The sequence below is a fragment of the Lepisosteus platostomus genome, chromosome 5 (assembly GCF_059453375.1).
Source record: "Lepisosteus platostomus isolate fLepPlt1 chromosome 5, fLepPlt1.hap1, whole genome shotgun sequence".
Lineage (NCBI taxonomy): Eukaryota > Metazoa > Chordata > Actinopteri > Semionotiformes > Lepisosteidae > Lepisosteus > Lepisosteus platostomus.
In genome coordinates, this window is record NC_142615.1 from 63,008,734 (window position 1) to 63,152,912 (window position 144,179).

The window sequence follows — 144,179 nt, forward strand, 5'->3', positions numbered from 1 at the left end:
CATTCGGACCAGGGATTGGCACCATCTGGCTGGACGAGGTGAACTGCACAGGCAGTGAGCTTCACCTGTGGGACTGCTGTCACTCTGGACTGAATCAGAGCGACTGTCGACACAAGGAGGATGCAGGGGTTACCTGTACAGGTGAGGAGAGTCTTAGAACTGTAGATGAACAAGGTAGCAGATCAATGGAGAAGTTAGACTGATGTTACCCATACTCTATCACTGCTTAATAGCTAACTGAACCAACTAAGATCATCAGTCACAAGATTGGGATGTTTTGTAGCCCTGTGTATGTGAACAACACTAGGCTTTAATTCCGAACAAGACACCATTCATCCAGCAATCCTAGATTTGACCTCAAGGACCAAATGTAACGATTTTCTTTTTAAGACCACTGTGGATTCAACCTGCTGTAAAACCAAAGGCAAAATAATGACAGTTCTCCTATCTCTTTTACAGGTTTGTCAGAGACAACAGCCAGTCCAGCAACAGCTACAGGTGAACAGAAATCTTCCTTGTCATTGATAACTCCTGTCTTTCTGTCTCTTCAGATTCCCAGTGTAGCTGTAGTGTCTCCTCTCCTCCTTGAGTGTGAAGATCAGTGTCTCTTCAGATTCCCAGTGTTGTTGTAGTGTCTCCTCTCCTCTCTCAGAGTGAAGATCAGTGTTTTCAGATTTCCAGTGTAGATCTTGTGCTAGTGTCCTCTCTTTCCTCACTGATTTAGTGACAGTCCTGATGGGTTAGATTGGGAATCCTTAACTATTCTTCATTGATGTTGGGTTCACCCTGAAGCCATGATAGCCACATATCGGAACAGGAGGAGAACAGGACATGTGTCGAAGTGTATATGAGCCCAAGAGCACCTCTCCTGATCCCTGTTCATCCATTGTCTCCCCCTCTCTCAGGCAGAACCAGGACAACAACCCAGACACAGCCACTGGGAGGCCTGTTTGCCTCGCCCCTGGTCCTCCTGCTGCTGGGGGCTCTGCTCTTCGTGGTGCTGGCCCTGTTAGTGGGGCAGCTGATCCAGAACAGGAATCTGAGGAAAGGTAGGGAGGGAACTCTCCATCCACATAGTGACCTCTAGTGGTCATTTCTGTCACTCACATGGAGTTGATATTTATATAATTACCTTTTCCTCACACAGCCCTATCTAAAGGAGCACTTGCCCCCTATCATGATGCCGTTTACGAGGAAATAGAGTACAAACTGGCCAGAGAGGGAACCTACAGCGCCCCCAGGAGAGGTGAGTGGAGAGAGTCTTCAGGAGTGATTAGTCTCCATCTTCTGAGGAAGATCTGAGGACTTAACACTTGTAGAAAATCTCACCATACTGGTTTTAAAATCTGTAGAGTTTTATTTCTCAACTGCTGTCAAAGTAAGTGAAGAAAAGCATCATAAACTCTGTGTTTCTGTTGACAACCTGGCTTCTCTCCCAGTAAGAGACAGTGCTGACTGACTGTAGGATTTTTTTTTCTCAACTGGTGTCAAAGTAACTGACACCACAGTTCACAGTTCCTGATCTGCCTTAAACACACAAACTCTGAGATACTGTTCACACCCTGGCTTCTTCCACAGCCAGTGGAAGACAATGAGTCTGCTGTCTGACTGCAGGTATTAGTGATCTGTCCTCCTGTTCACAGGGAGATTCCTCTCTGACGAGCTGCCCTCTGGATACGATGATGTGGAGGACAGTGAGGGAGACCCAGTACCAGGTGAGGGGAGGTGGAGTCAGGGGGCTCAGTGTGGGAGTGAGGAGGTCTTCAGTCCAGAACTCACTCTCACCTCAAACCAGGCTGACATTTAGAGAACTTATGTAGAAAATCCTGAATTATATAAATATAACCACACGTGTTTGATACTTTATAAAGTCTGTTTTTCAGTGGTGCTTCACACTAGCCTTATCTCAGCAAATCATAGATGCTGATCAAAACTATAGCTGGTCAATACTGGGGTGGTAAACAGGGTGCTGCTCTAATTGGTTTTGATAGAAAAGGAGACTGCGGAACAGCATGCTGTAAAAACGGCTTTTCAGATCAGATTAATCAGCGACCCTAGAGTTTTGGCTTAACTATAAACCACAAAACATTTAAAATCACACTTTCCAATTACTTTGCAGCTCTATGGTCAAAGTAAGTCTGAGTCCTGAAGTGTAAATTCTCTGTCTCTCTGTGTGGTTCAGGAGACTCGATAACCCCTCTGAAAGAAGAGATCCCAGAGTACTATGATGATGCAGTAACTGTAACTCAGAGTCCAGATGCCTTGTCAGGTGGGTTATTTCAGTCCAATCACATGGGGAAACTCTGCACCAATCCCACAGAGTCTGAATCTCTCTACTCTTTCTTGGATCTCAGCCTCTGAATACGGAGTCTGTACTACTCTGCACCAGTTACATGAATCTGACTCTCTCTCTGTGATCTCAGCCCTGCAGACTCAGTCTGTGTCACTGCTGCCAGTGTCCGGCTCCTCTTCAGTATCTCATAGGGTTCACATCATCACATCATCACCCAGTCTGTCCAAATACAGCCAAACTTTCTCTGCCCTGTTTTCCTTCAACATCTTATTTGAAAATCTAGGAATTGTTTTACATTTATTACAGTTGTGAATAGGACTGGAAATCAGGTTCCCCCTGATCTCCTGTACTTAGAGCCTGGAGTTTTAGATCCTGTGTGATGTTCAGTTAATCAGTGTGTTCTGATGAGCTCCAGTAGTCCTGTGCTCTAGATCAGTGGTTCTCAAACTTTTTGGACCAAGTACCACCCCTAATCCAACCAAAGCATCCAAGTACCACCTACAAGTCACCATCTCATAGGAACCCCAGAAATTATCAATGACCAACATGAGCGCATGTGCACACACACTCACACATACATATAATAAATATTATAATAATAAACTTTGATATATTAAAATGTGGCTTCTCAAAGTGTTTTACAGAAAAAAAAACAACACATAAAAATAAAAAAGCACCATTTCAGTGAGAGGGGTGAGCCTGTTTAGTCGAGCAAAGCAGATGTGAATTAATTTTTCGAGCCTTGATACAATTCACAACAGTCTAACAGATTTTAAATCGTCAGGCATTTTCTTGACAGCAAAGGTCTCGTGGTGGATGTTGCAATGAAACCATTAATTTCTGGAGCAACCTCTCTAATTCGTGCAACTACACCCCTGTGTCGGCTTGTCATTGCTCTACTACCGTCTGTACAAACTCCGACACATTTTATCCAGTAGATGCCATTCTCTCCGATAAATTCATTCAGAAGCTGAAATATGTGCTCTCGTGTAGTTCCTGTTGGTAGCGGCTTACAGAACAGAAAGTCCTCATGGGACGTACCCTCAAACTCGTATCTAACGTAAACGAGCAAATTGAACAAATCGACTACAGACTCATCTAATTGCAGTGAAAAACATCTGCTCATCTTAAAGCGCGCTGTCAGCGTACTTTTGATATAATCCTTCATTTCAATAATTCTATGAATGACTGTGTCTTTCGGGAGGGGCAGCAGGTCGAGCTATTCAGCAGCTTTTTCTCCACACATAATAGTGTGGGGCTTACCTGCTTTAGCAATCCGCAAGCTTGCATTTTTCCATGTTTCCGTTTTTATTTCAGTGTTTATTTTAAGTATTTATTTCATGCGCATAGGAGAGAAACACAGAGACGCTCGGTTTATTTTTCTCAAATTAACTTAGAACAGTTCTTAAATATTTTTGTTATTTTTCACGCTTTCCTGTGCTCACAAGATTACCAGTGTTCGTAGCACGCATTTCTATGCATTCCTGTGTTTACAACATTGGCATTGTTCCAAAATCACGCACATTCTCCTTTCTCCCTATTTGCTGGAGATACAGTAGCTTTTTTTAAATACAATTGGTCACTTGCATCAGTAGCACGCATTCATATAGAGTGGTATAGAATTACAGAGTATCTCTTGTGTCCACTGAAGTATTAGCGCGCACTGTACCGTAGTACGTAGGCTGCGTATTCGACACGTATACAAATACAAAATATGAAAACCCGTCACAATTTTTTCAGCGCACACAACACAGTTCCAGGGTCATTTGGCGTACCACCTGGCGGCACGCCACGTACCACTGCCGGTACGCGTACCACAGTTTGACAACCACTGCTCTAGATAACTCAGTGTGCTGATGTGTGACAGTGAAGCTGTGCTCTGTGTGCTTTAGGAAAGCTGATGTTCTCTGTGAAAGAAGAGGCCCCTGAGTATTATGATGATGCCATCACTGTGCCCCAGAGTCCAGACACTGTGTCAGGTGAGTTATTATAAATAAGACTAAGGAGTACCCCCTGTTCCAGCCCACAGTAGCCTTTGTCATTAGAAATTAGTCTCAACCTAATTTCATATCTGCAAATAAACACTACCTGGAAGAGAAGAGGTCTCTTACAGGCCAGTCTGTGTCAGAATGACAGAGCCATTACTGACCTGCTCTTCTGTTCACAGGGAGACTCCTCTCTGATGAGACACCCTCTGGGTACAGTGATGTGGGGGACAGTGAGGGAGACCCCACTTCAGGTAAAGGGGGCTACAGCCAGGGGGCTCAGTGTGGGTTAGGTAGTTCAGGGATGGGAAAGATAACCTCCAGTAATCCATCTCTGTTGCACTGTCATCCAAGACAGGGGGGAATCAGTCATTTTGCAGTAGCGGTAGCTTCACTCTATCATGTCCTCCAAGGATCAATAACAGCCAATTAAGGCTGAGAGACCTGAATTGTACAAAGTTAGATCACAAAGATCACAGTGTCACTGAAACCCACCTACTGACACACCTAGCCAATCAGATTTAAATTGATTTAAATTGATCAGCAGCTGATTAATGATGAGGGAATGAGGTCTGGGCAGAACAAAGCTTTAGATTCCCCAAGACCAGGAATTCTGTTCTCTGACTGCAGAGAGAATTACTAGGCTCAGAAATTACTAGGTCTTCCTCACTGTGGTTTTAGAGCATTGATACTTCATAAGTATAAGTGAATTCTGCACTGAATTATCAATTCTTCCAAAAAGATACAATTTAATTTTAAAACAATCCTATTAAACGCTTTTGAATACAATATTGTAACATCTATTCTGTATACTATAACTGTTAGTCCACTAATAGCCATTGATATCAAAGCAGATTACTTCTCAGATATGTTCTATTATGCTTGTTTTTGTTATGCAAATTATGATTATATCAATAAATTGTATATTGTTTGGTTAGAATACGTGTGAGACTATAGATTATTATGTTTGATTAGTTCCTAAAAGTCTACAAGTACTCTCAAAATATACTGCTATAATTTCTGATTGTTACAGAAAATTAAAATCCCCATTAACTACACTATTGTGACTACGTAAGTGTTTTAAAAAATCTAGGTACATGTGGCTAATGTCAAATCAATTCCAATTCCAATTCCATTTACAGTACACGGTTAGGGGCTGCAAAGCAAGGAGATGTTTGCTGAGATGTTGAGGTGTGAGATTCAGTGATCAAAGCAACCATAAAGTTTAGTTAAGTTCTGGATAAATGATTGTCAATCAACTGTCCAGGAATGATAGAAGGCGAGAGCTACTTCTTGCTTCTACTACTTGTCCAGATCAACTGGAAAGACCAGACTGGAGTTTAGTCTTTGACCCTCATAAAGAGAGCTTGCCTTTCTGTTGTTTTTAGAAACTTTTATTTCTTCTTTAGAGAATCCCTTAGTTAAAGAGTGCCTCTCCTGGCTAGTGGGAGCATCTTTAGAACAGGGAGATAGGCTCCCATTCATTTTGTAACAATTGGGTTCACAAAGAGAGATTTAACTGTAGGTTGTAATATCTTAGGTTTAGAAGGTTTGGTTTCTCTTTCTTTCACATAATTGTTCTGTAAAAGCTGAATACTTGGTAGCAGTTTGAGGATTTTCTGGGTGGTTAGGATGTAGGTGTCTAAAACACCTTGTTAGCAAATTTGTAATTGCGTACTGTATATTTATGTTGTGTGTAATTTCGTGTGTGTAGTGTTGTTAATAACAAATATTTAATTAATTGTACTTTTTTCAATAAAGCTGTTCCAAAGAACAAATCTCTTATGTGCCTTTAACTATACCAAATGCTTGGGTATATTCTTGGCAAAATCTTTAAAAGTAGGGGGTTATGATTAATTTATTTTTTAATTTATCTACTCAGTCATTTTTGATATTCACAATTTTCATAATCCTAATATGTAACAATATTATTTCAATAACTGGCTCATTTGACAAATCATGAGTCTGTCTCTCTGTCAGGTGTCCTCCAGCCTGGCCCTGGAGTGGACAGGGTCCTGCCCACACTGCCCTCTGAAGAAGGAGCCCCTGCCCCTGATAGGACTGACTACGATGATGTTGGGGATGACTCTCAGGGAGAGGATGGGTGCTGTGAGACTGACAGAGCTGTCTGGGAGAACCTCCTCCAGCAGGTCTAGACACAGAAGAGCTTCACCAACAGAGTCACACAGTCTTACAACAGTTCTGAGCACTGAGACTGTCTGTGACCTGAGTCCACTTCACTCCACTGCTTCCACACTGACACTGTCTGTCACCTGAGAGCTCTGACCAGTAAGTCACTGTCCTCATTGACTTTGTCTACAGGACCTGCAGTTTGTGTTTTAAAACATGGAGACCTTAAAGTTCCCTATTCCACTCAGTCTTTTTTCTTGTACAATATGTTTCTGAAATAAAACTATTAATTGATATAGAATTCTGAATGTAACATTTCTGATGTGCAGAAGTGTATAGACATTTTCTTAACGTTTCCTTTTTAAAAATAAACTTTTTAAAACAATTTTGTCATTCATTTGTAATTTCTTAATTTTGTACAATTAAAGACTTTTAATTAAATATATAAGGAATCTTTGGCCACTCACAATGATAAAATCAACCCAAGAAGGAGAGAATGCCTAAATGTTTGTGATCAATTCATAAGTATGATTTTATCCACACAAGGAGCAAAAGGCACTGTTGACAGAGCCAGATACAACACTACCAAAGAGACAACCTGGCTGTTATTTACATTCCCTTCAAATCAAAAGGTTAAGATAGATACTTTACTGATCCCATGAAAAGAAATTGCATCTATCTATCTAAGACTCCTTATCCTGCCATCAGGAGCTGCTCAATTTAAAACGCAGCATCCCACAGCACTAGAGACACCCCAACACTCTATACTGCACCTCAAACCATAGGTATTTTATAGCACCCAGATTGACCAGTACAGAGCACTAGATACAGTAAAACATCTTCATATTTGAAAGAAATGTGAGTGTTTTGCACATTTCAAGCTACAACAAGTAAACATTTGAGGACCTAAGTCAATATCACCTGGAATGATCAATAATGACCAACATTGGCAACTTCCAAGAAAATCATTTTCACTCATTGAATTTGATCTTCATACTCACCTTGCATTCTCAGCTATAATAATTCAAAATTACAGTGCAGATTTGGTGGAAAACTTCATAAATCTGTACAATTGTATTTTAATATCTTGGTATGTACTTTCATTTTAACCATAAATGCTGTTCAGTATATTGTACTTTTGTTGTACTTTTTAAAACATTTTACCTGAGGACGCAAGGGGACTGTTATATCTTGTGATACATGCAAGACATCAGTAAAAGAAGGTGAAATTTTAATAAAATTGGTGAGTAAAAGAAAACCACAATTTGTATGATATTATCCCTCGATATCGAAGATCAATTGAAGGATTTGAAGAAACTATCAAAGAAACAACAGCAATAGCAGATGATTTGGGTTTTGAACCAATGATTACACCTCAATAATCAATTCGTCCTCAAAAAATGAAGAGACAGGCATGTTTTGAGCCTCATAATGATCCTCTTCTGGATCCACAAGAAACGTGTTTTGGATGTACTTATAACTTCCATCGAAGAGAGATCTCATCAGTTGCATACAATTGAAACTTGAATTTTTGGATGGTATTGAAAATAATTTTAAAAAATAAAATAAACAATTTTCCAATGAAGATCTTGTATTGCCAGGATCTATTCTTAGCGTTTGGTAGTGATAACACTCCTGCTTTTGATGGAGTAGAAACGTACGATGCGTTGACAGGATTTCTGAAGCGAGAAGTCCTAGAAAGCCGCCTATAAATGAGCTAGGATTCATACCAAGAAATACTTTTTGTTTTCCACCCAGAAGGCTGCTATTGCATTACCAGTTTTGGTAGCTTCTGGGCGCGATTTTCCAAAACCGAAACTAATAACAAAGTTAAGTTAAGATGCATCATGTCCAAAAATTGGAAATCGAGACTAGTATTACTACAGAAGAAAATATTTAACTGAAATATTAATAAGACTATGTAAGTATAAAAAGTAGAACAATTCAATTTATATAACTCATATTTTATTCTTATTAGAAATGGGCTCACACACCGGAAGACACTAACATTTATCTTCGTTAGAGTGTGTGAATAACAGTTTAACCCAAAATGTTTGTAATTGTGATTTTGTTAAAATGCAATAAATCGTCTATCAGCAGTAAGAAATTATTAAGAAAGTAAGAAATTGGTTTATTTCACAAACTGTAAGAGAGTTTACAGTTCGTATCCTTCGCTTTGTCTTAACTTAAGCGTTCAGGATCCAAGCCCGTGTGCAGATGGTTGTGTTTCTTGAATCTCTTGTAATCATCAAAAGTCGTTGTTTAGTCCTTCAGTACTTTCTCGAGTTGTACCATGGATATTTTATACGATTAATACTATTCATGCTCTTTTGCCTTTTCCTTCACATACGGAAAAAGTTCAAAGTGTCCTTATGGCTATGCTCCACATCTACACGAGAGCACCTGTAACAGTACAGGACACCCAGTGAGGAATTCGCGCAGCTTTCAGTTTAGTGCGGAGCCCAGAGGGAGGACTCGCTCGCTGAATGATTTCTCAAGAAATCCCGGGTGAGATTTAACAGGTGATTTCTTCAACAGCCACGACAAGTGTGGAGACGTTTTCTGGATTTCCTGAATATGACGTTAAATTAGTTCAAATCATTTGTTGTAGTTAACAGAACTAAATGCTTTGGAGGTATATCTAAAACAGCAGAGCAACACTGTAGCACTTCGCGTGTGACTGAACTTAATTGTGTAAACCTGGCTCTCTATGAACACCAACAAAGAGTTCTCACTCAACAGAAGATTGCGATGTGAGCACAATAATAAAAAGCACGTAGAGATGCCAGGGATTGAACCCGGGACCTCATACACGCGAAGCATGCGCTCTACCACCGAGCTACATCCCCAGTGGTGCATGCGCATGGAGAATGCCTGCAATTTCCCACTTTCGTGTTTCCTCTACTACAGAGTAAATTCATGGGAATGAAGAAATAAGGAAGGAAAAATAATCGCATTGAAGCTTCCAGAGACTGGGCAAAAACAAATCAGTTATTTTTATATCCAGTCACACGGGCGACGGTGGTTAATTCCTCGACGGGGGAGACAAAAACGACACCTAATCACAGCTAACATTAATTAAAATGACATCACAACAAAAGAGTGAATCAAATTCGTTTTCATTGAATGTCTGTGTCTTCATCACTTTGACCGGGGTAAAGATAGCTTGAAGTTCGAAAACGATTTTGGCATGGCTGTTTTTATGAAACAATTGCTTTGTGTATACAATTGCTCTGTGTATAAAGTACATTGTGAATGTTCTCACAGCCTTCAGTTTGTCTTTTTATTCCATGCACGAATATTCTTGTGTCCATATCACATATCATATAACACAGAAGGCCTTCAAACCAAATGTATTTTAAAGACCACGAGTTTGAAAATTTTCACAACCCCTCCATAAACATATCAGTGAGCTAATTATCCTTTTCTGACAGTCGGGGTTTTGATTGATGCACAATTACGCACCATCTGGAACACTGGGTGACCGCTGTATACATACATACGTTCACTACGCAGAAATACTGCTCAATAGAGTTTCATGCGAAAAACCAGCAGAACAGCAGTTTCCAATTACCCAGACTGTCAGCATGGGAATAAAGCTTTGTTTTATTTCTGAAACCCTTTCTTTATTTCCTGTTTTCATTCTGCAGGAAAATTCCTATTCTTTACTCAACAGCTTTTTAAAAACAGCACCCATGATGTTCAAATCATGATGTCCATGATTGTTTAAACAGAAGACTGGCAGAGCTTTGGGTTGTGAATCTCTTTTTCTCATGGTTTTATTGAATGTGGCACTGTGCACTAGGATAGGGGGATGCTGTTCACAAGCCAATAGCATTAAAACCACAGCACCCACAATGCTGCAAGTAAGTGTTTTACACACTAAGCAGGTCCTCTGACCTTTCCCAGCCTTGCTTTGGGTTGTGAAACCTCAGTTTCAGTCTTTTTTTATGATTTTTTGAAGTAGTTTAGAGAAGGTGACTCTGTGATATCCTTGGGGAGAGAGTTCCAGGGCTTGGGGGCATAACAGGAGAAGGCCCTGTCACCCACAGAATGTAGATGGGCTTGGGGAACAGTTAGGAGAGCAGAATTAGAAGAGAGAAGGTTGCGAGGTGGGGAGTAGGGCGATAATAGTTCAGACAGGTACTGAGGTGCCAAGCCATGCAGAGCCTTATACTGTAGGTGAGCATGAGAAATTTCATGTGCATTTTTTCCCCTCTGTAACAAGAAACATGTGCAGTCTGAATTGAGTAGGTGTCAAATTTGTAAACCTGAAATTATTTTTTGGTCATATAGTCATTAAGATCCAAAAGACTTGGACAGAGATTCAACGAGCCCAGGCATAGAGACTGAGTGTCGAGCGAGCAGGAACGGTGAGGAAGGAGACTGCGAGAACATAGATATAGATACTTTACACAAAGTACAGACAGTGCATCAAGACAATATACTGTACAAACAGTAGACAACGTACAAGTAAACAATGCAGACATGTAAACAGTGATTGCAGATGTGCGGAATAAATAAGAAATTAAGGTAGATGTTTCTATGAAATTAACGGTATTCGAAATGTTGCAAAAAGAAAAGCGATTTGTTTTGTAAAAAAGATGATTTTTACTTTATACAGGAAAGGCATGTGCGTGTCAAGTTGATCTTTTTGGATTGCACCATTTGAAAATATAAATTGGAAGTTAGTTTGGACAACTCCTGTTGGATATTGTATTACAAATAAAGTTAAAAAGATATCATTTAAAATTGTTCATAGGTTTTATCCAGTTAAATAAGTACTTATTTAAGCATGAGCAGGATGATTTGTGCATTTTTTGTCGGGCTGAAAGGGAACCTTTGGTACATTTATATAACACTCCCCTTTTTAGTACTTTTCAGAAGGAGTTGAAATATTATTTAAATTCTATAAAAATGAAAAAAAAATGCTAAAGCAAGGAAAACATTTGATATATGTAAAAAATATAATTTACATCGTTACCTCTGGCAGTTAATTTTTTTTTTCTGTCCGTGTTTTTTTTCTTGTATCCATTTCTGCTCCTGTAGTTGTATTTGTAAATTATTTCACATTTAATAAAAATTAAAAAAAATGTCGGCCGTATACATTACACTATAATATATCGCAAATATCTATTCTGGACTATTTTTTTCAGATTATTTTTATTCGACTAATATTTTTGTGGTTCATAGCAACGGTCACTAAGGAAAATTCATCTGATAACCCGGAAGTCCTCTGTTTGACCACGTTTCGCTTTCTGTGTTCAAACCCACGTGTTTATAGCGACTGCAGCTGCAGGAATTGTTTGTGTTTTTCAGATCGACTCTGAAAAAAATGGAGAATCTGTTGCTTAATCTGGAAACTGAGGTGCACTCTTTCATGGAGACTGTGCTTAGATCGATCGTGCACGAAGTTTCGGAAGTTTTCCGAAACCGGACAGATGATTCCGAGAAGTCGATTGAAGAAAAACTCCGCCGGATCTCCCAGGTTCTGGCGAGACGGGTCTTGATTAAAATCATGTCTGTCGACAATGTTTTCGGGGCCGAAATCGCGCAAATGAAGCAGGAAAACGAGCTTCACTGTTTCATGGGGGTTTTGCTCAAATCGTTTGTGGATGAAGTTTCAGAAGTTTTCCGAAACACGATGTCTGACTCCCAGGTCTCGTTTCAAGACAAACTCCACAGCGTCTCCCAGATCCTGGTGAGTCGGGCCGTGATTAATATCACACAGTGTGTCAAGGACAGTTTCGGGACAGAAATAACGCGAATGAAGGAAAACGAGACCTTTAAAGTGCGATTGCAGTTGTGGGAGAAGGAGTCGGGAGCAGGAGATCAGGGACAGACGGATCATGTTGGACTCATGCCTCCCTGTGAAATCACTGCAGAAACAAATGAAGAAACGGAGCCGTCGGGTAAGTGCAGTGACTTTCAATTAGTAACGTTTGTGTTTAAAAACGGTGTTTTTAACTTCCTCACTGTTGAAACTGTAGTGGAGAGATGCAGAGCGAAGTAGGAGAGGTTTGTGATGTTGCCGAGGGATTCTTTTCTGCGAACTAAACTAGTTGTGGTCTGGTTATATTCTCATTAATGTTATTGCTGTTCTTTAAATTTGGACAGAAATATGTCGTCAATTGATACACTTTCTCCACGTGAAAGCCAATTTAGGAGACTTTGGAGTCTTGGAAATATGTTTGTGGGCAGATTATTTATTGACGTGGCGGTAACTATCTCTCTCAGTGCAGTGTTCATGTACTGGAGTGTCCAGTCAGTGTGTCTGTATGAACCCCCCTCTCTCTCTCAGTGCAGTGTTCATGTACTGGAGTGTCCAGTCAGTGTGTCTGTATGAACCCCTCTCTCTCAGTGCAGTGTTAATATGCTGTAATTTCCAGTTTGTCCTTGTCAGTATAAATCCCTCACTCTCAGTGTAGTGTAAATGTACTGTAGTGTGCAGTCAGTGTGTCTGCATGAACCCCTCTCTTTCTCAGTGCAGTGTTAATGTAAATGTAATGTATTATTATTATTTCTGTAGTCTTACTTTTTACACGGTAATTAGGTTTCTGACAAAGCTTATATATCTAAAATCACATATTATCAGAAACCCACTTAAACTCTATTATTCCTCTATGCTTAAACAACCCAAATTGATTGCGAGAATACTAGACGTGTGTTTGTGTAGCTTAAAGCTTACAGCTTTAGCTTGAAGCTTTTAAGATCACATGGCCTCAGCAATCATTACTATGCTAATGTTACTCATATATACATCCATACCAAACCTTATGCTGATGTGGTTGTCTCTATTCTAATTGCATCTCTGACTCAAAATGTCCTTCATGTTAACTGTGACAAGACTGAAACCATGCTTATTGGCACCACCCATCAACTTTGTAAAATCAGTGTGAAACCCTATCTGTAGATGGTCTTGTACTTGAGCTTCAGTCTAAATTGAAAAACGTGGGGATGATATTTGACGTTCAACCCACATGCGTAGAATGTTGTCAAAACATCTTTCATGCTCTACTCTCTGGGGTTTCTAAATCCCCATTGAACAAACTCCAGTATGTCCACAATTCGGCAGCCAGAATCCTGACCAGGTCTAGTGCAAGTGTTCACATTACTCCTGTCCTGGAGTCCTTGCACTGGCTTCCTGTCAAGTTTCCTGTCGACTTAAAAATCCTCCTGCTCACCTATAAGACTCTCCATGGCTCAGTACCTGTCTGAGTTATCACCCTACTCCCCACCTCACAACCGTCGCTCTTCTAATTCTGCTCTCCTTACTGTCCCCCAAGCCCGTCTACATTGTATAGGTGACATGGCCTTCATCTGTTATTCCCCCAAGCTCTGGAACTCTCTCCCTAAGGATATCGGAGAGTCACCTTCTCTAAACTCCTTCAAATCCAGACTCAAAACCTTCTTCTTCAGAAGAGTCTTTATTTAACTGTTCTTTACCCCTCTGTTCCTACTGTACTTAGTACCACCATCTACTGTCTCCTCTAACTGTGAATTCTCATCGTGCTTATATTGTGTATTTTTTGTTGTTGTCATTCTATAAAACGCTTTGAGAAGCCACCTTTAAAGGTGCTATATAAAATAGTTTTTTTTATTATTATTATAGAGGTCTTGTTTTCTTGTCCTGTGTTTACAGGCTCAGAGGCCAGTGCTCTCTCCGACGCTGGGCTCTTCTTGAACAGCAGCACAGTGAGGAGGAGTGGGGCTCCAGTCTGATGCAGGAGACAGAGCTCACTGCCACAGAAGTGAAAGAGGCACTTAGTGAGCAGCACACAGAGAGCAGACAGAGTGTGGAGAATCTGAACCCTGTGCCCATGATAAAGAAAGAACCTGAGAGTGTGACAACTGGGCTCTTAGTATGTGATGATTTTATAGAGAAGATTAATAATCTGGACACAAACAATATTACACAGGGTTTTAATGAACTGGGCTGTGTCTCTGTACAAGAACACAGTGAAGAACTGGATATTTTAAATCTTACAGAGCAGGACATGGAGCCCAAGTTGATTGACCTGCAGAACAGCAGGCTGATGTACTTGGTGAAGAGAACAGTATTGAGTCACAGCACACAGAGAAGAGTCAGGACAGGGAGGAGCAACAGCAGCTCCTACAGGGCTTGATAATAATTAGGCCTTGTTCTGTTCAAGTGGAGAGACTGTCACGGCAGAGTCTAAAACAATCATATGATCCCTTAGTATCTGATGACTTTACACACAGGTTTAATAATCTGGTTACTGAGAAAATCGTTGAAAGTTTTAATGAACTGGAGACTATGTCTGTTCTTGGGCAAAGAGAGGAACAACTGAATGAACTGGACGGTTTCAGTTTCAGAGAGCTCGATAAGGAGCCCCAGATGATTCACACTGCTGAGCAGCACACTGAAGGTCACGGTGGAGAAAACAAATCTCAGTTTCAGCACACAGAGCAAGACCATTCCATGGAGCATTTGCAGAATAAGAGACCCCAGCACGATCAGAGGATGAGGAAGAATCACTCAAGGCCTTGCTCAGATGGAGTGGACAAACTGCCATTATGGCACAGGGAGGAGCAGCGTTTCTGTCAGTCTAGCATTTCAAAACCCTACCAGCACCTTCACACAGGAGAGAGACCGTTCAGCTGCAGTCAGTGTGGGAAGAGTTTTAGTCAGTCAAGTAACTTAATAACCCACCAGCACATTCACACAGGAGAGAGACTGTTCAGCTGCAGTCAGTGTGGGAGGAGTTATATTCGGAAAAGCCACTTGCATTCACACCAGCGCATTCACACAGGAGAGAGACCGTTCAGCTGCAGTCAGTGTGGGAAGAGTTATAGTCAATCACGTGACTTAATAACCCACCAGCGCATTCACACAGGAGAGAGACCATTCAGCTGCAGTCAGTGTGGGAAGAGTTTTAGTCGGAAAAGCCACTTACAATCACACCAGCGCATTCACACAGGAGAGAGACCTTTCAGCTGCAGTCAGTGTGGGAAGTGTTTTAGTCGATCTAGTACCTTAATAACTCACCAGCGCACTCACACAGGAGAGAGACCATTCAGCTGCAGTCAGTATGAGAAGAGTTTTATCCAGTCAGGTGACTTAAAAACACCAATTTATTCACCAGTTTTTTTATTTAATCATAGTCTTAGTCAAGTCAACTAAAATGCCCAAGTTCAAGTAGGTAGACATGTGACATCCGAAGTAGGCTCCACAGCCGAAACGTTTATTTTCTTCTCTTTTCAGCATGGAACAAACCTTTACTTGTTCCCAAAATGTCTATTAGTCATGGTCACTTTGTAGTTAAAACAAGATGGCGCTGTGTTAGTGGCAGCCTGCTACAACAGCTCTGTGTCTTTTTGTTGTCTTTTTGTTTCTTTCAGTTAGTTAATGCTAGTGTGTTAGTGTTTTTTTCTTCATACCTTTGCCGGCAACTAGATTTGCGATCACAACATGATGGATACTAGGAAGCTGAAATACTTTTTCTTGTTTTTTCTGATACTTGGACCTCTGTTTCTATCGGGTTGCAATGCCGATAGCCACAGAGGCATTGTCTACACGCGGGACCAGCTGATCGCGCTAGTGCGTCCGGCTCTACTCACCGGAGGAGCTGAGGAGGAGAAGCCGAGGCTGTAGGGCTGGTGCGACGTGAAAGGCGAAGAGAAGGAGATTTAAACCCTACCTTCCTTCGATCATCATGGGAAATGTGAGGTCCTTAGCGAACAAGATGTACGAACTGGGAGCATTGGTGAGGAGCCAGAGGGAGTATCGTGAATGCAGTATCATGTGTTTCACCGAGATGTGGCTGCAGGAACTTATTCTGGACTCAGACATTACCATTGGCGGCTTTCAGACGGTGCGGGCGGACAGAAACGCCGGGAGCGGTAAGAGGAAAGGAGGGGAGCTTGCGGTGCTTGTCAACAACAGATGGTGTAATCCTGGACATACTCATGTTAAGGAGCACGTCTGTAACCCGGACATCGAACTGGTAGCCATAGGACTGCGTCCGTACTATCTGCCACGGGAGTTTACATGCGCCATCTTTGTTGTTGTTTACATTCCACCTACGGCAAATGCAGAGGTAGGGTGTGACGTCATAAACACAGTCACAGCCAGGCTACAAACAAAGCACCCTAGCGCTTTTATAGCTATTTCAGGGAACTTTAACCACATATCTATTTCCACCACTCTGCCTTCTTTCCACCAGTTTGTTAAGTGCCCGACCAGAGAAAACAAAACACTGGACTTATTATATGCCAATGCTAAGGATGCATATAGTTCCACAGCCCTTCCCCCCCTTGGCAGATCAGATCACAACCTTGTCTTGCTTACACCACTATACACGCCTATTGTCCAGCGCCAACCTGTGACCATGAGGACTGTGAGGAGATGGTCTCAGGAGGCTATGGAGGATCTACGTGGTGCTTTGGAGGCCACCGACTGGGATGTGCTGTGCGAACCACATGGGGACGACATAGACAGCATGGTGGACTGTGTCACTGACTACATTAACTTCTGCGTAGACAACACCATCCCCACCAAAGACGTACACTGCTTTTCCAATAACAAACCCTGGATCACCAGCGACCTGAAGGCTCTTCTGAATGACAAGAAGAGAGCCTTTAGGAGGGGGGATAAGGAAGAGGTCAACCGTGTACAGAGGGAGCTAAAGCAGAAGTTAAGAGAGAGCAAGGACGCCTACAGGAGGAAGGTAGAGGACAAGCTGCAAAGGAATAGGGTAAGGGATGTATGGATCAGCTTGAGAGAGATCACTGGCTTCAAACAGGCTGGGGGTGCAACAGAGGGGAACCTGGAGATGGCCAACGAGTTGAACCAGTTCTTTAACAGGTTTGATTCTGGGTGCTCTGTGGCTCATCCCCATCCCCCCACAGCCACACACAGCCACACGCTCCCTAACCCTTTACAGCTGCGACTGCCTAACACCTCCTCCATCCCCTCACAATCATGGCCGCCTACAGCTACAACCCCCGACAGCTACTCACCCACCCATCCCCCACAGCTGCCACTCCAACACCTCTGCCATTAACACCTGCAGCACTGAAAGCCCTATGAGCACCATCCCCCAGGCCAGGCTGACCATCACAGCTGACCAGGTGAAGAAGGAGCTGAAGAGGCTGCACCAGGGTAAGGCCACAGGGCCAGATAACATCTGTCCCAGAGTTCTGAGGGCCTATGTTGATCAGCTGAGCGGAGTGCTCCAGCGACTATTCAACCTGAGCCTGCGCTTGGAGAGAGTCCCGGTGCTCTGGAAGACATGCCTGGTCCCGGTACCAAAGAAAGGGCGCCCCTCTGTCCTCAACGACTACAGACCAGTTGAACTGACTTCTCACGTCATGAAGACACTGGAGAGGTTGGTCTTATCCCACCTGAGACCCCTTGGTCAGCTCATCACTGGACACCCTACAGTTCGCCTACCAGCCTAGTGTTGGTGTGGAGGATGTGATCATCTACATGCTGCAAAGGGCCTACTCACACCTGGACAGGGCTGGCAACACTGTAAGGATAATGTTTTTAGACTTCTCCAGTGCCTTCAATACCATCCAGCCCTTACTTCTAAGGAGGAAGCTGGAGGATATGCAAGTCGATGCCTCCATGACCTCGTGGATCACTGACTACCTGACAGGCAGACCACAGTCTGTGAGACTTCAGAACTGTGTGTCTGAACTGGTAGTGAGTAACACAGGGGCACCTCAAGGGACAGTTCTTTCTCCATTCCTCTTCACCCTCTATACTTCGGACTTTAAGTACAACTCAAAGTCATGCCACCTGCAAAAGTTCTCAGATGACTCTGCAATTGTGGGATGTATCAAGGGTGAGCAGGAGGAGGAGTACAGAGGACTGGTCAGCAGCTTTGTGGAGTGGTGTGGGGTGAACCACTTGGAACTGAATGTTACAAAGACAAAGGAACTGGTGGTAGATTTCAGGAGGAAAAAGGTCAAACCTACTCCTGTCTACATCCATGGGAGTGGCGTGGAGATGGTGGACTCGTACAAGTACCTGGGAGTGCACATCGACGATAGACTGGAATGGTCTAAGAACATCGAGGCCATCTATAAGAACGGACAGAGCCGACTTTACTTCTTGAGGAGGCTCAGGTCCTTCAATGTGTGTAGTAAGATGCTACACATGTTTTATCAGTCGGTGGTAGCGAGTGCCATTTTCTACGCAGTGGTGTGCTGGGGCTCTGGGATTAGAGCAGTAGATTCCAAAAGGCTGAACAAGCTCATCAGGAGAGCGAGCTCTGTCATTGGGTCTGACCTGGACCCCTTGGAGGTAGTGGCTGAGAGGAGAATGATGTCCAAACTGGAGGCCATCATGGACAACTTCTCCCATCCCCTCTATGACAGGCTTGCAGGAATGAAGAGCACGTTCAGCAATAGACTGATTCATCCACGGTGCGACAGGGAGCGCTACAGGAGGTCATTCTTGCCTTCTGCCATAAGACTGTACAACGCATCCACCTTGCGTCTTGGCAGAGGCAACAGCGACAGTGACCTGTTTCTGGACTAAACGCATATACACATCTACTGCTACATCTGTTCTCTTTCTTTTTCTTTTTCTTTTTCCCGTTTACAACCACTTTTGTGCAATATATGCCAGGGACCTGTGCAATACATTTATATTTATATTTATATCTATGGTTACATCTATATTTATATTCATACGTGTGATACGATTTTCTGTGTACTGTTCTGTTCTAGTTTCCTCTTGTGTGTCCGGACTGTGAGTAACTCTTGTATTGTATTGTATGTATTGTACTATTAGTATATAATTCGTTACACTGTGGCTGTGTTGTGTGTGTTAAGCTGCTGTTGCACTGCAATTTCCTTCACGGGATCAATAAAGTATCTATCTATCTATCTTATCTCTCACATTTGCGACTTCGAAATAGCCCATATTTCATTGTCTGTCCTTTTGTTATTGTAACGGATTCGGGTTCTAGGGCTTGTGCCTTCGCCGCTCCCACCCTAGTTCGTGCCTAGAACCCGAATCCGTTACAATAACAAAAGGACAGACAATGAGATATGAGCTATTTCGAAGTTGCAAATGTGAGATATAAAGTCGGAGTTGCGAGTTACTAAGCCGCAATTCTGAGTTACTTAGTCGGAATTCTGCGATACATTACTATGTAGGACAAGTTAATGTAGAATCGTTACTATGTCTGTCTCTTGTTTGTATATAAATGAATGTGTTTGACAACTTAATGTTAGTTTTTAATTTAGTTTTACAATGTAAGTCATGCGTTAACATATGCACGACCATACGAAATGTCTCATTCCTGATTCAGCTCCATAGGAGTGAAGCGATTCCTCCTGCTTCTCGTACAACCATATCAGAACAGAAGCCCGTGTCACCCAGCTCTGATTCAAGAGCGACTCGCATCTTCAGCCCTTTTTTTATTCGTGATCCTAATTTTCTTTAGTTATGATCAATATTGAACTTTTTCTAAATAAAACGACAATAATCAAACATGCAGGCAGACTTTTAAAAAGTATTAGGAGGTGACAGGGTGCCCCTTTGGAATAGTTGTCAGAAAATGTGAGAAAAGGAAAGGTACGTAAGCTCTCACACACAGCATTAGAGATTGGCATCTGATTGAAAAAACAACTACCTGTCTCCCCAGCATTTAACGGTGCTGTTGTTTTGATTTTACATATTGTTAGCATTTTAATGAATTGTTATAAGATTGATACACAAATCGCTAAATAAGAAAACGTAAAAACCCTAGCTGTAAGCAATTGGCCATTTATATTCCTGAATTTTAAATCCCTGTGTTTTTCTGTATCCGAATGCCTGGTGCAGCTAATTTGAAAGCAGAGTCTACCATTTACTGTATTGCAGAAGCGTATCGTTGCCACCAAGGAAAAAAATCCTGAGTTTACAGGAGTAAAAGAGGAATCAAATGCAAACACCGTTTAGAAAAAAACATACACTTCTCAGGCCTTAACCATGACAAGGATGGGATCTGAACCTAGACGAGCAGAGCACAATGGATTAGCAATCCAAAAAGTGACTCCTGTTTAATTTTCTTTTCGCTTGCTCGATTTGTAATACGCTCCTCAATCCTTACAACCGATAAACAAAACGGCTTCATGTGCCACAGCATTCTGCTGCAGGTACGGTTTGCACCGTGTATTAGGCGAACCCGAATTAAATATTTCAAATATGTGAAGAATTTCATGAAACCTGAAAAAAGATCACAGCCAATGTCAGCCATTCAGAGCCTGTAGGCAGCTTCAACAGAACAAAACGATCTGAAGCCGCAATTCTTTCATAGAGTGTATTGTGACACTCTAACCACGTTGTTGCTATTACTGCTACTTCTGCTGCCGTTGGTTAAAACTCTACTCAGCGGGCAAGTAAAGTTGTACAAGGAATAGACTACTTTGAGCCGTCCAAATTCCATTACGTGAATTTAAGCTTTTTTTATTAATAACAGCATTAGTAATACAATGCGTGCTCAGAAACGTTACTTATTAGCTTATGAAGCAATATTGTTTCGACAATTTGCGGTCTTCAAAACGTAAACGCTGAAGTTTTTATACTTCCTTGTGAGCAGATCACCTTTGATTTAGAAAAGGAAAACTTACTCCCCTGTTGCTTTCATTGCAATAATTGAATCGAGACCCAAGCGCTAAGAAAGCTGAATAACGCAAAAGTCATAAACCCGATTTTAATTTAGATACACATTTTCTAATGCAGCCTTCATTACAAGACAGTCTATTTCTCGAAAGCGTGTAATGTGAAAAAGAGAAAAACGAAAATATATGGATGAAAATATTTAAAAGATGAAGATTTTACTTTTGAGAAAACCGCTGGTTTTAGAACTTTGCTGTGCTTCCTGCATCATTGTCAGTGTTATAAACTGGGTGTGGAGGTAGCGATCACTTTGTAGAGCAGTTCATAGACCGGAGCTGTTCAGACTACTCTTCTTATTTCTCAAATGCTTCCATCATTTTTTTCACGCTAGGACGCGAGTGTGTACATGTGCTTGGTTTTCGTTTCACTGATTCTCATTGAAGATTTGGGAATTAACAACGAAGGAATCAGTTGCCTCGGAAAGCAGAAGGTTAGGTTCACAACGATCTTGAAGACACGCCCATGTAGAGCACAGTGTGTTATTTGTACTATAAAAGACCAAGTGCTCAAAGTGACGTCTGCGTTTACCATTGAAACTTGCTTCAAAGTAAATCAAGACGTATGTCTCTCTCGCTGTGTGTTCTCTTATCTGTCCATCTCTCTCTCCTCTTCTCTCTGGCAGTCTGTGCAGAGTATCTGAAGGGGATGTAACACCACTTGGCAAAGAAGAAAAATTCTCAGAGGCAGAATAAAAAAACATTATTCTCTTCTCAGTCAGATTCACAGCTCAGACTCACACTCAGACAGAAGCTCAATGCTGTACTGCTCTCTATCCTCACAATTCAGAACCAGAAGATATTCAGACAATCAGTACTGCTACATGAACAATATCAGACAGAACAGCCAGGACTCAAGTCACATTTCCCCCTTTTCTCCTTTCTCCCAGTCTTAGAGACATAAAAGAGCTCCTGGTTCTCCTCTCTGTGAACTGGGCTCAGGGGTCACTGATCTGGCAGCTGTGGGCTCTGTTCCAGGGCAGAAGCAAGAAACTTCAATAAACCCTTTCCAGGACTTCCAGCCCTTCAGTATTACTTTCTTTTATGTATATCAGCATCCAAACATGTTTTTTAAGTGTTTTATAACACAGAAGAAGATCTGTCTGTGTGTGATTCCACACCAGCCCTGGGATTCAGCTGCTCTCACAAGTGTCTCACAGACAGTCTTATAAATGTACAATTAGATGAAGTCTTGTTACAGTTATAAAGTTAAGTGAAATCATCAGACTACCTATAGAAGTGAGAGCTTGGTGGAAATAAAACCAGTATACACCTCCAGGATCAGGAGTCTGATCCTGCTGGCTCTTTTACTCTGAAGATTCGTGTAAAACCCTTAAAAGTGCTTATTTCAGGGACTCATGCTCGTTCTCTACTGCTCCACACGGGTACGCTTTGTAACGCATTAATCTGTGAAGTAAACTATTTTTTTTCTGTTTAATGATTTTCATTCCTCGGTTTGTCGTTCTCCTTCTCCAACTGTTATAAATCGCCTCTCTTCACAGTCTGGTTTAGTTTTTTGGAGATGTTATATTTGTATGAAAACCAGGAGTCTCCTCCAGCAGAGATGCGTTATTTTTTAAAACTTTTTTTATTAAACGTATAGAATTTACAAATTTAACTACAACCAGAAGATTAAGAAACATGTACAAGAGAAAAAAACACAACAGAAAAAAACATATAACCACCAGAGGTAATGAAGTAAATTATGTGATCAAATTGTATTTTTACATATATCATGTTTTCCTTGCTTTATTATTTCTCAGTTATTTATAGAATTTAAATAGTGTTTCAACATGCATGCGTTTCCTGTATAAAATAAAAATCAGCACTCACTTTTTTACAAAACAAAAAAAAACGCTTTTCTTTTTGCAACATTTCGAGTACCTCTGGCATTCATGAAAAAGACACAAAAGCAGCAGAGACGCGCTCTGCTCTGTCAGAATAAGCGCTGTGACGTCACAGACACCAGCCAGAGCACCGGGATCAGAGAGAGAAAGAGCGCGTGAGGCGCACGGAGCGCACGGAGAAGAGTTATTGATCACTTATCTATCGACAACCAATTATTTCAACTGAAGAACCGTAGAAAGATCGATTAACTGCACCGATTGGTGAGTACTGATTCTTTTCTTGACCCTGTTTAAGTATCTAGAAAACAGTTAATAAAGACTGTATCGACCAATTACCATAGTGCGTTTAGGGTTAATAATATTCAATCCGAAATTACACAATGATTATTCATATTATTATTTAGGTAACTGTATCCTAGAGCTAGAAAATGATATTTCAAGTTCATAAATGTATGTAAGTAACAGTTTAAATGCATTTTTCCAGTGTTTATAAATCATAAGAATGGTAACCACGGTGACAGGCGCCTCGTCACTGCACGCGTCTAAGTGTCTCGCATTTGTCACAGAGAGCGGTGTGACGTCACGAGCAGCAACTAATACTAATATCAGTGTCTTCATGTTAATATTAGTGAGATTACAACTGGAAGTTTTAATGCTAGTGTTCATGTGAGTATTAATGACAGTGGCACTACTGATTGTTTTAGTTTTAATGTTCATATTCATGTTAATATTAATTATAATTATAGTGTTACTGTTGTAGTATTAGTAGTATTTATATTTGTGTTATAGTGTATCTGTAGGTAAGTGAGTTTGTGGTATCTGTGCATGTGTGGGTGCGTTTCTGGAAGTGTGTGGTGTCTGTGTGTGTGGGCTGTGTGTCTGTGAGTGTGTAGGTATGTGTCTGTGAGCTTGTTGTGTCTGTTAGTGTGTGAGTGTGTGGGGTCTCTGAGTGTTTGGTGTCTATAAGTGTGTGTCTATGAGTATGCATAGTGTCTATTTGTTTCTGTGAATGCATGCCTGAGAATGTGTGTGTATGGTTTGTGTCCGTGAGTGTGTGGTGTCTGTCAGTGTGTAGTTTTATATTTGTAAGTTTATGTGTGGGCATGTCTGTCAGTGTGTGTAGTGTCTATGTGAGTATTAAAGCTGATAGCATTACTGATAGTTTTAGTTTTAATGCTAGTATTTATGTAATATTAGTGATACTTATAGTGTTAGTGTCAGAGTATTAACACTCATCATCATCATGTTAGTTTTCATGAGAATATTACTGTTATTATAAGTATTATTAGTCTAGTAGTAGTTTTTGTCAGTGTTAGTAACAATGATAGTGTAAGAAGTTTTGGTGATTGTGTTACTGTTGTAATATTAGCAGTATCTGCATTAGTGTTAGTTATAGTGTGTCTGTACCTAAGAGTGTATGTAGGTGTCTATGTGCGTATATAGTGTCTATTTGTGTATCTGTGAGTCTGTGAGTGTATATATGTGAGTGTGTGAGTGTCTGATTGTGTGTATAAATGTGTGATGTGTCTGTGAGTGTAAATGTGTGTGAGAGTTGTACCGGCGAGGCTTATTAATGAGGCAGAATTAAGTGTTTCTGAGCTTCCTAAATGAGGCCCCATTTCTCTGTTCATCTCTGTGTTGCAGCCACAGAGAAACTATTCATGCAGGCTGATTTAAGGTTTCTTAGGACAGCTCACAAAGGGGGATGCACTTAGCTAAGCCTGGCTATCATGATCAATGGTCATCCATTGGTGCCTATCTGTCTAGGGAGTGCCAGTTGGACATCTGGACTGCATTCCTAAGTGTCAGGAGTAAGTGACTCATATCTCACCTTGATCAACCAATCAGGGACTGGTAGGGCCGAGTAACCCATGTGGGACTCTGATGCCCATGGAACTTTCAGCCAATCAATGAGCTGAAGTTCCTCCAGGTAAAAACAGGCAACACAGAAAGCCTGTGAGATTCAGATTCAGTAAGATTCAGTAAGATTCTGGAGAGGATTCTGTGGACTGTTCTAAAGGGAATTCAAAAGAGAATTCCAGGGCAGGACGGCCCAGGAGCAGAAGGCTCCCAAGGGCAGGACATTCTCGCAGCGCACCTCCTGACCATCCTGAGACTCAGCCCGGACAACCACGGAACGGCCGGTGTGTCCGAGTGCCAGAACTTTTCTTTGTTCTAAGAGTCTAGAGTGGAGGTTGCCAGAGAGTAACCAGCAGCAGGCCTCGTGAACAGGTCGGAACTGTGGACAGCTGAATCACTATTCAGAACTAGCTCTTCATCAGGAACAAACCGGTCCTCTTCCTGACTTGCTGGGACCCACAGTCATCTTTTCTCCTGTGCACAAACTTTGCTAGTTAAAGCCAACAGTGAGCATCAGCAGCGCACCATCGCAAGCCGCACAGCACAGCCTGGCACGCAGCCAGAGAGCGCGGATTGGACAGCAACAGCCTGCAACTATTTCTTTGTGCCCGCAGGAGATCTGAATCCCCAAAGATTGGATGAGTATTCAACTTCACTGCATTACAGCTCGAGAATTCAATTGTTATCCCAACCAGTTGATATCAATTTAATTCCTAAGAGTTATGTACTTGTTTTGAGTATCTAATGTAGAAGTTATAACCAAGTTCATTTATGAAACGATCTTAATGAATGATATACTGAACGTATGTCCTCTTGATATGTGTAACTCTTTGTAACTGATTGAATATATACCTTTTGTATTCTGATAACCCTCTCGATAAGATCTGTTAGGTTTACATGCATATTCTATGTATTAATAAATGTATCCTCGTGTATTAGTACCTGTGTGTGTGCGTTGTTTGAGTTATGTCGCATGGTTGGATTCTAAAGCCATCAAAAGAATCAACTTTGTGATTTACTGCTACAATTAATAATTGTCTCAGTAAATGCCCAAACCCTACAGAACTGGTGCCTTCAGAGAGCCACTATGATTACATATTTGGCGTCCCTGAGCCGGTTTTCCTACAGAGTGTAGGTGTACCGTATATCTGTCAGTGTGTGTGAATGTGTGTGTAGGTGGGCTTGGGTTCCACTGATGTGTCTGACAGAAGTGACCAATCAACAGGTGTTGAGTTCCAGAGCCGCTTGCACATAAAAACACTTTCTAGAGTCCAGGCCAACTTCCAGAGAGCTGTGAGTTCTCTGTTTTTATCAGTATTAGTAATAATGACAGAAGTCATTCCCACGCAAATGATTATTAACCAAGACAGACATCAGAAAATATCGCCTTTGCAATGATGTCACTCCTCTTCTTCATGAATTTTCTTTAATGACAGGACATTTCTCTATCTGAGTGCCTGCTGCAAATAGTGTGACTAGCCATTTCTCTCCAATATTTTCTAGTTCAGTTATTTATCGCATATGAAATATTATTCTCATTAAGAATATTTTACCTGCAAAGTCACAGTGAAACTACTACGGCGAATGAACGTTTTATGGGTGGAAAACGTTCAAAAGACTTAATGTTCCAGGGAAGGTTTGAACACACAACCTCATAATAACTCCACTGTGCACAGCTATATGCATACCACACACTGACCAACTGTGCCACTGGACCTCTGTAAGGCAGGCTCCTACACCGATTGTAAAACTGGCACAAACGTAGGGCAAAACACTGGGTTTTGGCTGTGGATACATCTCCACATGGGTGAAAGGGACAGTAAAATAGTAAGGTAAATAAAAGATACTGAAATATACAGTATGTGCTCACTGTAATGTAGGAAGAGGTGGTCAACAAGCAAAACAGCTTTGTGGATAATGTGAAGTGACATTGTTTTGTGTCAATTAGCCCACAAATTGTGCTTCATGTGCCTTAAGCTGTGCAATTTGTATGGATGTTGAATGAGATTGGTTTCTTCACAAGCCCAGTCAATTGCCAGAGGAGAGCTTGCCGACACACACCTTCATGAAGACTCTCTTTAAGATGATTACACCTTTCATTGTCAAGTCGCCTCCTTTGCATACAATAGTAGCACCAACACTAAGAGAAAGGATGAGAAATGGCATTTATCAAATGATTGCAGTGTTTGTTTGACTGAGGATCCTTGTGTGCTGAACTGGCCTCTGGAGAAGTGTAGTGCAGTAAAGGAGAAGATTTGTGTCACTCAAGGCTGTAACGGAACAGAACAATACAATTACAATACTTTTATGAGAGTAAATAATACTGGTGCATCACAGTTCTTATAATGGTGAAAACAGGAGCAACTTCTCTACAGTTTTGACTGAAGTATTTAAACGGCAAGAAATAATATCACTATGCAATTAATTAATGCAATTGAGCTCCTCTAAATGTTCTAGTCTGATGAAACAATGTATAGAATTAGGTGACAATATCAGAATTCATTCAAATACACAAGATTAATTTTCAGCAGCAAAAATACGCTCGAAAATATTTTACAAGAAAGAAACCTTACATTCACCTAAATCAACATTCACCCTCTACATTAGTAGAGAACAGTAGGACAGTTAGTTAGTGTCACTGGACACTCTGTCACAGAGGCTGATCTCTTCAGACTTCAATGAGTCTTCCAACTTGTCATAGCTGTTGAAGAAGCACCTGTTGAATCTCAACCGAGATTTCCTGAGAAATCATTCAGCGACCGATTCCTCCCTCTGGACTCTGCACTGAGCTGAAAGCTGCGCGAATTCCTCGCTGTATGTCCTGTACTGTTACATGCGCTCTTGTGTAGATTATCTACTTGGAGAAATGTGACAAGAACACATCGAACTTTTTCCATATGTGAAGGAAAATGCTAAAGAGCCTGAAAACTTTGAACATTTAAGTTTGCGTGCTTTATATACTGTATATTCTTTACTATACTTTACTTTACATACTTGGGGTGGAGCAGTGGCTCTGTGGCTAAGGATCTGCACCTGTGGTTGGAAGGTTGCTCGTTCAAATCCCTTTGCCAGCAGAGGAATCCTACTCCACTGGGCTCCTGAGCAAGGCCCTTAACCCCAACTGCTCCAGGGCACCATACAATGGCAGATCCTGTACTCTGACCCCAGGCTCTCTCCTTATCTGTGTGTCTCATGGAGAGCAAGCTGGGGTATGCAAAAAGATCATTCCTAATGCAATAAATTGTAAAGGGTTAATAAAGTGATGTTATTATTATTATTCCTTACAGCAGAGCAAACAAATTGTTACAAAAAACACCAGCTAATGTCCACCAGCGGAATTAACATTAATATACTGTAAAGTGCTGTTACTTGGGAGTGTTAATCTACAGATAAATTAAACAAATGGCATTTATAGCTCTAAAGAGGTTGACATAGACGTCTGTAACAGATCTTTTCAGTTCATTGCTGTTCCTCTGACTTGGTGAGCCTTTGGAATTTTAAAAGTGTTTTGCTTGCCTCTCATGTGGTCTGTGTACCAGTCCATTAAGAGCCGCACTATCACTGTGTCATGTGTGGTCCTACAGAACTACACAGCTATCTACTGGAGTCGTCTTCTGTCCATTGCAGTTGAGAACAGATTTAATACGGAGCTGCGCAGAAATTTCTGCGGCAAATATCGCTGCAGAACTAGCCCTTTCACAACAATGAAGAGAAAAAGAAATACCACAGGGTCGCCCATAAAAGGGAAAAATAGAAATCAATTGTTCAAACAATTACAAAACTTGTCCTCTTACAGTGGTCTCATGTTATTTTTCTTGCCATAAGAACAGTGGGATTGTTCAACTGTATTGTTCCCCAAATGGTTGAATAATAATAATAATAATAATGATAATAATAGTGGTGGTAGCTGATCGTTCTTGTCCGTGGCCGAGTGACCTGTGTGAATACAGTATGTTGATTTATTCTCCTCAAGGCATCGCTTTAGCAATTCAAAGAGCATGGGTTTTAACCCATTCAGTGCTTATTTCAACTAATACCATGTTCCTTTTTCTAGGTCTTCAAATAGTTTACAATGTAGAGGTATCTTTAGTAATAAGAAAAAAGCTGCACCTCGGAGATCCATCTCACAAAAGCAGATTTCTTAAAGTGCACTTATGAGCTGTAGAACCTGAAGGAGTTCTCTCTCCTGGATATTAAACATGCAGATAATGAAATCAGTGATTTATGATTTCTGCAACCTTCCAATAAATACATCTAAGACATGTAACAAACCCATTGTGCAGCTCCAGTGGCACAGTTGGTCAGTGCATTGTACTTATATCGCAGTACATGGTCAAGTCAGGCTGAGGTTGTGAGTTCAAGCCTGCAGTGGTTTTGCCTGTGATTTCAGCTGCAGAAACTTTCTGTTGGATTTAGGTTGGTTCTTCTGTTACTTTTTCCGCTCGATGGAGCTTTATTAATGCAGGCACACCTGCTTCCTCGGCATTTTATTTTATCGCTGCTCACAAACCAACATACTGCAGACACCTCTGATACTGTCACTGCTTGTGGGCCACGTGTTCCTGCTGTCAGCCTGCTATACCATGCTCATGCACGTCTATAAACATTACTGCTCTAGTACAAGAGCGAAAGACTAAACGAAATCGCACCCACTTTGAAAAAATCACGTTTGACAAACCATAGGATGACAAGAATGGGATTCTTTGGTTGTTTGAGTACATAAATCAAAGACACTGCGTTCAGCATATTCACATCAGGCACTCGGACAGAGATAAACCCAGAGAAATTCTTCTCACATTTTAATCTGTAACTGCAGGATTCAACAAATTGTTAATTATCTCAAATTCACTTACAATTTTTAAACAATTTACAAAGCCCACAGTGGATGACATTTGGTTCCGGCACACATCAGTTGCTTGGAATATCATTGTAATATTTAATTTGCTTTCCGGCACACCACTTTTATTAATAATGAAGTTTATCAATACACGTTTGTTTAAAACATATCATTTATTATTGATACAGTTTCATTCTGTCTTTATTAGGAGCTGTATCACAGCTAATGCATGTAAAGCTTTAAGTACGTGATAGTGTGAGTTCAGTTATCCCAGGGTGTGAGGAGAACTGAAATTTAGTAAATACATATTTTAATAGAGTGTAAATCTTCAAAGTGTTCTGTCACTTCAAAAGCAAATTACAGGAGCAGGGATTGAACCCACATAGACATTTGCTTATTGAGCTTAAGTCCAACACCTTAACCACTCAGCCATCCCTAAAAACAATTCCAGCGTTCTGTTACACAGTTCATTGAATATATTTATTCATTGAATATATTAATTTAATATATTTGTTATATTTTTGAATGGAATGGGACTGTACACTGGTGGTTCCCAGGGGAAAACAGGGTTATTGAGCCATTGGGTATTCTGAGAATAAATTGGGTGGGTGAATGTAACCGTGTGGTAAAGTAAAACAGTCTCCTTAGATGAAGCCCTACAGATGCAGCCCCTGAAAGTGTATAAGACTTAAAATTTATAGTACTGCTGACACACATGGAGCCTCTACATCAGACCGAAATAGCGATGTGTTCGCTTAATTGTGCTGAGGATCTCCTCATGAATCTGTCTCATTCATCAATGGAAATAGAAGCTGTCACTGTAAACTTGGACGTGATGTTCCACAGTGTGCCTTTCCCCTTGTTGTATTCAAGAGTACTCACTGTGTGAGCTCCTCACTGCGTTTCCTTTTCTTTTCCTGTGATTATCTACATGGAGTGTTGTGACAAAATAGTCTTGAACATTTTCAGTTTGTGAAAGGAAACACTAAAGAAAATACAAGTGATTAACTTTTAAAATATCGACAGTACAGCTAGAAGAGTGGAAGATAAAATACGATTTATAATTAAATTCACAATACACTTAAGGAAAACACAAACGCCCGAACAGGGACTTGAACCCTGGACCCTCAGATTAAAAGTCTGATGTTCTACAGGCTGAGCTACCCGGGCTCTGGATAGTGAATGACACTGTTGTGATCCTCGCAAGTCACATGTCTCTTTTTGTGCCGAAGCGCAGTCATACAGTACCTGACCCGTCTGGAAGGTCAACTGACAGACTTTATCCAGAAGCGACGGCACCACTCCCAGTAGAATGAGTGAGAAATACAGCATGACATGGGGAGGTAAGGGGCTCCCACAATTCATCTTTCCTCACATTACTGATTTTTTCAATAACATTTTCAATGTCAGATTTTTTCGCATTTAATAAGATCTTAAAATCAACAACATTAAGAACGAAAACAAAAGGAACAATTTTTGGAACAACAATTAAAAAAAACGTTTCAATGCCTTGGTTCTATAAGTGTGCACACCCTTTATAAAGGGAGTTGTAACTATGCTGAAATTTAAAGAGCATTTCTGTAGAGAAAAAAACATTTTTTCTGCTTTGATGTTAAGCTCAGGGAGCCTGCCTTTTAGAAATTATATCTCTAAACACCTTGCGCAGCCTCCCGAGAGACTAACAAATATTGTTTTGAGAAATTGGCTAACACACCGGAAGGCACTAACGTTTCTCTTCGTTAAAGTATGTCAGTAACTGTTTAACCCAAAATGTTTGTACTTGTGAATTTGTTAAAATTCAATAAATAGTCTATCAGCAGCAAGAAATTATTATGAAAGTAAGGTTTTTTTTATATCATAAACTGTAAGACATGAAGAGAGTTTACAGGTCGTATCCTTCGCTTTGTCTTTTAAATTAAGCGTTCGGGATTCAAACCTGTGTTCGGACTGTTGTGTTTCTTGAATTTCTTGCAATCATCAGATGTCGTTGTTTGGTCCATCAGTTTTTTTCTCGGTTGTACAATGGAATTCGCGCAGTTTTCAGCTCAGTGTGGAGTCCAGAGGGAGGACTCGCTCGCTGAATGATCTCTCAAGAAATCCCGGGTGAGATTCAAAAGGTGTCTTCTTCAACAGCCACGACACGTCTGAAGACCTCTGGATTTCCTGAATATGACATAAAATTAGTTCAAATCATTTGGTAGTTAACAGAACTAAATGCTTTAGAGGTACATTTAAAACAGCAGAGCAACACCGTAGCACTTCGAGTGTGCCCGAGTTTAATTGTGTGAACTTGGCTCTCTATGAACATGAGCAAAGAGTTCACATTCAACAGAAGATTGCAATGTGAGCACAGAAATATAAAGCACCTGGAGATGCCGGGACCTCATACATGCGAAGCATGCGCTCTACCACTGGGGTATATCCCCAACAGACTTATTAACAGAACTGAGATGTGCTGATGCTCTCTGAACACAATCCACCACTAACGAAGGATGCCTGCAGTTTCCCACTTTTGTGTTTCCTCTACTACAGAGTAAATTCATAGGAATGAAGAAATAAGGAAGGAAAAATAACTGCATCGAAGCTTCCAGAGATTGGTTAAAATGAATCCGTTATTTTTATATCCAGTCACACGGGCGACGATGATTGATTTATCAACGGGGAGTGCTTTTTTACCTCCTCACTCGACTACCTTGATTAAACTACGCATAGAACAACAGCAGTACAGATGATTTTCATGGACCGACTTGTTTTGTACAACTCGAGTGATAAAGTCCTGTCTACAAATATTGTAGAAGAAAGAAAAAGGGCGAAACAACGCTCCAACCACAGGAATGGTAACAGGAAGGATCATGTTATTTAATATGTCCTTTGGAGATACCTTGTCAACGCACACAGGCGTTAGAGCTGGACAAATAATTGATAGTGGTGTTTGTAAACAATCATTAAACATGTTATTTCTAAACCAGGAAGAAAGGAGCAGACTTAAACTTTAAGAGACAGAAACAACACCTTATCACAGCTAACATTAATTAAAATGACATCACAACAAAAGAGCGGAGCCTTGAGTGAATCAAATTAGTTTTCATTGGACGTCTGTCTCTTCATAACTTTGTAGGTGAGAGGGAGGATTGCGGAAATGTGCCGGTGTTTCTCAGAAGTGCGTTGGTGGTATAGATGCCTTCTAAATAATTGAGCCGGGTTTGAATCCTGGTAGGTGCATCCCCAAATCTTTTCAAGAAAATCTGTGATCCGGTAACATATCTTTTGAAACTAGCATTCAAGGTAGGATAGGTGTTCTTATATACCAAAAAACTCTATAAGGAAAAGGCAGATCTCTGTACACAAGACGGCAGTGCGATCTTAGAATTCCTGTGTTGTTGACGGATTCAGACTCCTTCTCAGAGGTCTTTGCTCACCAAATAACTTTGCAGCTGAGGAAGAGCACCCCAGAAAATACCAAACACAACAAGCGAGCGTGTTGGTTGCTCTTGCTCTTAATGCAAGGAGCTGTTTTTTTTAATCATTATTAACCAAAAACATTAGCACAGGTAGGTCGCATTTGTGATTATGTCACTTCTCTGCTTCAGCAAGGTCAATAAAATACTCTGAAAGTAGTAAAGCAAAACTGAACTCAAAATCATATTAGGAATTCTGAGCGATATATCCATACAGGTAATCCAATAAGAATGTTGAAATATTTGAATATCATCTCTCTATATATTTCGCTGCTTTTTACTAGGAGTAAAACTATTGGATTGCAGGAATGCTAACCGCTGGGTTAAAATGTATAGTTGTTATTTGGAGAAATCTGTAAACTCGTGATCTTATATGTTTTAAAAGACAGCACAGGAAAAAACGACAGTGCTGATTATTTTCCGGAGACAGAGCACTGATGACCTTTCCGAGCTGATTGATAAAGCCCACCCAGTGGATACTCTAGCAGAACTTCAAAGAACATTCACCTCTGTATCCAAAGAAACCACAGGAACAACATCAGGAAGCACAATTAATTCCCCTTTTTTTCCCTGTAAGGTATGCTATGTGAATTCATTAAGTTAATCCTCTGATCTCTTTTGAGCATGAACAAAGTATTTCTGATGGAGCGCTCTGTTCAAAGATAAGCTATTACCCCTGCCAACGATTCGGCGTGAAGAATTAAAAGTTTCACAGACAAAAGCAGCTCACCACCACAGCCAATATTAAATTTACTTGCCGGTACACTATCATGTGCACTGCCTCAAAAGTGATCTCGGCAGATGTTGTTCCCTACATAAAGCTGAACGTGCCAAAGAGAATTTCTGTTGAGGAAACAAAATATTTTTTCTGCCTTGATGTTAAGCCTGTCTTTTAGAAAGTCTATCTCTAAACACCTCCCGCAGCCTAACAAAAAGCGCTTTTACTGATCGTATTGCAGGTCTTAAAACACTAACATTTGGCAGCAGTGGGATTTGAACCCACACCCCCAGAGAGACTGGAGCCTAAAATCCAGCGCCTTAGACCGCTCGGCCACGCTACCGTCCTCCATGTCCATCTTCCTCACATTCCTGGCTTGGAAAATGCCGGGGGCTTCAGCTCTTGTCGTCGGATCTAATGATATCATGTGGAAGTGACTGCACCTTCATCTTCCGAGATGCTTTCAATAGCACAAATGCTACTTTCACCGGCACAAACATAGCAATAACGAAAGAGGTGGGTTTCATCCTTTGTGCTGTTTGTAGGGGCGCAACTCTATGTCGCAACTCTATGTCGATCTACTGACTTGAAGAGCAAAAATCAAAATCCTCTGCTATTACTGTTGCTTTTTTCATAGTTTCTTTAAATCCTTCATTTGAACATAGATTTTGACGACTGTTCCAAAGGGGCACCCTGTCAATTCCGAATACTTTTCAAAAATCTGCCTGCATGTTTGATTATTGTCATTTCATTTAAAAAAAGTTCAATATTGATCATAACTAAAGAAAATAATGATCACGAACAAAAAAGGGATAAAGATGCGAGTCGATCTTGAATCACAGCTGGGTGACACGGTCTTCTGTTCTGATATGGTTGTACGAGAAACAGGAGGAATCGCCAATCTCCTATAGAACATGAGTTGAATCAGGAGTGAGACATTTCGTATACTCGTGCATATGTCAACGCCTGACCTACATCGTAAAACTAACATTAAGTTGTCAGAGACATTCATTTATATACAAACAAGAGACAGACCAAGTAATAATTCTACATTAGTTCAGGTGGGTAAACCTGAACTAACTAACTAATAAACCTATTAATAATTCTACATTAACGTGCCTACACTGATCAGACTAATTGACATGGTCTGATTCAGAGCCTGTGCAGTTCGTGCTAATTACAACAAGGACAGTTCTGAACCCTCATCACCGAACTGAGCACAAGTTCAGCTGTTCTCCAGTTTTGTTACGCATGGTTTTTCATTGCAATTGAGTTCAGAGCTGGAGCTGTGTTTTGGGTAAGTTGTCGAAATTCGCATGAGGCTGCAGACAACTTACCCAAAGTGTTTTCTATAGCTTTCAGGTGCAGTTCATTTATATAAAAGAATGTAAGTGGTATAAACTCAACAAGCCAGACGGCAGTCGAACCTATAATTTTCTGACACGAGGCCTGACGCGTTATTCATTACGTCACTGACCCTGCTATTGCAGGGCTAAAAAAACACGTTTTCTACATTTTTGTCTGTTTAAAAATCACTCTCTAAAAAAGACAAAGGGTTTGTGTGTCGCGCAAAAAGTCCGCTTCATTTTGAACGCAAATAAAAACCATTTTGTTCCAAGAAATCATACATTTGTCACATCCTTCATACTATACTTCCCTCTTGTATTAGTAAAGCATTTTGATTTAAACTGAACAATATATGAAAGGTTTCATCTATACACTTACACATAATAAGTATACGAATAAATACTCGGAAGAAGCTGCAGCTCAGGTATTAGAGAGATTTAAAATCAGATCGGAGGATTTAGAGTCCAGAGTGAAAACCAACAGCTGACACAGGTCTTTTATAGAACCGTTTTGATTTCCTCTACTTTGTCCCCGTGACGTCATTGTCCTGCTCGCAGCCGAGCCCGACACACATCTGGTTTTTGTCGCTGGGCGCACACCCTGCGGTCCATGCGGGTCCTAATACCCCAGTACAATGACGGGGACACTAAACTGTAAACAGGTGCCGTCCTTCGGCTGAGACGTAAAACCGAGGTCCTGACTCTCTGTGATCATTCAGGAGAATGGTGGTGGTGGAGGGGAGTCCCCATTACCTGTAAAGGGCATTGAGTGGAGTATCCAGAACAGCGCTATATAAGTGTAAGCAATAATGATTATTATAATTATAATGTAAAATGCAATAAAAAAAATCAAACTTTGATTCAAAATAGATTAATGTAAAAACTGATAAAGCTAATGCTTTTTTCAGTGCTATATCTACTTTTTTTTAAAAAGCGAAGTCTGTCGCGATTGTGAGAGTTAAAGAATGTGTTCCAGCGGGTGCCTTCATATCATGAGCGTCAGTCTTGCCCGTAGCTGCGAGAAGGTTAAAAGCGCACAAGTGATCTGTAGACGATGTTCGGGGAAGAAATAATTCTGTTTTCAGCACAGGGAGTGAGAATGAGCTCAGCCCGGCTCCCAGCAGAATCCATTCTGGTTTGGTTACTGTTAGACTGTGCGTCTGAGGCTCTTTGGATCGCAACGTAAAAAAAACAATTGCTCACATCGTGTGACTTCCACAACAGGAAGGAAAGATATCACTTTAAAAAATCAGAACTGAAGATTTGGATCCTGGGCCTCAACTTAAAAATAAACAGAGTTTAACGACAGGAAATTGATTCCAGTTGTCAGATCACGTATACGCATACCTTAGCTTTGTGCAACAACCTGAAACTTTCAGGTACCATAAATAATATTATTGCTAAACATATGCCATTCTAATCTGCAAGCGACCAGAATATAGAATATAAATTTTTGTATAAAAATGCATTAAGTCCTGTTCTACACCTGCATGCTTTGGAAGCACTGGCCTACCTGTATCAAAATATCAGATTGTGTTTCTGCAACATTTTGTGCATAGTACGCCATTTTATCTAAAACAGTCACAACGAGGGCTTTACATGCAGTCTGGGGTATTTTCCCCTTTTATATTTTTGCCACTTTATATCGAACCTGTTATACTCCCAGAAGTGCACAGTAGCTTGTACTTAATAAAAATGTACAATTCACCGCTGGTATAAACAGATGTGTGCCGTGTTTGCCTTTGTAAGCATTTGTTTAAAAAATAAGTTCACAATACGATAAAAACACAGAAAGCACAAACTTTATAATACAACGATACGAAATCAATACCAAATCATTATGCCAATTAAGTAACTATCCTTTGAAAACAGAGAACACCTTTATATCTACAAAAAACTTGACATTTGTATGTATTTTTGAATTACAAAGCAGACAGTGTAGTCCCTTAATTCAAAGATCAGATCTTGGCCAAAACAAGACAATCAGACGTGGGCTGAATTCGGAACAGGAGCATTTGCTTCGTCGATTATTGAGCTTTTGATCAATGTCTGAATAAAACAGATTTGCTTTTTTAACTCTTTGATTAAAGTACACGAAAAGCACCTTTCTTCGAGCTGGAATCAAACCAGTGACCTAAGGATTCCCTGCTGACTCCACTACTCCGCTCTACCAACTGAGCTATCAAAGGGATGCTGTGGCATTGCTCTCTGGCACATACTGCCCAATGAAGTAAAATGTGAAATGGGTGATTTAAATCCCATTTCGAAATCAAGTTTCCAACTCGTTTCCTTAGTCTCATTTACCTTGAATTTAAGCCACAAACCAGGATTCTACTGTATAAACTTCCAGGGATATTACAAAATGTTTGATGGGGCATCAATCATTCCAGGCGGAAATTGATTCCTTTTTTTTCTCGAGGGATCATATTAAACATTTCATTAGTATCGAGAGGAGGATCACCGTGAGACACAAAACAAACAGTTTCTTTCTGTCTTTATTAGAAAGTAGTGTTTGTGCTACATTAATAATATTTTTGTGGAAATAAAGAAGTTGTAAATTTTAAAAATTTATATTTGAATCGAAATGTGGTTTTGAGTTAAATATTAGCTTGTTCATGTAATTAGTTTGTGTTTGTCATTACTATATATATTGCCATGCTACTAGAATTTGTAACTGAAGTTTACTAGTTGTGTTTTTATGATGATTAGCCATTTGTTGATTACAATATTGTATATAATGTATAATTTGAACTACATATTGTTCAGGTGTGAATAATTGTATATTTTAAGAATACATTTCTAAAACAAATCATTGGCTTTATTTACTAGTTTCTACACCTATAAAAATCTTTCTTTGATGTACAATAGACATCAAAGAAAGATGTCTATTATACATCAAAGATGAGCAGTGTGTGTCGTGTTCACAGCTGATAACTAGAAGATGTCTGGAAGAGGCAAAGGCGGAAAGGAAAAGAAGGCGCTAAGCGTCACCGTAAGGTTCTCTGCGACAACATCCAGGGAACCAGGGTTGAACTACGAGGAGACCTGCGGGGTGCTGAAGGTGTTCCTGGAGAACGTCACCTGCACCGAGCATGCCAAGCACGCCAAGAGGAAGACCGTCACTGCCATGGACGTGGTGTACGCGCTGAAGCGCCAGGGCCGCACCCTGTACGGCTTCGGAGGCTAAACAGGAGCGGAGCTTCACTACCGGACCCCGACGTATAAACCCAAGTGACCCAGTGACATTTGTCACTGCTGAGGTTGCTTTATGGGTCTATTTTCTATACTGTGCTGATCAATTTGAAATCAAATGGCAAAAAAGACCCGTTCCCACACCTAAGGTCAAATATTAAGAATCAAAACTGCTCGAGTTTATGGAAGCACGCAGCTTTATCAAGATTTCCAAGTGCAAGATCTTTTTATTCATAAAAGACCCTATTTATGTTGTATGAGAAATATTAATATTAATACAGAATCTTTTTTCACCAAATAAATGGGCTTCCTGACTTCAGAAAGCCTTCTAGACAAATAAGAGCAAAAATTCAATTTGGTAAATGAAATGAAAACACATACCCTACCAAACCTTGAGTACAGGCCATTCAGGATGATAATACAAAACCATTTATAATTCAACAAATAAAACCTGTCAACTGGTAATCACCACTTATCATAAAAAAATAAGTAGCAATACACAGTAGGGGACTCTTGGGTGCAAGTTAAATCCATGCAAGAAGGGGTTTAGTGTTATATTTCCAAATCAGATATGCAAATGAGAGATCTGGCCCAGCCAATCTCAAAGCTCCCTTGGTCTGGAATGGAGCTGCTCCCCTCTTCTAGTTATTCACACTGGAGTTAGGTTACATATTAGCACATTTCATCTAACAGTTGCTCCAGAAACAAAAACGTAAACAAATGATCTGGAATGTGACCACACCTATGAGAATGTAGTTCAACAGATAACTTGTAAACCTTGTCATAAGATTTTTTTTGTTCTACAAAATATACTTTATTCTGCAAAAAAAACATCTCACACATATTAACACTCCATGTATTAAAAAACAACGGCGGAACGGAGATTGATTGTCCGTTATCAATCTTTGCGAGTGGGGGCGGATTTGCGCAATTAAGAGAGTCCTTTCAAACCTATCACTTGCTATTGTCCTTTAATCCCTGTATAGGGCCCAAAGTCCTTTCCAGCACTCCCTCGCCATGGGGAAACCCCATTTGGTGACGTCGCGCTTCATCCTCCTCCTGAAGTCCGCCAGGATCCTCTCCTCCAGCTCCCTTGCCCCCCACTTTATGTTGTGCCAGATGAGAGTGTTCCTTGCCTTCCACAGTCCTTGTTTTGTGAGGGACAGCAGCAGCCCCCGCAGGCCCTGTGTCCCCTTGTCCAGTCCGGTAGGTGCCAGCCCCCAGCAGAATGTACTGGTAACTGAGCACCGCATCCGTTCCCAGGAGTTGCATAATGTTGTCCATTCTGCCCCACACCGCCGTGGTGAAGAGGCAGCTCCAGAACACGTGCTCCTGAGTCTCCTCGACGAAATACGTGTCCCGGGGGCAATGCGGATTCCTGGAGATCGAGTGTCTGTAGAGGACATTTCTGGTGCAGAGCTCTGGCTGTCTCGTGGCCTCGTACCTCCTGCTCTACTTGACAGCACGGATGTAGAACTCCGGTCGCCTCTCTGTCTTGAGCCCAGTGTTTGACCACTGGACCAAGTGCATCATCGGGACGGAGAGCCACAGCCTGACAAAGTTTCGACCCGGAGGCTCTGGAGTATTGCTCCATGAACTGCAGGGCCCTCCTCAACCCCCTGTCCGACCTCAGGAACAGCGTCGTGTCGTCGGCGTACTGGGAGATCTTCAGGGTTTCCCCCGCGCCTCCCGGTATCTCCAGGCCGTCGATGACAGGGTCCCGTCTCACCGTCTCTGCTAAGGGCTCTTGAAGAGCAGGGAGATGATGCCCTCCCTCATGGTGTCTCCGAGTTTCCCCCGGCGGAAGATCTCCTGCGCCACTTCCACCAGATCTGCCGCCAGGGTGTCCCAGAAGCAGGTGTAGAATTCCTTGGGGAGTCAGTCCGGCCCTGGCACCTTGCCAATCTCTATGGACAAGAGCGCCGCCTTCAGCTCCTCTGGAGTTGTCTCTGGAGTCGTGCAGCTTCCTTCCTCTCCCTGGCCGCCTTCCGTCTGCAGTACGTCTGCGCCAGCGTTCGGGTCCTGTCTTTCACCGACTCCCACCATTCCACCACGGAGCTGTAGCCGTCTCTCAGATCGACCCAGCTCGCGTAGTCTTTACGGAACAGTGCCTTGAAGTCGTCTTCCTCCAATATCTCCCGGTTCAGCTTCCAGTACCCACGACCGAATGCCGGCAGGTTGGTGTTAGCCACCACCGTCAAGCGCTCGTGGTTGGAATACCACTCCGGGGACACCGTCGCCGACTCCAGGGAGCAGGTCGTGTGCAGAAAGATGTAGTCCAGGCGGCTACACACTCCCCGGGAGTTTTTCCATGTCGTTCCGGCGTCGTTAGGTCGGCACCGTCTGAAACCATCTACCTTGGAGAACTGCTTGAGTAGCGACTCCAGCTCTGCCGAGTTAGTGTCGCTCCCCTTCTCCCGGTCGACGTTGAAGTCCCCGCCAAGCACCACCTGTCTGTTGGTGGTGCAGCAGCTGGCCAGGTCAGCAAACACTTCCTTCCGGATAGAGGGTTCCGTCGGAGCATAGACGTTAATCGCTCTCAACTTCTGCCCCCTCCAGTCGATGTCTGCGACCAGGATCCGGCCCTGCACCACCGAGAAGGAGGAAACCAGCGCCATCTCTGGGTTTCCGAGGAGGACTCCCACTCTGGAAGAGTGGACCCCTCCTACGCTCCAGCATGATTCTCCCTTCGTCCATTCCCTGGTGAATGTCAGCTTGTCGCTTTCATCCTTCAGGTGGACCTCCTGTAAGAAACAAACTGAGAAAGACTTTGAGGCCAGATCATGAAAGACTCCCCGTCTTTTCACCGGGTCTCTCAGCCCTCTCACGTTAGTTGTTAGAAAGGTAAGTTTCACAGTCATGGTTAAACAAGTGAAAGTTGAACCTCCTCTCTTTGTGCTTACAGTGGAAAACTTGGGAGTCTACATCTGGGCACTGTTTAGCCTAGATGTAACTCCTCTCATTCGGGTCCTGGGGGGAATATGCTGGGCTCCCTCCAGGTCTCGCTGGGGACTGAAAGGTAAACATGCTGGACAGGTCCAGCCCTACCATCAGTCCCGGCTCCAGAGCGGCTTCAAAGTAATCCTCATCTTCCTCGAGGATACTCTCCGCCACCGCTTCGGGAAGGCTTATTTCTTCCCTTTCTCCAGGAGTTTCGGGGACCTCCAGTTGCTCCTGGGCCTTGGGGGAGGGGGGCTCCACTTCCTGGGCTGCCTCTTCCTGTTGTTCCTGCGCCTCGGGGGAGGGGGTTCCTACTTTCTGGGCTGCCTCTTCCTGTTGTCCCTGGGCCTCGGGGGAGGGGGTTACCTCTTCCTGGGCTGCCTCCTCCTGTTGTCCGTGGGACTCGGGGGAGGGGGGTTCTGTTTCCTGGGCTGTCACTTCCTGTCGTCTTTGGGCCTCGGGGGGGAGGGTTTCCATTTCCTGGGCTGCCTCGTCCGGTCGTTCCTCGGCCTCCCTTACCACTCTTTTCTTTTGTCCTTCCGAAGGTGGATCCGCCCTGCATCTCTTCTCCCACTTTCTCTTTCCCTTCTTGCTGGGAGATATTAGGGCCCTTCTTCCGGTCAGCCATTTTTTCCGTCGTCCTGGTGGCCATCTTGTGGCACTGGTGCGGTTGGGGGTGTGGCCTCGGCAGTTTCGGTTCTCTGCGGGGGAGGTGCGGGTTCTTTGTTCTCACCTCTCTCCCTTTGTCTTGAGACCGGTTTCTGCCAGCCGGCTTCCACAACCTGCGCAAACGAAGGTTTGCTTACCTTGCATTGGTGAAGGAGGTGTCCCTCGGCGCCGCATCCGTCGCACTTTTTGGCTGCCCGGCAGGTTTTTGCCAGGTGCCCCTCTTTGTTACAGTTGTGACATCTGATGATGTCACACATGTTCTCCTTGTGGCCGGACTGTCTGCACTTCCCTAGGTACGCTGTTACCAGTTCCATTGGTACGTAGGGGTTGTATGTGAGGACTGTGATGGTCCTCTGGTTTGTCTTCCTCATAGGCTCCGGCCTGAAATCAGAGAAACCGGGGTGCTTACCTTTTTCTCTGATCATTTTCATTGCCTTTTCATATCAGGCGTCCGTGGCCATGTAGGCCTCCATGTATCTCTCTGCCTTGTTGTCTTGCAGGCAGTAGAGATCTCCGGCCACCAACTGCAGGATCCCTCTCAGGAAGGTAATGAAAAAGGATATCGCAGTTGGCATCGTCTCTGTTTTCTTGGTCCAGTGGAACCGGATCAGTGTCTTCTTGTCTGCCATCTGGAAAGGAGAAAAAAGAGAAAAGGAGAGAAAGAGAGAGAGCAAGGTCCTGTGGAGAGGAGGGTTTAGCTGCTAAAGGAGCAGCGAGGGAGCCCTGGCCTTTGTCCTTGTGGGCAAAGCCCAGCTAGGTGCAGGCGCAGGAGGAGAGAGAGAGAGGGAGTGGATAGCGCTTCCGAGTCTCGAGGAAGAAAGCAAGCACCGCGGGCAGGCCACGAGAACCTACTCCCAGCCAAGAGGGCAAGGAGGAGGAGCAAGAGAAAGGGGGAGGGGAGAGGAGAGAGCAGAGAGAGAGAACGTTGCTGCCTGATCCCATCCAGCTCAGTTGCTGCTTGGCCTTAACCCCCTAGGCTCAACCTAGGGCGATACCAGCTCAAGCACTCTTCGATCGCCTTCTAGAACTTTGGAAAGACAGGAACTGCGGGCATGCCACTTGAACTTGATCTTAGCCAAAAGGTTGATAAAATTGGATTCCAGCTCACTGGCCCTGCAAAACTTAGTTCAAGACTTTAAACTCTCAGACACATATAGATGTATATATCCCACAACAGCAGGATATACATGGTCAGGGAGGAATAGCAGCTCCAGAATTGACTATTACTTTGTCTCAGAGAGAGTGAAAGTTGTTGGGGTCACTCTTCAGCCTGTCTTCTTCTCAGATCATCAGGCTTTAGGGTGTACAGTGGAACTCCAGGGCGGAACTGTCTTTGGCCCAGGCCTCTGGAAACTCAACACAAAGCTGCTAGAGAACGAGGGGGTAGTATGCCGCTACAAGGAGAAACTATCACAGTGGCTGTCCTTGCAGTGTCTGTACGGCTCAGTAGGAGAGTGGTGGGAGAAGGTGAAGGTGAGGACAAAGGCCTTTTTCATGGCTGAAGGAAGGAAGGCTGCTGCCAGACGGAGAGGAGTGCTAGCTAGGAAACAGAGGCAGCTGCAGCGTCTCTACACGATGCTGCACAGTGCAGCTCGAGTGTGCTCGAGGATATCACCCTTTTAAAAAAGGACATCCGGAGCATAGCCGAAGAAAGTAGTCGAGGAGTGCTGTTAAGAAGCAGAGTGCATGTCTTGGAAGATAATGAGAAGTGTACTCGCTTCTTTTTAGGAAAGTGGTAGGCTCCAAGTCTGTCATGGAAAGTGTAATTGATGAGGAGGGACGAGAGAGAACAGAGCCGAGTGCTATCCTCTCCTGCACCGAGGCCTTCTACTCAAGACTGTACAGCTCTACAGAGGTAAAGGATGAAGAAATTCTTTTTTTACCTCAAAGCTAGAAAACGTTTTGAGTGAAGAAGATAGGGAAGTACTTGAGAGGGATTTGACAGTAGAAGAGCTGAGACAGGCTATGGAGAGCTTACAGAAGGGGAAAACTCCGGGTGCTGACGGGCTCCCTAAAGAATTTTACTGCACCTTTTGGGATCTGCTTCAGGATCCGCTACTGCTCCTATTCGAGGAAAGCTATAAGACAGAATTGCTGCCTGACTCCTTAAGAGAAGGCACTATCTCTCTCTTGTTTAAGAAAAGAACAAAGAATGACATAAAGAACTGGAGACCCCTCAGCCTGTTAGGCGTGGACACTAAGATCCTGTCCAAAGCCCTTTTCCTGTGCCTACAAAATGTAGTGGCCTCACTGGTAAGGAAAGAACAGACTTGTGGGATAGCAGGACGCCTGATGAGCGATAACCTGGCCTTGTTGAGGGATGTCTGTCTGTACTCAGAGGATCGCTCCCTCCCTCTGTGCATTTTAGGTGTAGTCCTAGAAAAGGCCTTTGACCGCCTAAACCGGCAGTACTTAACATCGGTTCTTGAGCACATGAAGTTTGGCCCCATCATGAGAAAGTGGATTAACCTGCTGTACCAGTGCCTGGAAGTGGGGGAGGAGAGGTAAAGTCATCTCTATGCATGGATGACGTCACCCTGCTCCTCTCTGACAATGCCTCAATTAGCAGAGCTCTGCAGTGCTGTGATCGTTTCTCTTTGGCATCCTCTGCAAACATTAACAAATCTAAGAGTGAGATTTTTTATCAGAACTGGAGGGAGCCAAAAGAAGGACATGACCTCAGGCTGCAAGAGAAGAGAATTAAGGTCCTGGGGGTGTATTTTGGAGAAGAGATGGGAACAGTAAATTGGCAGAACAAATTGCCAATCTTAAACAAAAAACTGATGCAATGGAAGGACCAAGATAAAGGCTAAACTCGATAATCAGCCTAAATAATGCAGACTACAGCAAAACGACTGACTTTGAAAAGGGAATGAATGTCCGGAAGGAGTAGTGTAACCAGCTTGAAATGCTTCTCCGGATCTCTAACTAAAAGAAACGGGGAACCAGCAGTGGCATCGACTCCTTTCGAACTGGGATCCTATCGCAGCTCGTGGTGTCGTGGTGTTGGTGGCAACTCTTCCGTATCTGATATTGGACCAAGCACATCAGGGGAGAGCGCGAACGCAGTCCCCCACTACTAGAAATTATGCAGTCGAGATTCCCACATTTGGGGAATTCGCAGGGTTCAGCACAGCCGGAGTGCAATGGCCGAGCCTCGCCCTGGGTGAATCGATTCGATTTTGAAGAACTTTATTTTCTTTTCACAAAAAAATACAGGACATCACAAATCAGAAAGCTTTACATTAATATACATACTTAAAACAGTATATATGATCACATCTCATTACATTTTGACACGGTACCAGTTACATAGCAACAATTTATTTTTTTCTGGTGCAAATCACATTCTTTACTTAAACATGATAATGTTTTTCACAGTTTCTTGAGATATTGACCTATGCTCTCTATTTCCCACAGATTTTGTGCTTCCTCCCTCCCTTCTCTCCACAGATCTCTGAGGTAATATTTCTCTCGGGTGATGAACAGGGCCAGGCTACCTGCTGCCTTGACTGGGACCTCGATGCCTTTGAACAGCCCCATGTTCCTCACTCTCCACAGGGCATCTTTCCCACTGTTCACCATGGCCCAGATCCTGTCAAAAACGTCAGGAGGAAGTTTGACAGGAGAGATGCCGTATATGACGAAAGCAGCGGTCAGGGTAAATTGGGGCGAGAGAGCTTGCAACCAATCTTCAAACTGTGCCCAGAAGGCCTTAGCAAAAAAGCAGGACCACAGAAGATGGGTCACAGTCTCCTCCTCGCCGCAGCCCACCCTAACGCAGCGAGGGCTGGGGGTGAGGCCCCTACGGTACAAGAAAGTTCGTACCGGTAAGCACTGGTGGATGACACTCCAGGCTAAATCTCTGTGAATGTTGCACAGAAACTTTCCACACCTTCCTTGTTTGGGCTGATGTTAAAATGCCCACAGGGGTCTGCCTATTGTTCTGGGGTGCAACGAAATCTTCCAGTTTTTGGACGCTGACATCTCGGAGGGGAACATGGTCAATTGGGTGAGATGTTAGAAAACTTTTAACTGTCCCATAAATTGCAGGGCATGTGTCAGAGAGTGGGACGTCCAGCTTGGGTCTGACACCCCACACTCTGAACATCTCCCTACCTACCCAGAGCCTGGAAAAATAAGTCCACGTACGCGCTGCAGGTGCTGTTGCAAAGCCTCTCAGCACAGAGGCCAGGAAAATGCACAGCAGCTTCGTAGCAATATCTGGGACAGACGTCCCCCCTGAGGGTAGCGGCCTGTACATTATTTCCCTTCTGAGTCTTTCCTGCTTCCCACCCCATAGAAATTGAAACATCAATCTCCTCAGCACCGCTGCAACACAGTGTGGGATTGGGAAGGTAGAAGCCAGAAAATTCAAGACAGGCAAGAGCTCAGCTTTGATAACCAGCACCTTCCCTGTCATGGTGAGGTCTCGGTCCTTCCATTGCATCAGTTTTTTGTTTAAGATTGGCAATTTGTTCTGCCAATTTACTGTTCCCATCTCTTCTCCAAAATACACCCCCAGGACCTTAATTCTCTTCTCTTGCAGCCTGAGGTCATTTCCTTCTTTTGGCTCCCTCCAGTTCTGATAAAAAATCTCACTCTTAGATTTGTTAATGTTTGCAGAGGATGCCAAAGAGAAACGATCACAGCACTGCAGAGCTCTGCTAATTGAGGCATTGTCAGAGAGGAGCAGGGTGACGTCATCCATGCATAGAGATGACTTTACCTCTCCTCCCCCACTTCCAGGCACTGGTACAGCAGGTTAATCCACTTTCTCATGATGGGGCCAAACTTCATGTGCTCAAGTACCGATGTTAAGTACTGCCGGTTTAGGCGGTCAAAGGCCTTTTCTAGGTCTACACCTAAAATGCACAGAGGGAGGGAGCGGTCCTCTGAGTACAGACAGACATCCCTCAACAAGGCCAGGTTGTCGCTCATCAGGCATCCTGCTATCCCACAAGTCTGTTCTTTCCCTAACAGTGAGGTCACTACATTTTGTAGGCACAGGAAAAGGGCTTTGGACAGGATCTTAGTGTCCACGCCTAACAGGCTGAGGGGTCTCCAGTTCTTTATGTCATTCTTTGCTCCTTTCTTAAACAAGAGAGAGATAGTGCCTTTTCTTAAGGAGTCAGGCAGCAATTCTGTCTTATAGCTTTCCTCGAAAAGGAGCAGTAGCGGATCCTGAAGCAGATCCCAAAAGGTGCAGTAAAATTATTTAGGGAGCCCGTCAGCACCCGGAGTTTTCCCCTTCTGTTAGCTCTCCATAGCCTGTCTCAGCTCTTCTACTGTCAAATCCCTCTCAAGTACTTCCCTATCTTCTTCACTCAAAACGTTTTCTAGCTTTGAGGTAAAAAAATGAATTTCTTTATCCTTTACCTCTGTACAGTCTTGAGTAGAAGGCCTCGGTGCAGGAGAGGATAGCACTCGGCTCTGTTCTCTCTCGTCCCTCCTCATCAACTACACTTTCCAGGACAGACTTGGAGCCTACCACTTTCCTGAAAAAGAAGCGAGTACACTTCTCATTTTCTTCCAAGAACTGCACTCAGCTTCTTAACAGCACTCCTCGACTACTTTCTTCCGCTATGCTCCAGATGTCCGTTTTTAAAAGGGTGATATCCTCGAGCACATTGAAGCCACTGTGCAGCATCGTGTAGAGACGCTGCAGCTGCCTCTGTTTCCCGGCTAACACTCCTCTCCGTCTGGAAGCCTTCCTTCCCTCAGCCATGAAAAAGGCCCTTGTCCTCACCTTCACCTCCTCCCACCACTCTCCTACTGACCCATACAGACACTGCAAGGACAGCCACTGTGATAGTTTCTCCTTGTAGCGGGATACTACCCCCTCGTTCTCTAGCAGCTTTGTGTTGAGTTTCCAGAGGCCTGGGCCAAAGACAGTCCCGCCCTGGAGTTCCACTCTACACCCTAAAGCTTGGTGATCTGAGAAGAAGACAGGCTGAAGAGTGACCCCAACAACTTTCACGCTCTCTGAGACAAAGCAATAGTCAATTCTGGAGCTACTATTCCTCCCTGACCATGTATATCCTGCTGTTGTGGGACATATACATCTATATGTGTCTGAGAGTTTAAAGTCTTGAACTAAGTTTTGCAGGGCCAGTGAGCTGGAATCCAATTTTATCGGCCTTTTGGCTAAGATCAAGTTCAAGTGGCATGCCCGCAGTTCTTGTCTTTCCAAAGTTCTAGAAGGCGATCGAAGAGTGCTTGAGCTGGTATCGCCCTAGGTTGAGCCTAGGGGGTTAAGGCCAAGCAGCAGCTGAGCTGGGTGGGATCCGGCAGCAACGTTCTCTCTGTCTGCTCTCTCCTCTCCCCTCCCCCTTTCTCTTGTTCCGCCTCCTTGGCCTCTTGGCTGGGAGTAGGTACTCGTGGCCTGCCCGCAGTGCTTACTTTCTTCCTCGAGACTCGGAAGCACTATCCGCTCCCTCTCTCTCTCTCCTCCTGTGCCTCCTCTCCACAGGACAGACGGCAGACAAGAAGACACTGATCCGGTTCCACTGGACCAAGAAAACAGAGACGATGCCAACTGCGAAATCCTTTTTCATGACCTTCCTGAGAGGGATCCTGCAGTTGGTGGCCGGAGATCTCTACTGCCTGCAAGACAACAAGGCAGAGAGATACATGGAGGCCTACATGGCCACAGACGCCTCATATGAAAAGGCAACGAAAATGATCAGAGAAAATGGTAAGCACCCCGGTTTCTCTGATTTCAGGCCGGAGCCTATGAGGAAGACAAACCAGAGGACCATCATAGTCCTCACATACAACCCCTACGAACCAATGGAACTGGTAACAGCGTACCTAGGGAGGTATGTAACTGTGGTGGGCAAACCGACGGAGATCAGGGACAGTTGCGGCGTCTGCTACGGCAAACGCCAGTACCGAGTCCTCCTGAAAGAGGACCCAGAGGGCGTCGACAGTTTCCAGCACCCCTCGGCCCGCTTCAACATCGGAGCCGACAGGGGGTACCTTTACTACCCCAGGATGCCACAAGAAGAACACGTGTGACATCGTCAGATGTCACAACTGTAACAAAGAGGGGCACCTGGCAAAAACCTGCCGGGCAGCCAAAAAGTGCGACGGATGCGGCGCCGAGGGACACCCCCTTCACCAATGCAAGGTAAACAAACCTTCGTTTGCGCAGGTGGTGGAAGCCGGCCGGCTTGTCTCAAGACAAAGGGAGAGAGGTGAGAACAAAGAACCCCCACCGCCCCCGCAGAGAACCGAAACTGCAGAGGCCACAACCCCAGCCGCACCACTGCCACAAGATGGCTGCCAGGACGATGGACAAAATGGCTGACCGGAGAAAGGGCCCTAATAACTCCCAGCAAGAAGGGAAAGAGAAAGCGGGAGAAGAGATGCAGGGCGGATCCACCTTCGGAAGGACAAAAGAAAAGAGTGGTAAGGGAGAACCGTTTCCTAGTCCTAGAGGAAACTGAACTTTCTTCCCCCGAGGCCCAGGAACAACCGGAGGAGGCAGCCCAGGAAATGGAAACCCTCCCCACCGAGGCCCAAAGACGACAGGAGGAAGCAGCCCAGGAAGTGGAGCCCCCCTCCCCCAAGGCCCAGGAGCAACTGGAGGTCCCCGAAACTCCTGGAGAAAGGGAAGAAAAAAGCCTTCCCGAAGCGGTGGTGGAGAGTATCCTCAAGGAAGACGAGGATTATTTTGAAGCCGCCCTGGAGCCGGGACTGATGGTAGGGCTGGACCTGTCCAGCATGTTTACCTTTCAGTCCCCAGCGAGACCTGGAGGGAGCCCAGCATATTCCCCCCAGGACCCGAATGAGAGGAGTTACATCTAGGCTAAACAGTGCCCAGATGTAGACTCCCAAGTTTTCCACTGTAAGCACAAAGAGAGGAGGTTCAACTTTCACTTGTTTAATCATGACTGTGAAACTAACCTTCCTAACAACTAACGTGAGAGAGCTGAGAGACCCGGTGAAAAGACGGGGAGTCTTTCATGATCTGGCCTCAAAGCCTTTCTCAGTTTGTTTCTTACAGGAGGTCCACCTGAAGGATGAAAGCGACAAGCTGACATTCACCAGGGAATGGACGAAGGGAGAATCATGCTGGAGCGTAGGAGGGGTCCACTCTTCCAGAGTGGGAGTCCTCCTCGGAAACCCAGAGATGGCGCTGGTTTCCTCCTTCTCGGTGGTGCAGGGCCGGATCCTGGTCGCAGACATCGACTGGAGGGGGCAGAAGTTGAGAGCGATTAACGTCTATGCTCCGACGGAACCCTCTATCCGGAAGGAAGTGTTTGCTGACCTGGCCAGCTGCTGCACCACTAACAGACAGGTGGTGCTCGGCGGGGACTTCAACGTCGACCGGGAGAAGGGGAGCGATGCTAGCTCGGCAGAGCTGGAGTCGCTACTCAAACAGTTCTCCCTGGTAGACGGTTTCAGACGGTGCCGCCCTAACGACGCCGGAACGACATGGAAAAACTCCCGGGGAGTGTGCAGCCGCCTGGACTACATCTTTCTGCACACAACCTGCTCCCTGGAGTCGGCGACGGTGTCCCCGGAGTGGTATTCCAACCACGAGCGCTTGATGGTGGTGGCTAACACCAACCTGCCGCCATTCGGTCGTGGATACTGAAAGCTGAACCGGGAGATACTGGAGGAAGACGACTTCAAGGCACTGTTCCGTAAAGACTACGCGAGCTGGGTCGATCTCAGAGATGGCTACAGCTCCATGGTGGAATGGTGGGAGTCGGTGAAAGACAGGACCCGAACCCTGGCGCAGACGTACTGCAGACGGAAGGCGGCCAGGGAGAGGAAGGAAGCTGCACGACTCCAGAGACAACTAGAGGAGGAGTACAGCTCGGCTAACGGGGGAGGAGCCTTCAATTCAGCCCGGGCACGGGACCTGAAGGAGAGGCTCCGCAAACTCAATCAGGTCCTAGGAGCCCAGAAAAAGAGGGTGATCCACGGCCTGAGACGGGGAGATGGAGAGGAAGTGCTGGACGAGAGCGACAAGGTAGAAGCGGCCACCGCTTTCTACACGGAGCTCTTTTCAGAAAAGCAGACGGAGGTGGAGGCAGGCGATGCTTTTCTGGAGGGGCTGACGGCACGAGTACCGGAGGAGGTGAGGGAGGACTTGGAGGGTCCGATCACGGCCGAGGAGCTGAAGGCGGCGCTCTTGTCCATGGAGAATGGCAAGGTGCCAGGGCCGGACGGACTCCCCAAGGAATTCTACACCTGCTTCTGGGACACCCTGGCGGCAGATCAGGTGGAAGTGGCGCAGGAGATCTTCCGCCGGGGGAAACTCGGAGACACCATGAGGGAGGGTATCATCTCCCTGCTCTTCAAGAACCCTTAGCAGAGATGGTGAGACGGGACCCTGGAGATACCGGGAGGCGCGGGGGGAAGCCTGAAGATCTCCCAGTACGCCGACGACACGACGCTTTTTTGTTCGTGATCATTATTTTCTTTAGTTATGATCAATATTGAACTTTTTCTAAATGAAATGACAATAATCAAACATGCAGGCAGATTTTTGAAAAGTATTCGGAATTGACAGGGTGCCCCTTTGGAACAGTCGTCAGAAAATGTGAGAAAATGAAAGTTATGTAAGCTCTCACACAAAGCATTAAAGATTGGAATCTGAGTGTAAAAAAGCTACCCGTCTCCCAATGATAGGCAGGGATACACACCATGACTCGAATAGACTCAGCGAACTTTAACACCTATGATATTACGAGTGCTTTGCACGTGTCGAATTTCAAGAAGGAACTACTACAACAGTTGTGGACATAATTCATTACCACCGGCAAAGTCCAATGCCGGCAACTTCTGAGAAAATAATGTTCACTCATGGAATTTGGTCTTTGAACGGCTGGTGGGAAAATTCATTTATACTCTTGTTGCACCCTCAGCTGAAACATGTTAAAATAACAACGCAGATTTGTTGGAGAACCTGACAAGAATTATTGGGTTAGCACTGTATGTATTCTGGTATATTTACTTTAATTTTAATATAAATGTCAACATGCATGCTGTATAATCTATTGTAATTTTAAAATATGTTAGCTGGGGATGCGAGGGGGGCTATTATACCTTGTGAAACACGCAAGGAACTGTAAAAAAGGCTGGTATTTGAAAAAAAAATTGGCGATCACAAGAAAACCACAATTTATGTGGTATTATCATCAATATCCTTCAAAATCTATGTTCAAATGAAGGATTTAAAGAAACTATGAAAAAAGCAACAGTAATAGCAGAGGATTTTGATTTTTGCTCTTCAAGTCAGTAGATCGACATAGAGTTGCGCCCCTACAAACAGCACAAAGGATGAAACCCACCTCTTTCGTTATTGCTGTTTGTGCCAGTGAAAGTAGCATTTGTGCTATTAAAAGCATCTCGGAAGATGAAGGTGCAGTCACTTCCACATGTCATGATATCATTAGATCCAACGACAAGAGCTGAAGCCCCCGGCATTTTCCAAGCTAGCAATGTGAGGAAGATAGATATGGAGGAAGGTAGCGTGGCCGAGCGGTCTAAGGCGCTGGATTTAGGCTCCAGTCTCTCTGGGGGCGTGGGTTTGAATCCCACCGCTGCCAAATGTTAGTGTTTTAAGACCTGCAATACGATCAGTAAAAGCGCTTTTTGTTAGGCTGCAGGAGGTGTTTAGAGATAGACTTTCTAAAAGAGAGGCTTAACATCAAGGCAGAAAAAATATTTTGTTTTCTCAACAGAAATTCTCTTTGCCACGTTCAGCTTTATGTAGGGAACAACGTCTGCCGAGATCACTTTTGAGGCAGTACACATGATAGTGTACCGGCAAGTATATTTAATATTGGCTGTGGTGGTGAGCTGCTTTTGTCTGTGAAACTCTTAATTCTTCACACCGAATCGTTGGCAGGGGTAATAGCTTATCTTTGAACATAGCGCTCCATCAGAAATACTTTGTTCGTGCTCAAAAGAGATCAGAGGATTAACTTCATGAATTCACATAGCATACCTTACAGGAAAAAATTAAAAGGGGAATTGATTGTGCTTCCTGATGTTGTTCCTGTGGTTTCTTTGGATACAGGGGTGAATGTTCTTTGACGTTCTGCTAGAGTATCCACTGGGTGGGCTTTATCAATCAGCTCGGATAGGTCATCAGTGCTCCGTCTCTGGAAAATAATCAGCACTGTCGTTTTTTCCTGTGCTGTCTTTTAAAACATATAAGATCACGAGTTTACAGATTTCTCCAAATAACAACTATACATTTTAACCCAGCGGTTAGCATTCCTTCAATCCAATAGTTTTACTCCTGGTAAAAAGCAGCGAAATATATAGAGAGATGATATTCAAATATTTCAACATTCTTATTGGATTACCTGTATGGATATATCGCTCAGAATTTCTAATATGATTTTGAGTTCAGTTTTGCTTTACTACTTTCAGAGTCTTTTATTGACCTTGCTGAAGCAGAGAAGTGACATAATCACAAATGCGACCTACCTGTGCTGCTGTTTTTGGTTAATAATTATTAAAAAAACAGCTCTTGCATTAAGAGCAAGAGCAACCAACACGCTCGCTGGTTGTGTTTAGTATTTTTCAGGGTGCTCTTCCTCAGCTGCAAAGTTATTTGGCGAGCAAAAACCTCTGAGAAGGAGTCTGAATCCGTCAACAACACAGGAATTCTAAGATCGCACTGCCGTCTTGTGTACAGAGATCTGCTTTTTCCTTATAGAGTTTTTTGGCATTTAAGAACACGTATCCTACCTTGAATGCTAGTTTCAAAAGATATGTTACCGGATCACAGATTTTCTTGAAAAGATTTGGGGATGCACTTACCGGGATTCAAACCCGACTCGATTATTTAGAAGGCACCTATACCACCAACGCACTTCTGAGAAACACCGGCACATTTCCGCAATCCTCCCTCTCACCTACAAAGTTATGAAGAGACAGACGTCCAATGAAAACTAATTTGATTCACTCAAGGCTCCGCTCTTTTATTGTGATGTCATTGTAATTAATGTTAGCTGTGATAAGGTGTTGTTTCTGTCTCTTAAAGTTTTAGTCTGCTCCTTTCTTCCTGGTTTAGAAATAACATGTTTCATGATTGTTTACGAACACCACTATCAATTATTTGTCCAGCTCAATGCCTGTGTGCGTTGACAAGGCATCTCCAAAGGACATATTAAATAACATGATCCTTCCTGTTACCATTCCTGTGGTTGGAGCGTTGTTTCGCCCTTTTTCGTTCTTCTACAATATTTGCAGACAGGACTTTATCACTCGAGTTGTACAAAACAAGTCGGTCCATGAAAATCATCACTACTGCTGTTGTTCTATGCGTAGTTTAATCAAGGTAGTCGAGTGAGGAGGTAAAAAAGCACTCCCCGTCGATAAATCAATCATCGTCGCCCGTGTGACTGGATATAAAAATAACGGATTCATTTTAACCAATCTCTGGAAGCTTCGATGTGGTTATTTTTCCTTCCTTATTTCTTCATTCTTATGAATTTACTCTGTAGTAGAGGAAACACAAAAGTGGGAAACTGCAGGCATCCTTCGTTAGTGGTGGATTGTGTTCAGAGAGCATCAGCACATCTCAGTTCCGTTAATAAGTCTGTTGGGGATATATCTCAGTGGCAGAGCACATGCTTCGCATGTATGAGGTCCCGGCATCTCCAGGTGCTTTATATTTCTTTGCTCATGTTCATAGAGAGCCAAGTTCACACAATTAAACTCAGGCACACTCGAAGTGCTATGGTGTTGCTCTGCTGTTTTAAATGTACCTCTAAAGCATTTAGTTCTGTTAACTACCAAATGATTTGAACTAATTTTATTAGTCTTCAGACGTGTCGTGGCTGTTGAAGAAGACACCTTTTGAATCTCACCCGGGATTTCTTGAGAGATCATTCAGTGAGCGAGTCCTCCCTCTGGACTCCACACTGAGCTGAAAACTGCGCGAATTCCATTGTACAACCGAGAAAAGAACTGATGGACCAAACAACGACATTTGATGATTGCAAGAAATTCAAGAAACACAACAGTCCGAACACAGGTTTGAATCCCGAATGCTTAATTTAAAAGACAAAGCGAAGGATACGACCTGTAAACTCTCTTCGTGTCTTACAGTTTATGATATAAAAAAACCTTACTTTCATAATAATTTCTTGCTGCTGATAGACTATTTATTGAATTTTAACAAATTCTCAATTACAAACATTTTGGGTTAAACAGTTACTGACATACTTTAACGAAGAGAAACGTTAGTGCCTTCCGGTGTGTTAGCCAATTTCTCAAAACAATATTTGTTAGTCTCTCGGGAGGCTGCGCAAGGTGTTTAGAGATATAATTTCTAAAAGGCAGGCTCCCTGAGCTTAACATCAAGGTAGATTTTTTCTCTACAGAAATGCTCTTTAAATTTCAGCATAGTTACAACTCCCTTTATAAAGGGTGTGCACACTTATAGAACCAAGGCATTGAAACGTTTTTTTTAATTGTTGTTCCAAAAAATGTTCCATTTGTTTTCGTTCTTAATGTTGTTGATTTTAAGATCTTATTAAATGCGAAAAAATCTGACAGTGAAAAAAGGTCAAAATGCTATTGAAAAAATCAGTAATGTGAGGAAAGATGAATTGTGGGAGCCCCTTACCTCCCCATGTCATGCTGTATTTCTCACTCATTCTACTGGGAGTGGTGCCGTCGCTTCTGGATAAAGTCTGTCAGTAGACATTCCAGACGGGTCAGGTACTGTATGACTGCGCTTCGGCACAAGAAGAGACATGTGACTTGTGAGGATCACGACAGTCTCATTCACTGTCCAGAGCCCGGATAGCTCAGTCGGTAGAGCATCAGACTTTTAATCTGAGGGTCCAGGGTTCAAGTCCCTCTTCGGGTGTTTGTGTTTTCCTTAAGTGTATTGTGAATTTAATTATAAATCGTATTTTATCTTCCACTCTTCTAGCTGTACTGTCAATATTTTAAAAGTTAATCACTTGTATTTTCTTTAGTGTTTCCTTTCACAAACCGAAAATGTTCAAGACTATTTTGTCACAACACTCCACGTAGATAATCACAGGAAAAGAAAAGGAAACGCAGTGAGGAGCTCACACAGTGAGTACTCTTAAATACAACAAGAGGAAAGGCACACTGTACATCTGCGGAACATCACGTCCGAGTTTACAGTGACGGCTTCTATTTCCACTGATGAATGAGACAGATTCATGAGGAGATCCTACGCACAACTAAGCGAACACATCGCTATTTCGGTCTGATGTAGAGGCTCCATTTGTGTCAGCAGTACTATAAATGTAAGTCTTATACACTTTCAGGGGCTGCATCTGTAGCGCTTCATCTAAGAAGACTGTTTTACTTTACCACACGGTTACATTCACCCACCCAATTTATTCTCAGAATACCCAATGGCTCAATAACCCTGTTTTCCCCTGGGAACCACCAGTGTACAGTCCCATTACATTAAAAAATATAACAAATATATTAAATTAATATATTCAATGAACAAATATATTCAATGAACTGTGTAACAGAGCGCTGGAATTGTTTTTAGGGATGGCTGAGTGGTTAAGGTGTTGGACTTAAGCTCAATAAGCAAATGTCTATGTGGGTTCAATCCCTGCTCCTGTAATTTGCTTTTGAAGTGACAGAACACTTTGAAGATTTACACTCTATTAAAATATGTATTTACTAAATTTCAGTTCTCCTCACACCCTGGGATAACTGAACTCACACTATCACGTACTTAAAGCTTTACATGCATTAGCTGTGATACAGCTCCTAATAAAGACAGAATTAAACTGTATCAATAATAAATGACATGTTTTAAACAAACGTGTATTGATAAACTTCATTATTAATAAAAGTGGTGTGACGGGAAAGCAAATTAAATATTACAATGATAATCCAAGCAACTGATGTGTGCCAGAACCAAATGTCATCCACTGTGGGCTTTGTAAATTGTTTAAAAATTGTAAGTGAAGTTGAGATAATTAACAAATTAATTTGTTGAATCCTGCAGTTACAGATTAAAATGTGAGAAGATTTTCTCTGGGTTTATCTCTGTCCGAGTGCCTGATGTGAATATGCTGAACGCAGTGTCTTTGATTTATGTACTCAAACAACCAAAGAATCCCATTCTTGTCATCCTATGGTTTGTCAAACGTGATTTTCTCAAAGTGGGTGCAATTTCGTTTAGTCTTTCACTCTTGTACTAGAGCAGTAATGTTTCTAGACACGCATGAGCATGGTATAGCAGGCTGACAGCAGGAACACGTGGCCCACAAGCAGTGACAGTATCAGAGGTGTCTGCAGTATGTTGGTTTGTGAGCAGCGATAAAATAAAATGCTGAGGAAGCAGGTGTGCCTGCATTAATAAAGCTCCATCGAGTGGAAAAAGTCGTGGAACCAACCTAAATCCAACAGAAAGTTTCTGCAGCTGAAATCACAGCTGAAATCACAGGCAAAACTGCCACAGGCTTGAACTCACAACCTCAGCATGACTTCAGTATGTACTGCTATATAAGTACGATGCACTGACCAACTGTACCACTAGAGCTGCACAATGGGCTTGTTACATGTCTTAGATGTATTTATTGGAAGGTTGCAGAAATCATAAATCACTGATTTCATTATCTGCATGTTTAATATCCAGGAGAGAGAACTCCTTCAGGTTCTACAGCTCATAAGTGCACTTTAAGAAATCTGCTTTTGTGAGATGGATCTCCGTGGTGCAGCTTTTTTCTTATTACTAAAGATACCTCTACATTGTAAACTATTTGAAGACCTAGAAAAAGGAACATAGCATTAGTTGAAATAAGCACTGAATGGGTTAAAACCCACGCTCTTTGAATTGCTAAAGCGATGCCTTGTGGAGAATAAATCAACATACTGTATTCACACAGGTCACTCGGCCACGGACAAGAACGATCAGCTACCACCACTATTATTATCATTATTATTATTATTCAACCATTTGGGGAACAATACAGTTGAACAATCCCACTGTTCTTATGGCAAGAAAAATAACATGAGACCACTGTAAGAGGACAAGTTTTGTAATTGTTTGAACAATTGATTTCTATTTTTCCCTTTTATGGGCGACCCTGTGGTATTTCTTTTTCTCTTCATTGTTGTGAAAGGGCTAGTTCTGCAGCGATATTTGCCGCAGAAATTTCTGCGCAGCTCCGTATTAAATCTGTTTTCAACTGCAATGGACAGAAGACGACTCCAGTAGATAGCTGTGTAGTTCTGTAGGACCACACATGACACAGTGATAGTGCGGCTCTTAATGGACTGGTACACAGACCACATGAGAGGCAAGCAAAACACTTTTAAAATTCCAAAGGCTCACCAAGTCAGAGGAACAGCAATGAACTGAAAAGATCTGTTACAGACGTCTATGTCAACCTCTTTAGAGCTATAAATGCCATTTGTTTAATTTATCTGTAGATTAACACTCCCAAGTAACAGCACTTTACAGTATATTATTGTTAATTCCGCTGGTGGACATTAGCTGGTGTTTTTTGTAACAATTTGTTTGCTCTGCTGTAAGGAATAATAATAATAACATCACTTTATTAACCCTTTACAATTTATTGCATTAGGAATGATCTTCTTGCATACCCCAGCTTGCTCTCCATGAGACACACAGATAAGGAGAGAGCCTGGGGTCAGAGTACAGGATCTGCAATTGTATTGTGCCCTGGAGCAGTTGGGGTTTAGGGCCTTGCTCAGGAGCCCAGTGGAGTAGGATTCCTCTGCTGGCAAAGGGATTTGAACGAGCAACCTTCCAACCACAGGTGCAGATCCTTAGCCACAGAGCCACTGCTCCACCCCAAGTATGTAAAGTAAAGTATAGTAAAGAATATACAGTATATAAAGCACGCAAACTTAAATGTTCAAAGTTTTCAGGCTCTTTAGCATTTTCCTTCACATATGGAAAAAGTTCGATGTGTTCTTGTCACATTTCTCCAAGTAGATAATCTACACAAGAGCGCATGTAACAGTACAGGACATACAGCGAGGAATTCGCGCAGCTTTCAGCTCAGTGCAGAGTCCAGAGGGAGGAATCGGTCGCTGAATGATTTCTCAGGAAATCTCGGTTGAGATTCAACAGGTGCTTCTTCAACAGCTATGACAAGTTGGAAGACTCATTGAAGTCTGAAGAGATCAGCCTCTGTGACAGAGTGTCCAGTGACACTAACTAACTGTCCTACTGTTCTCTACTAATGTAGAGGGTGAATGTTGATTTAGGTGAATGTAAGGTTTCTTTCTTGTAAAATATTTTCGAGCGTATTTTTGCTGCTGAAAATTAATCTTGTGTATTTGAATGAATTCTGATATTGTCACCTAATTCTATACATTGTTTCATCAGACTAGAACATTTAGAGGAGCTCAATTGCATTAATTAATTGCATAGTGATATTATTTCTTGCCGTTTAAATACTTCAGTCAAAACTGTAGAGAAGTTGCTCCTGTTTTCACCATTATAAGAACTGTGATGCACCAGTATTATTTACTCTCATAAAAGTATTGTAATTGTATTGTTCTGTTCCGTTACAGCCTTGAGTGACACAAATCTTCTCCTTTACTGCACTACACTTCTCCAGAGGCCAGTTCAGCACACAAGGATCCTCAGTCAAACAAACACTGCAATCATTTGATAAATGCCATTTCTCATCCTTTCTCTTAGTGTTGGTGCTACTATTGTATGCAAAGGAGGCGACTTGACAATGAAAGGTGTAATCATCTTAAAGAGAGTCTTCATGAAGGTGTGTGTCGGCAAGCTCTCCTCTGGCAATTGACTGGGCTTGTGAAGAAACCAATCTCATTCAACATCCATACAAATTGCACAGCTTAAGGCACATGAAGCACAATTCGTGGGCTAATTGACACAAAACAATGTCACTTCACATTATCCACAAAGCTGTTTTGCTTGTTGACCACCTCTTCCTACATTACAGTGAGCACATACTGTATATTTCAGTATCTTTTATTTACCTTACTATTTTACTGTCCCTTTCACCCATGTGGAGATGTATCCACAGCCAAAACCCAGTGTTTTGCCCTACGTTTGTGCCAGTTTTACAATTGGTGTAGGAGCCTGCCTTACAGAGATCCAGTGGCACAGTTGGTCAGTGTGTGGTATGCATGTAGCTGTGCACAGTGGAGTTATAATGAGGTTGTGTGTTCAAACCTTCCCTGGAACATTAAGTCTTTTGAACGTTTTCCACCCATAAAACGTTCATTCGCCGTAGTAGTTTCACTGTGACTTTGCAGGTAAAATATTCTTAATGAGAATAATATTTCATATGCGATAAATAACTGAACTAGAAAATATTGGAGAGAAATGGCTAGTCACACTATTTGCAGCAGGCACTCAGATAGAGAAATGTCCTGTCATTAAAGAAAATTCATGAAGAAGAGGAGTGACATCATTGCAAAGGCGATATTTTCTGATGTCTGTCTTGGTTAATAATCATTTGCGTGGGAATGACTTCTGTCATTATTACTAATACTGATAAAAACAGAGAACTCACAGCTCTCTGGAAGTTGGCCTGGACTCTAGAAAGTGTTTTTATGTGCAAGCGGCTCTGGAACTCAACACCTGTTGATTGGTCACTTCTGTCAGACACATCAGTGGAACCCAAGCCCACCTACACACACATTCACACACACTGACAGATATACGGTACACCTACACTCTGTAGGAAAACCGGCTCAGGGACGCCAAATATGTAATCATAGTGGCTCTCTGAAGGCACCAGTTCTGTAGGGTTTGGGCATTTACTGAGACAATTATTAATTGTAGCAGTAAATCACAAAGTTGATTCTTTTGATGGCTTTAGAATCCAACCATGCGACATAACTCAAACAACGCACACACACAGGTACTAATACACGAGGATACATTTATTAATACATAGAATATGCATGTAAACCTAACAGATCTTATCGAGAGGGTTATCAGAATACAAAAGGTATATATTCAATCAGTTACAAAGAGTTACACATATCAAGAGGACATACGTTCAGTATATCATTCATTAAGATCGTTTCATAAATGAACTTGGTTATAACTTCTACATTAGATACTCAAAACAAGTACATAACTCTTAGGAATTAAATTGATATCAACTGGTTGGGATAACAATTGAATTCTCGAGCTGTAATGCAGTGAAGTTGAATACTCATCCAATCTTTGGGGATTCAGATCTCCTGCGGGCACAAAGAAATAGTTGCAGGCTGTTGCTGTCCAATCCGCGCTCTCTGGCTGCGTGCCAGGCTGTGCTGTGCGGCTTGCGACGGTGCGCTGCTGATGCTCACTGTTGGCTTTAACTAGCAAAGTTTGTGCACAGGAGAAAAGATGACTGTGGGTCCCAGCAAGTCAGGAAGAGGACCGGTTTGTTCCTGATGAAGAGCTAGTTCTGAATAGTGATTCAGCTGTCCACAGTTCCGACCTGTTCACGAGGCCTGCTGCTGGTTACTCTCTGGCAACCTCCACTCTAGACTCTTAGAACAAAGAAAAGTTCTGGCACTCGGACACACCGGCCGTTCCGTGGTTGTCCGGGCTGAGTCTCAGGATGGTCAGGAGGTGCGCTGCGAGAATGTCCTGCCCTTGGGAGCCTTCTGCTCCTGGGCCGTCCTGCCCTGGAATTCTCTTTTGAATTCCCTTTAGAACAGTCCACAGAATCCTCTCCAGAATCTTACTGAATCTTACTGAATCTGAATCTCACAGGCTTTCTGTGTTGCCTGTTTTTACCTGGAGGAACTTCAGCTCATTGATTGGCTGAAAGTTCCATGGGCATCAGAGTCCCACATGGGTTACTCGGCCCTACCAGTCCCTGATTGGTTGATCAAGGTGAGATATGAGTCACTTACTCCTGACACTTAGGAATGCAGTCCAGATGTCCAACTGGCACTCCCTAGACAGATAGGCACCAATGGATGACCATTGATCATGATAGCCAGGCTTAGCTAAGTGCATCCCTCTTTGGGAGCTGTCCTAAGAAACCTTAAATCAGCCTGCATGAATAGTTTCTCTGTGGCTGCACCACAGAGATGAACAGAGAAATGGGGCCTCATTTAGGAAGCTCAGAAACACTTAATTCTGCCTCATTAATAAGCCTCGCCAGTACAACTCTCACACACATTTACACTCACAGACACATCACGCATTTATACACACAATCAGACACTCACACACTCACATATATACACTCACAGACTCACAGATACACAAATAGACACTATATACGCACATAGACACCTACATACACTCTTAGGTACAGACACACTATAACTAACACTAATGCAGATACTGCTAATATTACAACAGTAACACAATCACCAAAACTTACACTATCATTGTTACTAACACTGACAAAAACTACTACTAGACTAATAATACTTATAATAACAGTAATATTCTCATGAAAACTAACATGATGATGATGAGTGTTAATACTCTGACACTAACACTATAAGTATCACTAATATTACATAAATACTAGTATTAAAACTAAAACTATCAGTAATGCTATCAGCTTTAATACTCACATAGACACTACACACACTGACAGACATGCCCACACATACACTTACAAATATAAAACTACACACTGACAGACACCACACACTCACGGACACAAACCATACACACACATTCTCAGGCAAGCATTCACAGAAACAAATAGACACTATGCATACTCATAGACACACACTTATAGACACCAAACACTCAGAGACCCCACACACTCACACACTAACAGACACAACAAGCTCACAGACACATACCTACACACTCACAGACACACAGACCACACACACAGACACCACACACTTCCAGAAACGCACCCACACATGCACAGATACCACAAACTCACTTACCTACAGATACACTATAACACAAATATAAATACTACTAATACTACAACAGTAACACTATAATTATAATTAATATTAACATGAATATGGACATTAAAACTAAAACAATCAGTAGTGCCACTGTCATTAATACTCACATGAACACTAGCATTAAAATTTCCAGTTGTAATCTCACTAATATTAACATGAAGACACTGATATTAGTATTAGTTGCTGCTCGTGACCTCACACCGCTCTCTGTGACAAATGCGAGACACTTAGACGCGTGCAGTGACGAGGCGCCTGTCACCGTGGTTACCATTCTTATGATTTATAAACACTGGAAAAATGCATTTAAACTGTTACTTACATACATTTATGAACTTGAAATATCATTTTCTAGCTCTAGGATACAGTTACCTAAATAATAATATGAATAATCATTGTGTAATTTCGGATTGAATATTATTAACCCTAAACGCACTATGGTAATTGGTCGATACAGTCTTTATTAACTGTTTTCTAGATACTTAAACAGGGTCAAGAAAAGAATCAGTACTCACCAATCGTGAAGTTAATCGATTTTTTTACGGTTCTTCAGTTGAAATAATTGGTTGTCGATAGATAAGTGATCAATAACTCTTCTCCGTGCGCTCCGTGCGCCTCCCCCGGTCTCTCTCTCTGATCCCGGCGCTCTGGCTGGTGTCTGTGACGTCACAGCGCTTATTCTGACAGAGCAGAGCGCGTCTCTGCTGCTTTTGTGTGTCTTTTTCATGAATGCCAGAGGTACTCGAAATGTTGCAAAAAGAAAAGCGGTTTTTTTGTGTTTTGTAAAAAAGTGAGTGCTGATTTTTATTTTATACAGGAAACGCATGCATGTTGAAACACTATTTAAATTCTATAAATAACTGAGAAATAATAAATCAAGGAAAACATGATATATGTAAAAATACAATTTGATCACATAATTTACTTCATTACCTCTGCTGGTTATATGTTTTTTTTCTGTTTTCTGTTATATGTTTTTATCTCTTATACATGTTTCTTAATCTTCTGGTTGTAGTTAAATTTGTAAATTCTATACATTTAATAAAAAAAGTTTTAAAAAATAGCGCATCTCTGCTGGAGGAGACTCCTGGTTTTCATACAAATATAACATCTCCAAAAAACTAAACCGGGCTGTGAAGAGAGGCGATTTATAACAGTTGGAGAAGGAGAGCGACAAACCGAGGAATGAAAATCATTAAACAGAAAAAAAATAGTTTACTTCACAGATTAATGTGTTACAAAGCGTACCCGTGTGGAGCAGTAGAGAATGAGCACAAGTCCCTGAAATAAGCGCTTTTAAGGGTTTTACACGAATCTTCAGAGTAAAAGAGCCAGGAGGATCAGACTCCTGATCCTGGAGGTGTATACTGGTTTTATTTCCACCAAGCTCTCACTTCTATAGGTAGTCTGATGATTCCACTTAACTTTATAACTGTAACAATCATCTTATTGTACATTTATAAGACTGTCTGTGAGACACTTGTGAGAGCAGCTGAATCCCAGGGCTGGTGTGGAATCACACACAGACAGATCTTCTTCTGTGTGATCTGAGTCCCACTGCTCAGAGCTACAGACTGGTCAACTGGTCACTATTTTAGTCACGACCATCAGCCTTTGGCTACTAATAATCAATATACTGATCAGAGTGTCAATACTGGTGTTTATTACATAAATACAAAAAATAATTCCACACTCACTTGTGTTATAAAACAATTAAAAAACATGTTTGGAGGGTGATATACATTAAAGAAAGCAATACTGAAGGGCTGGAAGTCCTGGAAAGGGTTTATTGAAGTTTCTTGCTTCTTCCCTGGAGCAGAGCCCACAGCTGCCAGATCAGTGACCCCTGAGCCCAGTTCACAGAGAGGAGAACCAGGAGCTCTTTTATGTCTTTAAGAGGGCTGGGAGAAAGGAGAAAAGGGGGAAATGTAACTTGAGTCCAGGCTGTTCTGTCTGATATTGTTCATGTAGCAGTACTGATTGTCTGAATATCTTCTGGTTCTGGATTGTGAGGATAGAGAGCAGTACAGCATTGAGCTTCTGTCTGAGTGTGAGTGTGAGTCTGAGCTGTGAATCTGACTGAGAAGAGAATAATGATTTTTTATTCTGCCTCTGAGAATTTTTCTTCTTTGCCAAGTGGTGTTACATCCCCTTCAGATACTCTGCACAGACTGCCAGAGTGAGAGAAGAGGAGAGAGAGATGGACAGATAAGAGCACACACAGCGAGAGAGACATACGTCTTGATTTACTTTGAAGAAAGTTTCAACGGTAAACGCAGACGTCACTTTGAGCACTTGGTCTTTTATAGTACAAATATCACACTGTGCTCTACATGGGCGTGTCTTCAAGATCGTTGTGAACCAAACCTTCTGCTTTCCGAGGCAAAGTATTCTTTCGTCGTTAATTCCCAAATCTTCAATGAGAATCAGTGAAACGAAAACCAAGCACATGTACACACTCGCGTCCTAGCGTGAAAAAAATGATGGAAGCATTTGAGAAATAAGAAGAGTAGTCTGAACAGCTCCGGCCTATGAACTGCTCTACAAAGTGATCGCTACCTCCACACCCGGTTTATAACACTGACAATGATGCAGGAAGCACAGCAAAGTTCTAAAACCAGCGGTTTTCTCAAAAGTAAAATCTTCATCTTTTAAATATTGTCATCCATATATTTTCGTTTTTCTCTTTTTCACATTACACGCTATCGAGAAATAGACTGTCTTGTAATGAAGGCTGCATTAGAAAATGTGTATCTAAATTAAAATCGGGTTTATGACTTTTGCGTTATCTAGCTTTCTTAGCGCTTGGATCTCAATACAGATATTGCAATAAAAGCAACAGGGGAGTAAGTTTTCCTTTTCTAAATCAAAGGTGATCTGCTCACAAGGAAGTATAAAAACTTCAGCGTTTACTTTTTGAAGACCGCAAATTGTCGAAACACTGTTGCTTCATAAGCTAATAAGTAACGTTTCTGAGCACGCATAGTATTACTCATGCTGTTATTAATAAAAAAAAAAGCTTAAATTCACATAATGGAATTTGGAAGGCTCAAAGTAGTCTATTCCTATAGTCTATAATAGCAACAGCATGGTTAGAGTGTCACAATACACTCTACAGATGCAGCCATTCAAAGTGCGCGGTACAGACACGTACCGCAGGTAATTGGCTGCGTTATCGCGTATCATGACGCAAGATGACGCGGTATGTGATTGGTTGACCGACAGGGGCACTCGTCTTTACTGTAAACATCTTTACTGTGCCCGTTGTAGATATTGAATTTTAACACTGAAGGGAAATCTTAGTAGCTGAGCATAAAAAGAATAGGAGCATACTGTAACGCGTGTGAAGGCCATAAACGATATTAATTTTGGAACATAAATAATATAGTATATAGCTGGTCTTGGTACTTTAAAAAAAAATACACACCAGTATTCCATTTCTCCCTAAACATTTTAAGCTTCGAAGTCTTTAACTAATGTGATACCAGAGTCAACAAGCATACTTTTAGAATTTGATTAAAAGGGAATATAATATGGAATCGCGTATCTAAAGAATTTAATAACGGTATGATATTCGTATATGATAATAACGGTTTATATTCGTGTACTGTGACAGGGCTGTGTAGGGCTGTTTCGCTTCCCCATGCATGTGAGTTCCCCTGTAGCCTACTGGTCTAGGTGCGTCACTAACAACACACAGGTTGTGTGTTTGAATTCAGCTGGTGCTGGACTTTTCTTTTAACAAACATTTCTTCGAAAAAATAGAATAGCGATATTATGGACAATCAATTGTCTTTTATATTTCAAAATATCGCAACATGATCGATATTTGCGATATTTTGAACATATCTTCCCTTCTGACAGCGGTTCCTGCTTCTATTGTGTGTGTGTGTGCAACAGAGTAAATTTTTATAGAGAAATGGAGGCTGGACAGTATGCGTTACAATATAAACATTTATATTGATTTAAATCGTGTTCTGATTTAAATCGCAAATACGTGTTTAATTATGTGTTTTTTTTAATCATAATCAGGCTAATGCATTTCTACATTTTCTGTATGAACCAGCTTAGAGGTTCATACAGAAAGACAGCTTGTGTTTAAATTGAGTGTAAGGTAATTTGTGCTTCTAAAGTCATGGTCAGCATTTCTTATTGTACTGTGCAGTAAACCTTTTCTGTGCCTAATCACATTATTTTATAGCGTTTTTATTGCGTTATTAAATCCGGTGGCGCTGTGTGTTAGTTTCCTGACTCCCATGTCACATGGTCTATGATTGAATCCCATGGAACTATGACTTTATTTTTTAACAAACATTTCTTTGAAAAAATAAAACGTTTCCCTTGGTAAACGCGTGTTTAAATATATGTGTTTAAAGGCGATATACTGTAGAAAAGCGCTGATTCCTATGGAGTGTGTTCCGCCAGGGATTCAAAAAAATTATTTTAAATAGGCTGATAAAGCTTAGACTACTGTAACTGTATTCTAGCCTGTATTACAACAGGCTCTGAACTGTTGACATTGGCTGTGATCTTCTTTTCTCAGGTTTCATGAAATTCTTCACATATTTGAAATATTTCATTCGGGTTCACCTAATACACGGTGCAAACCCTACCTGCAGCAGAATGCTGTGGCACATTAAGCCATTTTGTTTATCGGTTGTAAGGATTGAGGAGCGTACTACAAATCGAGCAAGTGAAAAGAAAATTAAACAGGAGTCACTTTTTGGATTGCTAATCCATTGTGCTCTGCTCGTCTAGGTTCAAATCCCATCCTTGTCATGGTTAAGGCCTGAGACGTGTGTTTTTTCTAAACGGTGTTTGCATTTGTTTCCTCTTCTACTCCTGTACTGGAGCAGTAATATTTCTAGCGGTGGACGTACATGGTATCACAGGCTGACAGCAGGAACACATGGCCACAAGCTGCAGTACATTGGTTTGGGAACAGCAATAACTTTCCTGTCGAGACAGGTGCGCTGGTATTAATACAGCTCTTTCGAGCGGAAAGAGTAACAAGAACTGACTTAAACTTACCAGTTATGTTTAATAGCTTAAAACACAAAACCAACCTCTTCAGTGGTTGAATCTAAATTACAGAAGCCAATGCTGCCATCAAGGAAAAAAAAATCTTGAGTTATGTAGTTTTTGACACTAAATATCTGACTTTCAGTTTGAAGCGGTAGAATGGATTCCAGGTCACATTCGTTCTTAATTCATATATATGTGATAATGGTTAAAACTGTGTTTACATGAGGAACAAACGGTAACCTTTTCATTCCGAGAAGAAAGTCAGTCTGTATGCATTTCTCAGCATGCACATTATCAGGAACACTAAACCCACAGTGCCAGCAAACCTTTCGATAGTCCGTAGGTACTGCCATTGCAAATGTAACAGGTTGTTCATACACACACATGATATCGTTGCTATCTTGCAATTAGGAGATAATTTTGTATTTCTTAATTAGGAGAATTCTGGATTTTTTTCCTTGGTGGCAACAATGCACTTCCGCAATAAATCATAGACTCTGCTTTCAAAATAGCTGCACCAGGCACTTGGACACAGATAAACAAAGGGATTTAAAATTCAGGAATATGAAAGGTCAATTGCTTACAGTTGGGTTTTTTACGTTTCGTATTTAGCGAGTTGTATATCAATCTTTTAACAATTCATTAAAATGCTAACAACATATAAATATATAAAACAAAAACAACAGCACCGTTAAATGCTGGGGAGACGGGTAGTTTTTTTTTTTACAATCAGATGCCAATCTCTAATGCTGTGTGTGAGAGCTTACGTAACTTTCCTTTTCTCACATTTTCTCACATTTTTAACAACTATTCCTAAGGTGCACCCTGTCAACTCCTTATACTTTTTAAAAGTCTGCCTGCATGTTTGATTATTGTCGTTTTATTTAGAAAAAGTTCAATATTGATCATAACTAAAGAAAATTATGATTAAGAATAAAAATGATTGTATGAGAAGCAGGAGGAATCACTTCTCTCCTATGGAGCATGAGCTGAATCAGGAGTGAGACATTTCGTATGCTCGTGCATATGTCAACGCCTGACCTACATCGTAAAACTAAAACTAAATTAAAAACTAACATTAAGTTGTCAGAGACATTCATTTATATACAAACAGGAGACAAAGTAATAATTCTACATTTACTTATCCTACACTGATCAGACTAATTGAAATGTATGAAAGCCTGTTTCCGCGCTATGGTATCTCAGAATTCTGACAGCTGGCAAGGCCTGGGTTCTAGTCAATGCAGTGAACTAGGGCACAAGCCCTAGAACCCGAATCCGTTACAATAACAAAAGGACAGACAATGAAATATGGCTATTTCGAAGTCGCAAATGTGAGATATAAAGTCGGAATTCTGACTTACTAAGTCGCAATTCTGAGATACTAAGTCGCAATTCTGAGTTGATAAGTCGGAATTCTGAGTTGATAAGTCGCAATTCTGTGATACCATAGCGCGTTTTTTTTTTTACTCCCTGGCGGAAACGGGCTTCCATAGGTTCTCAGTGCTGCGAAGCAAAACCAATCTCCGAAAAATCAGACAATTATTATCAGATCATGTCAAAAGCTGATCAGTATTTCTTTACTGGGAAGCAAAGAAATGCTTGTATTACACATTTTAATATGACATGCAATTACACATGAAAAATAGTAAAATTATTTTCATTGCGGTACGTGTTGATAGAACAGCCCCCTCGATAAAGGAAAGTGTGGACGGACGTGTCGCATGTTCCGTACTCTGTCTGACAGCGAGTTTAACACACTTTCCTCGGAAATTAGAAACTAATTGAACAATAAATTAATCTGAGCAAATTTTACACGTGTGGGTGATTTAATTCTGTCTAAATTGCGTGAAACTCCTCCGCTGAGGTCGGATACACATGGGAAAGTGTTCAGTCCCGCCTCAGATTGGAAGCAGGTTCTAATTAGACGCTGAGAACAATCCGGGTCTCTGTGTGTAATTGATTGTGTTGATTGAGCGGTAATGTGACCAGGTGTGTGGTAGCAGGTCCTGCCAGTATAAAAACCTAGTCACCGCGTTCACACTTTATGCTCTCTTGCTTCAACACAGTTTGGTGGTTTACTTGTCTTACTCCTGTAATAGTTTAGCGGGACGTCAATTTGGCGATGCGCTCGTTTCTCTTTGTTCTGTGCCTGTGCGCAGGGGCTGGGCTCTCGGGAATTAGCCAGGCCAGTCCGACTTCCCGGCTCTCGAAGACGCAGCCCAGTCCTTAGTTAGTCATGGAAGAAAACAGAGAAGAGGACGGAGTGGCCTCTGTAGTTCATCAATGATTCAGTCAGGCAGTACTCCTCTGTTAAGCGCCGTTTGTTCACATCGATTTGTTTTTTTTTTTGCCTTCATTCGTGCAAGTAGTAAAAGCAGACGCCCCTATTCTGCCGTGACCCGCATTCAAACCGGGGTTGTTGCGGCCACAACGCAAAGTACTGACCACTATACGATCACGGCGAGTTACAGAGACACACACAGCTCTGACCTTTTCCGCCCCTGAATAGGATTGGTGAATTGAATAGCATTCAATTATCACAGCACTAGGCGAATAGCATTCAATTCACATCGAATATCACTGGCGAAGCTCAGCACTGGTTACTACGGTTTCGCACAGTTTCCGTAGTATACTGGTTATCACGTTCGCCACACACACGAAAGGTCCCCGGTTCGAAACAGATCGGCTTCTTTTGTCGCCACGCACACTGTTTGGGGATTCGCCTAGTGCTGTGATCGAACAGACCCACTCACTTCTTAGTGTGGCGGGATATGCACAGTGCATGTCGCAGCGCTTCCTGCTTTCACTTCAATGCGCATCCTTATGTCGAGTCTTGTGCCGTGCAGATGCTCTGAAAGCGAGAGCAATGAAAAGGTGTATGGCGCTGTGAAAGGAAACACAGAGAAGTGAAAGCCAGTCCTTTCTCTAAGGAGGTAGAAGAACAGCGACTCCCCGTCAGGGAATCGAACCCCGGTCTCCCGCGTGACAGGCGGGGATACTCACCACTATACTAACGAGGAAGACATCACTTTTGTTCGACCACCAGCATCGTCTCCCGACCCACCGTGCTAGAAGCCGACGCATGCTGTGATTCCTTTACAGAGCAGAGATGACAACCGAGGTGCCGAGAGATCATTTCAGCATTTGGCAGCAATACAGCATTTCGAAAACACAAACGACCAACTCGGAATGACTTGCTTTTAACGCTTTTCAAAGCTATCTTTGTGCAAGACGACTGCGCAGCCTAGCAGATACAAATGGGTTGTGGCATGAAAATGCAAGCGATGTTTATTTTTTGCCCGGATAGGTGTGAATGGACAACATCCTCATTTGTCAGTTTCTGTGGCGCAATCGGCAAGTGCGTTCTGCTGTTCACTGTAAGGTTGGTGGTTCACACCCACCCAGGGATGCCCTCCTTAATGTTATCAATTTAAACACTGTCTCTGCTAAAGCCGAAACCTTACCTTTCTTCATATTTGCAGAAAATGCGAGTCTTTTGCTCGTGTCCAACAACAACACTTGAGACCGGGGAAGTCCAACAGTGATCAACACCACAACTCCCCAGAAAACCATATTCACCCATGGAAAAGTGTCTTTGAATGGCTGGCGGGAGATATCATTTACAGATGCAGCCATTCAAAATGCGCGGTAAAAACCCGTGGTACAGTAACCTACCCACAAGCCACCGTGGGGCACTGGAGGATACCGCAGGGCAAGTGATTGGCTGGCCAAAATGACCGACAGGGGCACTCGTGGTGCATTGGTTGGTAGTGCAAAGATTTAATCATTTAATATCTTTACTGTGCACATTTTAATCCGCTTAGTTTTGAATATTTATATGGATTTTACCACTAAAGGGAAATTTTAGTAGCTGAGCATAAAAAGAAGAGGAGCTAACGCATCTGAAGGTCATAAACGATATTAATTTAGGAACATAAACATTACTGTATGTATGTAAACTGTACTGTGTATGGCTGGTCTTGGTAGTTTAAAGAAAAAATACACACCAGTCTTCCATTTCTCCCTAAACATTTTAAGCATGAAAGTTTTATGAAACGGTACCCAAATATGCGATTGCTGTATAGAATGAATTTTAATTTAAAAAAATTATTTAACACGAACATTAAGCTGTTTACATCTTCCGCCTGAGAACAGTCACCCGTTGCTACCCATCGCAGAACGGTGATTGGCTGACACCATCTGACACCCCTCTGATTGGAGAAAAAAGACGTGCTGGTTTGCTATACATACTGTACCAGGAAGAGGATTTCTTTCTATTCAAAACGTGTATTTTAAAAGTTTAAGAAGTAAAAACCTTACAGCGTACACAGATTTCTAAACTGATCAGGATCGTTATCTTTGTCTTATGCATAATAATGTTCACCGCTCTGTCCAGCAAATTAATAATAAACTTTATTTTATATAGCGTTTTAAACAAATAAGTAATTAGATTGCTCATAAACCTAATCACTTGCTTTTTCTTTTTATTTAGGCTCAGATTTCAACTATAGATCGTATTATTAATAACCATAATAACAACCAACCAACTAAAACAACCATATAAACATAATACCAACCAAAAACATAGATAACAACCACAATACAAAATCAAATAATCAAACCATTTTACTCTCGCAAAGTCCTCCAATTATCATAATCCCGCCCCTTATGCAAAACCAAACCTTCCTCCCATCCCAGTTTATCCTGTTTATCATAATCAAAATCCACCTCAATTTTCAACATAAAGCATTACACAAAATCAATACCTCAACACTCCATACTCAACAACGATAATTCACAAACAGCCAGAACATGTAACTACACATTCCCGAACAGACCTAATTTCCATAGCCCCGCCCCTTATGCAAAACCAACATCCCTCCCCTGTTCTCTCTCTCCCCTGGCGGGGGATAAATAAATAAACATAAACGTTATATTAAATTTATTATATTTATTATATTTATAATAAAATAAATTTATTATTTATTAATACGGGATAAATAAATAAACAACGGGTTTAGAAATGAGTTATTTCAAGATGAAAAAGAAAACATACACGAAACATGGTTTCATTACGACCAGAATCGGTCTTGAGATATTTTTAACTTGATTTACAGTATTTGAGAGGTATGTCTTAACACCGATACTACAGTGCTTAAGTACTGCTCACGTATATGTTTCTAGGTTTATATTATGCATTTCATACGGTCAAATTACTTTTGAGCAACTAATAAGAAGCGCGAAACGGTATGCGTTTTACTTTCGTTTTGTGCTGGGACCCGTGGATTGATTAGAGATATCAAGTACATACAAGTCATTTTTTAAATGTTGTAGTTCGTCTTGAAAAAATGTTACGAATACATCATCTATCAACAATCACACAGGTTCTGTTTCCATATTGCAGATTTTGGTTAGGTATTATCAAATTCAGTGGCGCTGTTAGTTTACTGAGTCCCATGTCACATGGTCTGTGATTGAAACCTGTAAAACTGGTTAAATTTGTCACAGCCAGCACTCTTCAGGTGTGAGGGTCTTCTGCTCAGAATGAAACGCTAAAATGTTTGTGTGTATTCTAATTGTAGTGGGGGCAGGGTGTGTGGGAACAGGTTTGGTTGAAATTACATTGGAGATCTATGTTCTTCACACCTGAAACATTTTCTCTGAAAGCATTTTCTTCGCAGTTTAACCGATCTTGTTACAGCATGTTACAGTTTACTATTATTAACCATATTAATTTTAAGTGCTTAATGTAAAATCTTGTAAAAATATATTTTCATTGTTCAAATATACATTAAGTCTGACTATCATATAATAAGTTAAATACAAAACTAAAGAAAAAATAGGGTTAAATATAATTCAAAATATTTTGCTAACAATGTTAACTGTTTATGAATAATAAAATGTATTAACTAAGGAGTAGGATGGCACAGTTGTTAGTATGTTTTTTGTTTTGTTTCTTTTTTCATAAATACAACAGTAGTACCTGATGTCTCAGTGGCTTTCAAAATTAAATTATGCAATAAATAACCACATGTAAGACTCTGATGCTTAAAATGTTTAGGGAAAAAGTGGAATACTGGTGTGTATTTTTTCTTTAAACTACCAATACCAGCCATATACAGTCTGTAACGTAGGGATTTCTATATGTCTTTATTTAGTGGTTACATTAGTGACAAAGGCTAAACTTTTAGCTTCAGTAACGTGTACATATCTCCCCTTTTTATAAAACGACATGGTTGAAAACTGTTCCAGAGCCACTGTTGTTTCACCAGTGAAAAGTATATCATGAAATGCCTCTCCCTGTTCAATCCACTGGAAAAAAGAAAAGGAGCATAAAGCTTCTGATGGTCATAAATGATATTCATTTAGGAGCAGCATCAGAGGTATGTTTTTAACTGCACTGCATTGGAGAGAATACCATAGTGTGTTTTTTTTTTACTCCCTGGCGGAAACTGGCTTCCAGAAGAATCAGTATGGCTCAGAGATTAAATAAAACTTCACTCGCACCAAACAAATGTATATTTCTAAATATCACAACATGAACGATTTTTTTTTAAGAAATACAAAATGAGATATAATGATATGTTCCGGCTTAGACATTAACAAAGAGCATAACGCGTGTACTGTATACACTGCAAGTACAACCCCACCCTCTCTGCAGGAGTGCTGGCTGTGACGAATTGAACCGGTTTCACGGGTATTTTCAAAGTAGGAGGCGAGATTTCCAGCCAAAGACACCTCCCCCCCCTCAAAAACCCAGTAAGTACAGTACTTACTAGTTAAAGGCTAGGCTCCCGACTACGGCGAAAGGAACCCTTCTTTCATTAGAAGACAATGAACATATTTTAGCCCTGAATGAATTAATAGCAAACATGGTTTACATAAAATACATTTTTCCAAGAAAGTTTAGCCTTTGTCACTAATGAAACCACTAAATAAAGACATAAATATAAAAATCTTAAGATTTTTAAAAGACATGACTTTGCTAAAATTTATTTGAAAATAAAAACAATTACAACTGCCAGGGGAGAGAGAGAACAGGGGAGGGATGTTGGTTTTGCATAAGGGGCGGGGCTATGGATATTAGGTCTGTTCGGGAATGTGTAGTTACATGTTCTGGCTGTTTGTGAATTATCGTTGTTGAGTATGGAGTGTTGAGGTATTGATTTTGTGTAATGCTTTATGTTGAAAATTGAGGTGGATTTTGTTTATGATAAACAGGATAAACTGGGATGGGAGGATTGTTTGGTTTTGCATAAGGGGCGGGATTATGATAATTGGAGGACTTTGCGAGAGTAAAATGGTTTGATTATTTGATTTTGTATTGTGGTTGTTATCTATGTTTTTGGTTGGTATTATGTTTATATGGTTGTTTTTGTTGGTTGGTTGTTATTATGGTTATTAATAATACGATCTATAGTTGAAATCTGAGCCTAAATAAAAAGAAAAAGCAAGTGATTAGGTTTATGAGCAATCTAATTACTTATTTGTTTAAAACGCTATATAAAATAAAGTTTATTATTAATTTGCTGGACAGAGCGGTGAACATTATTATGCATAAGACAAAGATAACGATCCTGATCAGTTTAGAAATCTGTGTACGCTGTAAGGTTTTTACTTCTTAAACTTTTAAAATACACGTTTTGAATAGAAAGAAATCCTCTTCCTGGTACAGTATGTATAGCAAACCAGCACGTCTTTTTTCTCCAATCAGAGGGGTGTCAGATGGTGTCAGCCAATCACCGTTCTGCATTGGGTAGCAACGGGTGACTGTTCTCAGGTGGAAGATGTAAACAGCTTAATGTTCGTGTTTTAAATAATTTTTTTAAATTCAATTAAACGGGCACAGTTAAGACATTAAATATACATACACATACTGTATACAGTACAGTTTGCATACGGTAATATGTTTATGTTACGCGATTAAAAAATAAATAAATAAAAATGAAAAGTCCAGCACCAGCTGGATGTGAACACACAACTTGCCAGTTGGTAGTCACACACCTAGACCAGTAGGCTACAAGACAGCTCGCATGAACAGGCAGGCGAAACAGCCCTACATAGCCCTGCCGCAGTACACGGATATAATCATACCGTTATTAAATTCTTGAGATACGCGATTCCATATTATATTCCCTTTTAATCAAATTCTAAAAGTATGCTTGTTGACTCCGGTATCACGTTAAAGACTTCGAAGCTTACAATGTTTAGGGAGAAATGAAATATCGGTGTGTATTTTTCCTTGTGATATTTTAAGCTCTAGTTGAATGATAGATGTCGCATTTTAAATCATTTTCGTAGTTAGAAATTATGAAACGCCCTGTTAAAAGCAAGGAAGTTTTTATGCCAGTTGAAGTAAAACAAAATGCCTGACAAAGTATGGCTTGGATAGATTCCAAGTGCTTGTACAAATGTGCTAAAGAAATTATACTTTGAGTATACAGCTTGTCCAAAGTCATCCATTATTAATACTATTAGTAATATCTTCAGTAAAGACTTTGATGCATAAATATTTCTGATAAAGGTAGGTTGTGTACTTTTGTCCAACTGAGCAATCTTGCTTTCATAAAATATACCAACATTTTAATGACTGATGATTAACATGCTGTAATACACAGTTCAAAATTAAAGGCTCAAATGCTGTACATGAGAGGTTAAGCTCCCCCTGGCGGTTTTACAAGGCGACGCCGGATAGTTAGTCACGTGACACACGTGAACTACGTGATACCGCGTGATACCCCGACACGCCCACCGGGGTATGCCGCGAAATACCTCACCCATTTTGAATGGCTGGATCTGTATACTCCTGTTGCGTCTTCTGCTAAAATCGTTTAGAAATACAACGCGGAATTGTTTGAGGACTTAACAAGCATTGTTACGTCAGCACTGTGAAGTTGGATGTTGATATTTTGATATATTTACCTTAATTTTAACATAAATATAAACATAAATCCTGTACAATCTATGCTGTACAATCAAACACAGTTATATTTTGAGTCTTATGCTGGTGGTTGTATGGATCCAAAGGAAAATTTTAAAGCTGATACATTTTCGATTGGAATTTGCATCTAGCTGCAATCGGTATCTTTTACTTTATGTATGGTAGTGGAAATATTTTTTTTTAAATGATTTCTAATGAAGATCTCATGAAGTATTGCCAGGAGCTGCCTTTAGCGCTCAGTAGCGATAACACTGTTAATATAGACGGAGAAGAACTGCAAGATGAATTGATGATCTAAGCTAAAATAGCCCTAACACCCCTCCTGTAACAGTGTTTGTATTCATAGCAAGTAATATTATTTTTCAAACCCGAACGTTGCTTTTGCATTAAGTGTTATGTAACCATTAGCGGTTTCAGTAGCTTCTGAAGAGCACACTTTCCAAACTGAAGCCTATAAGAACATTATTCAAGACGCACCATGGCCCAGAATCGTTCATCGAGACTAGGATTAACATCAATTGAAAGTATTCCAAAATAAAAGATTTGACCGAAAAATTAAAAGTGTAGGCAAGTATTAAAACAGCACCATAACTTCTTGACTTCCAATCTCTTTCCTGGTTCAGGCCATGTAAAATGACATAATCAGTGGAGTCATGCCGAGGTTGTGAGTTTAAGCCTCACCTGAAGCAGCCTGGTTTTCTGTCTTGACAGGTAAACTGTGGTTTGTGCTATTTGCTAAATAGAGTGAGGATTCTGTGCTAATTGTTCTCCTCCTGGGAGAGGTCAAGATGAGAAGATCATGAGGCTGGTGGTAAATATCCTGTCCAGGAATATCGGGGCTGTAGGGGTCAAATCTATAGCTGTAGTGAAGACATAAGTGGAGATGGTGTGTCTGCTATCTGTGTGAGAGCTGGGCAGGAAGAATAATCTGTGGTCTGGGAAGAAGAGACCCTCGTTGGAAAAGTGGCACTCCTCACAGGAGAGAATGAAAAATAAATCTTTTTCAGGGACGCTGATTTTTCTCTTTGGGGGAATTAAAAGCACGTTTAGCACGTGACTTCGTGGCGCAACTGTAGTGCGTCTGACTCCAGATTAGAAGCTTGCACGTTCAAATCACGTCGAGGTCAGCTCATTTGTCTGCAGGTTCTGCTAGTAACAAACCTGGAAGTTACACCACGCAGTTGAATTTTATCTGTACACCACATAGGTAATCTGAACGAAGTAACATCGCAGTACAGAACACCCAGTCAGGAGCTTATGCAGCGAATCATCTTGAACACGACAAGAGAAAAGGCACACTGCACATCCACGAAACATAACGTCCGGCTTTAAAGACAGTAACATCAGAGAACGGAAGCTTCAGACCTCGTTTTTATTACAGGTTCAAGCAAACCTAAAAGTTAGGGAGTGTTTGGTCACGTTTGTTTAAAAAAGTGTCTGAATCCTGTAATTATAATTTTTCCTTTTTTAATTGTTACTTAAAAATAAACAGAGTTTAACGACACAAAATTGATTCCAGTTGTCAGATCACGTATACGCATACCTTAGCTTTGTGCAACAAATGTACCAATCCACTCCCATGTACCAAGACCTATGGTATATTCATGTTTGTTTAAATGACTAACGCTATTGGACATTAGCTGGTGTTTTTTGTAACGATTTGCTATTTCATGCAGGAAAGAAAGGAAACCAGACCCAACATTTGCTTTCAGGTGCGGTCTATTTACATAACGGACATCTATTTCTGAGGAGCCTGATTTAAATAACGCAACCCCGGTAGAAGTCGAATCGACAATCTTAAAAACCAAAATCAGACGCGTTGTCCATTAAACCACTAGCCCGTCACGTAACTGAATTGCACTTTGGTGAGTTCAGCGCCGCTACTAGTACACCACCACATCTACAATTTCTAAGTAAGAAACGTGTTTTCGACATTTTTATCAGTTTTAAATCATCACTTTTAAACAGACAAAGCGTTTGTGTGTCGCTCTGAATTTCTAATTGATTTAGAATTCCAAGAATATAGCGTTTTGTTCCACAGCGGCGTTAAATTATCACGTCTTTCATTCTACGTCTCTCTAGTAGTAAAGCAGACCTTGCTAGGTGAGCATTTGCTCCGGTAAATTAGGTCACTTTTCACGTTAACTCACTTCTTCTAAACACCACATTTCCTGGTGCACATTTTCTCCATGTAAAAAAGACATTTTCTCTACATGATTTCTCTTTTTTTTCATCAAAGTGTACAGAAAGAAGAAAGAAAGGGAAAGCGTCGTAAATGAACTCTGTCGCCCGTGGGAGATGTCAAGCGTATTGGACATGAAAAGTGCCCGATAAAAGCCATGTCTGTACGTTTCTCTTAGTGCCGGGGCTCCTATTGAATGTAAAGGAGGCAACGTGCTCAGCCAGCAGACTCAGCGCTTACTGAACGCAGGTGTCTCAGAGCGGTGTGTCCAAGCGGCAGTAAAAGAGGAGAATTCTGCCGGCGCCGTGGCTTAGTTGGTTAAAGTACCTGTCTAGTTAACAGAAATCCTGGCTCCAAATCCCAGCAGCCCATCGCCTGTGTTGCACTGGACACCCTGTAAATCATCAAAAGCACATTGAGTTCCTTGGTAATGAAATTGCCGGATAAAAGCCATTTCTCATCCTTTCTCAACTTGCTCAGTGAGCAGGCTCACCGCACACCGAACGAAGATAAAACAGAGCAGTGTGTCCAAGTGTATGTAAAAGGGCAGTGCTTTGCCGGTGCCATGGCTTAGTTGGTTAAAGCGCCTACCTATTAAACAGGAGATTCTGGCTTCAAATCCCACTGGTGCCTGTCTTTGTGCACTGTTTATTGTTATAGACAACATGCTTCTGCAATGGAGGTGTTCATTTCGTTTTTGGCACAACTTGTTTTTCAAGAAATCCACACATTGCGAAAGATAAAATGCTCATCTTTCTTATCAATCCAAAAGAATTACTGCCAGCTGGCAAGAAAATGACAATGATTTTTTTTTAATTTAGCCAAAAATCTGTGAATGTAGACAAAATGTGACGTGTCAGTTTCTATGGCACACTCAGTCAGGGTGTCCGTCTGTTAAACACAACGTTGGTAGATCAAACTCACCCAGAGACACACTTCGAATTAATCTGATCTAAACATTACCTTCTCTAAATGTGATTGAGTTTCTTTGCACGTCCTTAGTCATCTTGATGTTTGCAGAGATTTTCAACTTTTGACACGAGTCAAACTACAAGTAAATAGTTGAGTACCTAAGTCAATATCACCGGGAATATGAATATAAATGTAAACATCAATATTTCTGCTGTCTCCTGAGAAACACAAGTATAGAGTCAAAACATAATAAATAATACTAAAAAAACTATTCAGTTAAGACCCAGATGTGACAAAACACATTTAAGACTTGCATCCCCTTTAAATATGTATTTCCTTAATATCAGTTCTCTTCCCTCCCCAGGATACCTGCAAATTCACTATCGCATATAAAAAGCTGTGTGTAGTCTGTGTGTATTGCTCCATCACATCTGGGTGTTAAATTAATAGATGTGTTGTGTTATTTAATATGATTTGACTCTACGCTTGTGTTTCTCAGGAGAAAGCAGAAATATTGGGGATTTGTGCCTACAGAAAATTATATGAACTTTACAGGCAAATGTAAGGTTATGTTAAAGAAACAAAAACTTATTGTCACCTTTTTCAACATGATTAGTTAAGACATTTGTTCGGAATAGTATATCTTCTCGTGTCTTTGGCTGTTGTCCTACAATAACGGTGGTGAAACAGCAGGAATGTGTGGAAGATGGAACAGAAGACTCATCCAGTCGATAGTAAGGTTATGTAGGACCGCACACACTACGGTGCCAGTGTTAAGTAGCCTGGTTTATACCAGGAAAGAGTAGAAACCTGAGGTCTTCTGATCCGTAATCAGATACGTTACCCATTGTGCCATTGGCGTTTGTATTGCATTCCTATAGAGCACCACATTGAGCTCAGAGCCGCTATTGGCAATACATCGCCCCGGTCAACATTTTCTCAATTAGATTCATGTGTTTTTGTACGTGTGTCTAATTACTACGTCTTTCATTATGTCTGGATTAAAATAATGTCTCTTTTAAATTGACAAAGGGTTAATGAGTCTCCCCGAAATTCACACACAAAAAGAATCCAGAGACGCCGGCAATAGAAAACGGAGCGTCTTAAGTGCGCGGTATCACTGAACCAAACTCCCGATCTGTAAGTTTGTCGGCGGCTTTTTAATTGTGTTAGGAAGAGCAAACAGTCAACAGTGTACATTTTAAAGGTCTAAGCAAAACAATCAGACGTGAGGATTATTCAAAAAAGGAGTCTCTACTTCTTTGTATACTGAGCTTTGTATACTGACTCTTTTCTAGTGGGATCAGGATCACATAAAACCTTTTGGATTGAGAAGAGGATCATGGTGACATTCAAAACATACCTGCCTTTGCTTTTTTCGAAAACAAATGGATTATTGAGCTGCAAACATCGGATCATCGGTTAAAATCGAATCTCTCCACTACTGCAGTTGCTTCTTTGAGAGTTTCTTCCAATCTTTCAACATAACGTCAATATCGAGGGATACTGACGGTAAAATCATACGGATTTTGGTTTTCTTTTGATCGAAATTGTATTAAAATTCAAGCCTCTTTCACAGTTGTATAATACTTTCCCCTGCATCCTCAGATAAAAATTCTAAATACCACAAAGTTACAATATATGGAATAGGATTTATTTTAAATGTATTTTAGAATTTGCATTTATTTAGAGCTACATTTAGTGCTAGGTAAAGATAACATTGCTAATATTGATGGAGTAGAAATGTAAGATGAATTTATGAGCTAAAAGTCCTAAAACGCCGTCTGTAACAGCTACAGATGCAGCCATTCAAAATGCGCGGGCGATACCGCATTATTTTGCGGTGCGCTTTACGCGGTCTACCGCGAGTTACCGTAAATTCTCCTATAATACCGCAATTAAAATAATAGTATCCGGAATTTCCACAAGGTGGAGCTAATAAACTCAACCTCTCATGTTTGAGCTGTGGCCATCAAAGTCTTGACCTTGGACAAGCTGTAAACAAAGTATTGCCTTTGTCCACGTTCTTTTTTTCATTGACCGTCTTTGTAAAAGTAACACCACAGCATTTCGCAATCGAGCATTTGTTTCCAATCATGCAAAGTACAGTAATTTTTGAGAACTGATTCACCATGCCTTTCACATGCTCATAAAAGAGATTGATTTTGGAACATAAACATATTACTGTATGCAAACTGTACTGTATACAGTATGTATATGTATATTTAATGTCTTAACTGTGCCCGTTTAAGTATTGAACATTTATATGGAATTTTACCACTGAAGGGAAATCTTAGTACCTGAGCATAAAAAGAATAGGAGCATACTGCAACGCGTGTGAAGGTCATAAACGATATTAATTTTGGAACTTAAACATACAGTATATGGCTGGTCTCGGTACTTTAAAGAAAAAATACACACCAGTATTCCATTTCTCCCTAAACATTAAGCATCAAAGTCTTTAACTAACGTGATACCGAAGTCAACAAGCATACTTTTAGAATTTGATTAAAAGGGAATATAATATGGAATCGCGTATCTAAAGAAATTAATAATGATATAATTATATTCATGTACCGCAACACAAGAATAGTACACGCTGTACATTGTCTGTTGATAATGTTTCTGTAGTGCTTTTTCAGCACTCTTTCATTCTTTTTTACTTTGCCGGTGGCGCTGTGGGTTAGGTTCCTGACTCCCATGTCACATGGTCTGTGATCAAATCCTACTGGGTTTTTTTAACAAACATTTCTTTGAAAAAATTAAACGTTTCCTTAGTCAGAGATTAATTAAAACCTCACTCGCACCAAACAAATTTATATTTCTAAATATCACAACATGATCAAATTTAAGTCATTTTAATAACAATGAATAGTCACCTAGGCGTTACAATATTAACATTTATATTGATTTAAATCGCGTTTAAATCGCCTTTATTTAAAACCCATAAATAAAGCTGATACTGTTTAGACTATTAATTATTTAAAACTGTATTACAGCAGCACAATGCACAATGCAACGTAAATCGCTATCTTTGTCTTCTGTATAATAATGTTCACCTCTCTGTCCAGCAAATTAACAATACTAATAATAATGAACTTTATTGTATATGGCGCCTTTAAAGGTGGCTCCTCAAAGCGCTTTACAGGTTAAAAACAATAACAATAATACTATTGTTAGGCTGGGCAAACAATTTTTTTTTTAAGAAATACAAAATGAGATATAATGATGTGTTCCGGCTTAGACGTTAACGAAGAGCATAACACGTGGGCGGCGTAGAGGTCGGCTCTGGCTTTCCCATCTACTGTATACACTGCAAGTACAACCCTCTCTCCCTCTCTGCGGGAGTGCTGGCTGTGACTAATTAAACCGGTTTCACAAGTATTAGTAGTAGAAGCAGGCAAGATTTCCAAAGAAAGACAGCACCCCCCCTCAAAAACCCAGTAAGTACAGTACTTACTAGTTAAAGCCTAGGCTCCTCAATGAAATCGCTTTAACATGCTAATACGTTGGTGTAACAATCCGGGCCTGGCAAGCTTCTAATTTCAACCCAACTACGGCGAAAGGAACCCTTCTTTCATTAGACGACAATGAACATATTTTAGCCCTGAATGAATTAATAGCAAACATGGTTTACATAAAAGACATTTTTCCAAGAAAGTTTAGCCTTTGTCCCTAATGAAACCACTAAATAAAGACATAAATATAAAAATCTTAAGATTTTTAAAATACATGACTTTGCAAACATTTATTTGAAAATAACGATTACAAACGCCAGGGGAGAGAGAGAGAACAGGGGAGGGATGTTGGTTTTGCATAAGGGGCGGGGCTATGGAAATGAGGTCTGTTTGGGAATGTGGAGTTACATGTTCTGGCTGTTTGTGAATTATCGTTGTTGAGTATGGAGTGTTGAGGTATTGATTTTGTGTAATGCTTTATGTTGAAAATTGAGGTGGATTTTGTTTATGATAAAGAGGATAAACTGGGATGGGAGGAGGATTTGGTTTTGCATAAGGGGCGGGATTATGGTAATTGAGGAAGTTGCGAGAGTATAATGGTTTGATATATTTGATTTTGTATTGTGGTGGTTATTTATGTTTTTGGTTGGTATTATGTTTATATGGTTGTTTTTGTTGGTTGGTTGTTATTATGGTTATTAATAATACGATCTATAGTTGAAATCTGAGCCTAAATAAAAAGAAAAAGCAAGTGATTAGGTTTATGAGCAATCTAATTACTTATTCGTTTAAAACGCTATATGAAATAAAGTTTATTATTAATTTGCTAGACAGAGCGGTGAACATTATTATGCATAAGACAAAGATGACGAAATCTGTGTATGCTGTAAGGTTTTTACTTCTTAAACTTTTAAAATACACGTTTCGAACAGAAAGAATTCCTCTTCCTGGTACAGTACTGTATGTATAGCAAACCAGCACGTCTTTTTTCTCCAATCAGAGGGGTGTCAGATGGTGTCAGCCAATCACCATTCTGAAGCCCTACCATAATCTCTGGTATGGGGAGACCCCAGAATTCTGTCCCATAGTTTAGACAGATGATAGATACTTTTATTGATCCCGTGAGGGAAATAAAGTAAATCATTTTCATTTTAGGAAATTATTAAACGCTCGGTTAAAAGCAAAGGAGATTGTCTGTTATAGTGGACATAAAAACAAGAGTTCGCTGGCATTATATCCTAGAAGACACAGACCAGGAGAATGCCCACAGCGTAAAAGAAAATGCCTGATGAACTAGGGATTGGACAGTTTCCAAGTGCTTGTACAATCGATGGAAATGTTCAAATAAATGTGCAAAAGAAATAAACGAAATAATCATGTTAATGTCCTCTCTTTGCTAGTTAGTGGCTGTGTTTCTGCGTTGGGTAGCAACGGGTGACTGTTCTCAGGCGGAAGATGTAAACAGCTTAATTTCTGTGTTAAATAATTTTTAAAAATTAAAATTCATTCTATACAGCAATCACATATTTGGGTACCGTTTCATAAAACTTTCATGCTTAAAATGTTTAGGGAGAAATGGAAGACTGGTGTGTATTTTTTTCTTTAAACTATCAAGACCAGCCATACACATTACAGTTTATGTACATACAGTAATGTGTATGTTCCTAAATTAATATCGTTTATGACCTTCAGATGTGTTATGCTCCTCTTCTTTTTATGCTCAGCTACTAAAATTTCCCTTAAGTGGTTAAATTCCATATAAATATTCAAAACTAAGTGGATTAAAATGTGCACAGTAAAGATATTAAATGATTAAATCTTTTCACTACCAACCAATGCACCACGAGTTCCCCTGTCGGTCATTTTGGCCAGCCAATCACTTACCGCGGTGCCCTGCGAGTAGGTTACTGTACGGGTTTTTACCGCGCATTTTGAATGGCTGCATCTGTACTTTTCACACGAAGAAGTTAGTTTTGTGTTTTTAGCTATTGAACATAACTGGTATGTCCGAGAAAATCATGTTTATCCATTGAATTTGGTCTTTGAATGGCTGGCGGGAGAAATCATTTTTACTCCCGTTGCACCCTCAGTTGAAATATTTTAAAATTACAATGCAGATTTGTTGGAGAACTTCACAAGTATTCTTAGGTTAGCACTGTACATATGTTGATATTTTGGAGTATTTACCATAGTTTAAATGTACTGTAAATGTAAACATAAACGCTGTAAATGTAATGTAATTTTGTAAAAATATGTTAGCTGAGGATGCGAGGGGGGCTATGACACGTTGTGAAACATGCAAGACAACTGTAAAAGTGGCCAGTATTTGAAATAAAATTGATGATCAAAAGAAAACCACAATTTGTGGTATTATCATCAATATCCTTCGAAATCGATGTCCAAATGAAGTTCAAATGAAGAAACTGTGAAAAAAGCTACATTGATAGCAGGGGATTTTGATCTTTGCACTTAAAGAACTAATTGGATTTCCGTGAAGGTGCCACCCTACAAACAGCACAAAGAATGAAACACACCCCCTCCGTTAGTGCTGGGGTGTGCTGTTGAAAATAGCGTTCGTGCTGCATAGGTGCGGTCACTTCCGCACGTCATGATACCACTAGAACTGACAAGAGCTGAAGCCCCCTCCCGGCGTTGTCCAAGGCAGAAATGTGAAGGAGAGTGACAAGGTGAATGTGGCTGAGTGTTGTAAAGAGCTGGTGCACTCTTTCCAGGGTCTTGGGTTCAAATCCCAGCACTCCTGTATGTCCTGGTTTTAAGAAGTTGTTTCCTCTGATTTGTAATATGCTCAGTAAAAGTGCTTTTTGGTAGTCTCTCGAGAGGCTGTGCAAGGAGTTTAGAGATAGACTTTCTAAAAGACAGGCTGTCAGCTATCAAGGCAGAAAAAATGTTTTGTTTTCTCAACATGAATGCTTTTTGGCACTTTCATCTTTATGAGGGAACAACGTCTGCCGAGATCACTTATGAGCCAGTGCGCATGGTAGTGTTCCGGCAGGTACATTTAATATTGGCTGTGGTGGCGAACTGCTTTTGTTTGTTTATTAAATCTTTGCGCATAGCGCTCATTCAAAAATACATTGTCCAAAACTGATCAGGGGATTCATTTCATGCTTTCACAAAGCACACCTTACACGAAAGACTTAACTGTTGAATTTATTGCGCGTTTTGATGCTGTTCCTATGGTTGCCTTGGTTACAAAAGTAAACATTCTTTTATGTTCTGCTAGAGTATCCTCTGGGTGGGCTTTATCATCGGGCTCGGATAGGTCATCAGTGCTCCGTCTAGGGAAAGTAATCAGCACTGTCGTTTTTCCTGTTCGTATGGCTCTTTTAAAGCATATAAAATTTCTCCAAATAAAGATACATTTTAACCCTGCGGTAAGCATTCCTTCAATTCAATAGTTTTACTCCGAGCAAAAAACAGCACAATATGTAGAGAGATGATATTCAAAGATTTCAACGTTCTTATTGGATTGCCTGTATGCAGATATCGCTCAGAATTCCTAAAATGATTTTGAATTCAGTTTTGCCTTACTACTTTCAGAGTATTTTATTGACCTTGCTGAAGCAGAGAGGAGACATAATCACAAATGTGACCAGTTGTGCTGCTGTTTCTGGTTAATAATGACTTTTACGAGTAAAAAAGAAAAACAGCTCCTTGCATAAAGGGCAAGAGCAACCAGCACACTCGCTTGTTGAGTGGGTATTTTCTGTGGTGCTATTCCTCAACTGCGAAGTTATTTGGTGAGCAAGGACCTCTAAGAAAGAGTCTGAATCCATCAAGAACACAGGAATTCTAATATCGCACTGCCATCTTGTGTACAGAGATCTGCTTCTTCCTTATTGAGTGTTTTGGTGTTTAAGAACACGCTTCCTACCTCAAGTGCTAGTTTCAAAAGATGTGTTACCAGACCACATATTATCTTGAAAAGCTTTGGAGATGCACTGACCGGGATTCAAATCCGGCTCAATAATTTGGAAGTCGCCTGTACCACCAAGGCACTTCTAAGAAGCCCCTGCACATTTTCACAATCCTCTCTCTCACCTACAAAGTTATGAAGACACAGACGACCAATGAAAACTAATTTGATTCACTCAAGGCTCCACTCTTTTGTTGTGATGTCATTTTAATCAGTGTTAGCTGTGATTAGGTGTTGTTTCTGTCTCTTAAAGTTTAAGAGTCTGCTCCTTTCTTCCTGGTATCGGTATAACATGTTCCATCTTTGTTTACAAACACCACTAAAAAAATTATTCAGCTCTAACGCCTGTGTGCATTGATAAGGTATCTGAAAAGGACATATTAAATAAAACACAATCTTTTATGTTACCATTCCTGTGGTTGGAGTGTTGTTTCTCCCTTTTATGTTCTTCTACAATATTTACAGACAGGGTTTTATCACTGGAATTGTACAGAACAAGTGTGCATCGGTCCATGAAAAACATCAGTACTGCTGTTTTTATATGCATAGTTTAACCAAGAGCACTTAAAAGATGCAAAAAGCTTTCAAAGAAAACAAAATTGAAAGACAGTCGAGCAAGGAGGTAAAAAAAGCTCTCCCCCATCGAGGAATCAACCACCGTCCCCCCTGTGACTGGATATAAAAATAACTGGTTCATTTGTGCCCAGTCTCTGGAAACTTCGACGCGATTAATTTTCCTTCCTTATTTCTTCATTCCCATGAATTTGCTCTGTAGTAGAGGAAATGCGAAAGCGGGAAACTGCATGAATTATTCGTGAGTGGTGGATTGTGTTCAAAGAGCATCAGCACGTCTTTAAGTCAATTCCATAAAAACCTCTGTTGGGGATGTAGTTCAGTGGCAGGGTGCATGCTTTGCACAGTTGAGGTCCTAAGTTTAGTTCCTGGCATCTCTAACTCATTTACATTCTGTGCTCATATTGCAATCATCTGTTGAGTGAGAACTCTTTGCTTGTGTTCATAGAGAGCCACGTCCACACAATTAAACCCAGGCACACTCAAAGTGCTACAGTGTTGCTCTGCTGTTTTAAATGTACCTCCAAAGCATGTTAACTGCCAAATGATTTGAGTTAATTTAAAATCATATTCAGGAAATCCTTCAGATGTGTTGCGGGTGTTGAAGAAGCCACCTGTTGAATCTCACCCGGGATTTCTTGAGACATCATTCACCGAGCTAGTCCTCCCTCTGGACTCAGCAGTCAGCAGAAAGCTGCACAAGCTCCTCACTGCGTGTCCTGTACTGTTACAAGTGCTCTCGTGTAGATGTTGATCACAGCCATAAGGAGACTTTGAACTTTTTCCGTATGTGAAGGAAAATGCAAAAGAGCATGAAAAGCATTAATCGTATGAAATATCCAAGCTACAACTCGAGAAAAACTGAACTAAACAACAACTTTTGATGATTACAAGAGATTCAAGAAACACAACCATCCACACACGGGCTTTGATCCTGAACACTTAAGTTAAAAGACAAAGCGAAGGATATGACCTGTAAACTTTCTTATAAAATATAAAATAATGTTCTACTTTCTTAAAAATTTCTTACTGTTGATGGGTTATTTATTGAATTTTAATAAAATCACAATTACAAACATTTTAGGTTAAACTGTTATTCACATACTCAAACGAAGATAAACATTAGATAGATAATACTTTATTAATCCCTTAGGGAAATTAGTGTTTTCTGCTGCGTGAGCCCATTTCTGATAAGAATAAAAAATAAGTTATATGAATTGAATAGTTCTACTTTTTATACTTACGTAGTCTTATTAATATTTCGGTTAAATCTTTTCTTCTGTAGTAATACTAGTCCTGATTTACAATTTTTGGACAAGGTGCATCTTAAATAATTTTGTTATTAGTTTCAGTTTTGAAAAATCGTGCCCAGAAGCTACCAAAACTGGTAATGTTCACAAGATGTGTAATGCAATAGCAGCCTTCTTGGTGGAAAACAAAAAAGTATTTCTTGGTATGAATCCTAACTCTTTTATAGGCGGCATTCTAGGATTTCTCGGTTCAGAAAAGCTGTAAATGCATTGTACATTTCTACTCCATCAATATCAGCAGTGTTATCACTACCGAGCGCTAAGTATAGATCCTGGCAATACTTCATGAGATCTTTGTTAGAAAATTGTTTATTTTATTTTTTAAAAATATTTTCAATTCCATCCAAAAAGTCAAAGTTTCAATTGCATGCAACTGATGAGATCTCTCTTCGATGGAAGTTATATGTACATCCAAAACACGTTTCTTGTGGATCCAGAAGAGGATCATTATGAGACTCAAAACATGCCTGTCTCTTCTTTTTTCAAGGATGAATTGATTATTGAGGTATAATCATTGGTTCAAAACCAAAAAGAGAAAGAGTAACAAAAACCGATGTTTTGCCAAGTAATTTGAAGACCTAGATAGAGAAACGTGGGGCTGAAAGAAGAACCAAATGTCCACATACTATACTATGTTAATGGAAGCATACATGTTTCCATGGGAAATTTACTCCTGCTCCCAAACTAATATGCTGCAGTGATATCTGATAATGGTACTGTCACTGCTTGTAAGCCACATGTTTCAGCTGTCAGCCTACTATACCATGTTCAACCAACGCTAGTAATATTACTGTGTAATAGAGGAGCAAGAGAAGCCCAGTCAGTAGAGCTGGCGACCCTTATGTTTAGAATTGTGGATTCAAGGGTCATTTGTGTCCTTTCTTATCATTCTAATCTTTTAGTAGGACAGTGCAAGCAGGACGTGATAGCATACAGTGACAACCCAATGTCTTATGAGCTTTGTGTAATTCAGCTTTCTTACCACTTTGGGGCTTGATTCAGATATCGCTGTGAAAGCAAGTGGCAAGCAAAGGCTTTTCTAAATCGAGGGTGATCTGCTCCCGAGTAAGTATAAACACAAGAGCGTTTACTGCTTGAAGACCGCACTTTGTCAAAATACTGCTTTTTGTTAATTTCACATTATGGTATTTAGACGGGGCAAAGTAGTGTAGTCCTTGTACAACTTTGATTAGCGTTTGTTATTCAGTTTTGAGCTTCGAGGGGCATAATGCAAATTGAGATGGTGAATAGAAAATGAAACAGGAATCACTTCTTGGGCTAAGAAATCCAAGAAGCATGGAAACCTGTGGATTTTAACAGTACAGAACACTCACAAATTGTAGTGTTGCTGCATTCTTCTGCTGCTTTTATATTTCGATCTTTGACTTTTGAATGCATACCTTACCGGAAATCTTTCTTCACTTATAGAAAGCTCAAAAAGTTCTTAATGTAGAAATCGGAGCCCATCTAAATGTTCCTTTCTACTAATCACATTTAAGTGTTGACGAAGCATTTTCCTGCCCATCATGTTCTTGAAAAGCGGTATCTCTGTTTTCCTCCTATTGTCATTGTCAGCACAATAAGACAGGAACAATGCACAAAAAATAAAAAAGTAGATGTCAGAAGTGGGATTTAATCCCATATTTCCATTCGGAGACCAGAACACCCAACCAAGATGAAAGACATCAGTTCTCAAGTCTGACACCTTAAACCTTAGACCACTCAGCCATCCTGACAAGCAATGACAAAAGCTGTGCTGAATTCACCAGTAGTTCACTAAACTGAGTTTCTTCCTTGAACAGATTTGCTTGTCTACAGAGTAAATTGCAAAGTCCAGGTGTGCAAAGTTCTTGGAGACTTATTCACAAAGACTTACTGCTGTAATAAATGCAAAAGGATCTTCCACAAAGTATTAGTTGGGGGGGGTTCACACTTATGTAACCAGGGTGTTGTAGGTTTAATAGTTTCAATTATTCTTCCTAATAATTATCTGTTTGTTTTTCTCTTGAATTTTGTTGGTTGCAAGGTCACATTAAGGATGGAAAGATGTCTGACATGATTTATCTTGATTTCTGCCTTTACATTACAAAAACCTGCAGTTTCGATAAGGGTGTGTAGACTTTTTATATCCACTGTATGGTCACTTCCTTTGTTAAGCGCCTTGGGGCAACCTAGTTATTGTGAAAGGCACTATATAAAAATAAATTGAATTTAATTTAAATGACTTAATCCAGAGCATCAAGGCACTTTACAAAACATGCATAGAAAAGTAGAGTATAAATGTGTAAATCTGTAGTTTTGGAAGTAACTGCTTGAATAATCCAACTGCCATTGTTGTTACTGCTGCTTCTGCTGCTATAACAACTACTACAACCATTACATCAGATTCTTATCCTTATTCTGATACTAATACTCCTGATACTACAACTGCTGTCATTACTACTAATAGTGATAAAAACAGGGTACTCACAGATCTCTGGACGTTGGTCTGGACTCTAGAAAGTGGTTTCTTTCACAAGCGACTCTGGACCTCAACACCTGTAGATGGGTCACCTTTGTCAGACACAGCAATGGAGCCCAAGCCCACCTATACACACACTCACACACAATGACAGATATACGCCCACACACTCACACACATTATCACACACTGACAGACAAACATCCAAACACTCACACACAGACACTACACAGACACACACATAGACACTATGAATACTTATAGACACACATCCACACACTCACAAACACAAATTCACACACTGAGAGACACCACACACTCCTCACAAACACCACACACTCACAGACACATACGCTCATAACTACAAATACACTATCAATAACACTAATACAAATACCAGTTATATTGCAACAGTAACACTATAACTAGGACTTACACTATCGTCCTCTCTAACACTGACACAAAATTATCTCTGTAATTATCACTAATATTAACAGGAATACTAGCATTACAATCAGTAGCACTATCATCATTAATACTCACGTGAACACTAGCATTAATATTGTAACACAACGGGGGCTCAGGCAGGCGCCCTTGCCGCATCTGGTCAGCCCCATCCCGACTGGAGGCTCGAACCCGAGATTTCCACGTCTCTCTGCAGCAACCTAGCCCCGTGAGCTAAAGAGCAATCTCTCTACAGCCTGGTAGCTGTAGTCCTGCTATCACAGGGAAGGGCGGTGACGTCACCTGCTCTGATATGCCGGCTCTTACACAGTGCCTGTCGGCCATAAGCGTTACAATATTAAAACTACCGATTGTACTCGAAACATGAAGACAATATTAGTATTAGTTGCTATCCGTGACGTCACAACGCTCTTTGTGACGAAGGCAAGACACCTAGCAGTGCACAGTGAAGTGGGGCCTGTTGCCGTGGTTTGACTATACTGATGATTTGTAAACAGTGGAAAAATGCATTTAAGCTTTTACTTACACAAATTTATCAACTTGGAATATAGTTTTTAATAATTTATCAACTTGGAATATAAATTTTAAGCTCTAGCATACAATTCCTTAACAATTATTTGAATAATAATTCTTTAATTTCGGATTGAACATTATTAACGCTAAAGGCGCTATTGTTATTGATCGATACAGGCTGTATTGACTGTTTTCTAGATATTTAAAACAGGATCAAAACGGGAAAAGAATCAGTACTCACAAATCAGTGAAGTTAATCGATTATTCCACGGTTCTTCAGTTGAATTAATTGGTTGTCGATAGATAAGTGATCAATAACTCTCCTCCGTGCGCTCGGTGCGCCTCCCGCGGTCTCGCTCTCTGATCCCGGCGCTCTGGCTGGTGTCTGTGACGTCACAGCGCTCTTTCTGACGGAGCAGACATGTCTCCGCTGGAGGAGACTCCTGTCCGGAGCCCAGGGGGCTTTTCTTACAGATATAACATCTCCAATAATAAAGGCGATTCATAACAGCTGGAAATGGAGAGCGACAAACCGAGGAATAAAATGTATTAAACCAAAAAAATAGTTTACTTCACAGACTAATGCGTTGTATAGCATACTCCCGTAGAGCAGAAGAGAAAGGGCACAAGTCCCTGTAAAAAGCGTTTTTAAGCGTTTTACACTAATCTCCACAGAATAGAAGCCAGGAGGATCAGACACCTGATCCTGAAGGTTGAAGAGTATCTCCTGGTTTTATTTCCACTCAAGCTCTCAGTTCCTCAGCCAGTTTGATGATTTAATTAACTGTATAACTGTTATCAGACCCTGTTTAACTGTATATGTATAAGACTCCGTGAGAGACGTGTGAGAGACGCTGTATCCCAGGGCTGGTGTGGAATCACACACAGACAGGTCTTCTGTGTGATTTGAGTCTAACTGCTCAGAGGTACAGACTGGCCAACTAGTCACTATTGTAGACAAGACCATCAGTCTGCTGCTGCTGATAATCATATTACACATAAGAGTAGCAATACTGATGTTCATTAAATCAGTAAAAATAATAATAAGAGATAATCACATATTGCTCAATTTTCAGTAAAACACTTCTGACAGAGGGTTAGGGAGTGACTTACAATAAAGACAATGAATCAGGGCAGTAATACCGAGGGGCTGGAGGTCCTGGAGACCTGGAACAGAGCCCACAGCTGCCAGATCAGGGACCCCTGAGCCCAGTTCACAGAGAGGAGAACCAGGAGCTCCTCTCTGTCTCTAAGAGGCTGTGAGGAAGGAGAAAAGGGGGAGATGTGACCCGAGTCCAGGCTGTTCTGTCTGATATTATTCATGTAGCAGCACTGATTGTCTGAATGTCCTCTGGTTCTGAATTGTCAGGATAAAGAGAAGGATGTAGATGAGCTTTTGTCTGTTCAGGAGGTAGGAGTTTGTGTAAAGTACTGAGGGTCCCAGAGCTCTGTGTGTGAGTCTGAGCTGTGAATCTGACTGAGAGGAGAAAAATATTTTTTTTTCTTCTGCCTCTGAGAAGTCTTTTCCTTTACCAAGCAACGTTACATCCCCTTCAGATACTCTGCACAGACTGTCAGAGTGAGAGAAAAGGAGAGAGAGATGGACAGATAAGGGCACACAAAGCGAGAGAGACAGGAAGTGGGAGAGAGAGGAGAAGGAGCAGGAAGACAGTACAGGTGTTCAACCACACTGTGACCACAGGAGACAGGAGGCTTTTCTCAGCTGCTGAGGAGCTCAGGGCTCATGGCATCTCAGGCTCAGTGGGTCTGGCAGCAGTCAGGTCTGGGAGCTTTTCCTCATACTGACACTGGAGCTCTAAGAGTCAGCCTCCATTCAGACAGGAATAGCCCCTCCTGTTCAGCCCTGAAAGACACACTGAGAGAGCTGTTAGAGCCCTGAGACAGCTGTGTGGGTAGAAGACCTGTCACCCTGTAGTGGTCTGAACACTGGTCTCTCCTGTGTCTCCCTGTGCAACACTAGAGCTCTGAACACTGGGCTCTCCTGTGTCTCCCTGTGCAGCACTGGAGCTCTGAATACTGGGCTCCCTGTGTGTCTCTCTGTACAGCTCAGCTCTCAGCTGCCTCATCAAACTGACACCCACAGCCTCACAGTACAGCCTGACGTGTAGCTCCAGTGAAGCTCTGCCTTAAATCACCGCTGTATTAACAAGGACTGAACTTTTTTTTCAGAATTTTGTTGCTTTTTCAAATTTGAAACTGACTCCTGCTCTGCGGCTCCTGCTGCTGCAGCTTTTATGGTGAATCTGTAATACAAGAACTCTGCTATATTGAACAGGAGAGTTTAAATACAGCATAACTGCTAATACTACTACTGCTACCACAACTGCTGCCACTGATACTACTGCTACTACTAATACTTTACTGCTGCTTCTACTGCTACTACTGCTTCTACTGCTGCTACTACTACCTATAATAATAAGGAAGAGGATGTGCCCTCACACTGTTCAGACTGGTGGTGCATTAGTCTATCAGTATCAGTTCAGCTCCACTGTGCTGTTAGAGAGTCTCAGTCACACAGTTGGTTCAACACAGAAAGACACTGGGGTCACAGCTGGAGGGGCTGGAACATCTATTTGGACTGGAGCTGCACAGGGACAGACATGGGGTCTAGGGGACTCAACTGGAAGAGCTGCTGTCCACCAGGCTCAGTACACAGGGGCACACAGTCACTGCTGGGCTTTTTTTTCTCTTTTCATTTAAATTTTTGGTTATAAATTATCTGTTCACAGCCACAGGACAGCCAGATCTTATTCAGTCCACCTTGTCTCTGTATTCCTGTGCTGACCTGAGTGACCTCACTGCCACCTTGAGGACAGGCTCTCCTCACACTGTCCTTGACAGGACAAGAAGACACTGCTGTCTGGGGAGACAACCTCTTTGTGACTCGTGGCAGCACACCAGTCACTGGACACCGCCTGACACAGACGGCAAGAGACACAGGACCATATCAAGAACACTGAATCTCTGGCTTAATCAATGAAGTTAATAAAAACCAGCTGTTTTCTTCAGCATTTAATCTGGTGTTAAGTGAAATGTCTTTCAATTTAAAACCTTGTAATATTTAAAATGATTTTAGGATGTATTCAAAATTTGTTTTGTCTTATATATAAATTAGTTAACTTAGTACTGACCTACTATTATGTTACTTGTCTAGAACTGAAGAGATTTTATGTTGTGTTAATATCTGTTCTCTTCCTGCCCTTGGAGCACCTGCAGCCCTGCTGTTTCTGTGTGTGTGTGTGTGTGTGTGTGTGTGTGTGTGTGTGTGTGTGTGTGTGTGTGTGTGTGTGTGTGTGTGTGTGTGTGTCCTTCAGTGAGACACAGAGCTGCTCCTATCTCTCCTCTCCTCCGCACTCCTGGGAGTGTCTTCAGGGAGAGGAAACAGTGATGTGGCTCTGATATATTTGGAGAAGACTGAAAAGGCCCTGTCGGGAGGTTCCTGCTCTCAGTCTGAAAAGGCAGTGCTGTGTGTGATTGGCGGGGCGGGGGGGTGTGTTGTTACTGGGGGTCCTGGGTGTTGAGCAGCAGCTCATTTGCCCTGTGGGCTCAGGGGGGAAGACAGGGGTCTCAGCTGCGCTCTGTCCTGACAACAATGGAGAGCTGCCTGTCCATCTTCTTTCTCGCTGTCCTGGTGCTACACACCTCAGCCAGTAAGTGTCCAGTCTTCTTCAGAGTCTTGTCCAGCTGCTTAAATGAGTCATGGGATACTGGGAGTCAGGATCAGTCTCTTTAGATACTCAGCAATCAGCTAAATAAACAGAGAAACCATAATTTAACCATAAATCTCTAGGTGGAAAAGGAGCACAAACTTAAACTAAAATAAAAACTTGCAATGCTGGATTTTGTTTTGTAAGATTAGTTTAGTTGCTCTTTATTTTTTGGTGATTAAATCAGGAATATATTTCATTTTCCATAATAATTTTAGTTTTCAAAAGCAGCACTTATAAATGGCAGAGTCAGTGACTCAGCAATCAGTGTCATAATGTGCAGAAAACCTGTAATTAATTTTTAGATGAAAAGGGTTAAATGTAATGTGAAAATAAGCTCAGGGTGAGAGAGTTTACTACTTTTATTTTAAACTGAGCCTTATGCGGTATTTATTGCTGATTTTCTGGTCAGTAATTAGTCAAGAAGGTATTTTATTGCCTAGATCAATTTTAGTGCTTTTTAAATTAAACAATAGCAGCAATAAGCACCTCTGCTGAGCAACTGGGACTTAGGATCAGGGTGTAAAGACTCATCAGTCTGCATTATAAATGGTATAAAATCTTTTAATAATCTGTAAATTAAAAGGAGTAATGTGAAAATGAGCCAAGATTCAAAAGCAGAGATTTTAGTGGTCATTTATCACAGATTGTTTTTCTCTTTGTAAAGAAAATAGTTAAATGCTAAAAACACTTTCAGTATTTTTGTAAAACAACAGCAGTGATAACCTCACTTTGCTGAAAGACTGGAGTTAGGATAATCAGTGTGCCTAATAAACTGTATGAAATCTGTAATAAATCTGTAGATGAAAAGAAGTAAGAAAATAATGTGAAAATGAGACCAGATTTCAAAGCAGAGATTGTACTGTTTATTTATCACAGATAAGTTCTGCTTTTAAAAAATATATAATAGAATTGATGATCATCACATCTCTACTGAGAGATTGGGGTTCAATATCAGGGAATTCAGAGACTCATCAGTCTGCTAAATAAACTGTACAGAAAGTATAATTAACCTTTAGATGAAAAGGAGTATAAACTACTGTGAAAATGAGCCCAGGCTCAAAAGCAGAAATTGTACTGTTATTTATCACTGATCTTTTTCTGGGTCTGTTAGTAAAGAACATATTAAATTGCCTCCAACAATTTAGTCTTAAAAAAGCAGCAGGAATGATAATTGAAAAGCAGAGATTATAATGTTTTTTTTTATTTTAAAGACTGTTTCTCATTTTTTTTAAATAGAAGGGAAGATAACTGGATCTCTGGGGCTCAAGATCGGGGAATTAAGAGATTTATCAGTCAGCTTGATTAACTGTGTAAAAATTGCAGATGAAAATTAATCTGAGAATTTCATATTACTTTTTACTCTATTTAATCTGCAAGTACAGTTTTTCTACAGTTTTAGTTTTACAATGTAAGGGGTAATGTGAAAATGAGCCCAGATTCAAAAGCAGAGCTTATACTGGCTGTTTATCACAGATTGTGGTAAAATAAAATAATTAATTGCTTAGGGCAATTTCAGACTTTTTGTAAAAGCATGGCAGTGATAATAACTGCACTCTGCTGAGAGACTGGGAGTCAGGATCAGGGTGTAGAGAAATTTGGCTTGATAAACTAAAATTAGTAGAAATTATGTGAAAATGCATGCAGGCTCAAAAGCAGAGATTGTGCTGGTTATTTATCACTGATTGTTTTCTGAGTAAAGAACATATTTAGTTGCTTTGAACAATTTTAGTCTTTAGGATAAAGTGGCATGGATGATAATTCCAAAGCAGAGATTTTGATGGTTTCATTTTAAGCACTGTTTAGTCATTTATTCTTAAACAGAAGTGATGATAGTTGGATCTCTGCTGAGAGACTGGAGCTCAAGACCAGGGAATTTAGAGACCTATTAGTCAGCTCGATTAACTGTTTTGAAACTGTAATATGTAGATTAAAATTAATCTGATGTTTTAACATTACTTTTTACTCCATTTCATCTACAGAGTAATTAGATTTTTTATAGTTTTACAGTTACAGTGAGCCCAAAATCAAAACCTTATAATTATACATTATACATTATAATCATTTTCTAAGTAAGTAAGTTAATTTTAGGTTTCAAAAGCAGTAATTGGTTATGTATCACAGATTGTTTTCTGTGTCTGTTAGTAAAGAAAATAATTAACTGCTTAGAACAATTTCAGTCTTTTTTTAATGCAGTAATAATAACTGTCTCTCTGCTGAGAGACTGGAGCTCAGGATTAATCTGTAGATGAGAAGGAGTAAAAATTAATGTAAAAATGATTGCAGATTCAAATGCAGAGATTGTACAGGTTATTTATCAATTATTTATTGTTTTCTGTGTCTGTTAGTTAAGAAAATATTTCATTGCCTAGAACAATTTAAATCTATTTGTAAAACCACAGCAGTGATAACAACCGGACTCTGCTGAGAGACTGTGAGTCTAGATCAGATAGATAGATACTTTATTGATCCCGTGAGGGAAATTGCAGTGCAACAGCAGCTTAACACAGACAACACAGCCACAGTGTAACGAACGATATAATAATAGTACAATACATACAATACAATCAGTACAGTGAGGGGTGCACCAAAAGAGTTACTCACAGTCCGGACACAAAGAACAAACTAGAACAAAACAGTACACAGAAAAATCGTATCAAACATAAGAATACAAATATAGATGTAAATATAGATATAGATATAAATATAGATGTAAATGTATTGCACAGGTCCCTGGCATATATTGCACAAAAACGGTTGTAAACGGGAAAAGAAAGAGAACAGATGTAGCAGTAGATGTGTGGATGCGTTCAGTCCAGAAACAGGTCACTGTCAATGTTGCACCTGCCCAGGGTGTTGAGAAACTCATCAGTTGGCTTGATTAACTGTATTACACCTGTAATTTATCTGTAGATGAAAAAGAGTAAAAAGGAACATGAAAATGAGCCCAGGGTGAGAGATTTGACTGTTTTCTTTTAACCTTGGTTTTGTGTGGTTTTTATTATTGACTTTTTCTGGATCTGTTCATAAGGAAATGAATTACCTAGAAATATTTTAGTTAAAAGATCAGAATCCTATTACTTAGAGATTCATCAGTCAGGTTGTTGCACTCTATAATGACTGCGATCAACCCATAAATGTCTAGGTGGCAAATTTGCACAAAGTAATGTACACAATTATAGTGTTTTTTACTTTAATTGAGCGTAGTGACTGTGTATCAACATTATAATCATTTTCTAAGTAAGTAAGTTAATTTTAGGTTTCAAAAGCAGTAATAATAATAATAATAATAATAATAATAATAATATTTATCTGTCTTATCTGTCTAAAAACTGTAATTAAAACGTAAATCTATAAATGTTAAAGGTGCACAATATTTAGCAAAAATGAACCATGGTTGAGAGACGTTACTATTTTATTTTAAATACAGCTTTGTGGTAATTTATCTGACATTACTTAAGAGATTGTTTGGTGTTGCTGTAAATTAATTGCTTACTTCTTTTTAAGTTTGTTTTTAAAAGCAGTGGGATTAATAATAATTGTACAGATGCTATTCAGCATAATTATACCATGAATGTACTTAAGCAAAAAAGTAAAAACAGGTTTGAGAGATTGTAATATTTTTTTTTAATTCTGATTTGTGGTTACTTATAAAACTAATCCTACAACTGGGAGTCGGGAAAATATTTCATTGCCTAGAACAATTTTATTTTTGTAAAAGCTTTAGATGAAAAAGGAAGTAATGTAAAACTAATCTAATTTTTGCACATACAGCTCTTGTTTTGTAAAGCAGCAGGAATAAAAACAGCAACCTTACCCAGCCCAACAAAGGAAAATTATAATTATACCTTAAAACTCACAGAAAAGGATTAAAGGATGATGATAATGATGATGATGATAATAATAATCATTACTGGAATCTTAAGAGAAACATACATGTGCAGCCATTCAAAATGCACGGTACAAACCCATAAGGCACACAACAACCCACTGCGGCATACCGCGGTACATGATTGGCAGGCCAAAATGGTGCACTCGTGGTGCATTGGTCATTAGTGAAAAGATTTAATCATTTAATATCTTGGCTGTGCATGTTTTAATCTGCTTAGTATTGAATATTCAAATAGAATTGTACAACTAAAGGGAAATTTTAATAGCTGAGCATAAAAAGAAGAGGAGCATAACGCATCTGATGATCATAAACGATATTAATTTAGGAACAAAAACATATGATATGTTATATATATGATATGTATATGGTTGGTATTGGTAGTTTAAAGAAAAAATACACACCAGTATCTCACTTTCTTCCTAAACATTTTAAGCATCAAAGTCTTACATGTGGTTATTTTGGAAATGTTTTTACGTGCTCCGTCTGACCATATTAAGTTTAATATGTGAACATTTAATATGTGAAAAAAGTGAATCCTGTTTTTTGTGGTCTGTAGCTCAAATCCTGCTTAACTAAAAATTAGAGACAAGAAGACAACGTTGTGAGGCTAAAGAAATCAATAACGATATTAATTCAAAGATCTAAATATATGTAATGCATACGCCTGACATTAGAGGGTGTGTCTGCTCACCAGCTTGGTGACATCACAGCCTTTCCCTCTGAATAGCTAGCAGGGACCTCAGAGGAGAGATCTCCCTTTAGCTCAGCTGCCTGACATAGCTAGCAGTGATGCTGAAGGCCTGCGTTCGAGTTCCCATCTGATTACTCTATTCTACTTTCTTTGTAAACATGTTTTATTTTTAATTTGACTCATTCATGCATGATGGACAATGATCTTGACATGCAGGTGTGGAGTTGTGCAGGTCTAAAGTAGAGTTATCCACTTCAGATTTAAAAGTTTATTAATAATATCTTCAGTGTCACATTAACATTGGAATGTTCTTTCAAGTGTAAAAAGAGGCAATACTCAACGTGTGTCCTCTATACATTTTCAGTTTACAGACCGTACAAGATCATTTATTATGAATATTGTCTATATCGCATTAAAATTGGAACGCTTTTCACAGATGTAAATCCACCTATTTTCTAATCACTTTATCCAGGACAGCTAACAGTTTCATCCCTCCCCATTCCCTCTGCCTGTCTGACTTCTTTTTAACCCTTCTGTGCCCGAATCACAGCGGGTGAGAAAAGAGAAAAAAGTGAAACTTACAGTGTACACAAAGATTCTAGGCTGACCACAAGGAAGAAAGTTCACCCATTTTTCATGCACAAAAAGTGGTTATTAACTATCGAAACCTGTTTTTATAGCTTTTAAAATCATGCAATGTCTAAGCAGAAACACATAATTATATCTCATTATTGAATTATTTTTTAAAAATTAAAAAAATAATTTGCCCAGCCTAAGGGCATTCATAATATTGTGGAATTTTCGGGTTCGGCGAGGACGGACACAGTGACTCAGAAACACGTTGAATGAAAAACGACGCTTTATGTTTCAGCACAGCCTGAAAGTAGTTAGTATTGTACAGTGATTATAGATGTGGGTAATGTGATCCCCATTAAGCAAAGTGCTTATCGCGCAAATCCTGCTAATCTAAAAATTAGACACAAGAAGAATAGTGTCTTATTAATAATATCTTCTGTGTCGCATTAACATTGGAATGTTCCTTATTTACAAGTGTAAAAAGATGCGAACGTGTCTTCTCTTAAACTCTTCAATTTACAGAGAAATTCCACCAGAGCCCCAGAACATTGTCCAATAATCCTTTTCTTGTGTCTAATTCTTAGTTTAGCAGGATTTAAGCTACAGTATATGAATATAGTTATATCATTATTAATTTCTTTAGATACGTGATTCCATATTATATTCCATATTAATCAAATTTAAAAAAATGTCAATATAATGTCCATAATATTTGCTATTTTAGTTTTTCAAAGAAGCCTTTCAAAGGCTTGAGGCATCTGTTAAATTGCCCCACTGGATAAGGTGTTTGGAATTAAACAAGTTTAAAAACTCTTAAGCATACTGTAGTTTTTGTTAACACAACACAGCTTTGTCAGTGAAAGAAATGACCGCGGGCACTTTTCCTCCCCCTCTTCATTCTCAGAGTAGAATAGTCTCCCTTCCCCCCATGGACATACTGACAAATGTTTTCACAGCCTACAGTATTATTTTAGAAACAGTATATGTATATAATTATATCTTTATTAATTTCTTTAGATCAGCCAAAGATCAGGCAGAAAAGAGGTCATAGGCAGAGGGAAAGGCGGTGACGTCACCGCGCTGGCAAGATAGATACTCTTTTTAGATACTTTTCTTCAGATATGCAATTCCATATTATATTCCCTATTAATCAAATTCTAAAAGTATGCTTTTGTTTACTACGATAACGAGCATATTCGCAGAAATACAGAAATACAGAAATATTTTTTAGAATCCGCTAAATAGAGAATATAATATGGAATTGATTATCTAAAGAAATTAATAACAATATTAATTTAAGGATCTAAAAGAAAAGGATCAGAAAAGATTCACAAACCAACACAAGGTTGTGAAAGGTCCGAGAGCCTGTTTGGAGTGTAAAACACTTGGTTGCAGCATTTTGAATGTTGTGCTTGAAAAGGTATTGACTCGTGAATAGCACCCCCCTATCCCCATGTAACGCCTCTCTAATGGTGCCATATTGAAAAAATCATTAAAAAATAAGGAAAAGATTCACAACCCAAAGCAATGTTGTATATGGTGAAGGGGCTGTCTGGCGTGTAAAACACTTGGTTGCAGCATTGTGAATCTTATGCTTAAAACGCTATTGAGTCATTAAGAAGACCCCCCTATTTCAGTGTATTACCTGTAGTGTTATCTTCAGAAAATCATAAAAAAATAAAGAAGTTTCAAAACACAGAACAAAGCTGGGAAAGGTCAGAGGACCTGTCTAGAGTGTGAAACACTTAGTTGCAGCCCTGTGGGTGTTGTGCTTAAAAAGCTATTGAGTCATGAAGAAGACCCCATTATCCCAGTATATCAATTCTAGTGATGCCATATTGAAAAAAATCATTAAAAAGCTAAAAGAGCCCAAAGCAAGGCTTGGAAAGATCAGAGGATCTGCTTAGTGTGTAAAACACCTACTTACAGCATTTTGGGTGCTGTGGTTTAAATGCTGTTGGCTTGTGAACAGCATACCCCTATCCCAGTGCATAGTGCCACATTAAAATCACAAGAAAAAGAGATCCACAATGAAAAGCTATGTCAGTCTTCTGTGTACAATTCAGTTTGAACATCATGGGTGCTGTTTTTAATATGCTGCTGAGTAAAGAATAAGAATTTTCCTACTGTCAGTAGTATTGTGTGTATAGTTCAGGTGGGTTACACCTGAAGAAGGCTCCACGGCTGAAACGTTGTGTTTTCTTTCTTCTTTTTTTTCAGAATGGAATAAACCTATTACTTGTAAGTATTGTGTATATAGTTGACCTTTACCTGAATGAAAACAGGACATGAAGAAAGGGTTTCAGAAATAAAAAAAGCTTTATTCCTGTTCTTATAGGGTTCCAGTTAGTGCGTAATCATGCATTGATGAAAAACCGGAAGTTTACAAAAGAGAATTAGCTCACTGATAGTTTTATGTAGAGGTTGTGAAAAAGTAGAGGTCTTTAATATGCGTTTGGTTTAAAGGCTTTCTGTGTTTCCCTTGCGAAGATATGGACATAAGAATATTCATGCGTGGTCAAAAAAATGGCATAAAAACAACATAGTGAAGGCTGTGAAATTTTTCACAATGTACTTTGTCCACACAGCAAGTGTTCTCGTAACTCTAGGAGGTTTCATGAAAAAGCTACAGGCGTGCCAAAATCCTTTTCGAACTTCAAGCTAACTTTACCCCAGTAAGTACAGAGCTGCTTTACATAAAGTGGCTGAACCAAACCGAAAGTAATGCTCCCATCGTGCTTTGAACTGTCTGGGTGCAGCTCGCTACATTGCAGTGCCCATTACCACTACAAGAACAATATAATTTTTTTTAAAAGGAAACAAATGTCAAAATGTTTCCAAAAAGTCCACTTGTGATACTTTAGCTGCTTAGTTACACAATTCCATATTAATATAGCTATCAAGTGATGTTAAATCGCTCCAACATTTATCTTTTTACAATAACAGCAAGTGGTGTTCTTACTGCTGTACTGTACGTATTCTTGGAAAAGGATAAAACGTTATAACTTTCAGTACAGAATATAAGCTTAATGTAACGCATACGGCCAGCATTGCAGGTTGTGCGAGCCGGCTTACCAGCGCGGTGACGTCACCGCCCTTCCCTGTGGATAACAGAGTCCTCAGCCTCCGGGCTGAGGGGAGATCTCCCTTTAGCTCAGCTCACTGGCACCCTGTTGAGTGAAGCTGGAGACCAGAGTTTGAGTTCCCAGTGTTGGGGGGCCAACCTGTGGCAGCAGTGGTGAGGGTGCATACCCATGTGAAGCCGAGAGTACATTAAAACCAGAACCCATGTAAATTACTAAGTTAAAGACTTCGGCACATTAAATATTTATGCATAATTAAAATATTTATGGTGAAGGTGGAAGGTTGTGTACTTTTGTCCAACTGAGCAATCTTGCTTTTATAAAATATACCAACTTTTTAATGTTTAATGATTAACATGCTGTAATACACAGTGTAAATTTAAAAGTCTAAAGAGTATACAACTTAAATTCTTAATTGAATAAAGAATGTCCCTCAGCAGTGATCAGGATTTGAAACCAGATGTTTTCTGGTGACATCTCAAATGCTGTACATGAGAGGTTAAGCTTAATAGCTCCACCTGGCAGTGATTCTGGATACTATTATCATAGCTGTGGTATTATGCGGTATGATGCAATTTACGCTTTACAATGTGTTATGATGCAATACGCCCACCGCTTTGTACCACAGCTCGTTTTGAATGGCTGCATCTGTATATGACAACAATAGTTTAACTGCCACAGGATACTGATGTATGTTATAAGACTTAGTTGTATAATGAGAGGAAATATATTGTTCGGGAATTAGGAACTTTCCATAAACAAGTTTTAGAAACTCTGTTATGTGATACATATATTAGAAAAGCACAATCAATGGTATGTTATTGAGTAAGGCTAATGACATTCAATAATTCATGTAAATTCATGTTCATATAAATTAATAATTTTAATTAAGTAAAATTAATTAATTAAAAGTTGAATTAATTAAGTCAAATAAACAAGTATATCTGTATCTGTATCTGTGCTTGTACAATAAACCTATCAGTTGTGTTTGTAATACGTTGTCTTTTATACATATTCAAATCTGTGAATCGTGTGTGAAATTTAGATCTTGACAGGTAAATGTAGAAATACATTGTTTACATATTGTTACATACAGAGAATGAGGATAAATACCTCATTTATATTTCAGCTCAACATGTGAAACACCTTTCTGCAACTTTGCAAATCGTCTTGTTGACCTCCACTGGTGTTTTTGTTTCATACTGCTTGTGCTGAGTTTAATTTGATCTGAGTTGAGAAACTTTAATTAGATTTGAGTGCTATTTTACTTTAGATGTTGCTGCTATTGTTGTGTGTTTAGGTTGATGTTTCCTCAATGTCTTTGTATTGGAGCACACATGCAAAGAAGCATTTCATTGCATTTGTGGATATGACCAATAAACTGAACTGTGAACTCTGGGGTTAAGGAATGACTGTTCAGCAAAATACATTAAACCTGGTATATTTGGAATAAAATATAATGGGTCTCAGAATCAATGTCTGTGTATTTAACTTTTTTTCTATGTTTGGAATATGTTGTGCTTTAACATAAGTTAATCGATCCATGATTTGTTATATATAGGTCTTGACAGGTAAATGCTAAAATCTGTTGTTCACATATTTCACACAAAGAATAATATAAACCTCATATACATTTCAGCACAACACATGAATCACCTGTCTGCCACTGTGGAAGAGTCTTCTTGTTGACTCTTGCCCTCATGTCAAGGTTTTGAGCAGACACTCAGGACAACATCACAGTAACACAGCGGGTGTTGCTATCAGTGTCTTTCCATTGGGTGAAATAAGAGATCACTTTATTGGCCATACACAATTTCTTGTATTAGGAATTTGTCTTTTCACATCCCCCAACTTGCTCTCCATGAGACCCACAGACAGGGAGTGAAGCTTGGGGTCAGAGCACAGAGTCAGCCATTTATACAGCACACCTGGAGCAGTTAGGGTTAAGGACCTTGCTCGGGGGCCCAACGGAGTAGGATTCCTTTGCCAGCCACAGGATACGAACTTGCAACTTTCTAGCCACAGGCGCAGGTAGACTGAACCCTTGAAAGACTTGGCTTACTGGTTTTAGACTGACAACTAATCAATCATCTTCTTAAAATTGGTCAGGTGTCTTATGGCAGCCTGGGGATGTAGTTCAGACAAAAATCTCCATCACAACATATACTGTACATCTCGTATATATTTCAGCACAATATGATGTGAAATGTGAAAAATCTTTCACTGTTTCTGTTTTGTTTTCATAACTAATGCTTTCAAAGTACAGCACACAGAGTGACACATCAGTGTTTAAATCTCTTACCTGTTATATACAATTAGTAGCAATGTAGTTACTCTAATATGATCAGAATGACAACTGTAGTGAACTCTGAAGTGACCACAGCTCCCAGAAACACAGGACCAGAAGTCCCAGCCTTCTGAAGTCACACAGATAGACGCTCCAGTATCTCACACACTGTCAGTATCTTCCTGTCACTGTACTTTCTCCTCTTCCCAATAAAAGGGACTACCAATCTAATCAAGCAGGTAAAAGACATTAATAAGACAAATAAGACAATATCAGGTATCTTTCAAATATGTATAAATATAAAAACATCCTGTAGACAAGTATTGTCTCTCTCTTTCTCCAGGCAGTGCTGACGTGAGGCTGGTGAATGGAGCCAGTCCCTGTGAGGGGACAGTGGAGATTCAGTATAAAGGAGAGTGGGGGACAGTTTATGACAGAGCCTGGGATCTGGAAGATGCTGCAGTGGTGTGCAGACAGCTGGGCTGTGGATCTGCTATTTCAGCACCAATAGGAGCTCACTTTGGACCAGGGTCTGGATCAGTCCTGCTGGGCTGGGTCGACTGCAGGGGATCAGAGTCTGCGTTGAGAGATTGTAGTAAAGATGAAGTGAAACAGTACTCCTATGCTCATGAGGACTCTGGAGTGATCTGTACAGGTAGGTAAGAATGGGGTTTCAGTCATGTCCATGATGGTCGACTGAGGTGTTCAGGGAGAAGGTACAGACTCTCTCCAGTCTCCAGCAGGGAGGGATATTGAAGCTCCATCGGTGATCTAGAGTCCATTATCATGATCCATCTGTCCATCCTCCCATTCGCACTGCTCATTGAGAGGTCAGACTGGTCAGGGAGAGTGATCTCTGTTATTGTTCTAATATTCCAGCTCATCGAGGGGTCAGGCTTGTTGGAGGCAGTGATCTCTGCTCTGGAAGAGTGGAACTGCAGCACGGAGAGACCTGGGGTTCAGTGTGTGACTCTGACTTCGAGAGGCAGGATGCAGAAGTTGTCTGTCGACAGCTAGATTGTGGGGCTCCTTCACAAGTCCTGAAAGGGAATCCGATCGGGAAGGGGGAAGCAAACTTCCATTCCGAGGTGCTCCACTGCCATGGCAATTAATCTCAGATTTTCTTCTGTCCAAAGTCAACAAAGACACAGGGATGCACCCATGAGAACTTCGTGGGACTGAAGTGTTTTGGTAAGAGCAGGATCATGTATTTCATAATACAGAGTCTGGGTGAGAAACAGACCCCAACTCCCATCAGTCATCTGCTCACTGCGGTATTAACACCGGTCATCAGACTGTCGTTCCCAGCAGTCTTTGCTGTAGTGGTGCTCCACTGACTTCAATGATGATACATTAAAGTCATGCTACCATGGTTTGGCCATGATGCCTCATCAAATCAGCCTTCTGATTCACAATAACATCTTGATAAGCTACTTCAATAATTAAAAGGACAAGATTTTAAAAATATGTGATAGGTAGTCCTCATGAGTATCTAATCGAGGGGAGTCAGCAAGCAGTTATTACAGTCCCAGATGATTGACTGGTGAGCTCCTCTTCATTTAAATTCCAGCTTGTTAGCAGGTGTGTGAGGTATGTGAAGAGAAGGAGCACACCAGCTCTCTGCAAGAGAGCCATGATCAAAGAGATTGATCGGCTTTGTTTTTGTATTGTTTTTTTGTTTACACTTGAAAATGAAAAAAGTCATCATTTTGATTAAAAAACACAAGTGCATCATCACAATGGATTTGAAGGTGAAGTTCAGAGTTATTGCCTGTTGTTGTGTTGTGAAGCTGTCTCTCTGCTCTCTCCCCTGTCCTGTGTGCAGGATACACAGGGTTCAGACTGGTGAATGGCTCGGACTCCTGCTCTGGACGAGTGGAGTTACAGTGGCTCTTCAGGGACTGGGGGACAGTGTGTGATCTCTACTGGGACCTGAGAGATACCACTGTTCTTTGCCAGCAGCTGGGCTGTGGGGAGGCTGTAGCAGCACCAGGACAGGCCTGGTTTGGACAGGGCAGTGGACCAGTATGGGCTGATGTGTTTGAGTGCCGAGGCAATGAGAGTCGTCTCTCACACTGTGCTGTCTCTTCATGGGGGAGAGCAGGGTGCTCTCATGGACAAGATGCAGGAGTCATCTGCTCAGGTGAGAATCATGTGTTTAAAACACAATAACACTCCCTCTGCTTACACACAGAAGCACACTATTACATTACTGTGTAATTTTCTTTCAGATTGCTACACAGATACAGTGAGGAGTAAAAATGAGTTTTATATTTATATTCATATTTTTTAATTTATATTCATAGTTATATGAACTTTAAAAAAACATGGTGTCAGTACCTAGTAACTAAAACCTGTCCAGTTTAATTAGTTCTTTAATCCAACACATAATAAACCAAGGGGCTGAAGAGAAAGCAAGAGTCAGATAGTGAAGGTTTATGGATAGTAAAGGTTGAACACAGCTGACACTCTACTCCACTCAAATATCACCAGTGATTCAACTGGAGCAGGTAAAGAGAGAATGAGGACTGTTTCTATCACATCAGTGCTGTTTTAATTGTAGTTTCATAAATTGTGTTAAATTGCTTCTCACACACAGCTCACACTCTGATTTCTCTCTCTGTGTTTGACAGGTTTCCCGTCTTCAACTGTTCCTTCCTCAGAAACACCAGGTATGAACTGGCTCTCATTCTGAATCTCCAGGGCTCTCAGTGTGTGTTGTGCTCTCTGTTAATCAGTTCAATCCCAGATTAGTCTATTTGGCAGCAGGTGTGTGTGTGTGGACTTTTAACACCATCCTCCTTAACTTCTCTCATACAGTGTTTGTGGGATCTGCAGCAAGTGCATCTACAATATATGAACACTTCAGTTTGTCACCTGAGAGGTACTGTTTCTGTGCTTTATCATAGTTGGTACAGTAGTGATGATTGTCACAGTCTGCTAAAAGAATATATAAAATTTATCAAAATGCCCAATTCTGAAATCTTCAAATCCCATTCCAGTTTTTAATGTTATTTCCAAATTCTCTTACCCTGCTGTGCGGAGAAGATTTTGACACCACATCTCCTAACTGAATATTTAAATCTATGAAATGTTTTCTTTCTTCTAATATGTGAAGTAGTTCCACAGTGTTCAAATGGATGAGATTGAGGAATCCTCCCATTTCCTGTAAGACCCACAGCAAACTGTTGTGTGTGTACTGCTGATCCTGTGGTGGGTGGACAGTCTTGACTCTGAGTTTTCAGTGACTGAGCTGCTGCTATTCACTCAGACTGGAGCCCCAGGAGACACACGAGATGCTTGTAATGCATCTGCTGCGCCCAGTGGCCTGAGCTGATGTTTATGTTGTTACAGCAAATTGTCTGCCTCTAGAGTACTACACTGACCCCTGACCCCTGACCTTTGCCTCTCTGCTCCTAGATCAGATATCCCTCAGGCTGGTTGGGGCAGGAAGCAACTGTGCTGGGAGGCTGGAGGTTTATCACAGTGGCTCCTGGGGGACAGTCTGCGATGACTCCTGGGACCTGGCAGACTCTCAGGTGGTGTGCAGGCAGCTCCAGTGTGGGACGGCCCTCAGTGCCACAGTGCCGGCCTCCTTCAGCCAGGGAACTGGACCCATCTGGCTGGACAAGGTGGGCTGTCTGGGGAACGAGTCGTCACTTCAGCGTGGTGGGGACAGCATGACTGTGGACACAAGGAGGATGTGAGAATCCTGTGCTCAGGTTGGGGAGCTAATAGCAATTACTCCCACATTGTGAATATGGCTTGCATTTAGAGTGCCTAGATGTGTTTTATTGAGTTTCAGCCCTCCAGTGAAGTTTAGTATCTAATCTGTAAACTGTAAGCTCCCAATATCAATGTTGCCTGTTGCCTAATAGGGTGTATTTGTCTTGGCCATTGTCTTTCATGACTTTCTGACTCAATATTTTCATCTTGATTTGATCGAAGAGTCTCTTCTGGCCAGATCCTGTGGGATCATTTGGTGTTGATTGTCAACCAGAGCTGCATGTTCTCCTTTCATATTGCTAGTTCAGTCACTCTGAGTGCTGCTGATGAACAACCAAGCTGATCTGAATGGTGTTGATGATCTGAATCAGATCTAAATCCTCTAATGGGATTTAAATTATCAGAGGTCCAGTGGAACATTTAATCAATTTTCAACTTTTTCAGTTGGTAGTGATCAGTCTCATCTCAACTTGTGCTGATAACATCTCAACGTTATCCACCTGTTTCTTACCAGTTCATACGCCTAGCTTTCTTATCAAGGTTTGTTTCCTTTGGCTTTTCCCGTTCTCTTGGCAGATCACACTATACTGAGGCTGTCTGCAGGCTGTTCAGGACAAGCAGAAGTTTACTACAATGGCACCTGGGGCAGTGTGTGTCAGAACGGCATGACTGACTCCACAGCTTCAGTGATCTGTAAACAGCTGGGCTGTGGAAACAAGGGCACCATCAGAGAGACAAACTCCAGGCTGAGCCCGGACCCCAAATGGCTGGACTTTGTCTCCTGTCGCAAACACGACTCCACCCTGTGGCAGTGTCCCTCCCCCACCTGGGGTCAGAATGATTGTGAAGACCGGGAAGTGGCTGAGATCACCTGCTCAGGTACAGAGTGAAGAGTGATGCTATCTTCCTCTTGAGCAGCTCTACAGTGATTGTCTCGTCATGAGCTTTCAACAGAATTCTTAGCAATGTATATCCAAACAAGTATAAAAATAAAGGAAATACTATTGTTGTTCTTCACTTTTTTCTGTGAGTTTGATTTTGTATATGATCATTAATCTTTGAAGGTCCTAGAAAAGAAGCTGACAGAAGTACTCCAGCTCCTCAGGAAGAGCAGCCTCAGCGGTACTGCCCAGGTGAGTTCAGTGTGTAAAACAATCAGAGACAGTGCAGCCCTGATCTGAGGAACAGTAACCATACAGGTCTCTTCTAGAGCCACTCAATACCTCACTGATCTCTACTACAGTCACTCAGTAACTTCTCTGCTCTCTTCTAGAGTCACAGAGCTGAGGATGCTCAGTAACCCCACTGTTCTCTTTCAGTCCCACTGGCTCTGCGCCTGGCTGGAGGCACTAACTGCTCTGGGCGGGTGGAGCTGCAGTATGAGGGCTCCTGGGGGACAATCTGTGACGACTCCTGGGACCTGCAGGATGCCCAGGTGGTCTGCAGACAGCTGGGCTGTGGGGACGCAGTGAGTGCAGCAATAGAGGCCTCATTCGGACCAGGGAGTGGCGCCATCTGGCTGGACGAGGTGAACTGCAGTGGCAGTGAGCTTCACCTGTGGGACTGCTGTCACTCTGGATTGAATCAGAGTGACTGTCGGCACAAGGAGGATGCAGGGGTTACCTGTACAGGTGAGGGGAGTCTTAGCACTGTAGATGAACAAGGTAGCAGATTGATGGAGAAGATACACTGAAGTTACAAATATTCTATAACTGTTTAATATCTAATTGAACCAACTAGGATCATCAGTCATAAAACTAGGATGTTGTGTAGCTCTGTGTGTGTGAATAACACTACTCTTCAATTCAGAACCTGACTTCTTCCATCTCTGCAATCTTACGTTTTACCTCAAGAAATAAATATATTTTTATCAGCTCCACTGTGGATTCAACTTGCTGTAAAAGCAAAGGAATAATAATGACAAATCTCCTATCTCTTTCACAGGTTTTTCAGAGAGAAGAGCCAGTCCAACAACAGCTACAGGTGAACAGAAATCCTCCTGGTCATTGATATCTCCTGTCTTTCTGTCTCACCAAATTCCCAGTGTAGCTGTAGTGTCTCCTCTCCTCTCTCAGTGATTTTCTGACAGTGTTGATGTAGCATCCTTTACAATTCTATGTTGATATTGGATTAACCCCGAGGTCCTTACACCTCCTGATGGGAAACTCAGGGAATTTAATGTGTTAAAGCCTGTATGAGCCCACTAGCACAACTCCTCATCCCTGTTCATCCCCTGTCTCCTTCTCCCTCAGGCAGCACCAGGACAACACCCCAGACACAGCCGCTGGGAGGCCTGTCCGTCTCACCCCTGGCCCTCCTGCTGATGGGGGCTCTTCTCTTCGTGGTGCTGGCCCTGTTAGTGAGGCAGCTGATCCAGAACAGGAAGCTAAGGAAAGGTAGAGAGGGAACTTACCATCCACATACTGACCTCTAGTGGCCATTACTGTCACACAGAACTGATCTATATTGGACTTCAGGAAAACAATCTTCTCTAAATGATCAATTACATTCTGTCTAATTTAATGTGGATTTTGGATGTGAACAATTTAGTAGGGTAGAGAAAATTTAGGAAAGAGTGTAAGTAATTACAAAATCTGAAGAAATTTGCAGATGTGTAGAATTATAACATTGATATGCACAAATATTCAAAAATATTTAGCAGTGAATTGATTTGCTTGTACTCCTTGTAACCCTGAGTGTCTGTTTCCCTACACAGCCCTATCTGAAGGAGCACTTGCCCCCTATCATGATGCCGTCTACGAGGAAATAGAGTACAAACTGGCCAGAGAGGGAACCTACAGCGCCCCCAGGAGAGATGAGTGGAGAGAGTGTTCAGGTGTGATTGATCTCCACCCTCTGAGGACAATCTGAGGATGTACACTTGTAGAAAATGTTACTCATCTGGTTTCAGACAGTAATTTTCTTTCTCAAGAGGAACGTCAAAGTGAGTAAAGAAAATCAGCACAGCGCTGTCCCTGATCTGACTTATAAACACAAACTCTGTTACTGTTCACACCCTGGCTTATCTCCCAGTAGAGGACAGTGAGACTGCTGTCTGACTGCAGGTATTAGTGATCTGTTCTCCTGTTCACAGGGAGATTCTTCTCTGACGAGCTGCCCTCTGGATACGATGATGTGGAGGACAGTGAGGGAGACCCAGTACCAGGTGAGTGGAGATGGAGTCACGGGACTCAGTGTGGTAGTGGGGGATCTTCAGTCCAGTACTCACTCTCACCTCAAACCAGGCTGACATTTAGAGAACTTGAGTAGATAATCCTGGGTCTTACAAATATGACCACATGTGTTTGTGATACCTTATAAACTCTGCTCATTGCTAGCCTGATCTCAACAGATCACAGAGGCTGAGCAAAACAAGACCTGGTCAATACTGGGATGGGAGACCTTTAAAGAAAAGTCAGGATGCTGACTAATTGGTGTTGATTGAGTAGGAGATGGTGCCTCAGGTTCAGAATTCAATACAAGTTTCCCAGTGTGATGACTGGGGAACAGTATGCTGTAGAAACTCTCTTTCAGATCAAATGTTAAATCACTGACCCTAGAGTCGTGCCTTAATTATACACCACAAAGCATTTAAAAATGCACTTCACAATAACCAAATAGAAAATGTGACTTACTTAATTTACTTTCTGTTTCATACAGACAGTACCCACAGACATCAAAGTGTTATGAAAGACTAAAGTTATTTTAGCTATGTGGTGAAGTAAGTCAGAGTCCTGAAGTGTAAATTGTCTCTCTGTGTGGTTCAGAAGAATCGATACCCTCTCTGAAAGAAGAGGCCCCGGAGTACTATGACGATGCTGTAACTGTACCTCAGAGCCCAGATGCCTTGTCAGGTGGGTTATTTCAGTCCAGTCACATGGAGAAACCCTGCACCAATCCGTCTGTATTATTGTGCTGTTTGGTTCCCCTTCCAATATCTCAAAGTGTGCACATCACTACTTTCTCTGTCCAAATACAGCCATCATTCACTGTTCAAATCTAGTTTTAAATTTATAACGGAAGTGAATAGGAGTGGAAAAAAAGGTTCCCTGATCTCCTGTATTTAAAGTCCGGTGTTTTAGTTCTAATATGATGTTACATCCCAGTGTGGTCCGTTTGGTTATTCTCCCTCCTCATTGGTTCATTAATTCATCCACCTTGCTGTATTACATCATTCGTGATCAGCTTCTTGACCGATCAGAACTCACCTTCTTCGGTATTTAACTTGGAGGTTTTCAGAACGTAGGGGACGTTTTGCTCAACTTCGGTTCTGCTCGGCTCAGCTTCAGCTTCTTGTTCCTCTGTTTTCGTTCGTTTTGCTTTGTGTTTGTGTTTCCATATGGCTTCGGCTTTGTTAGTTTGTGTTCTTCTCCTCCTTGTACTTTAGTTTATTTGTATTATCCTTTATTTCACCATTACCTTGCCCAAACATGTTATATCAACCTCTGTGCTCTTTTGTACCCCGTTCCTTGTGTCTACACTCGTTTTCCCTTATCTGAAGTCGTAGCTCACTTGTGTATTTGCGTGAACTTTTGTTTAAAGTGTTAGTTAAGTTTGTTGTTGTATTTAAAATCTGATGTGTGACAGTTAAACTGTGCTCTGTGTGGATCAGGAGAGCTGATGTCCTCTGTGAAAGAAGAGGCTCCTGAGCATTATGATGATGTCATCGCTGTGCCCCAGAGCCCAGACACAGTGTCAGGTGAGTTATTATAAAAAAGACTCAGGAGTACCCTCTGTACCAGCCCACAGTAGCCTTTGTCATTAGAAATGAGTTTCAACCTAATTTCACCCCAGCAAATAAACACTAACTTGAAAAGAAGTGCTCTCTTACAGGCCAGCCTGTGTCAGAATGACAGAGACATTACTGACCTGCTCTTCTGTTCACAGAGAGACTCCTCTCTGATAAGACACACTCTGAATACAGTGATGTGGGGGACAGTGAGGAAGATCCCACTTTAGGTAAAGGGGGCTACAGCCAGGGGGCTCAGTGTGGGTGAAGTAGTTCAGGTATGGGAAAGTTGACCCCCAGTAATCAATCTCTGTGCCACTCTCATCCAAGACAAAGAGACATCAGGCATTTTGCAGTAGTAGTGTCCTGCAGGGATAAATAACAGCCAATACAGGCTAAGAGACTGTACTCGTACAAGGTTAGATCTCATAGATCAGAGTTTCATTGAAACCCACCTACTGTCACACCCAGCCAATCAGATGATTGAGATTCGGAGTGAGGTCTGGGCAGAGCAAAGCTTTATATTCCCCAACACCAGGAATTGTGTTCTCTGACTGTGGAGAGAATTCCTATGTTCTGAAAATACTGTAGTTTTAGAGAATTTGTGTGTCATGAACAGAAGTAAAATCTGCACTGAATCAGGAATTCATCCTAAAAGATACAATTTTATTTGAAAAAATGCCTAATTAATGTTTTTAGATTACAATATTATAAAAAAACTATTCTATATACAATAACTAACACTAACAGCCATTTATATCAAAGCAGATCTCTCAGATATGTTCTATTACACTTGTAGTTTCTCATGCATGCTATGGTTATATCAATAAAATGTATATTGTTTATTTAGAATGCATGTGTGTCAGACTGTGATCATCAAGTACTGTAACAATTTGCTCTTACAATTTCAGATTGTTCCAGCAAATTAAAACCCCCATTCACTATACAGTTGTGACTATGGAAGTGTTTTTTAAAAAATGTAGATACACCTGGCTAGAGTCAACATTTCCAATTCTCATGGGCTTCAATGCAAGGAGATGTTAGCTAACATGTAGGGGTGTAAGATTCAGTGATTAAAGCAAACATAATGTTTACCCTAGTGAAGTTCCTGGTACATGAAAACTCCTTGTCCAGATCAAGCAGAAAGACCTCAACAGAGTTTAGTATTTGAACGGCTTTAAGAGAGCTTGCCATTCTGTTGTTTTTAGAAACTTTAATGTCTTGTTTAGAGACTCCCTTGGCAAAAAAAAAAACAGCCTCTCCTGGCATGTGGGAGCATTTTTAGAAGATAGGCTGCCATTCGTTTTATAGCATCCGGGTTCATGGAGAGGTGTATGTAGGTGCAGGTCATATTCTGTTTGGTTTAAAACAGCAGCTATGTCTCTCCTTTTGGCCTGTGTAGGTATTTTGTAAATGTTGAATACTTGGTGGCAGTTTGGGTTTTTCTGGGTGGTTAGGATGTAGGTCTCTAAAGCACCTTGTTTGTAAATTTGTACATGTGTGCTGTATGTTTATGCCATGTGTTGTTTAGTGTGTATATTGTCATTGTTAGTAAACATTTGTTTAACGAATTGTGCCTGAACTATTCCTTTTTTTCCCCATAGCTGTGCAAAAGATCAAATAACTCATCTTTCTCTAACACTACCAAAAGCTTGGGCATATTCTTGGCAAAATCTTTACCAAGTTTGGGGTTATGATTATTTTAATTATTATTTTATCTAGTCACTTCTGATATTCACCATTTTCATAACTCCAATTTGAAACAATATTATTTTAATAGCTGACTCATTTGAAAAACCATGTTAGTCAAGGCCTGATTTAATTAAAACATTAATTTTATGACACTATATATTTCCACACAGTTAATAAACAATTACTTCTTATAGATTTTAAAATCACACATATACATTTTCAAAAATACATCCTGTACCCATGATTACAAATGTATGGGTCTAATTTTAATTACCTCCTAAACCAAAAATATCAGCTAACAGAGTTATCCCTGTCCCTCAGCTGTCCACTGCCCGTCTCTTTCTGTCAGGTGTCCCCCACACTGGACCTGGAGTGGACAGGGTCCTGCCCACATTGCCCTCTGAAGAAGGAGCTCATGCCCCTGACAAGACTGACTATGATGATGTTGGGGATGAGTCTCAGGGAGAGGATGGGTGCTGTGAGACTGACAGGGCTGTCTGGGAGAAGCTCCTCCTGCAGGTCTAGACACAGAAGAGCTTCACCAACACAGTCACACAGCCTTAGAGCAGCTCTGAGCAAATGTTTATACATTTTATTAAAGTTTTGTTTTGCAATAAACTTTTTAGAACCATTTTTGGTATGTGCTTTCTAATGTTTCATATTAAGACCATCACAAATTAAGTAGCTCCTGGCCACTCACAATGATAATATCACCCCAGCAGAAAAGGAAACTTAAAGAGGTGTGACAAACTGACATTACAAAACTCATGATCATGAAAGAAAAGGCCTTTTTAAACTTGTTTCCTAAAATGGCATCAGAATGTTTTTGGACTGTAGGAGGAAACTGGAGCACCTGGAGGAAACTCATGCAAACATGGGGACAACATACAAGCTCCACAAGGATAGCACAGCATATCAGAAAATAATCACAGAACTCCATCACTGCATGGTAGCAGTGTTAACCACTGGGCCACCTGTAAAATAAGTATACTTCCAAAACAGGAAGAGAGTGTGTAAAACAATATTCTATATACTTTTACTCTGGACCTTTAAGAGTTAATTTAACCTTTTGTCTGCTGAAGATGTTAGGAAGCCTGCTTTTAGGGAAAAAGGGAATTTTCTAAAACTAACAAGTAATTATGTACAGGACACATTTCAACATATAAGCAAAATAACAATAAAATGTGTCTTAGTTTCTCTAATGATGTGAATTCTATAATACTGACAGAATATTGTACTGTATTCTATAGTCTGAATAATCACCAAAGCACAATTTAGGGATTTGGGTGACACTAACACAAGAGGAAGACAACATGGAAATCCACAAGGTTTATTTTCCAACAGTGTCACTCAATACTACATCACAGAGGCTGATCTATTCCCCCTCATTATGTAGACTGACATGCTTGTGATGAACTGTTCTCCTGCGATAATCAGCTGCAATCACTGACTTGGGCATGATGTTCATACTCCCTTCCTCTTCCAAGGAGGACTGAGACAGAAAATCAGCGACTCAGACTCTTTTGTCCACTCGCAGAAAGCCAAGACACTTAATTGCGAGGCTTTTTATTCAAGTTAGAAAAAAGAAACTTCTCTAAATTAAATTTTACGCCGCACAAAGAGAACGTCTTCCATGTGGCTGGTTAGCTCAGTTGGTTACACCAAAGTATGGGTCTGTTCCCTGTATGGGCCCGAAGATCTCCTTCTCTTTTGCCAAAATCATCTGTCTTGATATTTCTTTCAATGTTAATTAAAATGAGAGGTTGGAATTAGTAGCTCTGAGTGATTGAATTGCATTTTCAGTGGACTTTTCCCTCTACAGAGAGGTGTAACGGTTGATGGTGAGAAAGAGGATTGCAAAAGTTGGTTTGCTTAGTTGGTGTTATAGTGAGTGGCTTCATGGTATGACGTTTTATGATTTTTTAATATCTAACTATATGAACTCAGTCAATTAAATATAAATAGAAAATAAAATACTTATCTCACAACCCATGGCAGAAGTTACTAGATTGTTTTATTGGTATAATAATTGTTATACATTTATTAAATTGATATATCATCACAATTATTATATCTACCTCAAAACGCAGAGCCACTCAAGGATTATGTTGAATGCTAGCTTTATTGAACAGCATAGTGTAGCTTCCAATGAACATCTAACTGAACTAACTTAAACTACTTTCCTAGGAGCCACATAACGTAACCCCCCCCCCCAACACATATCCCCTGGAAATGGGGAGGTACAGATAATGTTCAGTTCCATAGTACACTACAGTTTGCTAATCACTAGGCCATATGGGAGCAAATCTTGCCATTCAGAATAATTTGTCATAATGCATCAAACCCTTTATTAATATTCTATTGCAGGACTGCACTACTTCGTAATAAAATAATTAAAAAATATTTAATCACGTGTTTGCCATTCTTATTTTATGAACCTTGTTTCTGTATTGAGCTCATATTTTGGAAACAAAAAGTTTATATAGCCACATTCCCATATTGGGAATTGAACCCGGGCTACTTGGATAAAAACATCTGATTGCTAATCACTAGACCCTAAGGGAGTATTGCCACACTCTACATAAAGTAAGCATAGTCTTTATAGTTTGCTTGTTAGAGAGCTAGCTGGCACCCAGAGCACTGCAGAGTCTATTTACTGTGACTTACTTGATGTACAACATCAGGACTTTTCAGATCCCTGGCACACGTTGAGATCACAGACATGGCCATGCAGGTATGCCAAGCCACATGTATGTCTCAGCATCTTGCCATGATCATACAGGTATATGGTTAGTAAATTTATGTTTTGATTGCAACAACCCTGCAATGAACATGGCTTACAGCAGCACTAGACTGGAGATTTTGATATTTGCTTAAATGAAGAAAAAAAGCCAAGTGTGTATCATCAAACTGGCGTGCTGCCCCACATAAGCGATACAAACAAACACTGCTTTATTGAGGAGCACTGCCTGAGCTTATTATTGGTAACTTGGAGACCAGACCAACCTCTTCAGTGGAAAAAAAGTGAAGGACAGGACCCACAGTATTAAAAAGTTATTTCTTTAATCTTGTTTCTTAGGCAGTATCTATCAAGGTTGGTATAAAACTATCTGAAATGAATATTTTCACATACTGAACTCCAGAAGGATATACAGGAAGGAATGAAGCAGAAGGTAGACAGATGTGGTTGTTATTGCATTTTCTGTCTTTTATTTCCACACCATCCATGAACAGATTTACAGTAAAATCAGGAAAGGCAGTACTGACAGAGTCACTTTCTCATGGATAACATCAGAGACTATGGCATATTCCCAAGGGGTAACTGGAATCTGGAATCTGTCCAAGAACTCAGGGCAATTCAACAACCTACCCTCTTTGTTTAGCAATGGTGCCACTAACCAAATTTATAATAGCATATCTGAAAAGTATACTTTTAATTTTGTACTTAATGTTCTTGCTATTCTATAAATAGTTGTTCTATTTCTTCAGGAGACAATTATTTTTAATGTAACCGGGTGGTTACGGAGTGGATATTTGAAATCTGATACTGAAATTGGTAGCTGTCGCTTTAAGACACGCACGTATGAGTGACGTCAGTGCGCCAGTAATTGTGGAAGTGAACATCGTAAAGTTCTATTTAAATTCTATTAAAAATGTGAGAAATAATAAAGCACGGAAAACATATGATATATGTAAAAATACAATTTAATCATATAACTTACTTATTACCTCTGGTGGTTAACTGCTTATTTTTCTGTTTGTGTTTGTTATCTTGTACATAATTTGATCCTCTGATTGTATTTGTAAACTTTTTATACATTTAATAAAAAATTCTTTAAAAATAAACATAGTAAAGCTGAGCTTGGTGTGTGGCTCCGTGTGATGTGAATGCAGAGAGCGTGTTAAAAGAAGACTGTGATATTCTGTGTGTCTTGGATTAGACGAGATTAGAGTGAGTAGTTTTGTTTTTATATTTCTGTGATGTAATGGGACCAATGAAGAATGTGGCATTCAGACTAATGTGGAGTATTTCTTTCCTTAGGGAAATTGCCACTACCGTATTTTTTTTGTCTTTGTTATTTTAGTAGCACTTTGTGCATCCTGGTGTGTGTATATCTCCATGTATATCTATGTGAATGTTTCGGGTTAAAGGTTATACTGCATCCAATCTAAATTCTGTAACAGAAAATAATACAACCAATCATTTTTATGATTTCATGCAGATCCAGAATAAAAAGAATCCCCATTTAAGTTTATTGTAGTACGGTGTGTGCTTTCCCGGGCTACATTAATATTTGCATTTCTGTGTTGATTGTGTAACACAAAACAAAAAGGATTAGCTGATGCGTATATCTGAAACTCTTACATATAGTCTTCGATACTTCGATTTAAAAATATTTTAAACGTATTAAACATGTTTTGAACAAAAGCTTGCAGAAAAAAGGCATATTCAAAATAAACGTATCTGGACTTACCTACATTAAACAGCTACAGTGAAAATATTGTACATACTTATGTCCTTGAAGGTACTGTATAAAGCTGAAATAAATTTGCAATCGCACGGTTCAACACGAAGAGTGCAGCTCGATGGCGATTCAGACCTCCCGAGTAGCTGGTGGTAGCAGGTGCAGTGAAGTTTATATCAAATTGCCGAATCTCCTTTCTCAGCTCCGCTCCTCGGCTGTTTTGAAGCCGCTGCAGCGCTAGTGTATAACGTCATCACGAATCGCTGGCTGTGCAGATATTTAACCCACGTGGCAGTAATTTAATCGGTTAGTTTGGATGAATAATAAAGACGGTTATTTTATTTAAAAATAACTTTCCATCTCCTGAAGAAACGACCCTGTTTATCTGTAGATTTGTAGAGACCCCGAACGTATAACTTCTGCCTCTGTTTCGGATCGAATCTTTAGAAAGATGGCTAATGTGTTCTTCACACTGGAGACAGAGCTTCACTCCTTCATGGAGGTTTCGCTTAAATCGATCGTGGACGAAGTTTCTGAAGTTTTTCGAAACAGGATGGTTAAAATCACACAGTTTGTGGAAGAGAGTTTCGGGAGTGAAATGGCGCAGCTGAAGAAGGAAAACGAGAGCCTGAAGTGGAGACTGCAGCTGTGGGAGAAGGAGTCGGGAGGAGGAGGAGATCAGGGACAGACAGATCGTGTTGGACACACGCTTCCCTGTGAAGTCCCTGCAGAAATAAAAGAAGAAATGGACACGAAACTGGAGCTGTCAGGTCAGTGTGATGACTTGTATGAAGTCAGTGTCTGTGTGTTTAAAAACAGTGTCTTTAACTTCCTCACTGGTGAGAGTATAGTGGAGAGATGCAGAGTGAAGTGGAAAATACTGTGTGATGTACAGTAGCAACGAGATTCTTTACTGCAAACTGAATTGTTGTTGTTTGGTTATGGTGCTTAAAACATCCTTGATATAGTAACAGGGCTACAATCACGTCATTTAGACACAGTTAGTTTGTATTTGTAAATTTAGTGAAAATATAATGTAAAGCAATATTTTTAGTTATTTGGTCTGCTGTAAATCTGAAGGTTAAAGTAAGTAAAGACACAATAATTGTATAACTGAATCACTTTCTATAATTTAGCGTCATTACCATAATTATTGTATTTGTATTATATGTCTGTACATATAAATACACACATCTCATGTATTATTTATATATGTAATATATAATTATAAGAACAAGTAAAGGTTTATTACATGGTGAAAAGAGAAGAAAGAGAAGAAACAGAAGACAATGTTTCTATTGTGTTTCTTTTCTTCTCTTTTCATCAACGAATAAACCTTTACTTGTTCCTTTGCAACCTGCACATGCTGATGCAGCTAACTTCTTGAACATATATAATAATATAAATGTAAGTGGCCATATTAACATTTTCAGGATCACTGTGTCTATATTCTCCTCTTTCTGCGCAATGTCAATGTACTGGAGTGTTCAGTCAGTGTGTCTGTATTAACCCCCCTCTCTCTCAGTGCAGTGTTAATGTACTGGAGTGTTCAGTCAGTGTGTCTGTATAAATCCCTCTCTCTCTCAGTGCAGTGTTAATGTATTAGAGTGTCCAGTCAGTCTGTCTGTGTTAACCCCTCTCTCTGATTATAGTGTTAATGTACTGTAGTGTGCAGTCAGTGTGTCTGTGTCTCAGTGCAGTGTCAGTGAACTGTAGCATCCAGTCAGTTTGTGAATATTGGTGTGACAAGTGCTCTGTGCTGGTCTATCTAGATGCTATAAAATCCCTTTCATTTTTAGGAGAACAAGTCTTGTTCTGCATCTGCAGTTCATGCTTTTCTGATCTCTGTGGCTGAACATTTCCTTTTGTTATAGTTGGATTCAGAACCTCACTTGGACAGAGACTAGGATTAAATTTATTTCTTTTGAGTGTCATGATTTTATTATTTTCAGTTCCTTTTCACGTTATCTTTGTTCAGGCAACTCGAGTGTGTTTGACTATTTGGTGTATATCTAGTTTGAAAATGAGCTTTGACAATTTCATTTAGATAAGGTTATTGATGATATTTCCTTGCTATCTCAAAATTATTATTTTTTGCCTCTTATGTATGAATATTATTTCCTTTTGAATTCTCCTCTAAGATCACGTTCAAGGTTTTATTCTCTTCTCCTGTGTTTTCAGGCTCAGAGGCCAGTGGTCTCCCTGACGCTGGGGAAAGGGCTCCTTTTGAACAGCAGCACAGTGAGGAGTGGGGCTCCTGTCTGATGCAGGAGACAGGGCTCACTGCTGCAGAAGGGAAAGAGAAACTCAGTGAGCAGCACACAGAGAGCAGACAGAGTGTAGAGGATATGGACTCTGTGCCCATGATGAAGACCGAGCCTGAGAGTGGGACACCTGGGCTCTTAGTATCTGAGGACTTTACAAAGAAGATTAATAATCTAGATACTAACAATATTAGACAAGGTTGTAACGAACTGGACTGTGACTCTGTACAAAATCACAAAAAACAACTGTATGCATTTAATCTTAAAAAGCAGGATGTGGATCCTCAGTTGATTGACCCTGCAGAGCAGCAGACTGATGTACCTGGTGAAGAGAACAGTACTAAATTACAGCACACAGTGAAGAGTGAGGACAGGGAGGAACAACAACAGCTCCTACAGGGCTTGATGATAATAAGGCCTTGTTCTGTTAGAGTGGAGAGACTGTCATTGCAGAAGTGTTTTAAACAAATGAATCATTCTTTAGTATCTAAGAACTTTACAGAGATGTATAATAATTTGGACACTAAGAGTATAGCAAAGCATGTGAATGAACTGGAGTTGGTCTCTGTTCAAGGAAGAAAGGAAGAGGAAGAAAAGGAATTGAAAGTTTTCAGTTCCCAGTTGATTCAGCCTTCAGAGCAGCAGACGAATGTACCTGGCAAAGAGAACAGTACTGAGTTACTGTACTCAGAGGAGAGTCAGTATAGAGAGGAAAGAGAGGAACAACAGGGAGGCCCACAGGACTTGATAGGAATGAGTTCTTCTTCTGCAAACATGCAGAGACTGTCAGTGCAGCAGTGGATTAATCATTCAAGCAACGTTAAAAATCACCAGCTCACTGCAGGCCAGAGGATTAGGAAGACTCATCCAGCACCTTGTTTGGATAATGTAGAGAAAATGTCAGTACAGCCCAGACAGCAGCAATGTTTTCGACAATCAAGTAAATTAAAAAGTCACCAGCGCACCCATACTGGTGAGAAACCATTCACCTGCAAACAGTGTGGGAAAAGATTTAATCAGGCAAGTCATTTAAAAACCCACTTACGAATTCACACAGGAGAAAAACCATTCACCTGCCATCACTGTGGGAAGAGCTTTACAGAGGCAGGCAGTGTAAAAAAACACCAACTAATTCACACAGGAGAGAAGCCATTCACCTGCAGTCAGTGTGGGAAGAGCTTTATTCAGGCAGGCAATTTAAAAACCCACCAGCTTGTTCACACACGAGAGAAACCTTTCTTCTGCAGCCAGTGTGGGAAGGGTTTTATTCAGGCAGCCAATTTAAAAACACACCAGCTTATTCACAAAGGAGAGAAACCTTTCACCTGCAGTCAGTGTGGGAAGAGTTTTATTCAGGCAGGCAATTTAAAAACCCACCAGCTTGTTCACAAAGGAGAGAAACGTTTCACCTGCAGTCAGTGTGGGAAGGGTTTTATTCAGGCAGCCAATTTAAAAACACACCAGCTTATTCACAAAGGAGAGAAACCTTTCACCTGCAGTCAGTGTGGGAAGGGTTTTATTCAGGCAGGCAATTTAAAAACCCACCAGCTTATTCACAAAGGAGAGAAACGTTTCACCTGCAGTCAGTGTGGGAAGAGTTTTATTCAGGCAGGAAATTTAAAAACCCACCAGCTTGTTCACAAAGGAGAGAAATGTTTCACCTGCAGTCAGTGTGGGAAAAGCTTTATTCAGGCAGGCAATTTAAAAACCCACCAGCTTGTTCACACAGGAGAAAAACCTTTCACCTGTAGTGAGTGTGGGAAGAGTTTTAGTGTGGCAAGCAGCTTAAAAAAACACCAACTAATTCACACAGGAGAGAAACTGCTCAGCTGTAGTCAGTGTGGGAAGAGTTTTAGTACAGCAGACAACTTAAAAACCCACCAGCTTATTCACACAGGAGGGAGACGATTTAAGTGCAGTCACTGTGGGAAGAGTTTTAGTCAGCCAAGCCATTTAAAAAGACACCAGCTTATTCACACAGGAGAGTAACACTGGATAGTACAATACACAGAAGTTTAGAGTTGAATGATGATTTATTTTTAGTCTATCGTGGCATGACTTGATCATGAAGGTCTTTAACCCCTTAGCAGAACTCCCTGGCACCTGAATCTGTACAGGTTCTGAACAGCATTTCAGATTCAGAAAACTCCCAAGTTAAACTTGCATCATCAAAGCAATATATTTTTGTATATATATATATCTTTATATATCTTATATATGTATATATATCTTTGTAAATGATACACAAAGTATTGCTCTCGCTAATGACTCCAGTATTTTCTAAATCTAACCTTTTTTTTTACAGCACTGAAACCTGTTAAAAAATAAAGTTTTTGGAAAATTTATATCCATTTATGTAGGAAGATTCATTTCTATTTATTTAATTTAAATTACATGGTAATTGGTATTTAATTGTAATTTAAATTACAAGCACTCATGGACAAATACCATTACATTTTGCCCAGAAACATCATCAGCCAAGCTAGCAGCAGAAACTATTAGAATACTTGAGGATATAAAAAGTTTAAAACTTGGTGACATGACACATAACTTCTCCCTTTGTGTGGACAGTGTTTTCTTGTTTCTGTCTTTACCTGTCTAAGCTGTCCTAGTGGTCATGAATGAGTTTAGCTCCATTTCAGATGTTAAAATGAATTACCATAAATCTAAGGCCATTTCTCTAGGTGGCTTCAATTATATGGGGTCCCTTCCAAATGTCCCAGTTAAACGGTCTAAATTCCGTTTACCATGGGCTAAATGTTTCACTGAATCTTAGAGAATTGTGGAAACTAAACATTGCAGCAATAATTCTAAATGTCCAAATAGACTTGGAACTCTTGCATATTCTCCCTCTTTCCCTTCTGGGCCAAATCAGCTCAGTTCAGATGAAAGTCCTGCTGTACCTTCAGTGTCCCCATCTCCTCTCATTGTGTGTTTTCATTGTGTGTGTCTTGTGTATTTGTTATGTTGTTGTCATTCTGTAAAGCACTTTGAGAATCCACCTTTGAAGGCACTAAATAAAATAAAGTTTATTATTATTATTGAGTCTTTTATACCCTCTGCATTGCTCTCCGTATGCCTGACCAGGAGGGTTATCACTGATGGGCACTTGCCAGGTGTATTTGATCAGTGATAAAGCTGAAATCCTTCCAGCTGCCTGTAGAGAGCGGTGGTCTTTTACAACTGGGCTTGTCCCTCTCAGTCACTGTGGGTCATTGTGGGTTTCATTTCATTCTCATATTAAAGAAAGAACATATGTTAACTAACCTTGGGAATCTTTAAGATGTGGTATAAACATGGTACACAGGTGATTGGGGATTTTATTTAAGAAAAACACCTTAATGTTCTTTTGGCAAAGGCAAGCACAATTCAATCTTACTTAAGAATGTTTATCGTTATGTAGATGACTGTCTCCATCATTACAGTTGTAGCCAGGTGTGTTGAGCCATGGTTATATAATGTAATCATTTATGTTGTTTTTTATTTTGTTTTTGTGAACTTCCCCAAAATTAGTTCCAGTTTTATGTATAGGCTTTACAACATACTTTGGGATTTGTTGTTGGAGGGGCGTCAATTAAGATGCACCCTGGGCGTCATAGGTGTGACGTTTTTCTGGTGATTTCTCAGACGCATTGTGGATGCCGCAACTTTATTTTAATCAATGGATTTTCTGTTTTAAATTATAACTGGTATGGCGTAATATATTGGTGACCACGTGATGAAGAATGTGCCGCATTGTTAGGTTGCAAGTAATGTTTTATTTGATTAAAAACTTAGGATGTCTGATCTGGAGGGCCTGTTGCGACATGCTAACGTACCGTAACGGGGTGTAGTGTGGTGCTAGCGACACATGGTCATTCAGGTTAGTATGCCAGCGTTATTTTATTTTCTTTATTACATATTCATGTGGTGATATTATTTCTGAGAATGTTACAGTTGTGTGTTAAATTAATAGTGGTATTGCATAAGTGGAATGTGTAATGCAGTATACGATATTTAACCACGTGTTATATTTTGCTAAGCAGGAGATTAAGAGACATTTAGCGTGTGTAACACCCACATGGTTTATGTTCTATAAGGTATTTCGTCCATTTTGTTATAACTTTTTTCTCTCTTCTTTTTTACTTTGATATCTTAGGTGTGCGATTTTATGAACCAAATGTTAACGTACAAAAAGTTGCATTGTAGAGTAAGGTAACGGGATTGTGGCTTATATCTTGGAGAGTACGTATACGGTGATGATAGATAAAACATGGAAAAAGAAAGGGGCGATTTATGCATTTATTATAATAATTGTAATTTATTTGACATTGATATGATATATGGTATTAATTACATTTTTATATATATAATCTATTATTATTTAGATATTTTATTTAATATAATTATAATGAGAATCTCTGATGCATTGTGGACGTCGATGCGGAGGGAAAGAGAGACATTTAACGTGTGGAACATCCACGTGTTTTATGTTCTATAAGGAAATAAAATCGCAGACCTCTACCTGGTGTCCCTGGGTGTTCATTTGACACAACGCAGAGGAAGCTCTCCGCTACACAGTGATGTACAAAATTTAATTAGGGCAATAAAAGTCTTAGCTCATTTTGTTTCTTCCATCTACTCAGCGTTATACTTACTTGCCAGAGATAGCATAGCTAAATAAACTTTTGAAGAAGAAAGGGATCTCGGAAGAGAATATATTGAGAATAAGGCTAGAGGTTGTAAATTCTGTCAGATCAATTTTCACATGCAGTAGACTAAGGGAAACCCGATTTACAGTGCTGTAGAAAAAGTAAGTATACCCCATGAAAAGGTGTGTTTTTCAACATATTTGCATGTATGGATATTTGATCTTCATTTCAACAATATTGATAGATAAAGGCGATCTAATTTAACAACAGTGACAATTATTATTTTCAATCATTTATTTAACAAAAAAAGTCAGAAATGCAATTGTCTGCTGTGGAAAAAATAAGTACAACCCCTAGCTTCAATACCTGTTGTTGCCCCCTTTGGCAGAAATCACATCTTGTAGGCATTTCTTATAATTGTCTATCAGTCACCTACATCAACTTGGAAACATTTTTGCCCAGTCTTCCTTACAGAACTCCTTCAACTGTGTGATGTCTGAGGGCTTTCTTGTATGTACAACCCGCTTCAAGTCCCCCCACAGCATTTCTGTGAGGTTAAGATCTGGGCTTTGACTTGGACATTCCGTAACGCTCCATTTCTTCTTTTTGGGCCATTATTTTGTGCATTTGCTTCAGTGTTTTGGGTCAATGTCTTGTTGTGTGGTTCACTTATGGTTCAGCTTCAGCTTTTTTGACAGATGGCCTCACATTCTCCTCAAGTACTCTCTGGTACAATGTGGAGTTCGTGGTTGAATCTATGATGGCAGGCTGGCCAGGACCTGAGGCAGAAAAGCAGTCCCAAACCATAATGCTTCCACCACCATGCTTTACAGTTGGTATGAGGTTCTTTTGGTCAAAGTTTTTGGTTTTCGCCAAACACGTCTGGCATTGTGGCTAAAACAGCTCTACCTTTGTCTCATCCATCCAGACCACATTGTTTTAATAGTCCTGATCTTCACCTAGGTGTTGTCTGGCAAACTTCAGTCATGAATCTGTATTCTTTTTTGAGAGCAGAGGCTTCTTCCTTCCTGACCTCGCATGTAGGGCAAAGTTGTGCAGTCTCTTTCGGATGGTTGCCTCATTCACTTTGACATTGACTAAGGCAAGATTTGCCTGTAAATCCCTTGATGTTATCCTGTGCTTTTGGAGACTTCCTGCAGCATTGTTTGGTCAGCTCTTGGGCTGAATTTGGTTGGACGACCTGGCCTGGAAAGATTGCCAGTGGTTTTACATTTTCTCCATTTGTAGATGAGTTTTCGGACAGTGGAATGATTGACTACAAATTGCTTGAAAATGGGTTTAAAACCCTTCCCAGACTCATAGGCATCGACAGTCATTCTTCTGAGGACCTCAGAGAGCTCTTTTGATCTTGGCATGATAAAGCCACACATCTCAATTCCTAAGACCAAAGCAGGCCGCAGGTCTCTGATGTTTATATAAGGCAGTGCCCTCCAAGTTACTCTCTAGTGATGTTCTAATCATTTGCACCTGTTTTGGTGCACCTGATTCTAATTTAAGGCATTCAATGATAAAGTTATTGGTGTACTAACATTTTCCGCACAGGGAAATTGCATTTCTTTAAATAGTACAATGAGTGCAAAATGTAATTTTTCAATGTTATTTTTTAAAAATTAGATCACATCTATCCATCAATATTGTTGAATTGATGATCAAATATCCTTTTTTCCACAGATATAAAAAAGACAAACCTTTTCATGGGAGGTACAGCCTTTTTCACACCACTGTATGATATACTGTATAAGTTACTACATAGATTACATATCACATCCTGTCTTTAAACAGAGTGAAGGCTGCCAGTTCACCTTTACGTGTAACTGGAAACTCTCATTAGTACTGGGACTGCAGATGGTTTTCATGTTTCTGAAGCTTTCTTTCTCAGGCACTGAGGGGTGTTTTTCATATTAAAAGAGTGAAGCCTGGTCTCTTTACCCGTGGCCTACCTTCTAAAATGGCAACACATTTTCAGCTTCTGGATTAATTATTTTTAGCAAAGAAATGTTTTTTTCATCAGCTGGATGGATAGAAAAAACACTTCAAACACTTTGGTAAAGAGACGTTTTTAGTGTACTGACCCATGAAAGGCCTAATACAGTTCTGAAGGGGAACGGAAGATCTTTCCTTAAGTCATGGTCACCTCTTATTGAGTAATGGTGTGGTGGCTCTGTGGCTAAGGATCTGTGGCTGGAAGTTTACTGGTTCAGATCCCATGTCCAGCAGAGGAATCCTACTATGTTGGGCCCCTGAGCAAGGCCCTTAACCCCAACTACTCCAGGGGTGCTGTATAAATGGCTGACCCTGTGCTTTGACCCCAAGCTTCTCTGCCTGTCTGTGTGTCTCATGGAGAGCAAGTTGGGGTATGTGAAAAGACAAAATTACTAATAAAATAAGTTGTATATTGTCAAGAAAGTGATCTTATCTATTAGACAGTGGAGCTAACAGAATTGGATCATTGTGTTTAAAGAGGAATTCCTTCCGGCCTTCCACACACTGAGGGAGGAGGGGAGTTCTGCTGGATGGGAAGAGTGGCTGGATTTGGAGAGGAGATGGGACAGTCACTAGAGAGCTAGAAGGGATATGGATATTTCAGTGTTTCTGTATCCATATTGTATACTATTTTCTTTTATGGTTTATTCCTAATACTTTTTAATGATGGTAATCACATAATGATGGTATGTGAACTGTATGTGAATAATACATTTCAAGAAAATAACAGTACACGCTGTGCCATGGAGAACAAATTGAAATTCATGTCTGTGCTGTGAAGGAGATTCTCAAACACTTCTATCATATTTCTTTCACGCTAGGACGTGAGTGTATATATGTCTCACTGTTCCCATTTCACTGAATTTCATTGATGATTTGGGGATTTACGATGAAAGAATCAGTAGCCTCAAAACGCAAAAGCTTTGCTTCTCAGTGATCATGAAGGCCCTGGCCGACTGCACAGGGAAGGGTAGTGACGTCACCAAACCAGCTCGCACAACCTGTAATGTTGGCCGTATGCGTTACAATAGCATGTGCCCCCGACGATGCTATTGATATGTTATATGTGCTCTTGTTTGTATTTTATGCATTTTTGTTGTTAAAATAAAAAGTAAAAAAAAGCTTTCCAGATGCGTGCTGCTGTAAAAATGAAATGACATCAAGGGCGCTGTACGCAGAGGTCTGAAGCCTGTTCAGGCCTTCTGAAGTTCCACAGAAGAACTACATCCAGAGGTGCTAAAGAAGTCAAGTTTTCTCCATGAGAGGGGAAGCATCTCAGAAAAAGCAGGGGCAGTGGGTTCCACAGTCATAACGCCACAAAGTCAGATGAAAACAGCAAAGCCACCCGGCTTTCTCCGTGCAATTAATGAGACAAAGAGATACAGCAGAGTGGGTAGTGTGGCTGAGCAGTCGAAGGCACTGAATTAAGGATTCAGTCTCTTTGAGGGCGTGGGTTTGAATCCCACTGCTGCCAGGCGCTGTCAAGACCCCCTTTCAACTGACTTCAATCACAAGGAAGGGTAATACTTTTGGACAGTCTCTTGAAAAACTAAGCAAAGTCTTTAAAGATACTTTGTCAGCTTGACATCAAGGGAGAAAAATAAAAACTTCCTTGCATCCTCTCAACCCAAATGCGCTTTGCCACGTTCTGCGTTATGCAGGGAACAATGTCTGCAGAGGTCACTTTTGAGTCAGTGCAAATCGCAGTGTGCCATCAATTTCAACTTATCGCTTAGATAAAGTTTTCAATCTTTCACTCAATATCAGCCGTGTTATTGGTACCAAGCGCTAAATGTAGGCATGTAGGAAAGGATCATAATGAGACTCAAGACATTCTGGTCTTTTCTTCTTTTGAGGATGAATGGATCACTGTGTTGCAAAAATCGGTTCAAAATCAAAATCCTCCCCTATTGCTGTTGCTTCTTTGATAGTTTCTTTAAATCCTTCAACTGAATGTCGATATTGGGTGACAATATCGTACAAATTGTGGTTTTCTTTTGATCGCCAGTTTTATTAAAATACCAGCCTCTTTTACTGTTGTCTTAGATATTTCACCAGGTATAATACTTCTCCTTGCATTCTCAGATTAAATATTTTAAAACTACATCAACATTACAATAGATTGAACAGCATTTATGGTTACAAATTATTAAAGTTAAGGTAAATAAATGAAAATATAAAAATATAACTGTACAGTCCTAACCTACTAATATCGCTGATCTGTCTTTTTGCACACCACACAGGCCACAACACTAGACTCTGGACTACCACATCATTAAAAGCCAGCTATGATACCTTTTCAAATCGACAAATTGTTATTGTTAGCCGGGACAATAACCAGTGCCTGACTAGCTCAGCTGTTAGAGCATGAGACTCTTAATCTCAGGGTCATGTACAGTATTTGAGCCCTATGTTAGGTTTGGTAAATGCTTGTATTAAAAGACAGATCCTTGACCACCTTGTTGAGAAGTGTAATAATACAGGCACACATTGTTAAAAACAAATATTTATTGCAATCACAAAACACAAACTGCACTACACCCAACAAAACATACAACACACATGTTACTTTATATAAAGTATTTACACACAAATCATCTCAGAGGCCTAACATTCTGGTCACCCAGAAAACTCTGGACTGTTACTACGCACTGAATTCTTAATGCCTACAGAGGCCACATAGGAGATGAGGTGCCTTCTCATTAAATACAATGCAACCTGCAGTTAGATCTCTCTCCCTAACAAGGTTCAGATACTTAGCTGCAGTCCGGTTTGGTTCAGATGACCAAGAAGTAGGGGATCTCGCCTGGCGTAAGCTTCAAGTCCCAACTCCTGCGGACTTCTCTCTCCTCTCCTTGTTTCTCCTCTTCCACCTTGTCTTCTCTCTCCTCTCTCTGTGTTTTCATGTCATGATAATTTGTGTGTGTCGCCGTGGTGCTCCTTGCCAATCATGAATCTCCAATGTATATAGGTGTGCTAAGATAAACCTTACAACTATTTCAGCTCAAGGGACCCCTCAAACCTCAGCATACATCCTCCCTCCTTGGAAGTTAGGAGTGTTTTACTCTTCCCACTTCCGTCACCCAAAGCTGTAAAATTATAGTTACCTAAGTTTTTTTTCAATGATCCCAGTAACTCTTCCAAAAACATTTTTCAGAACAGCTTCTTCAATTATCAAAGATTTTATATGATCTAAACACACTCATGGAGTAAGAAGGCAACATCTACATCTGCCCAGCTCAGAAGGTGGGTTAAATCTCCCAGATCTAGAACAACATCAGCTTCTGACACAATTTTTGTATTTGTATTATATATTTTTAAACTCCAAACAAGAACAATGGGTTAACATTGAAAACATACATGCAACATTGAAAATGTATCCTCAGACTGTATTTGTTTATTCTTAAAAATAGGTTTTAGAGCAAATCAAATCCTACATCGATAATAATGTACATTATAGTATCCTGCAAGTAAAACGTGGAAATATATTATCAGTTGCACTAAATCGACACTCACTAGCATCGTTAACTAGCATATAATTCACTCCTCCTCAATAGGTGGCGCTAGAAGGTGCCGTCAGGTTTATATCCGGCTGCAGAAACTCCTGTTTATCATTCCCGCTCTTCGTATTGCACGGCTCTGACAATATGTCATCCACTTGGCGTTGATTGAAACGCTTGCTTTAGCTAAATAATAAAGAGGAAAGTTATTCTGTTTTTTAAGTACCGTTTCAGGGTCTGAATATGCTATGTTTTGTTGGTTGTGTTCATATTTGAACAGATCACAGAATACAGGATCTGTGAAGAATAAAAATAAGGTTCTTGAGTTTAAGTCAGCCTTTGTTTATGATTGACTCTGAAGAAGGATGGCGACGTGTTTGTTGAATCTACAAACCGAGATTCACTCTTTCAAAGATATGTTACTCAAATCGATCGTGTATGATGTGTCAGAAGTTTTCAGAAACAGAATGTCTGACTCCGAGGACGAGTTTCAAGACAAACTCCGCAGCGTCTCACAGAGTCTGGTGAGACGGGCCGTGTTTAAAATCACAAAGTGGGTGAAGGACAGTGTCGGGAGTGAAATGGCGCAGCTGAAGAAGGAAAACGAGAGCCTGAAGTGGAGATTGCAGCTGTGCGAGAAGGAGTCGGGAGCAGGAAGAGATCGGGGACAGACAGATTGTGTTGGACACACGCTTCCCTGTGAAGTCACCGCAGGAATAAAGGAAGAAATGTACGCGAAACTGGAGCTGTCAGGTCAGTGGGGTGACTTCGATGAAGTTAGTGTCTGAACTGTTGTTGTCTTATTATGGCGATTATAATACTTCATTCAGACATACCAGTTGTTTCACTGGATTATCATGCGTCTGTATTAACCCCTCTCTCTCAGTGCAGGGTAAATGTACTGTAGTGTCCAGTCAGTCAGTGTGTCTGTATTAACCCCTCTCTCTTAGTGTAATGTTGATGTACTGTAGTGTCCGGTCCGTGTGTCTGTATTAAACCATCTTTCTCTCAGTGCAGTGTTAATGTACTGTAGTGTCCAGTCAGTGTGTCTGTATGAACCCCTCTCTCTCAGTGCAGTGTTAATGTACTGGAGTGTCCAGTCAGTGTGTCTGTATTAAGCCCTCTCTCTCAGTGCAGTGTTAATGTACTGTAGTGTCCAGTCAGTCATTGTGTCTATATTAACCCCTATCTCTCAGTGTAGTGTTAATGTACTGTAGCGTCTGGTCCGTGTGTCTGTATTAACCACTCTTTCTCTCAGTGCAGTGTTCATGTACTGGAGTGTCCAGTCATTGTGTCTGTATTAAACCCTCACTGTCAGTGCAGTGCTAATTGTATGTAGTAGTGATATTATTACAGTAGACTCACATTTTACATTGTAATTAGGCTCCTGACAAAGCCTGTATATCCAAAATCACATATAATCAGAACACCACCACATCAACCGAGGTTGACTCGGGTTAAAAAACAGATTTAAGATCAGTTTGGTGGGGGTTTGGGTAAAAAAAAGATGACCTGTGCATCACTAAAGACAATAGACTGCTGCACGGCGGCAAGGACATCGCCACCAAACTGACATCATTTCATTCTAGGTGCATAAAACTAAAACACTGAAGCGATAGGTGCTGATGGGGAGAGTGAAGGAGAGGTGGTCTGTCATAACTCAAGCTTCATTAAAACACAAAGGCAACTGAAGGGTACAGCCAAGGAGAATGAGTGGAAACTGCCTTTTGCAGACCCTCAAGCCAGCCAAGCCTTTGACTAGGCTGGTGCGTGCCCCACTAATGACACACAGTCCCCTTAAAGACTGCTGAAACCCCAATACCTAGACTCAACACACAAGTCCCTTCTCCCACGTTTTACAGCTTGCAGTTCTTAACCGTGCCCCTAGGGGGAGCCCCTTCATAGTGGACACTACAATATTCTTTCCAATGACTTAAACAGTTTTAAGAAAAATGATTAGGTGAGCCCGCGGACCACACTTTGAGAATCACTTGTTTAAAGTATAATAAAAACAGTGATACAACTTAACTTGCCTTGCCTTTCCTCTTCATACTTGTCATATATGGTGATGCTGCATGATAACAAGTGACCAAATCCCAAAGAGCAGTTCAGATGTGTGCTACTAGAGTTGAGCTGCATTATTTACATTTTTACTTACACTACTTGTATTTTTTCACCACTGACTAGGTATACATGAATTTGTGTGAAAATGATGTAATTATGTAATTACACTACACAATTCATAATTATTTGAGTTTTTACAACTTCATTTATATGCAGATACTAAAGAATGTCTTTGCTGTCTCATATTTAAATTTTAAGATTTTGTTTGTATTGGAATTACTTCATTTTGATCACTACTCTAAGCTCATGCTTAAGGTCTCGTCGTCTTCTCCTGTGTTTTCAGGCTCAGTGGCCAGTGCTCTTCCTGATGCTGGGGAAAGGGCTCCTCTTGAACAGCAACACAGAGAGGAGGAGTGGGGCTCCAGTCTGATGCAGGAGACAGAGCTCCCTGCTGCAGAAGGGAAAGAGACACTCAGGGAGCAGCACACAGAGAGCAGACAGAGTGTCTAGGTTCTGGACTCTGTGCCCATGATGAAGACAGAGCCTGAGAGTGAGACAACTGGGTTATTAGGATGTGATGATTTTACAAGGAAGGTTAATATTCTGGACAATAATACTATTACAATAAATTTCAATGCGCTACAATCAGTGTCTGTACAGAGGCTTAAACAAGAGGAGTTGGATGAACTGGATGGGTTTAATCTTACAGAGCAGTACATTGTGATCCAGCTAATTGATCCTGCAGAGCAGCAGACATTTTTAGATCTTAGTCTTGTCTCTGAGCCTGGTAAGTGTTCTTTCTAATTTTTTAAAAAATGTTCTCCATCCTTCACAATAATGTCATCCAGATAACACTGTGTACCTGTAGTTCCCTGCATGGCTTGTTCCATCACCCTCTGACATACAGCTTGAGCCCTAGAAACCAGGTGATTATATTGCTAGTATTAATTGTCAAACATTACTTTGATGATTCTTCAGTCTCCATTTGAAGATATCCCTGGGCCGAGTCAGTCTTGGAGAAATGCTCACCTCCTGCTAACGTTACAAAATTGCCTTCTACACAAGGTAAAGGGTAATGAACACTGAGGAGTACAGGGTTTATAGTAACTTTAAAATCTCTACAAATGTGCACATCACCAGCCTTTCCTCAGTTCAGAACTGGGACTGTTGGATTTTCTCATTCCATTCAGATTTAGACAAGATTCCCATTTCCTCTAAATGTTGTAATTGTGGCTCCACCTTAAGACAAATAACATCTGGTACAGGGTGTCACGATCCATCTCATTAACTGCAGTTTTTGTGTTAATTTCCTTCAAGGTTACATTGACTTACTTAATTCCATGTTTTGCATCAGGCAACAACTTTGAAATTATCTTTTTGGTGGGTTTGTTACTGGAAGAGCCTAGATTTAGTGCCCTGATGGAGCTCCCATTGAGGGGACTTTTTTTCAACCACTCATGACCTGACGATACAGACACCTCTTTTCCAGCAAATAAAGGTCTGGCTTACGTGTTTTTACATTGGAGGCTACATTTCCTTTAATTTCCCAAGAGTCGGCACAGTCTCATCAGTGTAAGTTTCAAAAGGGCTGACCTTGTGTCTAGCTCCATTTCTAGTTATACACTTCTGGTATAATCCAAATTATTCTCCTATCATCCTCCCTAATGCTATACAGTTGCAATCATCCCAGATCATCCTCAATTTAGTTTGCATCAGTTTCAGATGCGTCTTCTTCAATTTCAGAGTCTTTATGTGCTTCAGTGGTTTTGCTTTTGTCCACACTGTTGCCTGTTTTTTCTGGGATTGCATTTTGGTTCCTCTCCAGGAGTTAGGTTCTGTAATGCACATTAAAACTAAATTCATAGGAAGACTTAATTGCCGATTGACACTCCATTTCTTATAATTGTAATACTTCAGAATTGCGCGTTTACTACACACTAACAGTGCTTGTGTGAGTCTTTTGTTTTTGTTTGGGAGATGCAAATAATTGTAATACTTATGTAAACCTGACATTTAGAATTGAGCATTTCCTACAGATAATAAGAAATGTGTGCACGAGCAGACAGACAAATAATACCTCTGATTTCCAGTGCACATGCGCACTTGAAAAGGTATACAGATTTCTACGGCATACACAATTCAACACGACGCCAGCACTGTCCTTAGTTGATGATAGCCCCTAGAAAACCCTAGGTCTGTGTCCCAGCAGTGCTTTTCTTCCCTGTCTTGTCATACAGAAGTTACCATTATGGAGAGCAACATAGGTCTTGATGTACTTTAGTACAAGTGTGCATTTCCTTCCCTGCAACATTTTTTCCAAGACAATCATCGACCTTGCGATGAAAGATGAAATGGAAATCTTGCTTATCAGTGCAGAAGAAATATTGCTGGCTGGCAAAGAAATGCTAGCGATTTTTTGTTTCTTAACGAAAAACTTTCAATAAAGAAATCCGAAGTGTCAGTCTCTGTAGCGCAGTCAGTTGTTAGTTGCAGGAAATGCAAGTGTGGAACTACAACAAAAGTAAACACATAAGTATGGAAGTTATCACCTACAATGCCCAATAATGACCAACTTCGGCAACGTCCAAAAAAAATATATTCCATGATCACAGAATCTGATCATCGAATGGGTGGGAGGAGAATTATTTTATATCCCCGTGGAATCCTCAGCAAAAATATTTTAAAATTATAAAGCAGATTTATTTGGGAACTTCACAAGCAGAAATGCCAGCATTGGTAAGTTAGGACTGTACACTTTTATTTTAATATTTTGATAATTTTATCTCAATCAATGCTAATATGGATGTAAACATGAATGCTGAGTAGTAAATTGTAATTTTATTATATTTTTATGTATCATTGATCAAATTGAAAATAATCAAAAAGCAAATTTCTTTCCTTGCTTGAGTGGATAAATCAAAAACTCTGCCTTATACAACATATTCACAGCAGGCACACAGACACAAATGAACCCAGAACATTTTTCCTACTTTTTAATCTGTAAGTACAGTAGTCAACAAATTGTTAATTATCTCAACAATAAGTTTTGACCTTTACTTACAATTTTTATCCTTTAAACAATTTACAAACCCCAAAATGGATGCCATTCGGCTCCGGCACATCACAAAACTAGTTATTGAAATTTAGCTAGTTTCAATACTTAGCTAGACCGAGTTCTTTCTTGTACATACTACACCTTAATTGTACCTGTCAATACATCACAAAACAGACTAATGAAAACATCTGATGAACAATCAAAGATCAAATATGTCTTTCCTTCTTTTAAGTAGACAAAGACTTCTACAAAGAGAGAACTAAGCATTTTTTGTTTTGTTTCAGTTGTAAATTTCAGTGATTACTGACATTCACTACTTTATCACCAAGAATTAAAAGTTCATTAACTATTGTTTTTGTCGTGTTCTTTTAAGTGATACTCCTGATGTTTTCTTAATTTTCGATATTTGCAGCATACTTAATATCCCCCACTCTACTGCCATAATAGTATTTTCTTTAGGGTTATCATAAAGCTGTTATTATTTTACTTGTAATACTGTCTCAACTGGATTGCTTCCTCTCAATAAGAATATTATGATAAAAGTGGTTGGTATTTATACTTTATATATTTATTTCATTCTTTTCTGCACAATTGTAACATTACCTTTTACCTTTGGTCAATAAATTATTTTTTTCTTTTTCTGTACAATTATATAATCTTTCCCTATTTCACATTTGTTATGCAAAAAATGTGTTGGTATTTTAAAATATGAACTCATTAAACAAAGACTTTATTTGTCACACTGAAATTCAAAGAAAAAACATTTTCTTCCAAAACATCTTAAACCTTCTGTCTTGTAACAGTAAAGCAGACATTGCTGGGTGAGCAAGAAGATTACCTGAGCTTGCCTCTGTCATTGTGAAACCACACCTGAAATAAAGCACTGGAAACGAAAATCAAGAGGAGAATTTCTGACTTAAATTCAAGAAGTCATCGATTTTAACCTAAAAGGACATTAAAGGTTTCAGTACATGTGAGATTTAACAAAACTCTCACTTGATTAAGTACTAAAAAGGAGGTGCTGTACCAGTAAATAAAATGTACTCTCACTTATTAAACTCAATTCACTCACTTTGAGAAGTCCTTAAAAAATCACATCTAATTAAAAGTTTTTTACAACTGCCTACATCTGCTCTAAGAAAACTGGGGGTAATGAAGTTATAGAGCAGTGATGAGTAAGAAATAACAAGTATTACTTTTCAAGTAACATACAAGAAGAAGCGGTAATGTTAGGATTACCGCTTGGGTACCGCATCCTATGTTAGGATTAATACAAGGAATTAAAATTAGGAGTACCTACAGGAAACTCAACATGACTAAAGCTTCCAGACTCCCATTTCACGGAATTGGATAAACATGTGCTGTTCTCTGAGATGTGATTGGCTAAACCTTGCAGATTCCTGGTTACAGTGGCTACCATTGGCCATCATTTACAGAGATTGACTCTCTTGATTGGTGAATTGTTGGTAGCAGTAAGGACATTGAATTTTCTACCTCTACAATGATTGAAAGTTATTTGAAGACTTTGAAAAAGAAATTAGGTGTCAAATAACAAATATGGCACGGACTGAGGTCAAACCCGCGACCTTCTGTTGCCACTACGCCGACATGTTCAAGTGCTTTCACTTTTTTTCCTCTCATGAGCATCGTGCTGGTATTTTTTTTTTCATCTCAGAGCGGTGTGTCCAAGGGGCTGTATAAGGAGGCTGGTGCCTTGGCTTAGTTGGTTACAGCACCCATCCACTAAACAGAAGATTCTGGGTTTGAATCACACTGGTGCCTTTCTTCCTGTCTGGTTGTGTTGAATGTGACATTTTGGACAATCACAAAAATTCATACACATTGAGGAAGATGAAATTCAATTCTGGTTGTCACATGCATGAGTCTCTAAGGCGTAATCAGTTAGTATGTTTGAGTGTTAACCGAAAGGTAGGTGGATCAAACCTACCAAGAGAGGCACTTCTGGGATTTTGATATAAACATTGTCCTTAACCCTCTTTATATTCAGATTTGTTGAAGAACTTGACAAGCATTACTAAGTTACTATTATAAGGTTAGCACTGTACAGATGTATTTTGGTATTTTGGCATGTTTACCTTAATTTTAATCCTTAAGTTTCAAGAAACTATGAAAAAAAGCGACATTAATAGCAGAGGATTTTAATTTTTGACATTTGCACCTCAAATATTCACTCGTCCTCGCAGGAAGAAAACACAGGAATGTATTGAGTATCATGATGAACATCTTCTGTGTAATATAATGAGTAAACATCATAAGACAACAGATGAAAGTGGGAATATATGGCATAAGGGTGTGATTTGTGTAGTGAATAAAACAGTCAAAAGAATATGAGAATGGTTCTTTATTAAGATACACAACATTTATGGCGACGAGAAACGAGTGCTTGACGAACTCAAAGCAAGCAGAACACTGCAGATTTTAGTTCTCTTGCTGGTGGAACCACACTTTTGAATTTTCAGACTGTTGGTTTAGCTGCGCCATGGAAGATACGGCAGCCACGCCAAGAACCCTTGTTCATGCCCAGCTTTCTCCACCGCTTCCACTGAACCTTGAGCTCTGGATTTGGATACGGAATACAAGATATGGATGGAGGCGTACAGATTTTTTTAAATAGCCAGTGGATCTATAGTAGCTCCAGATGCCGTGAATCATGCTACCTTACTGCACTGTATTGGGGCGCCTGTGCAGTGGATTTTCGCCAACCTCTGTGGAGAAAAAGGTACATATGAACAGACTGTAGCTGCCTTAGACACTTACTTTACACTGCAGAGAAATGTGGTTTTGGAATGGCATAAATTTAGACAAGGATCAGTAAGGAATCCCCCACGAATAGGTATGCAGATCGTATGCAGACGCAGGACCAGGTAGATATCAAAACAGGCGTACAATCCAAAACGTCAGGCGAGATCGTTGCGCGAGTACTAAATCTCACCGCGCCAGCCAGCGGCCAGGAGACAAGTACAATATTGCGGGACAGGTGGGCCTCGTCATTGATTGTTACGTATGAGACGGGGATTAGGAGGAGACCCCGACTGATTGGTAAAGGGGAACACTAACACCAGAGTGACACCCTCGGCGTCTCTTTTTGAGGGACGCCCTGGGATTTCTTAATGGCCAAGGAGGGTCGGGACCTCGGTTTTACGCCTCCCCCGAAGGACGGCGCCTGTTTGAGCATGAGAGTGTCGCCATCAGGATGCTGGGGCATAAGAAAGCCACACAGACCGCAGGGTGAGCACTACCTACTGGTCCCAGTCACACCTCTTGCAGGAGCAGCAGCAACCTGAGCTTTTCCGGGGGAAATCTCCAATCCGGGTGCTGGCTAGGCTCACACCTGCTGGGCTGCCGTGGATGAGCCCAGTCGAGAGTCGCAGGGTGAGATCTAGTCACCGGGGAGAAACGATACAAGCGAAGGATTACTCGGCTCCCAGCACTTGAAAAGACCAATAAATGACTGGTTCCCGCCGGAGCTGAATGTACCTGCATGTGTCGTGTCGTCTTCTTCCTCCGCCCCGCTGTGTTTGCTGTTATTGTCTTTGAAGCCGGCCCCCGAGATGAGACGGGCTGTTCCTATGCCCCAATTAACACTTTACAGGTCCCATTCCCCGGCATTGTGGCCAATGTTGGTGGTCACACGTGATAAGATAAGGTGGAGGAGAGCAGGGCATGCCCAGCTCCAGATATTGAAGGAGGGGGCTGAGTGAGGTGAGGTGAGGTGCGACACGCCGGAGCCCAGACGCTGCTAATGCGGAGCACTTGTTGAACTGGCATTGAAAGGATGTGTGCGCACGGAGCGAGCCTTCCCTGCGGCGGAGCGTGGAACTTTCTCCCCGCGCTGCAGGAGTTGTGTGCGCTGCAGCGGTGCCGAGAGAACAGCACAGACAGCAGCAGGTAAGAGACGGAGCCTTGTGGGCAGGCGAGCAGGCCCGTTTTTTGGAAATTGCTGAAAAGGCTCCGGTGTTTGTTCGGTGTGTGGCAGGCGCACAACGCGAGCTTGCGAAGTGATCTGCCGGTCTGGTGTTATGCAAATGAGGCTGAATTGCGTCCTGGGACATGCTGCGAATGCGCAATGGCAACTGCAGATGTGTAGGAAACGGCGCGCTCTTTTTCTCGTTTTGCCCACCCTTTTGAGTGTTAGTGTGGCGTGTGAGTGTGCGAAAGAGTAGGCCCAGCAGGAGGCGGTGGCGTGCAGGGCGAGGAGCTCACCTAGGCTGCGTGATTTGTGCTGTGGGTTGCGGCCACTTGCAGGGGCCTCTACAACTCATACTTACCTGGCAGGGGAGATACTTTGATCAAGAAGGAGGTTCACCCAGGGCGAGGCTCAGTCATTGCACTCCGGCTGTGCTGACCCCTGCGAATTCCCCAAATATGGGAATCTTGATGTGCTTGGTCCAATATCAGATACGGAAGAGTTAAGACACCACGAGCTGCGACAGGATCCCAGTTCGAAAGGAGTCGATGCCACTGCTGGTTCCCGGTTTCTTTTAGTTAGAGGTCCGGAGAAGCATTTCAAGCTGGTTACACTACTCCTTCCGGACATTCATTCCCTTTTCAAAGTCAGTCGTTTTGCTGTAGTCTGCATTATTTAGGCTGATTATCGAGGTTAGCCTTTATTTGGTCATGGGGGCCTCGGTAATGTATGCTAATTCTCAAGACAGTTTCACCCGTTTTCTGATTGCTAGGTTCTGTACCAGTGCAGACATGTCAAACAGTGAATGGCTGTACCTCTATTGTATCCATGCTCAATGAATGAAATCAGTAATAAATGAATATATGTATAGTTATACGAAAAACAAGTGGTTTATCGACTCATCTTCATTTGCAGATTTAGAGGCAGCTTCGATATTCGTTTTAAAAACTGGGTTTTTTTTCATATGGGTCACACACATGCCATAGCAACAAAACATCTCTAGAGATGAGGCTATAGATCACCTTAACACCCTCCAGGTTTTCCTCCCAAAGCCTATGGCACTAACGGCGACCCCTGCTGGCCGAGAGAGCAAAAGCTTAAGCACCTGATGTTCCCAGGCAGTCTACCATCCAAGTACTAACCAGGCCCAACCCTACTTAACTTCCAAGAGCAGACAGGATTGTGCGTGTTCAGGGTGGTGCGGCTGTAAGCAAAATCAGCAGCGCCTGATTCACTACTTGAAGCTGTGTGTGGCTGGGGCTCCGTGCCCCCCGAGCGGGCCTGAAGG

At 40.8% G+C, this 144,179-nt stretch overlaps 2 protein-coding genes, 1 long non-coding RNA gene, 4 other non-coding genes and 3 pseudogenes across 7 annotated transcripts; 6 read left to right on the forward strand and 4 right to left on the reverse strand.

Moving 5' to 3' along the window:
- Window positions 1-9,185: 9,185 nt before the first annotated feature.
- trnaa-cgc (transfer RNA alanine (anticodon CGC)) lies at window positions 9,186-9,257 on the reverse strand. The gene has a single exon. It is a non-coding gene; the product is annotated as a tRNA-Ala (tRNA).
- A 28,795-nt stretch (window positions 9,258-38,052) lies between these two features.
- LOC148670955 (histone H4-like) lies at window positions 38,053-38,298 on the forward strand (annotated as a pseudogene).
- Window positions 38,299-38,604: 306 nt separating this feature from the next.
- On the reverse strand, window positions 38,605-38,655 carry LOC148670956 (U7 small nuclear RNA; annotated as a pseudogene).
- Window positions 38,656-44,960: 6,305 nt separating this feature from the next.
- Window positions 44,961-45,129, reverse strand: LOC148670957 (U1 spliceosomal RNA). Its single transcript, XR_015938646.1, has one exon. It is a non-coding gene; the product is annotated as a U1 spliceosomal RNA (small nuclear RNA).
- Window positions 45,130-52,398: 7,269 nt separating this feature from the next.
- On the forward strand, window positions 52,399-52,480 carry trnal-uag (transfer RNA leucine (anticodon UAG)). The gene has a single exon. It is a non-coding gene; the product is annotated as a tRNA-Leu (tRNA).
- Window positions 52,481-70,771: 18,291 nt separating this feature from the next.
- trnad-guc (transfer RNA aspartic acid (anticodon GUC)) lies at window positions 70,772-70,843 on the reverse strand. The gene has a single exon. It is a non-coding gene; the product is annotated as a tRNA-Asp (tRNA).
- A 25,298-nt stretch (window positions 70,844-96,141) lies between these two features.
- On the forward strand, window positions 96,142-107,949 carry LOC148670960 (uncharacterized). Its single transcript, XR_015936650.1, has 3 exons — window positions 96,142-96,246; window positions 107,176-107,487; window positions 107,712-107,949. It is a non-coding gene; the product is annotated as an uncharacterized LOC148670960 (long non-coding RNA).
- Window positions 107,950-110,501: 2,552 nt separating this feature from the next.
- Window positions 110,502-115,302, forward strand: LOC148670961 (antigen WC1.1-like). The gene is made up of 10 exons (XM_088631035.1): window positions 110,502-110,554; window positions 111,135-111,437; window positions 111,623-111,691; window positions 111,878-112,189; window positions 112,503-112,541; window positions 112,811-112,954; window positions 113,275-113,377; window positions 113,657-113,724; window positions 114,326-114,412; window positions 115,171-115,302. Exons 2-10 carry the CDS (start codon window positions 111,224-111,226, stop codon window positions 115,269-115,271), a joined length of 1,137 nt encoding a protein of 378 aa, XP_088487161.1. The 5' UTR covers window positions 110,502-110,554; window positions 111,135-111,223; the 3' UTR covers window positions 115,272-115,302.
- Window positions 115,303-119,701: 4,399 nt separating this feature from the next.
- Window positions 119,702-125,698, forward strand: LOC148670962 (uncharacterized). Its single transcript, XM_088631036.1, has 4 exons — window positions 119,702-119,713; window positions 124,347-124,360; window positions 124,663-125,092; window positions 125,426-125,698. The coding sequence occupies exons 1-4, from the start codon at window positions 119,702-119,704 to the stop codon at window positions 125,696-125,698; spliced, it is 729 nt and encodes a 242-aa protein (XP_088487162.1).
- A 17,546-nt stretch (window positions 125,699-143,244) lies between these two features.
- On the forward strand, window positions 143,245-143,373 carry LOC148670963 (U1 spliceosomal RNA; annotated as a pseudogene).
- The last annotated feature ends 806 nt before the right edge of the window (window positions 143,374-144,179 follow it).

Coding starts and splice junctions, on each gene's coding strand:
- LOC148670962 (XM_088631036.1), top strand. Junction 125,093..125,425: donor ATTTAAAAACCCACCAGCTT/GTTCACAAAGGA, acceptor AAAACCCACCAG/CTTGTTCACACAGGAGAAAA.
- LOC148670961 (XM_088631035.1), top strand. CDS start 111,224: ATGACTGACTCCACAGCTTCAGTGATCTGTAAACAGCTGGGCTGTGGA. Junction 112,955..113,274: donor GAACAGGAAGCTAAGGAAAG/GTAGAGAGGGAA, acceptor TTCCCTACACAG/CCCTATCTGAAGGAGCACTT. Junction 113,378..113,656: donor AGCGCCCCCAGGAGAGATGA/GTGGAGAGAGTG, acceptor GTTCACAGGGAG/ATTCTTCTCTGACGAGCTGC.